The following is a 117,287-nucleotide window of genomic DNA, read 5'->3' on the forward strand; positions in this document are numbered from 1 at the left end:
TTAATAAGGCTGGTAAAGAAGGAATTCCTGATGTCTAATCCCAGCTACATGTTTTTCTGTGTCCTTTACACAGGTCTTTGCAGCTTCCCTTGTAGCTGTGAGCTTTGTAGCTGTTAAATGCAGATAGTAGCACTGATGCTTGTATGTCACACCAGTTTTGCGAGGAGTCGTTAACTGTGTTGCACCTACTTGCAATGTTAGCATCATATTTCAAATACAGTTACAGCCAACACCCAAAAAATGCTATGGGATTAACCACAACTCTTCTGAAGGTAGGAAAGCAGTCATGAAGAAATATGTCAAATCTGAGATGGGGACCAGGGAGTGGGGGGGCACAAGGAACATCTCTCTTTTTCTGTGCAGAGTGCCAAGCATAACGGGGCCCAGTCCACTGCATGCGATTGCTGTGCCCATAAGGACACAGAGGAATGAGGACAGATTTCAGTCCTCACCTTGATCCAGAAAGGGTTTCCTTTAAAAACAATCTTTCAAGCATGAGGCTTGGGGGTGTGCGATACCCTCCCACCACCGCCAGCCCTTCCAGCAGGCGGTTCCTCGGTCCTTGGTGGTGGCCAAGGGGTACCTGGGGCACCAAGGTGTGTGCTGGCTGGGAGGAACCCATGGACGTGAATAGCCAGTCTGGGGAATGGCCAGGGAGCAGTGATCTGCATGACAGGCAGTGGTCTTCACAGCTCATGAGCTTCCTGGAGGTGTCAGAGCAGGGACAGATTTTTAAGGAAGACGATGGACATTTGGGTACTATGGCCTCCAGTGACTTCTGTTCATTAAGTCTAAGGGGGCCCATGGCCTGAGACATCTCCTCATCATGCTGATCTGCAAGAGGAGGGCAAGCACAGTTCCTCCTGCTTTAAGTCATAGTTTAATCCTGTTGGCATGGGCTGTATACCTTATCCTTGAAAATCATTACATCTTAGCACTAAAACCTTTCTCCAGGCACCTCAGCTCCCTGGAGCAACACTCCTCCACGTGAGCGTAAGCCATGGCACACTGGGGAGCAGCAAGGCTGTGCGGGGAGCCCAAAGCTGTGTGCTGCTTGGCATGAAGCCAAAGGGACAGGGAAACCTGATGTCTGAGAGCAGCTCTTGCCTGGTCAACATGTGCCTAGTGAGCCGTGGGCTCTGGGGCACGGGGAGCGCTCTCCCTGGTAGGGTGCAGGTAAGCTGGTTACTGGTGAGCTGCTGACGGTGAGCCTTTGTCCTTCTGGTGGTGGGTTCGGGTGACAGGGACAGGACGAAACCTTCCCCGAGCCAACAGCAGAGGCAAAACTTGGTGAAAGTTTTGAATGCAGGAAGGCATGAGGTCACCTCAGCTTGAGGAAAGCCCAGCTGCTTTCCAGCTTCTTGGCCGGCAGCGGGAGCAGAACCAGGACTGCCCCCAGCTGGGGGGAAATCCAGCGAAATGGAGATGCTGCTGACAAGCACACCAGTCCCCATGATCACCAAGCACCGACCCCTGCTGAGCTGCATAAACCTGAGCCCAGCACATTTACCCCCATGAAAGCAGAAGAGCTCTGGCTAGTGGGCACCACTCGAGCTGCTGTGGGCTATTTTGCAGATGCAGGGGCCTGAAGGCTAACACAGCTACCTGATGGGAGCAAGAACCACCAAGGATAACAATCCTCCTTACCCTGAATAAACAGAAAAGTGCGTCTTTCACAAGCTGGAGTAACCCAAAACTAACGGAGGATGTCCAGCTCTTTTTGCAATACTTTAAGTCTTCAGAAATGTTTCACCTTAATGCTACTAATGACATTTTACTGAGCTGGATCACAGCACTCACTTTTTACTAGTTTTTCTGTCTTAAGTGTGAGCTCCACTTCTGATGTCTCCACTCTTTGGCACGTGCATGTATGCTTAGCTATAGAGGTGTATCCATTATATGTCTACATATGATCTTGGAGGGAATGCAAAATTAGGTAGACTTAGATTATTAAAAGTCTTATTTTGAGAAACTGTTTGCACGTGTGGACACATACTCTGCTTAATATATGTAATGAATTCTGGAGGAATAGGTAGACAGGTGTATTTATTTATCACTACTTATGATTAGACACTCAAAACCAGGATGTGTCTTCCTTATTTACCAGACTTTGACACTAGGAATATGGTATTTCAAATAAAAAAACAGCTATTCAGAGTATCAGGTTATGCTGAGAAATCTGTTCAGGAATTTTGAGGGTTTTTTTTCAAAAAGTTATTCATCTGAAAGCAATCACAGCCACTTGCTCTGCCTTGGCCTTCCAGTGAGGGCATGCGAGCCATGAGGGCAGCAGGGAAGAGGCATCTGCCTCTGTTGGAGATTTTTCTAGTTTTTGGCATTTTTTAAGGCAGGGACCATTACGGCTCTACTGGATTTAATGTTGGCAGTGACTGAAAATGAGATCTGAATATCAAATCAAACCTTTCCTGAATTAGGCTTGGCTGAGATGGGACAGGTCTCTGGCTGTGCAATAGGGGACTTCAGAGGGCTGAGTATCATTACTTCTGAAAATATAAGCCCCTACAACCTGCCAGGCTTCTGCATAGTTAGATGATTTTTTTCCCCCATCTTTTTCCATGCTAAATTTGGTCCTGAACGGCACACATTTTAGGCATTAATGGACCTTTTCTGCCTCTTATCTGTAATTTTTACTATTAATTTTAAGCCCACAAAGCTAATTTTTGAAGATCAGCAGCCTCATATCCACAGCCCTTTTCGGAGGAAAACCTCAACTTTTCAAAATTCCATTTAAAATTCTAGCAGTGGCAATGTGTAAGGACTGTAACTACTGAGGGTCCTGCAATACTGGGACAGCCCCAAGTAGCCATTCAATGGGAAGATGCTCTCATTAAAGCCTTCATGTGCCTGATATAAAATAAATGAGTATTGTTTCAATCTTCTATTTTCATTAACAGCTCTATATTATAGGGTTGACATCATAAATCTTAACTGCTGCTGAGGCTCTGTTGTGATTGATAGTGTCAATGTTTTTCTGTTACTCGCACTTGCAGCTATCGTCAGTGTAATCCCTGCTACTGTGTTTGGAGGATGTTGTATATTACACTAAATATTGGCATTTTTTTTTTTCTGGATATAAGAAGAATATTCCTTGCAACTGTAATACAGTGGCATTAAAATTTAGGTGGTGATCCATACCTAGCAGAACAAGCACTAAATCAGCAATGGGTTTAATTAGCACAAGGTGAGAAACTTTTGCCCTCCAAGGAGCTGTACAGCTCTTGCTTAGGAAGGGAGGGAGGCATACGAACCCTCCTTGTCATCATCAGTTTTGTTGCGATTTATTTTGTCACATAAAGTTCCTGTCTGGGGGATTTTATCTGTATATTTCCCTGTAAATCAGTATGCACTTTAGCATGCTTAGTAAATAATAACAATAAATATTAATTATAGGCAGTTCTGGTTTTATCACACCATACTTGTCAAAAGCCAAAACTTTGCCTCATCCTTTAGTATAATATTATAAAATAATTACTCAGTTTTCTAATCTTTTACCGGACAGCTGAATATAAATAATCTCCCATTTTTGTTTCTTGGACTCTCAACAGCTTTATCTCTGCTACTAATGTCTTCTTATGTCTCCGGAGGGAATAAAGCAGAAGAAGATAATGATTTAATCAAAGACAACTCAAACGGCAGTTTTGCTGTGCAGACATAAACAGAGTTATTGGTTCTCTCAGGATTCCTTTTTGAGAATCATAAAAAACCCCCCGCACTTAAGAAATAAGAGTTAATACACACTTTTAAGAAGTGTTTTTCTATTTGAGGAAAGGATTGAAGTCTAATACATTATTGGTTGAATCTTAAAACATTTATGATCTTGTGAAGACAAGGTTTTTATTATACCTTTTATCTTCACTTCTTCATTTATTCCTTACAGTAAAATCAAATAATCAGTAATAGCCTGATATTTTGCTGCTGTAAAATGGAACCTAAACCACACATGAAAGTGGAAAATTGTTCAAGTAGCATGTGAACCTTTACTGATTGAACCTTAACTAAGTAATGGACTACAGGAGGTACCAATCAGGTGTTTTATGTTACTCCAAGGTCTCTTTCTCTCATTTTAAAGTGCTACTAGCATAAACAACTATGGAGAAGTCTTCACACCATTAGCATTGCTGGACAGTAGCATTTTCAAAATGAGTTTCCCACAAGTCTTCTTTTCTACTTGGGAGAAAATGGTATGTTCGAAGCTATCGTATCTGATATCAAAGGATATCAGATACTACAAAGGAGGTATCTGCTTAATGTCCAGCAGCAAAAATATGTACATTACTAAGACAATTTATTTCAAGACTCCTTTCTCATTTTTTAAGGGTGTTAACTGGAAATTACTAGAGAACTTCCAAGTGTAAATTTGATCTGAATTGCTGGAGACTAACCAAATGAATGGTGAATTTAGAGTAAAAATAGTATAAGCAGCTTACAGGCTTATAACTATAGATGAAAGATTATACTCTGCATGGGAGTTTTGCAGGCAACTCTGGCAAAAGTGTTCAGTGTTACTAACCAGTTTGTCACTTTCCCTTGCAAAAAATGTGTATTTTAGGATGAGAAACCTCAGCAAGTAAAGATGGAAATGTTACAAGCTGCTGGAATACCTAATTTTCTTTTAACCCAGTACCGTTTTGCAAGTACTTTTTTAGTTTCTTTTCTAAAAAAATAAATAAATGCAGACTGTGCTACTTAATAGCATTAAGAGCATCAGTCTGCTTTGCTGGCTGGATCTGGATCAAACAGGGGAGATCAAAAAGAATATAAATGTACCTGATATTCCACCATATCCAGAAATAAAGTGCATGCAATAGAAGGACTAAAGAGAAGAAGAATATATGCTGAGTATTTTTATTTCCAATGTTCCTTCACAGTTACTGGATTAACTCACCCTTCATCCCTTCTTTATTCATTCAGATCTTGACTCTTTTATCCTCTCCTGGCAAATTGAAGGTCTGCCTTGTGGTCAGAGGTCACTGAATTAATCACTTTAAACAAGAGCTTTGCTGAGGTTTCAGAATTTCTAGCGTGACCTATTTCTCCTTTCTGTTTTCCACAGCTTTCCCAGATTTCCCCCTGTTGTTTGTAAAGGAAAAATCAGTGGAATAAGATCAAGAGTCAGAAAGTGCCAGGAAATGAGCGGTCTTGTGGCCCAGCTTACAGGAAAGTGAGTGGCTCGAATTCCCAAGCCGGGAGGGCTGGGTTGGTGGCCGGCATCTCTCCAGTGCAGGATCAGGCCTCCACAGTAGCAAGAGGTAGCGATGCGGGCTCTGTGGCAAAGCCCTGGATGACAAGTCTCCTCCTAACATTAACATTGACATCAACCCTTTAGTCCCAGCAGCTATAGAGAGAAGAGCTCTACCCAGTTACATGGTTCAACCAACTGGAAATGCAACATTCTTAATCTTATGCCCCATACAGTTTTCAAATTACCGTTATACAAGCATTGGGGTTGCTTAGGATCTGGTGGTTTTCTTTGTTAGGTACCAATAATCGGCTCTGCAGGGAGCATATCACCAAAATAAAAGAAACCCTTGGCCCAAACATTTTGGAACCCTGAACTGTGACCAGACAAGATGAATCAAGAGGAATTCATGCCTGCTCTGCTACAGAAATGGAGCCATGGGGACTGCACTGGTACAGTGGTACTGTTTGGAGAAGGGTCTAGTCTCTTCAGTGCCGATGCTGCAGCGGCAGTGTGCGTGTGTGAGCTAAACTATCGCCAGGCTCTTCTGTACAGCATAAATGTGTCCCCTTTCATGCACTGTACGTATCATCTCTTTAGCTAAGCAGTAACTCTGGCGACAAAAGTTGCCATCCCACATGTCTATACTGTAAACAGTGTTCCTAATACAGAAGTGCTGTGTGCAGCTTATCTAGAGACCAGGCAAAAGGAGACTATAGATATATATCTATTTTGGTAGCGATTTATGCCACATGGGCAAGAATAAGTCAGCTGGAAGAAAACCAGCCTATTGGGTTTTTTTCTCGGGTTGATTTTCCAGCTGAATCCAGGTCCCCAGTGCAAACGCCAAAATGGATGTGTGCTTGGGCAGGGTGGAGGGAGAAGACTAGCAGGGGTCCTGGGGGGTGTGTGGGCAGGACTGTTGTCCTTGGATGCCAAAATACTCCTAGTGTCGCCTTTATTGATGTGTCCTTTGGTCCAGAGGCTTCCCCTTTTGCAGCCTTCTCCTCTCTTGTAACATGGGGGGGACAGGACAATTTCCATCTGCATTAATGTTCCAGGGGCAGCATGGGAGCAGCAAATCCTTTGAAGAGTAGAGAAGCTCTCTCTAGCTATTTCCCTTTGGAGCTGATTCCAACTTAAATCTGTGGCTGAACAACTGTCCAGTGACTAATGCAACAATTGTACCTTGACCAGTTGCAATATTGCACTCAGGACTTTTGCATATACTCAGTTTCCACTGAATCAAATAGGATTTAAGGAAAGTACTGTAAAATTTAGTGAAATGAGGGCTGTGGTTGGGAGCCAGGGCCCAAGCATATTTTCTCTTGTTTTATGGTCTATTCAGATACAGGGAATGTACTAAAAAAAGTAGCTTTTCTCACTTACACACAGGGAAGGCAATGCAGATGGGAAGAAAAGGGTGCTGTCTGCTCAGCCCTTGCCCCATCACACCCTCTCACCCATCAGCACTGCTCTCAGGCATTCTGCAAGCATTAACTGCCTTTAACTGGATTACTCTATTTTCTATTCCTTCGATCTCCAGTACACTTTGAAAGATTGCATTTAAAATGTAAAATAAAAAAAGAACTAATTCCATTAACTCAAAATAGGTCTCTAATTGACCTCTTAATATGGTGTATTTAACATGACACCGTACCATTTTCATATGTAAAGGGGATGATTCTTAATAATTCAGTGCTTCTATTTTCATTCTATAGAATACATCTTCCAAGGGAGTTGGGAGAAAATTGTGAATTCCTGTCATTTATCACTCTGCTACAGAAATGAAACTGCAGCTGCCACTGACATGAACCAGTACATTTTACGCCTGCCTTCCCATGCTTTGCTTTTGCAGTGTTGGACTCCAAAAACTTTTCATATTAATAAACATATTGGAAACGTGGATGTGAACATACTTTTTCTTAATCTTTTCAGTAATAGGAGGGAGAAAGTGCAGACAATCAACATTTCCCATCGCAGGATTCAGCTCAGACTCACAGCTATTCTGAGGAATAAAATGTACGCAGAGCAGAATTAGTTAATTTGATTTCACGTCAGGCTCGTACACAGCATCTCCCCCCGTCACCTCCCTCTCCCCAGCCAGCCCATCCCCTCCACCCCCAGGATGACACTTCGCATTTAATCTAAACCCTCTCAGATTAAGCGGGCATGTAATTTACTCCCACAGTAAGGTCCATTGCAGCTGCAGAGGTGATGTAAAGGGGAGCTGTTTAAACAAGAACCCGATCTTTAATGTTAAGCCTGCAGACCTGCATGAAAACCCCTCTTGTTTAGGCTGTCAGCAAAGCCTTTAATTTGCATTCTGTCCTGCATTCATCTGGGATCTGTGTGTGGTATTGACTGATGTTTTATTATTGTTTGGTAGATAAAAATATTTAAATTAAGAACTCAGTTGCAGGAAGGGCTTTGTATAGTCATCACAACATGCTTCTCCCACTGCTGTGAGTGTAGGAGGCATGGTATTTTTCTACCACTTAATGTGTAAAGTCTGACATATTTTAAGAACTTTATCAGACTGTAGCTTTAGAAATCACTTTAAACATAAAAATAAAGAAAAAAATCAATAGTCTTTTGAGAATTTCCCTCAGCTAAACTGTTTCAATATGCTATTTTTACTTCTATTACTCCTTTCTGCCTTTGGCAGCACAGGTCTTTTCACCCAAATAGGGTATAACGGACCGTGAAAGTGGGATACATCCTCTGAACCCAAATGTCAGCTGCAGTTAAGGAGAACTGCTCCACTTCACTTTAAGATGCAGCAAGTTACCTTGTGCTTCACTGGAAACCTCAGCACCAGCGCGAGAGAGGAACCAGGAAAGGAGGTGGGTCTTCGCCGAGATGGAGTGTGACAGCTCTTGGGCCACTGGTGGCTCCTAGTTCAGAAACACTATGAAATAGCAGCTTCATTAGAGAAACACAAGGGAAAGCGTCATTGCCAGATTTGCAGTGTTTCCTCTTCTCACAGACCATGTATTTTACGTAGCTGACAGTGTGTTTGTTACAACCTACCTTCAGATGTGTGCCAGCAGGACACGCTTGAAATTGTGCATCCAGACCAGGGGATTGCTTAACCATAGGCCTCCGACATCTGCTACACACTTTTGCACGGCTGGAACACGAACAGAGCTTTAATTTTGCTCTTTGATTTTTGCATTCTTGTTTTTAAATGCTGTTTGTGTAATTTATGCCTTGCAAGCCCACAGAAGTTTGGTGGAAAGGAACCTCTTTATTTGAACTCTCTGAAGTGCAATATTTCTCTTGGCTTAATTTTTCCTTCCTTCTAAGCTTATGTATTATCATCTGACAAATTGGATCTATTCTTTCCAGAAAGTTATTTGAACACGTACTTGTGGCTGCTTTTAAGAACAGTACAGCTTTCAGATAATTTCATTGTTATTTTATGTGCCAGATGTGGTTTGTTTTCCACAGCTGGAGTATAGAAAAACGTTGCATAACATCCATCTATTCTTTTACAAATAGAAATTAAAATCTACAGATAAAAGATAAGTGGGTCCTACAGAACCCAGTACTGCCTTATTTCACTTGTCTCGTTATGCTGAAGTGAGTGCAGGCTTGCAGTCACCTCCCTGCCAGAATACGAGCTCATTGCTCATCTTCCCTCTCCCTGGGCTTCCCCAGCCATTCTGCTTCTCTGCACTTCATTGACTGCACTTGACTTAACATGCCTATTGACCAGAATCTGAAGCACCGAAAGAAACCCTTCTTCATTCAAAACTTCAAAGCGAGTTGAGTAAGCCTTTTGATTACCCTCCATTGACTAGCGACACCCACATTAGCAGATTTACTTTTGATATTTAGAGTTTCATTAAAAGGTAAGATGTGCCCTGACATTTATCCACACTCTGTGCAACCTCTTTTTCTTTCTTTCTTTCCGGAGTTATTACATAGAGGAATAGCTGGTGTCTCTATGTTATTATAAAGTGCCCTGAATACCACCTCTGGGGGCTGTGGGATAAACCCATGGAAGGATCCCCCTGGCTTGGCACAGAGAGATGATACATTACTGGACTCTCTCCCTTCAAAGGAGGTTAAATGCAAACAAACACATTTAGCTCAGTGGGGATCAAACAGGGCAGCCAACACATGCATCCAGCTGAGAGCACTGTGAGGTCTGGGTGACACTGACTTTCTTCAAAGGAAAAGACAGAAACAAACTGATTTTATGAAACCCATGAAAGCTGCCTTTGCAAATCATGACTAGAGAAAGGGAGGTATCAGTTTGGCAGAAAGCTAAACTTACTCCCAAGTTCCACGATAACAGCAACTCATTTTACTTTGAGAATTGCTTGTCCATGTGTATCTGTGTGTGCACTGCTTCAAATGTTCATGAGATGGCATTTGTCACTGTGTGTTCCCTTTGCAAAGCGTCCTGTCTCACTGGGGTAGTGCACAGAGCGGAAAGGCTGCCACGGTCCATGCTCCAGTTGAGGAGAAGAGTAAATAGCCCAGTACAACATGCAAAGCCAGGCAGTGCATAAATCAGTGATATGCCCAATCTGCAGAAATCTACAAAGCAGCATCCTTGAAACATTCTACGTATTTTACACATTTTAATTAAATACATGTTTTATGCATTCATGCCATAAGTACTTTATGGTCACTGACTCTGCAGTCTTCTGGACTTAAAACCTCCAAGAGGTACAGAAGGGAATACCCCACACATGAGAGAAGAGGAGTCTCCTTCACATGCCAGGACTCAACATCTTTCTGTTTTATTTTTAATTTTATAGATACAGTGGATCAGGAATTCACAGACCAAGTCATTAGGGCTTCAAAAGGTTTAAATGCAAGCCACTTTGGCATTAGAAAAATACGTAATTACATACGCAGCATTTTCTGTTTTCAAGGTGCCACAAAGGTTAATTAACCAATAAATCTTGCTTGCCTTAGCTAGAAAAGTCCCTCTGTCAGTCCTGGACTTTCCCCCAAACGCCAACAGCAAAGGCCTTTATCGTAACTGCTGGAGTAGCACTGGGCACAGATCATGTCTTGACTAACGGGATGGGATGCAATAAAAAGCTTTAGAGATAATGAAACCATCTCTTAAAAGTAGTGCATTGAGAGAAGGCTGGAGTCCGGTACAGGAAATTATGCGTCACCGTGCTCATGCTCCCAGCAGGCAGGACCTTGTAGGCAGCTCTCTCTTCACCCCTTCACAAACCCACCAGCCAACAGCAGTTTCCCTGCTGCTCGCTGAAAAACTGTGTGCCGAAAGGGCCAAAGGAGATTTCACCACTGGGGCACTCGCCCCTCAGAGAGCAGGCTAGCATGGGTCTGTAGGGTGGGAGTGGAAAGCCTTGCATGCTGCTTATTTCATTATTCCCAATCTATTTACGCAGGGATATCAAGACATGAAGTGTTTCACAGCCAAGTGCCGTAGGTGGTCCTTCCTCGGGGAACGTGCAGCCTGGACAATTCAAGGATGGAGTTGCCACGAGGGTGGGTTCTCAGCAGAAAAAGAAAGATGTGTTTTAACCAAACAGGTTCAATATATTTTAGCTTGTTTGGGCAATGTTCAAGTATTACAGCTCCAAGCTTCCTGGGTTTCTAAACAATATTTCATCCAGGAATTTGGAGGTAGCCCATGGGGACAGCGAAACAGAGGAATCGTGTCTTGAAAAGAAAGAGAGCTGCAAGTCTATTTATCAAAGCTGTTCTTGCTGGTAACGTAATGAAAGTACTATAAGGAATGGGGAGCACAAGGAGGTGGGTATCACACACAAGCAAGAGAGGTCTGCCAAGGAGGTTGGAAGGCGCAGTCCTTGGCTATACAGAACTCAAAAGTGAGGCTGGGAGCCGCAGAGATGCATACTTAGGAAGGTGCATGACAAAGTCAGAATACAGGAAAATTATTTCAGTGGGACCAGTTTGGGTAAGACAGGACTGGCAGACTCAAGGTGAGGCAGAGAAGAAAGAGGATGAAGAAAAAGGTTGCACTAAACTGGATCATAAGGTAACATGCCATAGGAAATTGTTCTGGTTGTACATTTCTTTGTATCTCCTTTACAATTCTATGCCAACATGTCATATAGATAAATTTTAACCTCATTGGGGCTGAGATCTTATTTTCCTAATTATCTCTGTTGGCTCTGCATCACTATAATTGAAGGGTTCTGCTCTTTTCACAGCATGAGCTCAACACCAAGTACAAATTGTTAAAGAGGAACCGATGTGCAAGCACATGCCAGGAGGACCTGACAGCTCAGGGTGCAGCTCAGCCACTGGCACAAAACCAGCACTCAGCTGAGCAGTGAGCATGCAAGCCATTTCTCTGATTACATGATTTCTTAACATAAATATCTCTAGAAGAAACACATTAATGTGAATTCGACAGGACATTTCTTCCCCCAATTTCAAGGCACGCTTCAGAAGTGGTGCTATCTAGTCACAGTTAGAACCAGACACCAAGAAATTCAACAATGTCTGTACATCCAGGTCTGGATCACTGCAAACTTTTCAGGAATGCTAGTTGGGAAGAGGAACAGATCAAAACACTGTTGCCCATAGCATCTGCCAACAAATGTGTTTCTCGTTTTTACATCCTCTCATTTGAGAAACCACATTAACACCTGAATGCTGCCTCATTGCATTGTGCAAGGCATTTCTAAGATTTAATTTCATGCATTATTCGGATTCATATCACTAACCTGCAATCATGCTGGTCAACAAGTTCTTTGATTTTGATGTTAACTTTCCAGTATCCCACTAATTGACTCTTGAGAGAATTGCAGTTAGTGCTCGCTGCAGTGGAGCCCTGAAGAACTGCAACAATTGCAATCTTATCAAATCACGATCACCTGAAAAAATGAAATGTTTTTAAGGAGCTGAGATAAAGCACAGGATTAAAAGAACAGACTAATGAAATAATTATAGACAGCATCTCCATTTTCATTCTGACCGGTACTTTGCCATCAAACACACCACCTTGCATGTGCTAGACGACATTTATTTTAAAGAAAAGTTCCACTGGGCAGGTAAGTACTACACTGAATTAAAAGGTACCTCTCTGTTTCCTGTAAAATTTAAAATGAATAACCTAGGGAAAAAAATTGCCTGACTGCTGAGAAATGATACGTAAAGCAAGGCCATAAATGTGTGGTATATTCTGTGTACATATTTAAATGTTCCCTAGTTACCCCTGATTACAGCTTGCCACATCAACAAAACATCTGGTCTGGTATTTTTCTTATATTGAAACCTCTTGGCCAAGCAGGATTTTTTATCTCAAAAGCAGCTGAAACCTTTGTTTACCATCTCATAGGACATGCTGTTAGACCCTCGTGCTGAAGATCTTTTTTAATGATGTGCTTGATGGGACTGAACGGTGTATGTTCACTAGCTTTCACCTTCACTATTAATAACAGCACAATTCCTATCTGAAATGTCTTCTATAATTGTGTAATTACACACCTCATTTATCCAATTGTTAAGCCAAGAGTCTGATTAAATATTAACAACTGCTTGGTTCTCCTAGTGTCATTAGTTGGAAAGCAACCCTGTAATCTCAGGTAACACATGATGGTAATTACCCTTCACAGTCACACTTAGCTGAAAATCCAGCACAATCGGAGCAGATACGGTTGCCCAGCAGAAAACACATTACCTCTCTGTTCCTCCTTAACCTTAATGCTGCCTGACCCACGTGCCTCATGTATGGACTTTCCACGATAGAAAAGCAAATAGGTACAGAGCCCTGCAGAGGAGGGCACTGGCTGGTTCTGCTCCTGTAATTCCATGCTGCATGTTGAGAAATTTCAGCCTGGTTTCCAAAGTTATAATGTCATTTTTTACTTCAAGTCAAAGAAGGGTCAGTTTGGTTTTGCCCAAACATCCCTTCCGATAGAAAGCAAGGGGGAGAGCAGAGCGGCTCGGCTTGCGACCAGCAATGCAAGAGCTGGGAACAGCGCTCTTGTATCTGGCCTTGCATCAGAGGGGAGCGTGCTCTGTCAACTTCGTAAATTATTAGGCAACCCTAGCTGAAATACATAAACCAGGAGCAAGCTGCACTTCTGTTGCACTCTGCATGGGAGTATCACCAGGCTCCTTAAAATAAAATGTTGCAGAAGAGAGCATCAAAATGCTATAAACAACCCCAAGCGATGGCAAACAGATGTTTTGTTCAGCCCTCTGAGGAATGCTGTGCACCACTGCCCACAGCCCTCACCAAAGGCCTCGGGACCCAGGGGACCCTGAGCTGGGGGGGGCAACCAGGCAGCCTCTGCCTCCGGGAGTGGGACCACATGGGGGGGGGGGGGGGGATGTGTGAATTGGAGACCCTGAGCTGCCGACATGGGGGGTTGAGGGGGGTGGGCATTGCAGAAACCCATCCAGCAGATTCTCCTTTCCCAGCTGCTGCGGCAGCGTTAATAGAGAACTGCCTGGAGCAGTGGGGCTTTCCCCCTGTTAACATCTTATTACGATGAAAGGAGAAGTTTATACCTCCCAGAGTTATTGCTTCCAGGCTGTCTGTAAACTCAGGTGAAACCTTGCATCTGGTTCAGGTTTTCAGGCTTTCCGTAGCAGTGGAGGGGACGGGACCATAATTTGTGTGTGAGGAGAGTGGGGCTGGAGGTGGGATGGGATGGGGGAGCTTGCCACCCGCCGAGCTGGGGCCACCAAGCCACTGCCTGACGTCGGTCGGGCACAGCTCCTCGTCTCCCCTCTTCCGCAGTGCAACGCGGCATGGGCCGGCGCTGGCATGCCGAGGCGTCGGGCACAGCCGTGCATGGGGCTGCAGGAGGGGAAGAGGTCAGGGTTTGCTCTGAGACCTCTCAGAGCATCAGGGTGGGCTGCTCCAGAGCAGGGGACACAGAGGGACTTTGCAGCTCGTGGCACTGGAAAGCCCACGAGAGAGCTCTCTCATCCATAATACGCTGCAGTTCAGCTCAGGCTTCCAGAACAGCCCTGGCAGGTGATGAATTTGAAACAAGATTTGCAAGATCAGAGTCAGAAATCAATAAAATCCATCAGCTAGGATCTAGCAGCTGTCTGAAACAACAGGTTGCAGCAGCTGATGAATACTTTAAGGTGAGGGAAATAAATTAAAAATAAGACCAAAATATGATCAGAAAGCATGCTCTCCAGCTGCTAGCCCTATAGGAGAGCAAAACCCAGGAGAAATAACTACATTCAGGTATATCCCTTAAAACACAGCTAGGGCAACCTCTTCAAGGATGCATAGTACCTTTATATGGTGGGCAGGTTATGCTACAAGTTACCAAATAGCTCCTCGTGCAAGTTTTAGCTGCCCGGTTTTGTGATTCATAAAACTGAATTATCAATTCCTGTATTCTTTCTGAAATCCACTTTAAACAACCCTCATCCACCCTTCTGCAATACTCTTCCCATGATACTTGCACCAGTTGTGTAAATAAAGGCTTCAGTGACATACTATCAATACTCATGACTCTCAGCCCCAGCAGGGATTTTTTTGGAAGCTGAGTAAATGCTTGAGCTTGCCTCACCAGCAAGCAGCTTGCAGGTGGGATATGCAATAGGACATGCTCTCGCCTGGGAAGCATTGGGGAACTCCCACATGGTCTCTAGCGTATCAGCACATGGCAGCGGCCTCCCTCTCCATCATTTTCCTTTCCAGCCAAAGCCATAAGAAATGGGATTTAAGCCAAAAGATGTTAAATACGGACAAGAAAGGCAGCAGAACACGAATGTGTCTGGGAGGCAGGGGTGGCCACTGAGGCAAGCCTGGGGAAATGGGAGTGACCTCCATCCTCCAGGACTGGAGTGGGAATTTCTCAACTTCTCCACCATGGGCTGGGACACAGCACTGGGACCTGCCGCTGCCGAGCCAGGCTGGGTGGGGAAGCCATAGACTTCACTCTCACTGGAAGCGTTGCCTCAAAGCCTGCAAAGGGGGAGATCCGGCAGTCTGTGAGAGAAATTAATTTGTCGTGAATTTGTCACACCAGCCAGGTGCCTGCATGGCTGCATTTCTCCCCACGTTGCACAGCTCACCCATGGAAGGAAACGCTGCAGTCACCCATGGACAGCAAGCGTGGAGCTGCACACTCGTGTGCTCACTTCCCACCAGAGTCACAGAGTGAGTGGGGATGGATGAGCAAATGAAGCCTTTGTGGTCAATGGATGAAAAGCATATGAAATATTGGCACGAACACCTCTTTCCAGCTGTGCTCGATAGCTTTAGTGGGCTCCTAATGACTAGAAAGATAATCTCAGGAAAGGAGGCACTGACATGGCCACCATTCCTGCAGAGGTTTCTGGCTCATTACAATCTTTGTGCGTTACACTAAATAAACAACTTAAAATTATGTTGTTGCTATTTAAAGGGATTATAACAATTGATCATCAGAAAACACCTAATAGGCCTCTGCTGAAAAGTCAAAGAGAATATACATAAAACTAGATTTTTGCGGCACATCACTCGCCATCTTCTGTATTGTTGCAAGAAGTTTCACTGAAAAATAAAACCACCTGGAGGAATAAATTTGTTCGGTAAAGGCTGACCTGAATACAAGGCTTTTTTTTCCATCTGGCCTTGCACAGACATTTTACAAACAATTGTTTTCTAAAATGGCATATCGACCTTCATTGATTACTGATACTGATGCTACATGCCAGGAGCCTGCCCGTCCTCCTGGTGATGCAGAGGATCCAAGAACGCAATTGCCGCTCTGCAGCAAAACTGCCCGCTTCCCCAGAAAGACGTGACTAGCCATTCAGGAAGCCAAAGCAGCACCAGTTCCAGCAACAAGGCGATTCCAGCAAATGGAGACGTATGATCTCGGGGAGCCACCTGCAAAAGCCCACACAAAACTGCTCCCCAGAAACCTTCCGGCCTCGTAAACCTCTCACGGGCCCCTGAAGGCCATAAATTCTGCAGAGCCTCTCACAACTGTTTCAAAACACTTAATGTTTTCCTTCTGCTCTGCGGTTTCCCTGCCCACGGTGGGGATCTCTGAACCCACCTGATACTGAGCCTGGCCGAGTACTGCTCCATATGCCAAAAACCACTGTAGAATCGAGCTAACTTACCCAGGTGGACATCAGCTAAGACAAGACATTGATGCCACTTCCTTATGACTTGATTTATTCCAAATTAAAAGGGAAAACAAAGCAATTGAGGTAAGTATTTGAGTCAGATTTTCAATTTCTAATGTCGAGCTTTAAGAAACCAGTGAAACAGGTTAATGACATCAGCTGAGCTGAAGAACTCGAGTGCGGGGCAAGCATGACATTTCTCTCCATAAACGTAAAAATGCTATTTAAAAACCAGAATCCCAAACAAGGAGAAAAGGCTTGTAAGGAAGATGCCTTATCCTGTCACCTCAGAGACGGTAGCAGGAGTAAGCACTGAATGACTTACTGAAAACAGAACTGATTGGCAAAGTTAACTCGTACAGGTAAGAAGGTGGGATGTGGACAAATCCAGTTAGACCCTGCAAAGGACATTAAATGGGAATGTGAATGTAAAACTGCAAGTGCCCATATCCCACCTGAAAAAGATTTTGTTGCACAGAAACTGGGAATGACCAGCCTGTCTCCACTGCAAAACATCTATCAAAGGAACAGCGTCAATATGTGAGCCAAAAATATATCATAAAGAGGGAAAACCAAGCAGTCTCAACATTTGTAGCCATTTTAGTCCGTCCTCATTATTGAACTATGATTTAGAAACATTTATGAAGTCAAAAGATAATGAAAGACATGAAGGTCTGTATATACTCCCCAAAGTTGTCTACCTTCAACCTAATCTCATACCATTCTTCAGTAAGGTGAGCAATCTTCTGCACAGTGGGGTGTGCTGGGTGTAAGCTACCTGCACCTCAGTTAAGAGGTGCCATACAGAAACCAGTTATTTAACCACATACTTTTGTCGTGGGCAGAAGCTGGCCAAGAGGAAGATGACCATGGGCTGTGTTGAGATGGCAGCTGTCAGTTAAAGATGGGTACTACCATTTTTGAAGGCTCAGCATTTCAAGTTATTTTATTTAATATTTTTTATTAAGCAGGTAGGAGAATCCTAATGAAATCTGTGGGTCTGGCAGAGTTAGTTGGTATTGTAAGGGTGATGGGAATACCGGAATATTATGTATGAGATTTAGATGACTTTTCGGGTTGAAATATTAGAAATTGATTAAATTTGATTGCACCAATTCCACATCATGCACCTGGAGACACCTAAGTGGAACTGTAGCTTTCACGTGGGGACTTGTTATTTGGCTCTGACAGCGGAAGAGGAGGGCTATTAGCTCACAAGATGATTACGAGCTACCAGAACAATAAGGCAGTAAGGAAGGAGATCAAACTTTATGACCTGAGAAGTTTATTCTTATTGCTCTGAGCCTCACCCACGATCACTCAGGCTTTCTTCTACAAGGCACTGAAACAGCCCCATTTTTCCCCGCTGCCTGTGGCCGCCGTGGGAGCTGCCGTAACCCTCCCGCCCGGCAGCGGCAGAGCGGTTTGCAGGGGCAGGCGGTCTCTTCTCGAGCGCCAGCTCAGGGCACTCGCACCTAACGCGGAGAACGGGAGACAACAAAATAAAACCACGTGAACCCTTGTACTGTCTCTGAAGCCTGGCCAAGTCTGTAAGCCATCCTTACTGCTGGGCAGTGAAAGCGACAGGCTGCTCTTCCCAACCTGCCACCGTCTCCAAAATCCTTCCCCCCTTTGCCACTGGCACCCCAGGGCTGAGGGGCGAAGGAGAGGGCTGCGCGCTCCCTGCTCCCGCTCATTAACCAAAGCACTTTGAGTGCTCATGTCTCAAAGTGCAGCAAACTGAACTTTACACAGATTATTTGAACGTGAAGCCTGTATCAGATTTCACTAGCAAAGCATTTCGTATTGGATAAAAAGTATTTTGTTCCCAGCAACGAGCCACGTTTTTCTTATTCGGACACTGATGGAGCCTGCAAACAGCTCTGGTGGTGGTAACGCCGTGCCTGGGAAGGCTGCGGCTCAGCTGCGATGGGAAATGCTGAGATAACAGCGGTAGGCTCGGTGTGCTTGTACCTCTCCCTTTCCCTGGACACACGTCTCCCCAAAGCAAAAGGGATTAGACTGTACGTCCGTGGGTGCACTTCAGTCAACCTTGATGCTCAGCTTTACCACTTGGTAAAAAACCACCTGGGTTTTTGTTTGTTCATTTCTAATGTTTTTTTAAAGTTTCTTATACATTGAATGACTAAAAGGGATTTTGCCGGAAAGGACTGCTGCACACAGACAGGAAGGAGATACAGCTAGAAGGACAACAAAAAATACTGTTTGCCACGGCACACTTGAAAACCAAACTGCTATTACATCTTCAAGGCTATTTCTCAAAGTGTATTTCAATCTTTCTCTATTTGAAATCCCTGAAAGTACTTCCAGACCTGCTTGTCTTAATTACTTTTCCCAGACTGTCTCTAAAACATCAATCACTAACCAACGCTACAGGTAGGAAAACTGCGTGAGGGAGAAAAATCTAAAGTCAACAACGTACTTTTTAAGTGTATGAGAAAGAAATCACTCTGTGGCCATCCACGGCCAGTCATTCTTCAATCAGTAATTTCTACTTAGCATTGGGAACTGCTGTTCTTTACAGAGACTATCTGAGATTTTTCACAGGCTACAGTAAAGAAAATGACAATACAGGATTTTTTTCTGCTTTCTGCCTCAGCACGAGTGCAGTCAGCCTGTGCATTGCATACCTGTGCGGAGTCTTTGCATGGGGGATGCAACCGTGTGTGAAAGAGCAAACGGGAGGGGAGGAAAAGCTCCCCAGTGAATTTAACTTGAGATGAGGAACCAAATACCCTTTCCTTTTAATCCCTTGCAGTGACTTTGGCAGATATAAAAAAAATTATTTACCTTTTCAGTTATCTTTATTTGCCCTCGTTCTTACCAAATATCCAGCACTGGAAATACTTTTGAATTTCTTCAACTCCTCTCCAGCTTTTATTGCCCTGGTTCGGTACCTTCTGCAAACTGCAATTTAGTGGCTGAGTTCAGACCAATTTATTCCATCTTGTATTGTAATTGCATACAGCAATTAACCTCTTTCTTTGTAACTAAGTAAGTAAAAATACTTCTTGGTTTTCCTCTGTCTCAGTTCAGGCTTCTTCACAGAACTTCTCTCTTCATCCCATAATTACTAACTCTTGCAGGATAATAACCTACCAGTGAGGACAGTCACGGAAGTCCAAGTAAGGTTCTTGTTCTGGGATTTCTTGACTTGTTGTTTGGATTGCTGTAATCAGCACAAGGAACAGGATTTTTCTTGTTACACGCACAATTTTCTTATGAATTAATTAGAAGAGATAAGATACACTGCTCGTAATTCGTATTAATTCTCCCTTTTCATCATATGCTCGCATACACTCGCCCAGTGCCACGGCTGTTGGCTAACGGGCAACCACCACGTGCCAGAAGGGGCTGGGTGTCACAGATGTCACATCGCGGGCATCAGTCCTGCAGAGGCTTGCAATGAGAATACTATTAACTGCCACAGAAATACCCAAAGTGTCAAAAAATTAAGTCTTTGCAGGATCTGCTCTAATCGCCTGCTGGGCACCTGCCTCCGTGCATCCCTCCATAGGCAGCTCCTCCTGGAGGGTCCTCTGGCTGGAGGCAGCACCATGGCCTCTGCCCACGCTGCGACCCGGTGCCAGCTGAGCAGCAGAGTAAATCGAGTCCTGAGTGGCTACAGCACGCTGTTATGGGGGAAACGCGGAGGCTGGGACAGGGGACCGCAAGGCACAGGACCCGACATGCCTGGCGCTGCGCTTGGCTTACCTGGGAGCAGGCAAGCCGAGATGCATGGCGACCTTGGCCCCTCCTGAACGAATCTCGCTCCTGAGACACATTAGCCTTTTGTGGTCTATGAAAATGTTTCCAATATATAATATTAATATTCCACTGGTTGAAATATGGAGCAGCTCAAAGTTCTCCCACCCAATTACAATTCTGGCCATTAGTACAGCAAGCTATTAAAACCAAGTTAAAGAAGGAAGGTAGCTGCATTTACCATGCTGCTTTATTTCTCGGAAGCTTGGCATTTAGAAATAAACTAATCACTTCCATGTGACAGCGAGCAAAGCACATATGCTGTGTTGTCTGAAAGACTTGAGAAGGATTTGGATACATTTAAAGGTTTATTAGAATAGTGACAGGGTTTGCCTGTACAGAGCAAGGATGCTAGATGGCTGTGCTGAATTGATACTGATGTGTATTAAATCTAACAGTGATATAATGAGGGGCAGGAAACTTGAAAGGTGAAAAGGTGAATGGCAAGAGACCTAAACCTTCATTATAATGGCTCCTTTTTTTTTAAAATTTTTTTTTTTTTAAACGGGAGACTTCTGTCGCTGTAAACTGAAGATTCAATCGCTTTGCAGACTTAGCAGTGATTAAAGTTCTAGCATCTCTTCTCCACAGCAAAGCTTTACTATGGCATTACAGCAAAGAAAAGAATATTGCAGACAAATACTGCACAGAGAACTGAGCAATGATTCCAAGTGACTGACTTTGTACCTGCACCTCTCCCCTACCTCGGGCAGAACTTCTCAGTCCTCCAAAGCTAAAAGATCTAACATTTTCTTCTGGTTCGAAAGTTCTTAATTATACTGCAGTTTCATCAGAGCAGTTGAACAGCAAGTCTACTCTATCATGAATTTTATCTGAAAGAAGTTATTTACACTCAGCCTGCACACGTTGGGGATTTTTTGTTGATTTTTTCCTCAAGGCTTCATTACGCTGTGTTTACAGTTCACTCTCTTCTTCCTTTTTTTTTTTTCTTTCAGCCTGGTGTTTTTCAAAACCACTGCCACATCTAGGGTACTCCCAGGATTTTGACTAAGAACAAACCCCTAAATTTTCTTTTAAGTGACAATGAATCCTAACAACTTCATGAGCTAGAAAGCTTTAAACCCAAGAACACCTTCCCGTGCCCCACAGCAGCCGTATCTCCTAGAACAAAACCTTATTCAATGCTGAGTAAACAATAATGCACTTCCCTCCTCTTAAATTTAACTTGTGGATTTATCATCTTACTTTCCTTGGACACAACTGCAAAAGGGGAATTATTTTTCACAGCTGACAGTAGGAATGCAGAGCCCAGGAGGCAGAGAGCCCCGGAGACCTGACAGTCTGCTTGAACTGTGCCTGAAAAATGCGATTCATCTGAACGCTGCAGAGAGAAGGGGGGGGGGGGGGGGGAAGGATGAGCCTAATTGGTTCTGACTATAAAAAGTCAGATCTCAGTTTTCTCTAGAGATGCGCATTGCAGGAAACACTATTAGTGAACCTGGATCCCTTTTAAAAGAGCTAATTTAATCAAGCGCTACAATAATTTAAGAATATGACACTGCTAGATTTACCTGTAATACTTGACAGTAAAAACTATCAAGTGTTTGTCATTAAATGACACCGAAAGAATCATTTGGGAGAAAGACGATACGTACAAGGGAGTGGTCTCACACACAATAAAGCTTCAGAATAGACAATTTGTTGAGCACTAATTCCAATCCAGATCCTATATATTACGCACAAAATGAAAACAGGAGACAAAAGCTCAAAGAATAAAGGATGCCTACCATGAGGATATGGGAATGATTTACTATCAAGTGATGGATGAAACGTGTTTGGTGTCAAAATACCCTCTTGTGCTGCACAAGATGCTAAATGTTTCTAAATGCGAACTCTTGGCTGCAACGAGGAGCTTTTCCTGAGCAGCGTCCCCAGGACGGCTGGCTGAGGCGCAGCCAGGAGGCTCCCACCATCCTTGAGGCGAGCAGGTACAGAAACTGCATCAGATTTACCCTGCATTCCTCTGCCCGCATGTGGATCTTTCAGATGGAGCCTCCAAGGGCTTCAGGCTTCTCATTTTTTTCAATCTCTCACCTTACATAAGCACTTCATTTATCAGAAAGAAAGGGGAAAAAATCCATTCTGTGTTGAAATAGACTGCCACCTGCATTGCTTCCTAATGTAAGCAAATCCCAGTGGAAAAGTTTAGCACCAGACTTTTCTGCTGGACCAATAAATCACTCAGAAATATCGTTTAAACCCTACATGTGGTGTTAACCAGCAGGAGTAGCACGTTTTTAAAAAGAAATTCCAACAATTCAACAATTAATCCAATTTCCTGGAAGAACTCAGGTGGCCACTGTGTATTTCAGGGTTCAGATCAGTCATAGATATATTAGCAATATAATAATGACATTGTTACTGCATTTTAATAAAAGAAAAATAACTGGAATCCACTGTACAGTGTGACACTCACACGTTAAAAATGTTCCACAGACTTAATCCTTTTAGAATTTTGTGTGTGATCATGCATGCATGCATGTACAGACACTGGAAATGCTGTTCTTGAAAGACACGAGACTATTAACCTGTGCAGAGATCGCGGCTGTCTCCTGGAGTGCCGGTATCCCATCCATTTATCAGCCCAGCTGTCTCAGAAGGTAAAAATAAAATGGTGCTTTGAGTTTAACAGGCTGCAATTGACTTATGAAGCATGGCTGGGCTCTGCTGTGCTGTACTCAGGAAGTCTAAAAAAGTGGATTAGGAGAGCAGCACATAAAACAGCATAAACCCCCAAATTCTTCCCTGGAAAACTTCCTCTCCAATTATTCATAAAAGAAAATAAAAATAAGTGAGCTTTCAAACAATTTGTACCACTTCTCTATTTTATTGTTTGCTGCAATTTCTTTTAATTAAATTGCACAATTTAAATGGCCTGAATTCTAGAGCTGGTTCCCTTTAAAAATATGTCTTCTTGCAAACTTTGATTAGCTCCAGAGAAAAGACGGCAGATGATTTTAAATGGCACGAAGGTGGATTTATTGGCAAGAGTGTCAGGTTTGCACTTAGAAAGGAATTGGCAGATAGCAGAAAATGGCTGGACAAGATTCAAACTCCAAGGACTCAGAGCTGAAAAAGGATTTATTTGAATAGCAAAGTATAGCAGTGTATTTACTTCAGTTAAAATTAATAAAAGCTTTTAACTAAAAACATGAAGAAATTAAACTTCCAGTGGAAAGCAACTGCATTGCTTCAAAGCTATGGTCACAGGGATATTTATTGCTTTCCTCCCTCACCGTGTCATTTATTGCTTCTAGCAATAGGAAGGTATATTGATCTCCTTGATCGGGTGTACGTTCAAAAGTCAGACTAAACCTGATGCTGCACAAAATTACTTAGCATACAGGAAATAAAATGCTTTATTTTTGCCCTAAATCAACTGTAGAAAAAAGTAGTATGTTCATTGCATGTGAAAGGCACACAGCCTGAAGTCCTAGAAAAAGCAGAGTAGTCAAAGGAGTGTAACCTGCTTCGCGCAGGTAGACAAGCAGCTTGGCCACGGTCTGCAACAGCAAAAACAACAGGGTTTTGTGCCAAAAGAAGTTCTTACTACTGAAGGATCACCATCTGAAACCATAACTTTATTTGGGTTTGGGGGGATTTTTTTGTCCCAAGTTTTGTGCTTTCTTTACAAATGGCCTAAAATTGCTTATGACAGTGCTTAAAAGTACCGGCTACCATACTGAAGCCTTGTTTGTGCTTGCGACTCCACCACTGGTGATGGACCTGTGGGAACAGGAACAGAAATGGTTTCCAAAAAGCCAAACATTGCTCTGCTCCCAGGCTGGTGCTAAGCCCTGTTTCTGGTGGGAGGCTGGCCCAGCTGACCTCTGGGGTCCTCTGAAACCAATGTTTTTGTGAAACATTCTGCGAAATAGTGTTCACAACTAGTCAATCCCAGGCTTTTGGCTAGTAGCAAAGATGCCAGACACAATGCTGACTTTGTTGAATCAGACATTTATAAATTCCATTCAGCCAGAACAGCTCACAGAGGATGCTGAAAAGGTAGGGTGGCTAAGACAAGAACTAGAAAAAGCAAAAGTAAAGAGAAAAAGGAAAACGAAAGAAGAAAGAAGAATCTCAGTCACAATGTCTCTGAATTGCTGCTTTATACCATCACATCTGTGTGAGATACTTTTATGGAACTTCTGTGATTCTATTCTATGATTCTAACTAAGTGATGGGACATTCTAGTCTTTTACAACAGTTCACTACTTTTCCTACTCCTTATCAGCGTTGTATCTGCAGGAAACCAAGTGAGCCGTTTTCCTATTTTGCTAAGTACAGGTGCAGCATTTGATTTCACCTTTATGGACTAAAGCTAAAAGATGCTTTCCTCAGAAAACTGAAAGACCAAATTTCACATCTGGCAGCAGCTGGTCTCAGCAGCCAGCACGTGGCTCACCTAATGACAAGCGTGTAACTAAGACACCAAAAGAACAGGACATTCACCAAGTCAGCTATGCCATTTGGAAGAGCTCGTGCCCCAGAAAGCTGAGGGTGCTCCAGATGGATGTACCTCCAGTGGGAGCAGACACTGGAACCATGTAACCACGGGGGATGGAAGGGAGAAGCTCAGACTAAGGCTACAGGATGCTTCCACCTATACAGACCATCAAACACTAGTCATACTGAAGCTTGACCTTATGTTCAATACATTGTGCCATCCTTCATCATCACTACTTCCTCTGCATATTTCTTCGCCTTTCCTCCACTGAATTATGCTGTAAGTCCCCTAGAAAGTGTTTGAGTATCCACATGCCTTAGACCATGATCTGGACTGGCACAACAGTAGAAATATTTAACAAAATTCAAGTCAAAGAGAAGGTATGGACATTTTTTCATTCTTACTTCCCTTGGTCACTCTAAATAACTCTGGATAAGAACAAACTGTTTGTACCTACCAGTAGAAGATATATCATCTATGAATTTCATCTACAGCAGTGTAATTGTGCAGAGAAATCCACATATGGGACAGTTTGCTTACGTATCTCTCTCCAGTGGACTTTTCTTTTCACTGATTACATCTGTTATTCTAGATTAAAAATGGAAGTTTCTGCAAAATAAATTCAGAATAATGTTTCTGGATTTGTCAGCAACAGATATCATAGTTCATCCCATCATTTCTAATGCTTAGAGGGAAAAGTCAATAAAACGTGAGAAAAAATGGAAGGGAGAAAGCTTCCTTTGTACTCGACAGCACCAGACCTACCATATTCCAGAACACTGCTGGTAGTACTACGTCAATAAAATTGTCAAACAAAGCACAAGTAGAGAAGTATGGGCCCTGTTCTGTTTAATATCTTTATTGATGATTTGGATGAGGGGATTGAGTGCACCCTCAGCAAGTTTGCAGACGACACCAAGTTGGGAGGCAGGATCGATCTGCTTGAGGGTAGGGAGGCTCTACAGAGAGATCTGGACAGGCTGGATCGATGGGCTGAGGCCAATTGTATGAAGTTTAACACGGCCAAGTGCCGGGTCCTGCACTTCGGTCACGGCAACCCCATGCAGCGCTACAGGCTTGGGGAAGAGTGGCTGGAAAGCTGCCCGGCAGAGAAAGACCCGGGCGTGCTGGTTGACAGCCGGCTGAATACGAGCCAGCAGTGTGCCCAGGTGGCCAAGAAGGCCAACAGCATCCTGGCCTGCATCAGCAATAGTGTGGCCAGCAGGAACAGGGAGGTGGTTGTTCCCCTGTACTCGGCACTGGTGAGGCCGCACCTCGAGTCCTGTGTTCAGTTTTGGGCCCCTCACTACAGGAAAGACATTGAGCTGCTGGAGCGTGTCCAGAGAAGGGCAACCAAGTTGGTGAGGGGCCTTGAGCACAAGTCTTATGAGGAGCGGCTGAGGGATCTGGGGTTGTTCAGTCTAGAAAAGAGGAGGCTGAGGGGAGACCTTATCGCTCTCTACAACTACCTGAAAGGGGGTTGTAGTGAGGTGGGTGTTGGTCTCTTCTGTCAGGTGGCTGGAGATAGGACAAGAGGAAATGGCCTCAAGTTGAGGCAAGGGAGATTTAGGTTAGATATTAGGAAAAATTTTTTTACTGAGAGGGTTGTCAAACATTGGAATGGGCTGCCCAGGGAAGTGGTTGAGTCACCATCCCTGGAGGTATTCAAAAAGCGAGTGGACAGGGTACTCCAGGGCATGGTTTAGGGGGCATGGTTAATGGTTGGACTCGATGATCTTGAAGGTCTTTTCCAACCGAAATGATTCTATGATTCTAAGTATGCTACTGTCATTTTTAGGATTTCTTGAAGGTTTGTCAATAAGGTATTAGAAATTCACTCAAGTCTGAAAACCAAGTTATTTTTACACTCAAATTTGCAGTTTCCACTTTGGAACTGCAGAACGGTCAGCCACATAAAGTCATACATACACTGAAGCCCAAATCTTGCACATTGCCCCTCATTGTGCATGTGTATGTAATGCCACCAAGACTATTTTGATTCCATGGACATGTCTGCCTGTACAGAGAAAGGAAGTAAACACATTTTTTCCTGAAACTTGCTTGCAGGCTCAGGTCTTCTTCAGTACTCCCAACCAAGAAAAAATATGGCAATTTAATAAAACATGGAGAAAATCCTACAATGTGACAGATCAGCTATAAAAGCACACACTGAAATGAGGACAGCCTTTAAGCCATCGGAATTTTCTTCATGAGACCACATTTTTTCTGTGTCATAGCACGCAGAGATTTTCATTTTTCAGAGCTATAAGGAATTTGACAAGTAAACCTACTACAGTTAATAGCATTTTAATCTTTATGCATAATAATCACAAACCCACATTGTACAGGTTTGATAATAATAACTGACAGCTGAATTTGAAGTATACATTTCGTTCCAAAATAGATGCGCATGTAGGTGGATGTGTTGTAGAAATATAATACGCTACATGGCTGAGCCTAGATAAGCTGGTGGTTCTCAAACGTCAGCATCATCTGCACAAAGTTAGGGTTGAAATCTGCTCTCTTAAATACCTGTTCATCCTTCTTATGACACTTTCTCTAAAGAGCTTAGTGAATAGTAGATAAAATAAGTATCTAATGAGGTATGACAGAAATTCTGATGGAACTAAACAGCAGAGATCTAAATTCTAATAAATAAATGAAGTAAAACATTTACTGCCAGCAACTATGTCAAGTTAGCCATAGGAAACTGTAGCTCTGCAGCTGGAGAAGGGCAATACTCTGCAAGCCAGAGAAGTGATGGAACTTCTCCAGCTTTGATTATTTATGGCGTGATGATGAAGAAACAACTTTCCATGTGAGGAACAGCTTTAAAGTTGAACAGTGAAGCTGAAACAGAGATTTAATGAAAAATCAGAGGGGAACAAAACTACAGCTACAAAAACAATAACATTCGTTCTAACGATTTAAAAATATAATTTATGTGCAAAACCAGATGTTAACTTGTCCAGCTTCAAGGTAAACAGCAAACTGCATTCATAACAACCCGTTCACCGAACAGCAAACATGCACTATTTAATGTTGCTGTAAATAAGTCTCACGTCGTACCTCCACGTTATCAAAATGAACACAAATGCAAAACAAACACATTTTAAACAAAGGACACATCTGTATTTAATGCAAAGCTATTTTCAAAAATCCCAACCTTTCATAATCTACCTTAATCATAATAGCCTGAAACATAAGAATGCTTTCAGGCTCAGAAAAAAAGGCTTCTAATTTTAAACATTTATGAGGACACTGAGAAGTGGCTTAGAACCATGCTTTAAAACATGTTTTCAGGCTTTAAATTGCTGAAAGCTGAGACCCCTTTACCCATTTGGCCTGGACTAGAGAAAGGGAGAGAAGCACAAAAATATGATGGAAAGACTGTACATGAAAATTTCCATTTAAAAGAAAAATGCGACCCACTCCCTTATTCCAAACCTCCTTCCTCCCATCATCTTTGCACCTCCCCCTCCTTTTACATGAAATGAAAGGGAGCAACTCTTCTTGCCTGATAAGCACCACCAAAACCTCATCTACATTACTGGCTCTGATGCACCACCATTTTTAACAAACACTTTTTGAAAACATTTATGAAGGACAACTCTGCCATCATTGGTGCTGTTCCTGAACAGGAGGGACTCTGTCTCAGAGCTGCATTCTTTTCAGCTCATTTTAAACTATACCAAGGGATGGGTGATTTTGCAAGGAAAGGTGATTTAATGTCCATTCTACATAATGAACATGATCAAACCTTTTTAAAGTTTTTTGCCCAGCTCTTAAAATGCATGCTTTATGCTGGGAATGAACTTCCCTTTGATATATTGTAACTATGTGAAGGAGGGATTGTTCTCACATTTCTGTTTCGGGGAAAACACCAACCTGTTTGATTTTGAAAGTCAAAGGATTAAGTTGGGGGGGAAAAAACGCTTCTAAATGCAAGCACACTCTCCTAAGTTATATAGCCTCAGTTTGACATGAAACACTGACTTTAAAATTAGCTATTCCTTTCCAAATACACCATACATTCTCTTCCATCTACCCAATGAAAATAAATATGAATATATTGTATGCATTAAAAGATGGGTGTGTCAAGAATAAGAACAAGTAGTATTTTTGAAGTAGTTCAGCATACAAAAGTAATATACAAAAGCAAAGAAACAACCACAAATATGTATTTATAGCAACAGATAGTAGGAAGGAAGTTTTGAAAACCCACAGGGATTCTTCCACCTTACCAAGCACCTGTACAGTTCTATGAGCATTTTCCTTTTGTCTTTTATTTTTCCTGGCTCCAGTCTTATAGGTCAACTCCAGGGCAAAGCACCACAGAACAAGAAATTACACTCAAAACTATTACCTCATCAAAATTGCCTTTACTGTTTAAAAACAAAACACATACACAAAATATTGCAACAGCTTCTGGAATGCCACTCAGAAAACCCAATACTTTTAGATCTCTTCTCATGTTCTCATCACCACAATTTTTGCAAAACAGTAAGAGGCGACCCAGGACATTTTAGGAATGACTCTTATCATTGCAATCCCTCAATTACAGTTTGACCACAAGAAGAAATGAATAGAGTAGTACTGTAGAGACTGTACATTTTTCAGTTTGCCCTCTGATGTGCTCTGACTTCTGTTGAACAGTGATACAGTGATTTCTTACACTGTCTCCATTATTGCTCCCAAAATAATTCAGAGGTACATAAGGCTTTAAATAACAGCAGTTTAAACACCAGTTTCAAATGAGATTCAATGGCTTCAATGACCTTTTCATCAAAACTGAGCTCCAGAACTCCATCTCCTTACAGCCTGAACTGACTTGCCCCCTTGGATATGTGCTGCAACGGTCACCTACCATGCCTGCTCTGTAGCAGGGGGACACAGAATGCACTACTCCTGCACTACAGGCTGCTACAGCTTTGCACCAGGTAACTGTTACTAGCTCCTGATATTGGAAGGTTAAGGTGCTGCATGCAATTCCTCTAGTACAGTAAATCTGGCAACACAAGTGAAAAAACCTCATTACCTGCACCATAGACTTAGAAGTCAAGGAACAATTTCCCTTTAAAGCCACAGACTGGGTCAACTGCAGAGGTACAAAAGCTATACACCTAGAGTGTTAAAGGCAGAGTGCTGACGGTATTGGCAGCAGTAGTGCTGCTGTCACAGGAGGTGCAAGGGATATACTAAAAAGTTCACTGTGAAACATGCAGACTATTGCAGAATGTCAAACTTCCCAGGAGTAACCAACTCAGATTACTATTTTTAAAACAAACTTGGTTTTTTTCATAAAGCAGTCAAGCTTTGAGGGTTCCATCTTCATGGATGGCAACTAACTCGTCTTCAACCCAAAGAGCTACAGGCAAAAAACCCATACACGTAGATTTTTCACTTTTAAAATCCAAAGATCCTTGCTGTTCCCAGGACAGAATATAACACCTAAAAGACCTGTCAATACAAACCTGCAAGCAATGAACATGGTTGAAGACACTGGAATCAAGAAAACAAGAATTAAAAGCTCTTAAATTACAGATTATAAAGCTCCTGAATGCTGGCTGAATGTATGCACATTCAAATGATCCAGAGAAGTGCATGGAAATATTTATTTACCATAAAATCTGGAAGCACAGCTGGGACTGAAATTACACTTCCAGTCTGGTTTGTCATTTCATTCAAGATTGAGATTCCTTCATATAAACTGATTTATTTCTGTGTGTATAGTATAGTTTAACTTGAAAATCTTTTTCCTTGATGTTAACCATTAGTATTGAGTATTTGCTGCTGCTAAGTTCCTTAAGCATGAATTTTAAGTACAGTGATCGGCTTGCATGTACCCATCAGGAATGATACTGGATAAATACATTTTTCTATTCAACAAAATAAAGGTTAGCATAACTTAAAAAAAACAAAACAAAACAAAACAACAAACCCACCAAACAAACCTCTGAAGTGACACATCTCTTGAGTTAGTTTAGCAACACAGCAGAAAATCATAAACAATTTAGTAAGGTAGTTGATGTTTTTCATAGCATTGTAGAATTGAGCTTCAATATTCACCTTTACTAGGAAGTTCAATAATTCCTTGTTTTGATAACAAACTAAAAATTGTCCATAAAGTGGAAGGGTCTTCACAGTTATGACGACTCTGCCAATGATTACAAAGATCCTCTTTTCTTCCAAATAACTGTTTGCACAAAATGCAGTTATATCCCGCTTTAGACCAAATTTCTATTATTTTGCTTTGTGTACCAAAACCTACATTTTGCATCTCCTTGGCTGCTTCACCACTTCCTGACTGAGTTAGTTCATTTTTAGATAACATATCGACATTATTTTGATGGTGAAAGTATATCTGTCTTTTCAGTTTTGGAAAAGTATAAAACTCCTCCTCATGGGCACTGCATTTTGCTAAATGTCTTCTCTCATTGCACTGTTTCCAGAAGTGGGTTGCATGTTTGATCAGTTCCCCCTTAGCTCCTCTATTTCCTTGCAAAACCCCTTCCTTTACTCTTCCCTGGATCTCTTCTCCATGAGAGCACAATAAGTGAAACTTCATTTCACCAAAAGACTGTGCAATAAACTGGCATCGACCACATTTGATCTGTAATTTGACTTCTCCTGGGTTATGGAATAGGTCCTCAAAATTGCACTTATTTCCCCTGTTAAAAAAAGGAAATAGACTATTTCAGTATTAGCCATGCACAGAACATGACAGAGATGGCAGTTTCTGTCCTTGTAAGTTCCAAGAAGAGATAACATTCATGAAACATTCTTTTAATTAAAAACAGGCACTGTTGCTACAGTATCTAATTTATTTGGAACAGGAAAAAAAAAAAAGAGAAATAAAATAATAATAAGGCTGCTTCGCAAACAACTGAAACCAAATGTTGTTCAACACTGCTGAGTTTAAGAATTGCCTCCAAAATTAGCCTTGGTAGAAATAATCTTTTAACAACGCTAAACTTTCAATAAAAGGCTAATAACATTTTTTTAAGTTCCTGATTTAGTGAGGGCAATCCAAATACTTCTAGCTCTGTGCTAGAAAAGTGAAAATGAATATTACCTGTAGCATACTACTAAGAGAAAATAACTTGTTTACAGAGTGATCTAAGGTCAATTTAAGGCAAAACCACATGTCCCACCTCCCACTCCAAGATGGAAACAATGAAACTTCAAAGTTTCTTCCCCCCCCCCAGCCCCAAAGTTTGTAACACAGTTTTTAAAAGTTTAAAAACCTAATTTACAATTGGACAGCCCCTCTCATTGATTTAGGACAGCTCTGCAGTATAAAGGAAACTGATACACACAGAGATACCAAGTCCTTGGTTTAAGTTAAGCCAATCAAAAGAAAATCTCCACAGAAACCTTCTCACAATGTCTATGAAAAGGACCACGTAATACTGCGTATCTATACACATTAGAGAGATTACCCAACAAAACAGGTAAACGGAATGATTCATTGTAGAATGGCTAATGAGGCTGAAAGAAAAGCACTGCTGTTTCTTAGGTTCAATACCTTAAAAATTTCTGATGCCCCAGAGAATGGAGCTATGCAAAGCAAAAGGTGTAAAACTGAACTGTAGTGTCATAGTGAGGCATCAGGTTAAAGCCCTGAGCTTAATAAAGCATACTTCTGTGAAAGTAAATGAACAGTGGAACAAACAAAAAAGCCAACATTTATACTGTGTCAAGAAATTTCATCTTAAAATCATAATGCAAAGTTAAAACAATGTTCTATCCATCTTAATATGGTAAATGTTAACTTTTCTACTTGGCTAAGTGATCGCAAAAGCAGCAGTAATCAACACACAAGATGGACTAGCTCACAGCACTCCAGAGAAGGAAATGGGATAATGATATTTAATAGGGTAAATAAACTGCGAGCTAATACTGAAATATGAATTGCTTTTCACTTATTGCAGTTCGTTCACTTATCTTCTGGGGAAAACCCCCAAATGGGTAGGACACAGAAGACAGTGTGGATTAACAGAAAAAGCGTTAGCTGTAAGAAATGAACTGACCAAAATAGCTCCACTGGCAGCATAATGGGTATTAGTAGAATATATGCAAAATTACCTTGGATATTCAAGTGTCAGTAATAATTTATATTCAATAAATCAGCTAAAATGTGCTGGATGGTCTAATAACGGATTGACTAGATTCCTTAACAAAATATTTAAACCATTAGGAATCTCACTTGGAGGGGGGGGAAAGCAACAATTACCGTAACGGTGATGTTTACGAATTTCCACAGACAACCTGAAATCCCATTTTCATTAGCATTTAATCAGTGAAAACACTCACCTCTCTGTTGCTTCTTCTGCCTCTTTTATATTCGTATCTCTCTTCTTTAAAGCATCTTGCAGCTGTTGCTCGCTACTAGAGGGCTCTGTGCTGATAACAACCCTGTGCACTTCTCTGAGGTGGCCAAAATACACTTTTGCATGGCCAAAAACTTTAGCACAGAATTCACAGCACACAAGCTTTTTGGGTTTGCCTTCGTTGTGGTGAAGTTTCATATGCGTGCTCAGGCTTCCAGAATGAATATATGCTTTCCGGCAAATTCGACAACTGTAAGGCCGTTTGTTTGTATGTGTGTTCATGTGGTCCTGAAGATGATGTTTAAACTGGAAGATATGGTTACAAACATGACATTTATGTGATGGCTTAGGTACAGCTGAAGATGCACTTCTACTTACATCACTTGATTTAACTGATGTAGCATCACTCTGCTTGTAACTTAAATATTTATTAGGAAATGAACTATTTAAAACAATATCTTGGTCTAATTGCTCAGGAGACGGTGTCTCTACTATTGCTGCAGCAGTCAGTGGTGCAAAAGCCTGCACAACTACCACTGGCTTTGGCCTAATACTACGGTATTTTTTCACTGCCTCTGCTTTTTTGTCTTCAGGTGGCTGAAGATCAACTTTCACCCTCTCTCTTCCTTCTCTAAACTTATTAATGATGCATTTCCTTCGCTTGGTCTGAAAAGCCAATAAATCATCTGGGGCTCTTCTCTTCCTGCCTCTTCTTTTAGAGGCTGCACTGTTCAATTTTTTAAGACTGTCGACATCCACTTTATTGGATGGAGAGAAGGTACTTTCTCGAATGGTTTGTTTGGGGACTTGTATAAATGATACAGCTAATCGCTTATCAGATGCTTTAGTAGGAACATGAAAGGTTTTCGCCAAAGATGGTATTTTTTCACACTCAGATCTTAGTGAAGGACCAGATACATCTGTAACATTAGTATTCTGCTTAAATTTACAGAACACTGAATTTTTCATCCTCGAGTAAGGCAAAATAGGAAGTTTTCCTTTTGGTGCCAATGGAGTCATCTGTACTGTACTGCCAAAAACTGCTGGTGACAGGACAGCAACAGAATTTGCAGAATTCGTGGGTTTTTCCTTCAGTTTCTCAGACGTTATGAATGACTCTCTTGTGGTTTCAGATGCTGTCTTCACAGAGCGTAGATTTAGTTTCATGGGATTAATTGTACTTGCCCGCTTGGATAAAGAGTCTTTAACTACAGATGGTCCAGAAACATTACCGTTAGCAATTTCAGTTTTGTTCACTAAAGGACATCCAGATTCCACACAATTGCTTTTATTTACTAATGCGGCAACCGTAATTTCAGCTGAGTCACGGTCTGTTAGCATCACTTGCTCAGTTGAATCTGAACTAGAATGAGTTTCGGGACAGTCTTCAGTTAAAGTAGTCACGGGGGAAGTCTGTGATGAGATCAATGCTTTGGTAGGAATCTTGTTATGTGTACCCGAAACAGAGATTTGTGCCAGTTTTTTGTCACCCAGCAATTTATTTCTTACAGATTGGTACCTAGGGATAGGCAGCTTTAGGTTTTCAGAAGGGGCCACATTTGACTGCTGGACTTGCTGCGTTAGGGCAGGGGCAACATATGGCAAGGCCAACAGAGAAAAAGTCCCCTCATGACCAGCCACCTGCATGACAGCATAGTTTTGAGTTGGTACCACCAGCGGTTTAGAACCTGCAGCTGAAATTGGTGTATTTTGCTCAGGTAAAGATGACTGAAGACAAGAAACCACTCCAGATGTTAACATTTTTGGTACCACTTTTGGAGCAATGGTCCTAAGCTGACTTTTCTTCTGAAAACTTCGTATTATATCTGAAGGGGATTTGTGTTTATCTGTAATAATAACATAACAAAGATGTAATACAATATATAGTATTTCTTTCTAACAAATTACTGTATTAAAAATAAAAATCCTTACAAAGGATACTATTATACACAAACTTACTAAAAATATTTGGGTATTTAAATGACCACTAAATTAAGTTTAGAGTTGCAAAAGTTTCATGGACAAAACAAAAATACTCCCTGAAGCAACGTGCTTGAATATAGATATGCAATGCCCCGCCCCTCGCCCTCCCTTACGCTAATCATAAATGAATGTTTCATTCTAGGTTAGAAACTACATGGCATTTCAGAGCAAACACACTTATAAGCCTCTTCTGCCCTGCAAAAGCTGCACTAGCATGCTGGCAATATTCAGCTGGAAGAAGTAACAAGGACAGGATTTAAACTCCATGATGCAGAACTCTTCTGAGCACCTACTCTGATCATATCTCTCAACCAGAGTCATGCTATCTTTCAGAGTTTCTGTAACATTTAGAATTTGTGGGTTTTATGAGATACAGACCAAAGCTTACCAGATGAAGTCTTAAAAAAATTACTGCTATAAAACATGCCAATAATGCGTAATAAAATCAAAGAGGACTTGACAGAAGATGTACCATTGTTAAATACCCAATCACACGTATTACTTATGTGCCTTTAATCCACAACAGAACTACTGTAGTAAGTTATTCAAATATCTTCTTGAAAGATGCAATTTATGAAGGTTATATCACAGTTCCTGCCTGTTTCTACTTGTGTTGGTAAATGTCACAAACATTTTTAGTAAAGAAGAATGTGAGGATAATTAAGTAAAAAAAATAAAAGGGTAAAATGTGTAAAATATAATCTGCATTGAGCAGCAGAGATATATGCTGACCTTTCAGACACTCCATAAAAAGGGATTTGATGTATAGTTAATTGTACCACTACCATTTCATATAACAGCCTCATTACCCACTCCCAAACCAACTACCGATACTCCCAGTTCTCAAAAACTGGGATAGGTTTCCTGAAAAAGAATTAAAAATTCCCAACAATCTCAACCACTGAAAATTCAACTACAAAGATCCCAAGCAGAAAGGCAATTTGGGAAGGCAAAAATGTAAGAAAAATTTGAGAGGGAAATCACATCTGAATAGAATATATAAGAGTAAATGCTGGGATCTTTAACTATCGCAGTAAGGTAATTCCATAGGGAAGTTTCCATTCCTTACCATTTTAAAGCCTTGTATTACCAATACATTTATACATTGTTATGGACTTAAAGAGGTAACTGTGAATCACTACCAACACTGGAAACTCCAGTAAGTTTATCTTAACCCTGGGTGTTCTTTTCAGATATCACATACTTTGTAACATGCACTGTAAGTTACAGAGCTATCATATTTCATGACCGGAACTCCTGGACAGATATACGTGCATACTCATGGTATGCACATGTGCAGTAAATCCACTGCCTTCAGGACATGCTAGATTCACTGGGCAATCACGTATAAACTGTACAGTTCATACATAGTAGGTCTGATGCTTCTCAAAACTCTTTGACCTACAGCAGGTTCATGGAGTAATAACTATGCAGGGCATAAGCCTTTGATCCTTTTATTGCCATCTACAGCATCAAACCCCAAGTCTACTATGCACCTTCTTGATCCTCCAATTAAGTGAAACTACTGGGTGCTACCATAACTTTCTTTCTGCTCAATGTCTGTAGAGATGTCCAGAATTTCTAGATATTCTGTGCAGACTGGACGACTGTACATATGGAAATCCTGCACAAATATAGAGATCCCTTTACACAGGGTTAAGTCAAGGCCTACAGAGTTTGTGCAACCTGGAAAAAGCAGAAACATGGTTAAGTTTAAAATTCTGTTTCCCTACAGCCTTTTTTATTCTCCAAAAGCTAGAAGCATGTACTATTTCTCACTAAGAACTTCCTTTTTCGACAATCTACAATCACTAAACATATAGAAACCTTTATCTTTTCAACTGTTAAGATCGCTAATAATACTCAGATTATTTTTTGTTTCCTGCAGGGTTATGTTTTTGTTGCTGGTTTTGAGGAAACACTTTTAAGAGCTTCTGAGAAGTACAATAAAATGATGTAAAGTATTGTAATCATTAACCAAACTAGCCCTGAACTTCAATGCTAGTTACAGGTCAAACTGTACAGCTTAAATACAGTAGATGACAGAACAAGTGTATTTTTCCTTTAGGGGACAGAGTCTGCTCTTATTTTTCCAGCTTATGCTTGCCATATACTGATGTTAAAGACTTCTTCCAAATCAGCAGTTATTCAGCTTGCCACAATGTTCAACACAAAGCAGTTTCCATTTTCTCTCACGTTTGGCTTGTACCTCTCTCTTTATTTCAAAATCTCATTCATTGATTTGCAGAAACTTTTTAGGAAAGCCAACACTTCAGCAGACTGCTACCTGTGCTAAATTACACTCCAAGTTGTAAGGCACCTGCTCTCTAACCAATGGTAGCAAATGATGTGAGTTCAGGAAAAGACGGAAGTTTTGCTATGGACATGCCACCTCCACAAAAGTGCAGAAATGGCAGCCAAAGCACCACAAAAGAAAGGTTAATTTGAGTTTAGGAGGAAATATTTGTAGAAATAATGCATGACACTAGCTTTAAAAATAAGCATATGCTTCTCAAATACACTGACCTGCCTATTGCAAAATTAGGCAGTAATCCCACTTTTTGTTAAAAGAAAGTCTCTCCACATATTTTCTCAGCACTCCACCAGAAAGTATCATTCTAGAAGCCAAGACCTTCATGAATATTAACCACACAGTGCTCTTTGAAACAAGGTCCATTTAGATCAATATTATTCTTACATAGTTAACACAATTCTAAGCATTGATATAACTGTTTGAGAAGGGATTTTTATACAAATGCTTTTTTTCTAACTAGCGTAATTTTATCGTAAATACATCTTCCAGGCAAGCTATGTTTGGTATCAGTCTTCAGTACAACTTTCTTTTTTTTCCCCAAGTTTACATTAGGCAGTTTAGTGCAGAAATATTAATTGCAATGCCTCTAGTAAGCAAAGGATACTCAACTCTGTATTTCCCTCCATCCAAAATAATTGCTGTCGTTAAGCAGCTTAGCCAGTTTCTAAATATAGAGATGGGCTAGACGCAGACTAGCTGTCTGATGGTCCTTTGGACTCCGTCAAGATTTTGCTTGTGGACTGGGAAAGCTAATTGGAAGAACTGGTGGAAGACTATTTAGCATCTTGGTTCAGGAAAAAGCAACCAGTCAATTCACAGACCGGAGGTCCTACTGACCCCCACCTAGAGTATGCAAGTATCACCAGTGACCAAAACTATTTTTCCCATTTATACTTGGCAAAAGTTTCAACAATTGCCTTTGCACACAGAGATCACCACAGTAATTCATGTCTTTACTACTCTGACACTGAAGGACTTGAATACACTCTGGCTGTCTGGCTACCAGAAGGCCACTGGGAAACTTAATATGCATCTTTCAGGGACATTGCACTTCTATTCCACGCCTTCTTCCAAATTATTTCTGTCTCCAAGTCAAAGGACTCTTTTTGACTCGTCAGTTGTGACCTGAGGAAAAGCCTTCATGCCTATGCAAACCCATGAAGTCTTGCATCTAAGAAGGGGAATTTTCACTTAAGGGAGGCTCTGCAATGGCATTTTTGAGGACGGCCCTTGATTTTAGACAACATTATTTCCACAAGTCAGTCTACAGGTCCTCCACTATAAGGCAACAATTTTTATACTTTCTCTAAAATTTTCATTAAAAGAAATGAATGAAAACATTAGATTTAATATCTGAATGACAGGAAGCTCATTTTTAACTGCTGTGTTCTCAGTCTTTCAAACAGGCATGGAGTTGGGGCAACAGGCAGACACTTTTAAATAATTAAGCACAAGGTTAAATCAAATGCAATTCAATCCATTTACTTTAAAAGTCTCTATTAAAAGATTAATGGTTACCATGCTGGTCCCTGCAAGTATCAAATCACTCAAACTTGCAGGATGTCATAAGCTTTCATCCCCTCTAAATAACTTTAAAATTGTATAGGACTGGACAGTGATACACCAACTAAAAATATCAATGATGCATCAAAGTCTCTGATACAGCCATCGTGGGAAGAGTCCTCTGGAGGAAAGAAAGCCTTCCATGGGGCTGCTGTTCATTCATGGTTCCCCTTCCTTCCTACGTCGTTCAAGTCTGGTCTACTCCAGTCTGTTCTGCCTTCTTTTTGTACCTCCTTCAGTTTGCTCTCTATGTAAAGCACGTAAGATTGCTGAACTCAGACACTGTAGAAAGCATCAGAAAAAATTTAATTTTCCCCACTAATCTGATCTATTTTGAACATTAAAATAAAACACCAAAATGCCAGAAACCACTGTGTAATAGCGTTAATTTTTAAAATAATCCTTGTAGAACCACCTCATATGTAGGTATGTATTTAATTTGTGTATGACTGGACAACTGACAGAAAATAACACAAAAAGATCATCTTGTTTTCAAGGGAAAGGCAGAATACAGATGAAAAAGATTAATGAATTACTTTATTAAATGCACGTTTATGTTGCTGAGTCTTTCGCTGGCTTCGAAAGGAAGAATATCTGTTCTATGGGAAAGAAAAAAATGCATAACTTTCTAACAGACAATACTAGATTTATATCTGTCAGTAATAGTTAATCATTCGTTTTGCCAAATCTCCATACAAGCTATGTACCTGTGGATACTGTCTTTCCAGCACAAGTTTCTTGTTTTTGCTGACCCAGCATACTTTGTTGGACACAATGTTTCTCTGCAGGATTAGCATGCAAAAAAACACCACCTGCAAAAGTGCTTCAGTCAGTTATAAATAGATCCCAGGACAAAACAACCCCAAACAACCCCCAAACCCAACAAAAACCAGAAAAAGACAATATAAAATGACAATATAAAACATTAACTTCCAGTTAATGCATTAAGAAAGCTACTGCTTCTTGCTCTTTGCCATTTTTCTCTCCTCAAAAAATGTTTTAAAATCTAATATATTACACACCAAATGCAAGGTGATAGCTTAATAATTGAGTAAAGCTGGTTAATGTGGTAAACAGATGGGATGCTTTAGCTTCAGTGTCATGGCAGACAGTCAACAGCACCAAAACAAAAAACTCAGAAAAAATGAAGGTTCAGTAGCTTTAGTGAGGCTTTTAAATACATGGGCTAAATTCTACGCTGATTTACACTTTCTGTAATCCCACGTAAATCAATGGTACTGCAGATATTCTAGTAAATAGAATTTGGCCTTCCGTGTTCAAAACTAGTTTTGCCACACAGCTATACAAAGTAAGGTTGGTAATGAAGCCTACAAATCAGAACTGCTCAACTCTTTACATTATAACAATTAATTTGCAGTTGTTTCTATCTTTGCCTAATAAAAACTGTTTGGGTGGAATGTTCTGTTCTCGGTATTTGCCTCGGATAATTTTCTAAAATTAATTTCAAGAGAAAATGCCAGCCATCCCAAGGTATGACTGCATTTAAAAAAAAAAAAAAAAAAAAGAAGAATCTAGTAACACATCTGTGCATTAGATGAAGACCTTTGTATTTGACACAGCAATGTCTCTTTTGTCTGTGAAAAGCTGCCCAAATTTGGCAAAGTTAAAAGCTCTTGGCATGTGTTCAACAGATACTTTAAGGAGCTAATTTTTGCAGTGATTACATTCTATTGAATGCACTCCTGCTTCAGACTGGGCTGGATTTTTCTTAAAACTATAGCTTTAGGTCCAAACACCCAAGTTGGAACAAGGAAATGGCCTCTCCTTCTCTCTTAACTGCTGAGCTGACAGTGTAGAAGAGAAACTAGGATATATACAGGGCAAGCAGGAAGAGGACAAGAGAACTAGAAATGAGACTTGGAGAGTGTCTAGGCCAAAGAGTCAAGGTGGGATATGGGAATTAAATGCAGGCTTAAGATGGATGACAAACATTACTATTACATGTGATTTGGAAATGAGAAGCATTTAAGCCACAGGGACAACCTCGTATCTTGCATTTCTTACCTTTTTAGTACTTGATTTTTGTAAAGAGTAATATAATTCTATCTACGTAGTAGTCCTTTTATGCCATTTAAAATAGATTAGAAAAATAAAGAATATAAAGATGTATTCTAATGCAAGATTGGAAAATCACAGTACATCATTCACGCAAACACTAAGATACAGAATGGACAAATAAGCTTAGAAAACATGTGCTGGTGTACCACAGGAAGACCAAGACCAAAACAGTTCATTAAAATTCTAAAAGATAATATTAGACCTCTTTAAAGCTATATATAATTAATTCTGATTTGAGCATCAATGTGATTTGCTAGTTGTGCACTAAGCATTTTATCAGTTAGAAAGGTCTTTGCTTTATCATCTGTGAAAGTTTATTATCTTAAGGGATTAGGATTATGGTGCATTTCAAAAAATTCTGTGGCAGTGGGATGCTTCCTGGATTCCTTAAATAGTCTCCAAAAGACTCTTCTTAGCAGAAGAGAGCTTTACAACAACAAAGTTACACAATAAAAATGTTTTTTTGACATTAACTGGACTCCATTAGAACAGATGTTCAACCTTAAAATTTCTAGCGACACTTTTCAGTGTGGGAATAAGCTAAAACTATTTTTGGCATAAACAGTCATTTTGGAGAGATAACTCATACAGTAATCCAAGATCATGGGTACATAGTTCATATTCAGGGAAGTTCTTCAGTTTACTGTCTAATTCAGTCTTGTTTTTTCCCGAAACTCCTTATTGCACTATCAACCCTATATTGATATATGCCAAAGTTTATACAGATCTGCTTTTCAGAGAATTACTATATAACATAGCTTATGCAAAAAAAAAAAAAAAAAAAAAGTATGGAGGAAAAAAGTATTAATCTCTGCTGTTAGGTAGCTCCACTTTCTCAATTTCCAGAATTGCTTTCCTCTGTTGTTTGAAAGTATACATAGGAGTTGCTTCATTAAAATGCTGTCATCTAACTGGACTTCTATAAGGCCTTTGACACAGTCCCCCACAACATCCTTCTCTCTAAATTGGAGAGATATAGATTTGATAGATGGACTATTCAGTGGATAAGGAATTGGCTGGGTGGTCACATCCAGAAAGTAGTGGTCAACAGCTCAATGTCCAGATGGACGTCAGTGACAAGTGGTGTCCCTCAGGGGTCCATAATGGGCCAAGTACTGTTTAACATCTTTATCAATGACATAGGTAGTGGGATCAAGTGCACCCTCAGCAAGTTTGCAGACAACAGACACCAAGCTGAGTGGTGCGGCTGACATGCCTGAGGGACAAGATGCCATTCAGAGGGACCTGGACAAGCTCAAGAAGTGGGCCCATGTGAACCTCATGAGGTTCAACAAGGCCAAGTGCAAGGTCCTGCACCAGGGTTGGGGCAACGCCTGGTATCAATACAGGCTGCGGGATGAAGAGACTGAGAGCAGACCTGCAGAGAAGGACTTGGGGGTACTGGTGGATGAAAAGCTGGACATGAGCTGGCAATGTGTGCTTGCAGCCCAGAAAGCCAACCGTATCCTGAGCTGCATCAAAAGAAGCGTGGCGAGCAGGTCAAAGGAGGTAATTCTGCACCTCTGCTCTGGTGAGACCCCACTTGCAGTACTGCGTTCAGCTCTGGAATCCTCAGTACAGGAAAGACATGGACCTTCTGGAGCGCATCCAGAGGAGGGCCGCGAAAATGACCAGAGGGATGGAACACCTCTCCTATGAGGAAAGGCTGAGAGAGTTGGGGTTGTTCAGCCTGGAGAAGAAAAGGCTCTGGGGAGACCTTATTGTGGCCTTTCAATTCTTAAAGGGGGATTATAAGAAAGATGGGGACAGACTTCTTAACAGGGCCTGTAGTGATAGGACATGGGGTAATGGTTTAAACTAAAAGAAGGTAGATTCAGACTAGATATAAGGAAGAAATTTTTTATGATGAGGGTGGTGAAACACTGGCACAGGTTGCTCTGAGAGGTGGTAGGTGCCCCATCCCTGGGAACATTCAAGGTCAGGTTGGACGGGGCTCTGAGCAACCTGATCTAGTTGAAGATGTTCTTGCTTATTGCAGGAGCATTGGACTAGATGATCTTTAATGGTCTCTTCCAACCCAAACCATTCTGTAACTCTATTTAAGGTTTCTTTCTGCAACTAAGGCTTCTTTCTGCCAGTACAATCTCGCCAACATCTTGGCTCTAGTATCTCTGTCCTCAGAGAAAAGTGTAACATAAACCAATACCCATGCAAAAGCAGATATGTTAAACAGAAGTTAACACATCAAGAAATCAATGCATCTCGATACTGTATTATCAGCATTAGCAACAATAATAATCTAAGACATCATTTTGGATTTCTCATATATTTCGATTTCACATATCTCTGTATTTTCCCAACACAAGTAACTTTTAAAATATGTATGAAATCCTATTTCTAAAGGGAACAAGTGGCCAATAGCTTTGAGGCAACCTTTTTGAGTTGTAATATCAAATGTATTAGCCACATGTGGGTAAATCAATATTTAAAAGCAACATCCTATATAAAAAGTGGGCAATGCAAGGCTTAACACAACCTCCCATTAAAAAAAAAGCCATTTCTGTGCTACTGTATAAAGGAAGAAAGTCTTGGAAGTCTTTCCTAAAAGTCAGAACACGTATACATATGAGATTTTGAAACACTCTTTTGCAATGAATTTAAAATACATTTATTAGCAGATCCACATGTTCTCTTAACACCTCTCATGCAGTGTTTGTGAACTTTAAAAGCTTTCCATTTTTTTGAAGGCACAGTCTTTCAAGATATAAGCTACTCATTTCATATTAAGGTTAACATAATTAATAGGTTTTAAGCAGATCAAAATATTTTCATATTAAGAAATGAAAACTGACATAAAGAGAGCTAGACATAAAGCATCTGTAATTATTAATAACTCTTTCCACCTTTGCAGCTGAAGAAATCACACACAGATTTTTCTCACTATGGCAGTAAGAGAACTTAGGAATAAGGTTTGTGCAGATAAATCTGTGGGCTCAAGATGGTGCCTGGCCTCTGCAACCACACAAGTCACTACTAAAGATCAAAACACTGGTTCTTTTCTGTTTAAGCATGGAACTTCTCTCTGAGAGAGAGACTGTTAGATATATCAAAGACTGTTTCAACTTCTAAATGCCTCTACTAGCTTCAGCAACCAACCATGTCAAACTTCAATTGGGCATTATCTAGAAACCATGCTGCTCCAAGAGGACTCAATTGAGTCAAATGGAAACTATTTTGGTATCACTGCAAATCCAGTGGTTTATCTTTGTCAGTTTTGCCCAGTCATTCTGCTCCATAGAGGGTACCATCCCTGGAGATTTGTGAAGCAAGGCTTCAGTAACGCAGCCACTTGGGGGAACTAATTGTTCAGAAAATAGCTGAAGGAGGTGATGAAAGCACTGGTCATAAACTCATAATTCATAAACCTTCAGTGGCATTGCAAATATAAATTAGGTACTTTAGAAAGTGGGGATAAACAGAAGATTCAAAAGAAAAGATTGTAATTGGATTTTTAAAAATTATTTTCTGGGAGAACTGCCAGTCGAAATTCCTTTCAGCGAGCTTCAAGAAAGATACAGACCTAAACAGCAATTCATTCACTGTAAAGTCAATGTCAATGTAAAGTCCTTCTTAAAAGGTCTATCAAGATCACATCAACCTGGACAAAATCTTGATATGCCTAATGTAAGTGGTAATTAATAGACTTATTTTTTCCTTAAGTGCAGGAAACAATAATGACCAGGTCTGCTATAAAAACGAAGGCAGAATTCTTCAGAAACTATGCAGCACAAAAGGGTCAAGTAGAACCATCCTACAAATAAAGCATAAAATATTTTATGACTAGACTCTTGCTCCCCTTTCAAACAAGCAGAGAATAGAATCTATCTTCCATCTTACTGAGAGTTCAACCCTCCTCCCTTCCGTGCATGGGACAGAGAACACGTACGTCTGATTGCAGTAAGGGAATTATGCCTCTTACTCCCAAAATTTATTTTTTGCAAATACTGATGTGCAAATAGAGAGCACAACAGAAGAGCAAAATTGTTATTCTTTTCATAGACTATCACTTTTTTGTGAAAATCAGAACACTTCTTTCTGAAGAGAGCCTGTATGCAAGAGAAAACAAACAATTAATTCACCACTTTGACTCAATAGAGCAAATATATTTTACTTGAAGCATTAAAAGCACCTGTATGGTGACTTCTGTCGTACAAACCTCGGAACGTGCTCCCTCATTAAAGATGAGCAGAGGCTCAGAATACTGTCAGTCTTGACCTGGCCTATTTTAAGTCTTCCCCAAAGAAAGGGGAAACCATTCCCCAAAGAAAGGGTCAGAATATAGAACACCTTGTTAAACTTAGATGATAGCTAGAAAGTATTTTCTAAGGGATTTTCTAAATAGCTCATTTCTTTTGAAAATTGCCTAAGTGATCTAACTTTTGAATGGGGAATCTCTGTCCACATTTTTTGTTTGCTCTAGCTGTCCCCCCTTTTCTTTCATCATGACCCAAATTTCTTCAGAAAAGGACTCTATAGCTCTGGCTGACATACGCAAAACACTGCAACCTGTGGCCAGTTCCACTAAGGATTAAAACAAAAATAAAGATTAAAAAACAAAAATAAAGATTAAAACAAAAATAAAGATTAAAACAAAAATAAAGATTAAAACAAAAATAAAGATTAGAGGATCTCCACAGTACTTCATATAGATATGTATATTTTTTCAAAGACAGACGCAGCCCTGTAGAGCATAAGAAAACTAAAACGTCTTCAGAAAGACTATGGTCCTGGCTAGGAAGACATTAGTTTTCAGAACATATAAAATTATCACTTGTTGCTGAACCTGGACATAGCTAGGCCTTTCTGGCAGTAGGATGTAGCAGAAAACAATTTTAATTACAGTATCTGAATGTTTTTCCTCCCCCTGTGCATGATTACAATTATTTGCAACACTTATTGGCATTGCTAAGCCTGCCCACGCTAGCCACTGTATTGTTTAAAGGCAGCACCGGTTCTCAAAAGAAGGTACTGGATGTGCTGTAAAGGAATTGATTGAATACACTGCTGATAAGTGACAATATATCAGCAAACACTTGTAATAGGTGCCAAGATGCGAGGGAATTAAACCAGAACGCAGTCAACAGGAATGCAGGCCAAAGATGATATCCTTAACTTGCCATGTGCCGAAACATCAGCACTTTTCTAATTAAATTCACGTGTAGCTGGCGTGCGCCGGCAGACAAAGGAGCCCCTCGGCGCAGAGTCCAGCAGGGGGAGTCGGGCGCCCGTCACCGCTGCCTCCGGCCTCCGCCCGAGCCGGGCGAGCCCTGCTGCGGCCGGGCAGGCCACACCGCGGCACTTTCGGTTCCTTCTTTTAAGTGCCAGCTCGGTTTAGGTCTGCGACTCACGTCGACTACCCTACAGCAATTTGCAAACAACAGAAAGGCTGAACTACTTGCCTAAAAATTTTGTAACGCTAAATATGGCTTCTATTACAAAATCCCCAAGGTCATGAGATCTTTTACAGCACTGCACGCAACCTCTGAACAACTTCATGACGAGTTATTATTTCAAAATACCTTTGCAAACTTTTCAGTCAATTCAATGGTTTGGATAAACTTGAGAACATCTTAAGCAAAGCAGTTGAGCCTTCCTGTTAACAGCAATTACTTCTATTAAACTATTTAGGATCTTCTATAACTGCAGTACAATTCTTGTGCAAAGAGATTTTTTTTTTTTTAAAGTCCTTTACTGATTTTATGTTAATCTAGTTAACGTCCCAAATAACACGTCCATGTTACTAAAAACATCGGTATTTATAACAGATGTTCTTCTTTTGGTCAACATCTGAAAACGAAGCCCTCTTACCAACATATTTTCCCATGCCAAGCAATACCCTGAAATCTTTGTCAAACTTCCTTGCTTTCATCATTGCTTAGCTCATCACACAAGCCATCTGCATAAATAAAGATGTAAGCATCTGTTCTATGGCAAATGGTCTCGGGGGCAGATGTTTTTATCCTTGCATTCATGTCACTGGCTTGGATACATTATTTGAACAGATGTACACAATCTGAAAGTGTCGTGTCCCACAGTGAAATGTCTCCAACTGCTTTCTATCAAAGTACATAAATGCTATTTGCACCTGCATTTATGTTAATGATATAAAGGCAGCAGGGGTTCCAGCAAAGTGCGAGTTGATGCTAAGAAACACATTTACATGGCTAATTGAAGTTTGAAATCTCCCAGCACCAAATGACCATACTAACATGGATACAAAATGTACTAAACTATACAATGATTTTTTAAAAAACTATATGGGTTTTTTTTTAATTAAAATAAACATACTCAAGGATCAAAACTATGATTTCAGCCTGTGATATACTTTTCCAATGTATATTTAAAAAAGACAAAAATGTATTAAATAAATTCCTAGACAAACCAGGACAGCCTTATATTTTGCACAATAATTAGACAAGATACACAATTATTTCATGTTAGAGTCATCTAACAAAAAAGATTTATAAATCTGACAATGCCAAAGGTATTTCAGTTCTCTAAGGCACACTGGTATTTTATGTCACTATGAAGCACTATAAAAAAACCTAGCACTTGCTCAACATGAGTGTGAATGACAGAATATGATGCTTCGATGATAATTTCACAATTCCTAGGAAAAAACTAAAATCTTAGAAGTTAAATATTTATCATTACTCAGAAAAGTCCATCTGTTTGAACACAGAGTCACAACTGCTTGTTATATAATCACCTTTCTTATAAAATATTTTAAATTGAGAAAAATAACGATGTCCTGAAGTAGTACGTATCAAATTACAGAACTCCTGCTATCACATGACAAATGGTGGCAGTGAAGGGTTTATGCTGTCACTCAAAGAACTTGCACTAACCATTACTTCCGTACTCAACTGAAAAATAACAAGCACTTTCAAAGTATAGAAAGACTGACAAAAATGCTATACTGAATGTAACTGATAGATAGGTTCTGCTTCCAATACCATTTATTTTCAAACCTTTTATTTGTAGAGAAATATACCAATGTTATAGTTGTACATAAATCATTATAAATTGCTAATAGCCTCAACATTTTCAAAGTGCCATAACACATTTAACAAACAAAAGTGATGCTTGATACAAGGACAAAAATGAGTGATAGTAAAAAGAATATTAAAAAAAATATACAAAGACTAGTATATTTGTAGAATATCAAGATTTCACACTGATATAGCTCTTGGTCAGGATCTGGTTATGATTTCTAACATGAACCCTCACTTCCAAAGTTTACAACATGGCTCTTATAATTTACTCTGGGTGCAAGTTGGTAACAGGATACTGACTGGAATAGATTTCTGTTCAGAAAAAAAAAAAAAAAAAAAAGGCTTCAAAAAATCTCAAAGCAAATGATTCATCAGTTTCAAGTTTGCAAACAGCTTCACAGTCTATATTCTCCTCCTGTTATGCAGAAATGGCTTTAACATAAAGATAACACATTCAATTTGACTACAACAGCGGTCAAATTCCTGTTATTTAAAGGAAAAATTAAATTAAGGTTTTTAAGTATTAGAATTAAGTATCTCAGTCATAAGCACAGAGACGTAAAGCACACTGCAGGGTGGATAACTTTACACAACAGTAAGTACTGTCTTCCTTGAAAGAATAGTCCCATTAGACTCAGAACTCATCAACTAAGATCAATTTGCATGACATCCTTCTGGAATAGCTTCCTCAGAATTATTACAGTATCATAAAAATACTCAGTCTTCACAAAACAGGTAAAGTATAAACTTACATGACAGTAAAAGCTCAAGGCTTCAAGTTAAGTAATATATAGTGCTTTTCTTAATTAACATAAGTACTAACAATGGAAACTTAACTGACAACCTGCAATGGTTCTGAAAGGTCCATTAGAGCTTATGTCATATTCATCAAACATTCACTCACATTTAAGAAGTATCATTAAAAATGACATTCAAGTTAAAAATCGTATTTAAACATTAGCATTGTGACACAGATCAAAAGGGAAAGGAAATAAAAGTTACGGCTGCACATTTAAAGGCTTGGGAATACACAGTTGCAGCACAAATACCCTTCCTAATAATGGAGGGAAAAATTGAAGACACTAACCCTACTGAAAACTAAATCAACAGAAGATGACTTCTGAAAAGACAAAACATAGAAGAAATATAGTTAAACACAAAAAATGTTAGTAAGGATAGGAATGCTAGAGAAAAGGCATTTAAAATCTAAAAATCTAAGTTTATATTTAGAAAATACTTATGTTCTTGTTTGTGCTAGTCTTGTAGCATAACTTGCAAATAGATTTAACCCCCAATTATATGGGGGTCAAATATGACAATGATTTTCAATTATATGAGGATAAAAAAATTATAATAAACCCTGAACACTTAATTCTGCTGAAGCAAACAAGAAGCAGATTTATATATTTCAAGTTTCAACTATAGGTGTTAACAGTAATTAGCAATGTCCTAAAGAAGAAAACAATCTTAGCTGTTGCAATTGTTTAAAGTGATAAATGCTGCAGTATAATGGCTTCTTTTTTTTTTAAACCATATTAGGGTAGAATAGTAGACATGAGTTATACAGTGATTTATTAATGATGATATTTCTTCCACATTTTGAATCACAAGCATCCAATTTCTCAAAAAAAGTACAGAAAGTATACTATACCTGCAGAAAAAGTTAACGGATTCTGCATTATGCCCTTTAATAGTTACGACAACGTTCCTGGAAAGAAGAAATACAGATACTTAGAAATTCTGCTAATTTTTCATAAACAACAACAACAAAAAATAGGACAACAGCCATAGTTTTCTGAAATTGTATTTCAGAATGGATTCCAGTATGCCCATACCTCATGCAAAACACCACCAGAGTTTTAAACCAAGTGTTTCTCTCTGGATCACACATACCCTTATATGCACTCTCCATATTTCAACACTGGGTACAACTAACTTAGGCTTCTTGTAATTGAAAACCACCACTAAAGCCAGAAAAAAGCCAGAAAAGAGGACATGTAATGAATTCCAATGTCACAATGCATTCTGAAGAATCACAATGTAGGGTTAAGCAATCATTTTCCTTCAAACATCTGACTGCATGGATCCCATATAACTGACTGACAAGCAGGATCTTCCATGGATGCTACAATATTAGCTTGCATTTGTGAAGCATACACTACTCTGCCACCTCTCCTGAATTTGACGTTGGTACTTATCACAAAATTTGATGCATAATGTTTGACATAAAATAGCATTACATCAAGTGGCCACCCAGTAACTTAAGAGTTGGCTATTTCTTTCCAGTGCAGTCAGTGTGTTACTTAAGCTTTGGTCAAGTGCGATTCAACAGTCAAGTATGAAAGACACAGTACAATATAATGACAATTCAAAACTACATTATTATCCACTTAGATTTTCTTTATCATGAAATGGTCTAGCTTTTGGAATGGCTGCTTAATAGTTTAGTTTGGCTGAACACCACTAACATGTTAAAAGTCACATAGGGTATAAAACTCTTGTTCTCCTGATGCAGTTGAAGGCTTTGGGAAGGTAACATACAAGTCCATTAACCGACACAGGTGGAACTCCAACTACTTGGGGGTTTACTTGGATCTAGGCTTTCATCCCAGTATCTATAACATTTCCCATGAGCAGAGCCAGCTGTGCCAATGTGGAGTTTGGTTAATTTCCTGGCCAATTTAAGAGCCGGTAGAATCTTACATAAAGAACATTCCAGACAGGAGCTCAAAAGCCCCCTTCTAAGCACAGGAAGTACCAAAAGATTGGTTTGGGATAAATAAAAAAATAGTTAGGACAAATTCTGATGCAATTACCAAACACAAAAATAAGTCTTGAATATGTTTCTTTACTATCATGCAATTGACTCTCAAAAAGCAATGGAGACATTCCAGGAAGAAGACGGTTCTGTAGGCAGCAGTAAAGTATAAAAGAGACAAAATCAATTCAATTTCCAGGAAGTTCAATACCAAAGCATAAAAGAAAATTGAGTGTGGCTGCTGTGAGAAGACCTCTCACACAGCAAACAGGTGAGGCTCTTTGGTACCTGTATCTTCTGTGCTGAGCCATATGTAATAAGAAGCTCTTGTATGTCAACCAGCACCTCCTGGCACAGGTTTGCAGATGCATATCAGCAGATCCCAGGCTGCCTCAAAGAGCCTCTGTCCGTGGTACTTAAGCAGTCAACCTCTGATCTCTCAGAACCAGTATACAAACAGATGTCGGCTCATCTACTTGTAGTTTCACGTCGTGGTAACATATAGACAACTCCCTCTTAACCTACAAGAATGGAACAGACCACACTGATGTAATTTTGGAATGGCAAAACACTTCTAGGAACCAGCATGGATTTTCAACTTGTCACTCAGTCTAAGAGATCCTTCTTTAAGGCCGAATTGCTCAACAAGATCTTTTTACAGAAACAAAGAAGTTTTTCCTCCACTTCAGGATTTCCAACACTTGAAAACATACTGAAGTGGTTACAGCAATGCATATTCTTGTAAAAAACAAGTGTAAGAAATTATGTTCAAATGAAGGCTCTCAAAATTATTATTCTGAAGTCACATTTTTATAGGTTTTCATGGTCCCTCCCAGTTGTAAGGAGCATTTAAAAGGATGCCCCACTTATGGTTACTACTTCCTCTTAGAATTACAACAAACAAACCAGACTACAGGATACAGATCAATAATTCTTAGAATACCATGTGGAAATACAAGATCCACATCTTCTTCCAAGCATTCACAAACCCTAACACTAGGACAGAAAATTGGACCATACAAATCCAAACATTTTGTACAGGCATCTCTGATTTGAATTCAACCCTAACTGCAGTAAGATAATGGTCTTGATCTAGAAAATCCAGTGCTTATTTGACAGACTAGTACATTGATCAGCTACTGCTAATTAAAAAGTATTATTTCTCAAATTAACTTTTCATCTTGTAGCCATTCATGAGGTTTTTTTTAATTGTTGTTATGCCAAAGAACCTTTCACTGCCCTTTATTTTTGCAGATATTTAATCAAGTAACCTTCCTTTTTGGAAAAACTGAACAGCTCAAGATTTTGAAGTCAGGGCAAGCTGCTTCTTACCATCCCTTCAATTTTTTCTATCCATCGTTATATGTATAACTGTATTAAAGTGTGTTTTCTTTGAATACAAATACAGTTTACAATGCAAACCACCTAACTTTGTGTCACTGTCCTGTCCGTGTTTTACACTATTTTCAAATTTATCAACAGTGATACTCTCTTACTGATCGCTGCCTGGTGCTAGTCTTGGAACCAGTCCCACCACAACTTGACAAGTATAATGATTCATTTTCCTTTCTCACTGATAGTTTCTGACATCTTTCAGCCAACTTGTAACACATTTGTCAGATATAAATATATGTAGATATTAAGTGTTTAGGACATGCATCAAACTGCAGTCTTATAAAAAAGTTCTGAAATTCTGAATCAATGCACAGTATAGAAGCTGAAGAATAACATCTATACAGCTACTTATACCTGCCCTCAACAGAACCGATTTTCTTTTTGATTTGACTGTAAATCTGGCTTGGCATGACTACTTCCCATAAAAAACACAGTGATGTTCAAAAAAGAGCCACACTTAGAAATAAAATTATTAACTAAATTTTGTACCTGTTTTACACTCTTATGTCCAGAACAAATTTTAGGTTGGACACCACTAATAATTCAGGATGTCCTGTTGTTTTTATTGAATACTGAGGAGGCAAACATTCTTTCAGTCCTCGTTGATTACATTTGAGTCCAATACCGGTTCTTTCCAAATACATTAGATATTGATTATTTCTATCTGGCATTATCATCAATTTTTCTCCACCTGAGAGAGCCTAGCCCAATGATAAAACTTTTAAAATTCTCTATAATCTTAAAATCCGTTTTGCTCAGTTTGTAACTCTACCATAGGGCAATAAATAAAACATTCAAGTTGCAGTACTCCAGAACTCAAAACAGTTCTCTTGAAATCTGCTGCTGACTGGTCAGAAATGAAAAGAAATCTAATAGATTTTCAAGTGGAGTGGAAGCTGGACAGAATTAAAAAGTAAAATTTATCTTATTGCCACAAAATAAGTTCTATCATGCCTATACTACTCCTTATGTTACCACAGAATGAATGGATGAATGAATTTTCAACCAGAAGCAGCAAAAATATCAAATAAACTGGAAAAAACTACACTGTAAATTGGTCTTTAACAATCAAAGGAAGCAGAGCTTATACATGTAATAATTTAAAAGCAATTTTCACAGAAAGATACCCACAGGTCTTTTATATGAAACTGGTGTCCTTATAGACAGACTTAATCTGAATATCAGGTGAACCCAATTAACCTAATTTGATGCTTGTCCATACTAAGACATTTATTTTAGATGTTACACAAAATCCTTTAGGATACTACACAGAAAACGATAAATAGGCTGTAAAGGTTATGACATTAATTTTACTGTCATTCTCATGCTTTAAGCAGGCAGCAAAACTAAAAATCTCATCCTCTGGGAAGGAAGAACTATCTGAAAGTAATTATAGGACTCATTATCATAACAGTATTAAACTAAACGACTATGACCCTAACTGAATTTATTTTTGGTACCTTTTGTTAAAAGAACAAAGCTTCTCAATGACGACTGCACCTTCTAATGCAGCGAATATTAGTTCAGGTACTGGAAGAAAGCATTAAATCAAATCTTATAATTTCATATTAAGCTTAATTATGAATTTTCATTTAAAACTAGGTATATAGAGAAGTGTTGGTTAAATATTATGTAATTTCATTTCAGAAGGAAAACATTCAGCTAAAAAGAAAAATCAAATACTTAGTACAGTTTAGAAAGACGTTCTCCTAACAGAAGCCCATGAAATGTCAATTTATATTTCAATAGCAATTTTATTCACTTCATTTTTCACACCTGTTCTTTCACATACTGTGCCATCTTGTAAATGAGTGCCATGCAACCATTTCCCAAAATTTAGAAACTTTTCAACAGAAACCAAGTTCCCCCAAAAGCACAAATGAATCATATCAGCATATCTTCCAGAAAAGTTAGCAAAATCCATTGGTATTTAAAGGATGAAATTAATGATTAAAACATTGAAGCTACGCAAAAATGCTGAGGAAGGTAAAAGTGACAGACATAAAGATTGACTAGTGCAACACACAAAAGCATTTGTTCAAGCAAGTATATTTGCCAAAAGCCTGCAGTGCTTGGCTACTTTATAAAATCAAGCACAAGGCATTAAGCCAATTTGTTTTAAAAATAAAAAAACCCTCCAGAACCCCAAACCTCAATAACCAAGCAATAGCTGATTTGCATTTCTGAGAAGCTGCAAAAATATTCTGCATTTCACTATCCAAATCTTCAGTTGCAGAAGTCTGATTTATTCTTATTCAAAATTTTCTATTTTAAATCATATTTTCACATTAGGATTTCATCCTACATCAGTAGATCCTCATCCTCCTATATCCAAAGAGATATGCATGTAGTCACAAACAACAGCTTTCTTAGAAGAGAAATTACACACTGCTTATGCTTCCATACTTAGGTAATTAATCAGGGAGAAATGTGTGTCCATGGCAGAATTCTATTTGGCTGAGCCCATTAGGTGACTTCAGCAGACAGCCAAAAAGAAACAGAAGCCTCATTGCATCTGGTCACTTTTCCCAGTACAAACCCAGCAGAACCTAAAACCCAGGCTATTTTTAAATTTTTGGTCATCCTATGAGATGGACCAGTCTGAGCGCATTTCCTGAACTTGAAGCCTTATATGCACTGAACGCCACAGTGGCAATCCTGGACAAAAATTCTTCCCTTCATACAATGTTAGGTGATGTATAGAATGGTTGGCTGGCATGCCTACACTATGCCCATCTGTCAGAGTGGAACTGTGCCTACACGACAGGTTCTATGCTACTTTCAATAACATGTTGCTGATAATAAAAGCTTATTTGTGAAACAACATAGGGCAACTTCAACGTTTGGCTTAAAATAAAAAGCAAATGGAAAGTGATTGCTTCGCTTGAGGAGATAAATCTTTTGAAATCAACTTCTAAGGTTTTTCAATTATATGAATAAAGCTAGCACATACGCTGCAAGAAATGAGGATGTTCCGCACATTTTCTACTATTGCAAACAGCCCAGCATACAGTCTCAGTAATTCTTATTTTACAGCTACAGCTATCTCCAAGAGAGCAAATTCAAGGACCTGAGAAAAAATTTATAAAAGCTAAGTTTCTCAAAAGGGCTCCTGGGAGAAGAGAAGGCTAAAGAAGGAGCAATATCGATTCTTCATTTTATGAAATGTATGTGTATTAAATAAATCGTAGTTGAACAGTTTTCATGACTGTAAATAACCCCAACCATTTTCCATTTGAGAAAACAACTTCATTCTGAAGAACTAAAAAAGAAGAGCAAGGAACAGCATGGTTGCTATTATGCCTAATATCAGAAAATTCATAGAATGCAAAAAATAACACTTTTTTCCAAATTTCCAATTTAAAATGATAGATTGTCATTTCATGTTTTCCGTAGTAAATACCTTCTCAGTAGTACTGCTTTGAATGCTGTGAACTGGAGTCCTGTGTAAGTTCCACATCTGTATTAGACACCTTTGCCATTATATGCTGTATTAAAAGGTCAAAGCTTCTGATTTTAAAACTGTCTTGGATCTTACTGTTGTGAAAGTAACTGTGAAATGATGAATCAGTACAAATTGCTACATTTTGTTCTTGATTCTTAGGGTAGATGGAAACAATAGTTCTGGAAAATACAAACTACTCATTTCATTTTTATAAGATACTACATAAAATCAATGCTGTCAATAGTTCTTACAATTTAAATTCAGATTAATTTAGTATTTTAAAGAATCAAGAAACAGAAATATCTAGCACTCTTACTTGGCAATGACTACTCTAGAATTTACTTTAAAATTAAAACTGTGCAATTCCTTCCACTCCTGATACCCCTGCCCCACATTATCCTAGTCCTAAACTAAGCATTAATTTATTGTTTGGGTCCAAACTGCTAAGAAGTTTTGTCAGGATTCTCAATAATGCAGTTTGATAAGACAGAATCTATGTATCTTACAATTCTGTTAGTAATATGTAATGTCATTCATAGTGGAATTGCAGTACACCATTACGGTTTTCAGTTTGCAATGCCTGATTAAATTGTGAGACTTTTTGACTTTGCTGTTGTTCATAATTAATGACTGTTTCAGTCTAATAAGGACAGAACACATAATTTATCTTTCACTATGTATCTGCTGCAGTATATTAGCTTTCTTTTCAGATAAACAATATCACAAATACTAAACAGTGATTTCATTGCAGTTATAATAAAATTTACATAGCTTTAGACAAACATCTGCAATTGTGTACACAGGTATTCACATCATCATTCAGGTTGACAGGGACTGTGCTAGGTCATCCCAACCAACCTCCCTGCTTAAAATCAGGGTCAACACTGGGCTTAGGGCTTTGTCCAGATGGGTCTTGAAGACCTCCAACCTCAACAAATGCCTTTCAGAAATCAAATTATATCTACCACTTGACAACAAAGGATAGCCTGAAAAAATCACATTAACATTGGATCTATGTACATAGGACAGATTGTTCCAGCAATTCCTGCTGCAATGCTCTGACCATACTTCAGAATTAGCTAAAAAGGTACTCAAAAAACCCCCTTCCTGTATTTCATTCTACACTGAAGGATTAAAGAGAATTTGACTATCTTTTAAAAAATTGCCATACATACTTTTTATTTACTTGCTCTTACACTACAGATAAACAGGTTATTTCAAAGAGTAGAATTAGGTTAAGGTATGACAAAGGTACCAATCAAAATTATTAAAGATGACTAAAGGAAAGACCAAAAAAACATTACTTGGACATTACTTGCCTTTTTCCATCTTTCTCAACTTTGACATTTGAGGAATAAGCTATTACTGGTAGCATAACAACAATTTTCCAGTGAAAATGAAGTTTTAGGATTCTGTTAATTATCAATTTAGACTACGAAAACAACCAGCCAGGACTGCAACGCTGAAAGGAGAGCAAGTGTTCTGTTTTCTTATTTTGGTAGTCCTAACATATTTTAGAGATATTTGATACCTCAGAACTTACTCACACATAGTCAAAACGTATTTGAATGTCTCAGATAACACAACCCTAAAAATTCCATTAATAATTTAAGGATTAAGACAAGAGTATGACACATTCACCTGCACAATCTGACTGACTTAAGTTTGAAACGTGGCACTGAAGTCTTTGCCAAATCATAGCTGGCCCTTAAGTTATGTAAAGACTCAACAAGAAACAAACGATCCCTCATGACTTCTTCCATTTTGACTATGGTATTTTGGGTTATTTGGACACTAACCTGAATCCCTCAGGTGACTAAAATAAGATAAAACTTATCGTGTCATTCAGGAAGGATTTTGTACAGGGTTTTTATTATTTTAACAGTCTGAGCATGTTGTTAATGTTCTACTTCAAAGAAAGGTAACCAACAGCTGACAAAAAGCAAAAAAACCCACTCCAAACTTTGCAAGGTGAATTGCCTTTGCAATTCTGACTCAAATAATGGAATTATTTCTGACTTTACAGCTGCAAACTTGAGTGTAGTACTAAATTTTGCCATGGTACTAAATAAGTAAAGTGAGGATCATCTATAGTTGTTTTTATAAGAATTTCCATTACGGAGTTTCTTAAACAGTGAGCTAGACAGCTTTCAGTCAGAAAGCTACATTCTGACATTTACATTTGTGCAGCAACATGCCCCATACAAAAAATACACTACATTTTAAAAAGTAACTTCAATGTGTCTTATTCACAGACACAAGCAAAACAAGCATTCAAGAACTGAAAAAAAAAAAAAAAATAAAATAAAAGGACCTTACTATTACATGGCATAGAGGACAAAGTGAGAAGGCAAACCTATGCCTTTGCCTGATCAAGCAATAAATGAGCTAGGCCAAGATGGTATGGATTTCCAGGATGTTAAAATTCAAACTGCCTATTGACTAATGACTTTTAAGAGAAAGTCCCCCCGCAAAAGGGCTCACCTGTAACATACATATTTCTAAGGCAGAAGTTCAAGAAACAAAGAATAGAAAAAGGGTATTAGTGCCCCCACCCTCCCCACCCCCCAAAAAGTAACACTGCCCAATGCCTCAGACCAATCAAAGCATAATAGATTCTATGGACTAATTTCTCTCAACCAAAAAAGCTCTTAGTAAGAATTACACACTGACATATTTAGTTTTATACATTGAAGGAAAAGGCCTGTTTTCTTCAGCTGAACTCCAAAATAACCTCCAAATTCTACAGAAGAATTCCCTTGAGAATGTGTAACTGTTGTGAGCACAGTCCTTGCAGATTTCCCTGTACTGAAAATATACCAGATAACTCATCAGTTGATGTACTAAGAACTGTTTTGACTGGTTTTGTGCTACACTGATTCTACCCCCAAACTCTGGCTCTAACACTGCTAACCTAGACAGTGTTTCAGGGCTAAGGACCATTTTTCTAGATAGCTGAGTGCCCAGTACACTTTAAGAACACATATACTTTTAAAACCAGCAATGGAAATATAAAAGTTGGATTTTCTTAATGATGCTGAACATTAAAAACATTGCCCAACTATGAATTATATCCTGTGTTTGCCAAACATGATCCTGCTCACGAGAAAGGAATATGTACTTAACAGAACACACTTTAAAAACCCGTAAAAATCTAATGACTGGTGTAAGCAACTTAAATCCTATATGACTTCCACCTTTATTGCCTCCTAAGCATATAATAAACTATTCTCCATTGGAAGAATAATCAAATATTAAGTTTACAAATTAGAACATAATCTCACTGAAACACCCTCATAAAACTCAGTTCCAAGTTTAGTGCAAAAATTAAAAGGTCACATTTTACGTAAGTTCTGTGACAGTAAGTAGCTTAAGTGTTAAAGAATATTGGATAAAATTCATATTTGTAGATAAAAAGAATTCCCAACACACCACCAATGTAGTCAAAAATTATCTTGCAAAATTAAGGGCAGTTCAACTTCCACAGCCAAAGAAGTGGACTACAGCTGTAGAACCCTTGTGAAAACTGCAGTAAGGGAAGCAACGCCTGGCTGTGTGCTGAGTACATGCAGAGGATGCAGCATCCTCCCTCTCTGCTGCTGCTGTGCCCAAACTATTTCATACAGACCCCAGCAGAGCAGTTCAGCTGTTTGCCCACATTCTTTGCTCAAACAGTCATATCGCTCTCATTTTCTGGGAAAGGACTGTCAGTGCTTCAATGGATTCTCCTGCACGGAATGCCCCAATTCCCTGGTTGGGAGCTCCCAGAGGTCTGACCCAACTGACAAAGCAACTGCTGGGCCAAAGTGACTGATCTATCACTTATTTTAAGAACAATCAGAAGATAACAGTATATTTTCTAGTCAATCTGGTATAAACACATTCCTTAACACCAATCATAAAATTTAGTTAGACAAAAATATTCCCCAGGCTTATCTAGATTGGTGACATTGCTTGACTGATTAGCATCCAGAAGGAACATAAAATAGTGGCTGTTGTTCAAACTGGTACACCATTCACCATGCAGTATACAGGACATTTGCAAGACAAAGTGCATATCCATATTCTATGATTTACTTAAATGATACCTTTTTTGCAGGATTTATTACAGTCTGTCAGCACAGTGTTACTGATGAAAGACACCTTATGACAAAAACCTTCACACAGATAAACATACAAAAAAGAATAAATCAAAGTCTAACCTGTCCTAGTTCTGTGCCTTCATTCACTTATCTTGTGGTGCTGTTTTCATTGTGCAAATAGCCCTTGCCAATATAATTTTCATTTTCATAACCACCACCCTGTTTGTTGTTTGAAAAACGTTAAAGGCATAGAGCTTCAAAGACTATCGGACATACTTAATGAAGTGTCCTCAAAACATGTTCATGGAGAAAAAATGTGAAATAAACATGTCAAAATTATTCCTGGCCACTATCCAGCAACCAGCTGTGGTGCACAGACTATGCTAACCCTGGGAACATTCTTCTTTCTCTATGGGCCTCCAGCTTTGCCTTCTGTTCCTAAGGATATTTGTATTCCTAATTCATTCAGTTAAATCTCAAACTAAGCAAGACCAAACTGAATTAGTACTTCAAGAGAAAAACAATTAAGCATGACCAAGCTTTTAAATCAACTATGTTTTTGTGGTTTGAAACACAGTACCTTTCTGTCATTTCCCATAAAAACCATGCTGTGGGACACCTATACTGCTTGAGTCAAGTCTTTAAATTCTAGCACTGAAGGTCTGCTCACTTAGGGTAATTAAATAACCAAACATCTATTTTTTTGAATAGTGGCACTAATTCCTACATTATGGCCAAATTCAAACTTTGGTAGTCATATTCAGTATCTCTAAATTTCAGCAGAGTTTTAACTATTTGAGACACTGCTCAAGCATGCACAGAGAGAGTTAAGAAAGGCAAAGCTCACCTGGAGTTGCAACTAGCAAGGGATAGGAAAGGTGACAAGGCTTCCGCAAGTACACCAGCAACAAAAGAAAGGCTAAGGAAAATGTGGGCCTAAAGCTTAATGGAAAAGGGGACCAGGTAACAGAAGGCATGGAAGAGGCTGAGGTACTAACATAACATTACCAACAGTAGATGAAGATGTGGTTCAGTAAGAGAACACAACTGGACACGTACAAATCCATAGGATCAGAAGGATGTGTCCAAGAGTGCTGAGGGAGCTGGTCAGTGCCACTGCAAGGATGCACCCTATCATCTTGTAAAAGTCAAGGGAGATTCCCAAAGACTGGAAAATGGCACATAACACACCCATCTCCAAGACAGGCAAGAAAGGGGATCTGAGGAACTATGGGCCAGTAGGCCTAATCTCAGTCCACAGAAAGGTTATAGCGCAAAGCCTCCTGGAAGCCATTTTCAGCCATGTGAGGTACAGGGAGGAGGCTGGGAACAGTCAGCACAGATTTATCAAGGGTAAATCATACCCAACTAACCTAACTACTTTCTGTGATGAGACTACTAGTCCCGTGGATAAGTGAGGGCAGTGGGTGTTGTTAATTTTGACTTTGACAAGGTCTTTGACATGGTCTCCCACAGTCAAATTGGCGAGATGTGTTGGAAAGCAGATGATAAGGTGCATGGAAAACCAGCTGGACTGTCAGGCTAAAGGGTGGTGGTGATTAGTGGTATAAAGTTCAACAGGCAACCAGTTACCAGTGGTATGCCTCTGGGATCAATCCTGGGGCCAAGACTGTTTAAAAACTTTATTAATGACCTGGATAATGCGATAGAGTCCACTCCCTAGCATATGTGCAACTGATATGAAATTGGGAGCTGAAGGGCAGAGCCTCTGTTCAGAAGGACCTAGACAGGCTGGAAGAAAGAGCTATCAGGAATCTGTGAAACACTACAAGGGCAAAGGCAAATGCGAGCACCTTCCCATGGAGTAACCCCATGCAGCAGTACAAGGTAGGGTCTGACTTGCCCATTCTGATCAGCATTAATTATGCAATTCTTCTTTAAATCTTCACTGACGGCATACTACTATCTGCTTTTTCAAGGTGCTCATATTATACTTTCTAAATTTGGGTACATTAGTTCCCCTTCCCCTCCAGCCTTCTAGAATTTCTCCACTGTTCCATGATTTCTCATGGAACTCAAAATTAATAATTCATATAGCTTCTAAGCTTTTTTTTTAGTATCTGTAGGTGTCAGTGCAGCAGATTTAAAAACATTTAACGTTAACAGTTGCTGGTACAGTGATAATACATTCTTTCCATCACTAATGATGGAGGTGAGATGTAAAAGCATAATCCAGCCTCCTTCTGAATACAGAACATAATATTTATTGAATATTTATGCCTTTTTCTCCACAGCAGAAATTTATCATCCTTGCCTGTTATTGGACTTCTATCATTACCAAGCTTTTCTATCCTTCAAGAAGGATATTTAAAGAGCTCTATTGTACTCCACTGCCCACGGATTTTTATTAATATCTTTACCTCCTTAACTGTCTCCAAGCCATGTAGCACTTGCCATCATCAGCTCCCCATTCTTTAAACTGTATTGCTAACTTCACTCCCCTTCTTACCTTGTTTTAACCAAACAGATCATGTTTCCCAAGAGAATTGCTCTGAGTAATAAGCAAGCAATTGTCAAGTTAGTTAAGACTCTTATGCTCAAGTATTCTTTTTTTTTTAAAGTTTGCTCTTCTTTTAAAGATTAAAGTAGAAGATATGTGCATGCAGAACTTGTTCTTGGCTCCTAACATGCAAAGTTAGGTCACAGTTTCTAACACATCTACACTATTTATTCTACATACATCAGAAAGAAAACTTGTACAGAATTAACCAGAATAATGTAGCTTTTATTTGTTAGAAAACTGTCATATATATATATATTTATGAACAACTGTTTTAGAAGCTTTAGAAATTGATCAGTGGCCACTCGATTTATCAGCACAAACTCCCTGTACATGCAACCGGCTGAATTCTCCTAATTTTCCTTTACTCAATACAGAAAGAGTTTTAAGGAACTAATCGTGTTTCTAGGATCTGAATTACATTTATAAAAAGTCTCCAATATATTTTGTCAGTTAAAACACTGGCACAGTACCACTCTACTTGTCTTCTGAATTGTGAGAACTGTTAAAGTAGGCAACAGAATATTTAATATACAAGACCACAGCAAAGTCTGTAAGGTTTTGTTGTGACATTTTAGTTTTCACAGTTTCTCCAGTGAACGCTCATGAAAAAATGTTTTAACATACTAGTTGTTTGGGTCCACTATCATTTTCATTACAAAGCTGTGATTTGGGTTTTTTTTAATTTATCAATTTGCTTTATCTCAAAAAACTAGCACTAAATAGCAGAAATATACAAGTCTGGACAAAGAACACAATATCCTGTAAGATTTAGATAAGAGTTTTAATATGGAAAGAACAGTAGTGAATGCATTTCTGTAAAAATAAAAATCAATGTTTCCCTTGCAGCAAAGCAGAAAACCCTGCATATTATTTCTATCACATTTGCCTTCTCTCTGTAAAGTCCATTGCCTTTCACTAATAGTGAAATAACTTAAGATCTGTGCTGTAAACTTTATATTTTTCACATGCACACTGGGTGCATGCCAACAAACTGCACCTTCTTCTGCATCAAACATTCATTCATCCAGCCCAACTACTATTTTTTTTTTTTTTTTAGACGACTGGAAGGGAGGAGGGGAGAGAAAAAACAATGGTGATAAGCAACAAGGACATTTCCCACTTTTCTTCTACAGATATTTCTGATCTGTGTGAATTTACTTACTGCATGCAGGCCTCATGATCCATAGCATGTAAATGTCAATGATCATGCTACAAGTTTGAACTGAACTAACCTTAAAAAAGAAACATGCAATGGCAATGACAAAGAGTTCCATTCAAACCCACAGTCCTTTGATTAATCTAAAAAAAATAGGTATTTCCATTGATGACAGTTATCTTTAAAGATAAACAGGTAACTAATTTTTTTTCAATATTTCAGGCTACATACATACGTAATTTGTAAGTATTTGCAAAACTGTCCACTGCAATAGCTGTAACACTCACTGTATTTAAGGATGATGAAAATCCATAGACTGGAAACTGAATTCATTTTATACAGATGGAAGAATGAGCTTTAAGTTTCTGAAATGCAAAGTTTTGGATAGGATTTTTAAAAGAAGCCTCCAGTGAGTAACAAATTTAGACAATATATACATTTAGCAGATCACACAGAAAGCATAAAACTACTTTGGGCATCAGACCAGATGGCAAGAATAGAACTCTTTCTACACAGGAGAAACGCATGTATAACAAAGATGCAGCATATTCCTGTTTCCTAATCCCTTTCAAACTGTAAAGTATCTTTTAAAGTTCTCTATTTTCATGACTGTCCATCTAAAACCATACAATTAAAAAGCCTTAAAAATAGAGACAGAACTTAAAAAAAAATTCTAGGGGGTACCTCATCTCAAATGTTAAAAACGTCACAATGCTTCATTTTCTCCTGGCACAGAAAAAATGCCAGCATGTCTATCACTACACTTAATCCACTTTTCTTCATTTGCTAAATAGTAATCTCTAAATGTGTTAAACTGGGCAGTAAAACTTAACATTAGCTAAGCCTATCAGGCATTTTTTGATCCTATATTTATCTATGGGGCACAAAAAATGTTTTAACTAGTCAGTAAGAGCAAATAAGCTATTTCTATCACTGAACTTGCATTCTTTCTCTGTAAATGGTCAGAAATAACAGACACCTGGGATCTTGCTTGTTACACTACTGTAAACATTAATAAATTGCAGAGAGCAAGGGTGTTTACAAGTTTTTTTCCCCTTCAAAAATCACTGCCTATTTTATTTAGCAAAAATCCAGTGAATAAGTATGAGCTGGATGCATGCTTTGTCAACTTTGAAAAGAGATACTTTCAAACACATATGAATCATCCAGAAACAGAAAATGGAACTGTGAAATATTAGGTGTGAGAAAATTATCACCCCAGTACCCCAATTATCATCCCAGTACTCAAAAATGCCACCTGAAATTCATTAACAAATATGAACACATGCACTGGTTTCAATTATTTCAGATAAACGACAAATTATTTTTTTTGCAATGGGCATGATGAGAAACCAAAAGAGTTTGTGCAGATCACCAGGTCCAAGACAACTGTCCATCAACTAACTTATTACAGTGGTAGAGATTCTCATCTAATCTGAAATTACTATTTTTAGTGCCAAGTATTTAATGCACAGTTGCTTTTGTCAGCTGAGTATTATCTAATTTTAAGCTACAGAAACCATGCCCATTTCAGTTTTTAAACAAAAGATGGCAGTTTTACCCAGGATACCTGTTTTTCCTCCTTACAAGCAGTGCTCAAACCAAGAAATTCTGAGTGGGAAGTGTAACAGAAGAGAGATTTTTGTCTCAAGTAGCAACTATATAGTCTGAAAAACTGTTATATTCCTCTTTTCTTCCTCATACACATTTTTGACAAACTAAGAAATTTGTTTCCATTAACATTTAATGTTTTCAAGCTTTTATGCCAAACATTTTCATTTTCAGGCAACAACAGGCAGGACAGTATTTAATTCTTCTAACATTTGGGTCATAAAAACCTTATTTCTTACCAAGAACAGGAAACCATAGCTGCATTGCCTAATTTTTCAACATTCTATCCTACTATACGTTGCCAGTATTGTATAAGGCTTAAATGTTTTCAGAGGGAAAATATGGTGATGATTTAACACAGTCTTCCAAAGTGACAGGGGGAAGCTAAAGAAAGAACTGGTCAGGAATGTGAAAGTCAATGGCAGCCTTAGCTGTAGGAGATCATGAATCTTAAGATCCTGAGAAAAGCAATCAAGACTAATAGCAAAATTGCAGTCCTGTACTTGAGGAAACACTTCTGTTTGTTCAGAAAGCTAGTTGGTGTGACCTCTTTGAAAGTGCCACCCTGAAACAAAAGGGAGCCCTGGAGAACTGGTTGATATTCAAGGTCAACCTCTTCAAATTACAAGAATGGTCCAGCATTTTGACATGCAGCAGGTGTGGAAGATGCCAATACACATCAACAGAGTACTCCTAACTGAGCTCCAAGACAAAAGAAGCATACACAAGGTAGAAGAGGAAGAAGCTAACAGGAGGAATACAGAAACATTGCCTAGGGGCACATACACAGAATTAGCAAACCAAAGATCATTTGGAATTGCAGCTAGCAAGGGATGTGAAAGGCCAAGAAAGGCTTCCATAGGTATATGAGAGCAAGCTGAGGGAACCGAATACTTCCATCTATTCTGCCCTTACAGGGCTCTGCTCTTGTTTGGGTTCCCCACAGACATACCTGAGTGCAGCTGTAGGAAAAGAAAGCTAAGGTGGGAATCTTACTGCTCTCTTTACCTACCTAAAATAGGAGGGTGTATGTAAGATGAGGGCAGACTATCCTTCAGGCTGCACAAGAGAAGGACAAGAGCCTACAGACAAATTGCCATGTGGGAAATCAAGATACTAGAAAAAAAAAAAAAATCAGTGAAAGTGGTCAAACGCTGGAAAAGGGTGTCCAGAGCCTGTGTAGTATCCATCCATGGAGATGGTCAAGACTCAACTAAACAAGACCTTGGGCAACCTCAGGTAACTATGAAGATAGCTCTGTTCAGAGCTGGGCATTTGAGCAGATGACCGCCAGTGGTCCTTTCCAAAATAAATTTTTCTATGATTCCATAATGTGTACCCACAAGAGCACATTACTTTTGGCACATCCTTTTTCAACTTACTAATTTTATTTAACAGACACATACGTTGGAAAGCAATGAACCTTTCAAAATAAATGATGATTCAAATTACCTTTGATATTACTGATTTCTAAAACCTCTTACTGTGCTACCACAGTATCCTCACACTTTCTCCCCCGTTGTCACTGGGATCTCTGCTCCATGTTTGTTTCACCTCTCTTTCTCCCTAAAGCATCAATATAGAGTCTAGGAATGAAAATATGTAAATAAATAAAAGAATAAATAATAGCAAAAATGTGCATCAAGCCCTTAAGCATTACTAAATACACAGGAAGCAGACAGATGGAATTAAAATGCAGTATACACATAGTCAGTGTACAAAGGACTGCCGTAATTTAAAGATCTTATGCATGCTTAATACTTATCTAAGAATGAAGACTATAGCCAATTCCTATAAAAAAACAGTGTTAATATATTTACATATAAATATATATGTATGTAATGTGTATGTAAATACAAAGAACCAAAGATGAAATGCAGACCACAAAAAAGCTGATGTAAAACACAAATCTATTTTGAAGTCAATGTTGTGGAACTCTCATGTAAGTAGCCCACCAAATCCAGTACCTAGAAAAAAGATCCTGAAAGACAGTTGCACAAAGAGCATGTGTTCTGAGATTCTCCCATCAGTAGATACATAGCATCTTCTGAACCAGGACAAACCCGAGAAAACTCAGCGAGTCAATCATTCTTTTTGTGCACCAGTGGTAAATAACATAATTCTATTGAGTGCTAATCAATATTTCAGCAGTACTTAATACTTTGTTATATATAGTTCAAGTCACTCAGGAAAGCCAGGGACATAAAAATTGCCATTAAAAATCTAGTCAAGAGGCACTCTGTGACTAAACTTCAGTTTGTGAACATTGAAAGTGAGAAACCACTGCATTTAAAAACAAAGCGTCTGCAGTTCTACAAAATGTGCTATTACACCTGATGTGTGTTACAATTTGTTTACATGTTACTTTTTATAGCCAGTTTCAAGCTGAGGCACTTAATCTTTCCTCAGATAAGTGAAATGAATTAATTACTATCAAATCCTAGACATATTTATGCTTTTTGTCATAACAGTAATTTACATGTCTTCTCAAAGACAGAACTTGTAGAACTCTGAATATAAAAATAGTTGACTACATTGTCTGAAAGCTTAAAAGCTCAACTAATTCAAATTATTCCTTAATTTTATAGTAGCTTGTTAAACCCAAACAGCTTCTTTCTCTGCACTAAATACACTTCCCTGCCTCACAGCAACACGCATCACCTTGCCTTCAGTACATTAGAGACATCTAAATCCAAAAGTTTTGAAGTTAAACCACTAGAAGATCAACACGCACACACACACACACACAAGATCAACACCACCAGCTTACATCCTGTAACATGCCTTCTACACAAAAAGCAGGAGGTAATTTGCATAGGACTCTGAAACCACTTATTTTTCATAGAAGAAAATTCATTACCACTCAGGGTATTTTCCCCTGCAAAGGTGAAATTTTTAATGGAGAGTCAGGTCGGTTACATTCTAAGCACTTTACAAAGTAAATTCAAACCAGGTTACATTTAATTACAACATAACATGTAATTCCTCACTGCCTTCATCTAAGCAGGAACAAAATTAAACAGGAAAAGAGAAAGGAAAGACGATCTATACATCCTGTTAGATGGAAAGCAGGCTTCAATACAATTGTACTCACTTTCAACTAACTCTAAATTCATCAGTGTTTTCATAATATAAAGTCAAAAGTAAGCTGATCTGAAAAAAACCTTTAACCAAAGCACTACCCTGCTGCACTTCATTGCACAGGAAGGCCAGAATGCTTGCAATGTGTTTAACGCATACCCAAGTGGATGTGTTTAGGTAAGCCCCCTTCATACGAAGTTTCCTACAAAATCTCAGGTACCTGGACATCACATCCGGCCATGATAAAATGAGAAAGGAACAGTCTAATTTCAAGATAGCAGCAGTATCATCTTCTCTCTGTTCAGTTATACTCACTTGGTGCTTCATGTTTGGTTTTTTTTCATGACTACTGTGTAAATACTTTATGCCAGGACTGGATTTCTGTGTGTTGAATAATATCTCAGTAAGAACCTCTGGGTTCAACAACAAAAATAGGCATATCTGACAGCCATGTTCCAAATTATATGATAGAGTATGCAATTAAAAACTGGGCAGCATACTGACTGCATTCCAATTATAACTAAGCCATCAAATTCAAGAAGACTTCCTTTAAAAATTAAAAAGACATTTTCATTAAAATATATTCTTCCTATCCTTCACTAGCATAGCAGCACTGTTAACAACATGCACACCAACTGCTCTAACTTCTATTTATACAGTAAAGCACAGGCATTGGTATGCACGAGAATTAAACTAAGAAAAGGGCTCCAACTGCTACAACTTATTACCTATGTAATGTTTTCTTCCAAGTATAATCCCACTGAGCTCAAACACAGTTATGCATCAGAAGACTTCAGTCAGTCAGTTACTGCGAAGACTTTTGAGTATCTGAGTTGCAAGCACAATACCACAGCTAAACAAAATAGAATTACTTGCAGCCTAAGAATTTCACAAAGCAGCCAATTAAATGCACAAGGTAATAAGACTAGGATTATGACAAAAAAAATTATTTGTAACAGGATAATAACCTAATGAGATTGCTCTTGAATGAAGTATCAAAATTTGGGCTACTTCTTGAACCAATGGTGCACAGAAACTCCAACTACTTTCTCTGACATTGTCAGTAACAAAAAAACCCACCCACCAAAGTCAATACCTCAGCACATTACAACACCTCAACCCTAAAAAAAACCCTGCCATCACCATCTTGCATTTTTCTTGGGACTGTGAGAAAACAGCAAAAAGGTCAGGGAAAGCAAACTTCACTTGCATTCTTACAGGTGGCTCCTCCAGACTAAAGCTAAAGAGCAGCTGAGTGGTGGCACGTAGGACCTTTCAGTGCCTTTGCAGAACAGAACACTTCAGTTCCCACACCTCTGAAGCCAACATTTTTCAGCAGTATGCAGTCACTTCTATTTAAAAACAAAATAATACCTTGCGTTTACTGCTTATACACCACAAACTGAAAATCAGAAGAAATACAGGATAATTGAACTACATGGGAAAGGCAGAATTGAGTAATATCCTCTCATTTTTATAAGATATGCAGCTACTACAAAGAATTCAAAAGAAAAAAAAGAATCCTGAAGGCTCAAGTAAGTAATACTACATTAAAGCAAGCTTAGAATGATTTGCCAATTATATGGTCAAAAGTAAGAAGCTATAGTCAAAATCTGTCTTTTTTTTGTATCATAACCTGTTTTCCAAATGTATTAAGAAAAAATAATCTTTAATGTGAACTCACAATCATTCAACCAAGATTCAGCAAATTCTAAACCCACACACTTGATTTGTCATCTATTTGGCTGCTAAATTTGACTCTTTCACAGTGATGTGTTACCTTATTATTATTTTTAAAAAGATTTCTCTTGGGATTGCACAGCAAAGGAATGAGTATGTAGCCTATCTTACACAGGAAGGAGAGATTTTTATCCTTAAAAACAGGAGGTTCGCCCACATGATCACCTGGGACAAACTTGGCCAGTGTAAGCAGGCTAGAAGGTTATAGGAGCCTGGGAATGTTTAACATCAAGAAAGTAATTACAGCCCAGCAAGATCAGAAGGAATTACACAGGAAATGTGAACAGTAACCCTTTCATGCCAAAAAAATCATGAAAAAGTGAGCTCTCAGCTGCCAAACTATGAGGCTGTACAAACCAATTGCAAAATGTAGGAATGGAAAAAGCACTATATATTACTAGGCTATAAATTCCCAATGATGTGATAAAGCTCTACTTCCAAGAAAAGAACAAAACCTCTGGACTTTCTTCTTGCCATGTACATGCAGTATAATTAAAGCCCAGAAGAAACATGAAAACATTTCAAACACCATGTAACAATGGTCAGCTGCCTCTTCTGAATTTTTTCTTTGAATTTTATGCTGACCAAACAGTCTCCTCCCTAGAAGGTGGTCAAACATCTTGTTCTTATTTAGTCATGGGAAACTTCCTTCCAAAATAAATACTACATTATCCAAGCAAGAATGCTAACTCTCTCAGTTATCTATTCCATAAAAATGAATCTCCCAAATTCTGAAATAAACCCCACAGCTCAACAGAATGGGCTCAAGCTACCCTATGTATTTGTTGGTGAAGCAATTTCTATTCTCTAGGGACACAAGGGAATTTGAGTAATCTGACTGTAGTTCAATCTAGTTACAAAGCCTTCAAGTGCCATTTTGGAAAATGAACAGTGATCATACATGCATGCTCTTCACACAGACTGGGAACCATTTTAATGAAGCAAGAGACTTTTTTAAAGCTCCCCACTAACGAAAATTGTATTCCTTTATATCTACCAACAGACAATGCTGCAAAGTATTAGCACAAAATCTTGATCAGACAAGAGATGAGCAATAAAGCAATCAAACACTAGTGTTTTTATTAATTTGTTGATTAAAACTATGATTAATATATTATCATTATAGTAAAAAAAAAAACAAGCTCCCCTAAAATGAGTATTAGTGTATATTTGATCTACCCAGAAATGAGATAGAAAGATACTTTTATGATTAAAAAATTCAATAAATTATCTTATTTATTTAAACAACACACAGAACAGCGTCATCACACATTGCATTTGCAGTGCATCTCCACACCAGCACTTTAGCTTCTTTTTTTCCATCTTGTCACTCAGATGTTACTCTCTACCTTCCTTTACTACCAAAGTCTTCCTTTTCTCATCTGTCCTGTGGGATTCTATTTTGTTTCCTTTTCCTTGCCTTCACATCTAAGACGGGCCTTTGCCATCACTAACGCCACATGCACAACCAAATCCTGCATGACTGAAGTCTATTCAGCTACCTGCTCAGGGGAATCGCTTAAAAAATAAAATCGAGGAGAAAAAAAGAAAATAAAATACAAAAGAAGCACATGAGAATTTCAAGCATGGGCATGCAAACAGGGCAGATATGGTGCCGTAAAGAAGTAACAATCAAGAAGGCCAAAAAGTCACTGCTGACACTATGGCCTGCACAAATAACTCTAACTCCCATTCTTCAGGAGATAAAACTGAAATATGAAACAATTATATTTTCTATTATTTTACTGAGATGTAGGCTGAAAAGAGACAAGCACCATGACCTCATTCTGGAGACAAAGGCAAAGTTCATTTTTCTCCTGCACTAAACTTAATCCCACTTCTAAGGGTTGATGATTTGCAAAAACAAACTGAACTAACTCTCCCAGTCAATACACGTTCTTCTGAGATTAAAGTCACTTTTCCTAAATTTGTCTGTCTCCACAGCAGATTAAATATTCAGTGGTACAATATCCATACAAGATGTTAGCCAAAAAAACCTGCAATACTAGATGAGCCACTAAATTCGACAGCTATAAACTCGACACAAATCTATCCACAGCACATAACGTTTGTTGATTAGTCAGAAAAATATTTCCATATTGTTGCAAGATATTCTGTCTTCAAAGGACTTGTACATGTAAAGCAAAAATACTTCCAGTGATACTGCTCCTGCTTTTACAGTGAGCTACTTTTCTTTCAGCAAGGTGAACTGACCGGTCTGAAGCCTATTAGAAGCCACGAACTAACTACAAGGACTCTTACGATGCAAACGAGTTGATGGCAACAGCACTGGGAAGTGTTTCCTGTACCTCCCAAGTGTAGGCAACATGTCAGAAGCTGAGCGTTCCTTTCAATACATAAAATTCTAACTGATTCATCTGCTGGACCCTGAAGCAGCACTATAGCTCACAATAGTGTGCACCACTAATATAAGATTCTTTTGCAAATCAAGAACATTTTCCACCTGACCACATCTGCTCTTTACAGAACCTCTTTAGAATTTGTATCTGAAAACTAGTAATGTAACAGTACTAGTAATGTTTTTTAATGGAGAGGTTGCTAGCATTCATCTATTTCCAGAAAGAAATACAATTAACTTTAAAAACCTGAATGTAAAGAATGTCATATTCTGGGCCTTTGAACCCACTTTATAATGAAAAAGTGAATTCTAAAGATACTAGTTTTGAAAATTATTAAGTTTCTAAATACAATTATTTGTAATACAACCAGATTTCAATAGAAATTTAAAACTTCCTCTTTTGGGGGCATCTACAGTCAGTCAACTCAACACATGTTAATATTCCCCCACAGTCTCTTCCTAACTGCAAGTATATACACTAAACATTTTCCTCTTCCTAATATAAAGCAGCCTTCTAAATATAATTGCCAAACATTTAATTATCAGATAACTACACCATTCACAGACAAGTATTAGAGGGAGAAGCTGCTAAAGAAAACCTGAAACTCTTCTTTGTAAATATCCTCCAAGAAAGCACTGTAAGACCTGGGCTACTTAGCCTGTCCTATTTCTCTGATAAGACAGGGCAGTTGCAATAGTATATAGGTACAGCCACCATCCAAATGATGATGATTCTTTTACTTTTTGTTCTCTAGGGGGAAGATGCTTTGCAAATTATTAGATATCACCATCAAGCCATTACTCTGTTTCCTTGGCTTGCATTTTTGATGGTCCAATTAAAGCCCATTACTCCACAACTTCTGTCAAAAACATTTTAGAGTTCTTGATTTTTTTTTGCTTTTTTCTGAAATGAACAGCTTCCTGAAACAGGAAGAGACGTATGCAGAACAAACCAATTCTATAGCCAGGAGTTTCCATCGACTTAGTTAGCAGCATTCTTAGTCTAAGGAATTTTTCTGCTTCTCAAAAGTTGATCAGCTAAATCTTTCAAAGATACCTGCATTTCTGTAAGTGCAGTTTAAAAGCAAAAAAGAAGTTCACTCTACTTTAATCTTGAACATGAAAATAAGCTTTTGTGTCTCAAAATTGAAAAAAATTTTCACTTTCCAATGAATATCAATATTACATACCAAGTGTTTGAAGATTTTTAGATGCAAAACACCTTCAAAAAGGTTTCAGAACTTCTACAGTGAATTAGATCAATTACACCTTAATAATATAGAATCATAGAATGGTTTGGGTTGGAAGGGACCCTAAAGATCATCCTGTTCCAAACCCCCTGCCACAGGCAGGGATACCTTCCACTAGACCAGGTTGCTCAAAGCCTCATCCAACCTGGCCTTGAACACTTCCAGGGATGGGGCATCTATAGCCTCTCTGGGCAACATTATCTCAAACCAGCTCTCCTTGCAATATACAGCTATCTTCACAGCATGCTAGTACATAAATGTAGGTTTAATACTTGCATGAAACCATGAAAAAAAAAAAGCAAAACCCAACAAAAAAAACAGGTATGACCCTTGCAGATCTTGATCCAGCCTAAATGGAATCTACAATTTCATGCTTCTTTTAAAGTAAAATCTTACCAAGTAAAAGAAACCTTACAAATATTTATGACTAAACGATCTAGAATAAAGTCTTTAAATACGGAATCCATAATTTACCAGTTTTTCTAACATTTTTTACATAGTCACAAAGTCTTTCAGACACTGCAGTAAACAAAGGAATTTGACAGCCAGGTGAAAAATACCTGGAAGAAATTAAGTACAGGATAGACATAAATGATGCTAATCAAACACACCAAACTCTGTCACAGTTTCAGCATCTCAACTTAAGCAAAAGAATATGCCCTAAAATGGTCAGAAGTGCAAAATCCTGCACTAGACTGGACTTACTCACTGTCTGAATAACCCTCACAGCAGCTGTTGATCAAACCTGGCTTCCTTTACATTTAGGAATTCAAAAAGGCTTCACCCAGTCCTCTTGGAGCAGCTCTGACCACAGTTATTCCCAGGCTTGTCACTTTCAAGCCACTGAAATTAGCTACCTAACCAAGAAACTCAACATGCTACAGCTAACAGGCAAGCTAGTTTGTCCTGGTTTCTTGTAGCAGTGCATTTACATTGTTCATCAGCAAAAAATATGGGGAGATTTGTTCTCAAATCTGGACAGCATACTCCAATCATGACACTGTAAGCCTTGAGGAGAACAGAGCACATACATTACATATCTTACACATATGATGCCTTTGACAACTCACCACACTATACTAATTGCTTTTTTAAAAAAAGTCAGACTTTTTTATTATATTCTGATTAAGTGCACAGTAAGATACATTCCTTCTATTTCAAATCCCACCTCTCCAGAAAATGGTAAGACCTACTACAATCACCACTAGAATATGAAGGAGGCAAGGAGGCCAAAGCAGGAGGCAACATGGTTTTCTAATACAAGATTAGGAGCATCATCTCAAGGAAAAGCAGAAGATTTATTACTATCCTCCCCTCCAGATTATTGTACGAGTAACACTTTTTCATCACAGGAAAAAAAAAATTCCTCAGGCTCCAAGTACATCATTATACATGTAAGACAACAGAGAATTGGCACAACTTTCAAATATAGCAACCTGCAATCAAAATTACTGCAAATTACATCACATTTATGTTTTTATAATTGATAAACTATACTGTGGCAATATATATTCTTGAAGTCCAGTAGATGATGAGTGAAAAAAAAAAACCATGTGAGAAAGGTAAACAAAAAATCATTCTACTAACTAACAAATTACACAAGGTGTTTTCAGAAATGGCCCCTTAATCAAGGCAAAGATAAAACACTTCCAGCCTTAAAAAAAAAAAAAAAAAGGCAAAAAAAAAAAGCAGCCACTAACTTTTGAAGCATTCTGCTCATTACAAAAGTGAAAAGAAATAAACCAAAGCAACAAACTTCTCCAGGATCCCACATACATCTGGCACCCACCTGCTTATGCAAAGACTGGCAACATGTAGTGGTGGCTTTTAAATGCATATTTTTCAAATAGCGACAATCCCCAAATAGCAAAGCTTACTTTTCAGATGTTCCAATGTTTTAATGTTTAAAAGCTGACCATTATTTTAGGCTTATCATCCCTGACAGAGTACCTCTCAGTTACTGAAGTTTTTCTGCCTTGACAGGGGAAGTCCATTTTTAAGATTAATACAGAGAAAATGTTTCAGTATAAATTGTGGCTATTCTAAGCCAGGAAAACATCCCACAGGTCACTAAGCTACCATCTTTCAGGCAAGTTCTCCATAATTAAGGTATCAATTATAATTTCACAGGCATATTTTATTTTATAAGTAAACTCTGTTTCCACAATTTGAGCTGTGGGAAAGAATGCCTGCGTCAAAGCACCAACTCTTGCAGCATGGCAAGTTTTGAACCGAATGCCAACTCTAAATATTAGAATATGGATTCTAGCAGGGAAAAAATAGGAGGAAGATTTCCCTCTCACCCCCCAAGTTCCCACAAGCCTTCTGAATCTTTTTATTCCTGTCACGGCACCTCCCTGACATCTGCTCTTTGCTGCTCTAGAGCCAAATACAACAAATTTAAGTCAATCTGTTGCTAAACACACCAAAAGTAAAAACTGCAGCCTCCATTAAATGGAGTGAAAAAGGACATTTCAGTGTGAATAAGCAAAAGCTGATTCTGTAGTCTTTTCCTGCTGAACAGTGCTTTTGATGCTTTTATCACAGAGCTTTGTGTTTGAGTTCGATAGACTGAAAGCAAACAGTTTCTAGGACTTGAACCATGCCAAGAGAAAAGACTGGCAGAGCGACAAGCATGCTCATTTACTTAAGATACCGCCACTGCTATTTTCTATGACTTTCTACGACTTTTTACATACTTGCTGGAAGTTGGCTGGAAGACACACAAGGCCAGTGTTAGCTCATCTCACTCTCCTTAAATATTCCATCACTCTAGGTACAGAACAAACTTGCGTACTGACTTGGATTAAATTACTGCAGGAACGCCTACTTAATGCATGAGCCCAGGCAACAGAAAAGTCAAAGCTGAAGACAACAGTGTCTCACTAGTGGCAAGTCACAAAAACAACGGTCCTACATAATTCATCTCCAAGTTGGTGAGGACCCCAATGTTACTCCCGAAAACTTCTTCCTCAATGTCCCCACTTACAAGAAAAACAAAGTAAATCAGTGGATATTACCAAGAGAACTAAAGAGTACGTAGTAGGTATTTCACCTAGGTATAACCTAACAGTGATAGAGAACAAGCAAATTAGTGAGACTCTATAACCATTTCTGCTGTAAAGAAACCAGGGACAAATTTAATTCCTTTACTCCCACCATCAATACATAGTTTTTAGATGAGCTTATTAAAAACAGTGATGGCAAAAATAATCTTATAAATGACAAAAAGCTGAGGGATTATATTATTTCAGGAAAAAAGGTAACCTGAGCCTGTGTAAATATTCTTGCACTCTAAATTATCCAATTTCTATTAGAATTTTCCAAAATTAAAATTATCACTAGACTGCTTACTGTCTTATCAATTTATTAAGAAATATATCCTTTCTCAAGTTTGCTTTCTCCATTTGCCACCCTAATTTCACAGAATGTCCCCTTACTCTTACAGCATGAACCAACAGAACAAAACCCTTTGAATTACTTTTCTCAAACCATTCATCACTCTGTGTACTTGTGTTACGTTTCATCATATTCATTGCCTTTCAAAGGCTAAACAATCTAACTTTTTTTTTTCCCGTTGCTCTTTATAGAAGCAAACTTCCATCCCCATGGATCACTCTTTTAGCCTTTTCTCTGAATCTCCTCTCCTCTACACCTTCCTTTTTAGAGGAGGCATCCAGCACCACATACACTGTGAGGGCATGCTATATGACAGTAATATACTGATTTTTACCATAGCATTTTATTCCCCATGCTATTCTCCATCACACTTTGTTTACTCTGATTGCGAGTACAAACACAGATATCAGAAGTTAACAGAGCTCTGAGAAACAAAATTCTTAACACACCGCCCCCTACTTTGAATATATGACACTATGAACATGTGAAGACTTATCATTTCGGGCCAGGTAGTCTTTGGTTTTTTTGTCCTTCAGCATAATTTCTTCCTCATATCTCACCCATTACAGTCCACAGATCTTTGTCATATGCCCATCAGGACATCCTCCCAGAAAGAAAATCACTGGTTTACAAGAGAACATAAACACAGATTAAGCAAAAGTAACTGCCCTAAACTGCAGATATGTGGACTTTTCACTTTTAGGCCTTCAATGAGCCACGAAGTATGCTTTGGTGCAAGAGCAAGTCTGTAATGTAATACAGCAAACTTGCCCTTTGAAAAATTAAGACTTTAATAGAAAACGTAACACATGTATATATGGAAGACAAGAACATTCTACATCCCACTTACCCTACAAGAACTACGGAAAACATAACATACCTGAATTAACCTACTAAAATATCATAAAATATGATAGATACTATATCAGCCCTTAAGGCGTACATATCCAGCCAAAACTAGACAAAAGTTTCCAAGAAAAAGGTGCATTTGAAGATCTGACATCACAACTGCCTATTGTTATTTTTCTCTAGAAGCTAAAAAACTAAGAGAATCAAAAGTATAAGATTTTTTTTTTCTCAATCATGAACAGTATTGTAAAGTTTGTTTAATATTGCCATTTAGGGAAAAACATAATAGAGTGAGTGACCCAACTCTCTGTTCTTAAACACTCTGCTAAAAGAACAAACTATTCGTGAAAATAACAAAAACCAGCTGAAGGCATTTGGGTGGTCTCAGTTTCAGTCCTGTAATACAGAACAGTCCCTTCTTTCTAAATCCAATACCAATTTGTTTTCCTTCTTCAATAAAGCCTCAAAATGTGTTGATAACAAAAGCAATAAAACCTGCTGAACATGCATATTATTAATATAGGACATTTTACTAGTAGACTGATAACTTCAAAGTGCTCGATTCACCATACACAGAGCACACTTATATACACACAACAGCACTATGCGGGTTTTTATAGACTGATCCTTTTTGATTCCCTAAGAGTATTTTGGGGGTTCATACACTTTTACCTTTAGAACAGTACATATCATTAGCGGTAACTGATGTTGGACTGAATGCCAATATTTAAACTTCACTGCCTTGCTTCCTAAAAACATGAACCTTACTTCTTCACCACCTCTTCGATTTCAACTGAGCTGAGCAAGATGAAGAACTGTCAGAAGCTCATGTCTTGGTGTATGTAGCACTACTTCATTGACCCAGCAGCCTGATATAAATCTGAGACTACAGGCATGCACAGAAAATTGGCAGACTGGTTAAGCTCACTTAGGGAGGCTAACCAGTCAAGAGCAGCCAAAAAACCACCAAAATGAAGTTTTGTATCATCACTATTTAAAATCAATGATACACAGAAGACTGAAGTGTGCTCAAAACTATACAAATCAGTAACAGGAACATCCCTATTTTCTATGGCTCACCCAAAAGAACCACAAACTTATATATAAGAAAAGTGAAGTGGCAAAGAAGCATGGGTACAACAGAAATTACATCGGTCTAAGCTGTAATTTGTCACTATGCATCATTTTCAGAATGTTGTCCCTAGGGACAACAAAGGGGACAAAAGGGAAAGGTCCTTAGAAGAGAAGAAAGAGTCCCTTGCAATTGTCCCTTACAAAAGATGAATAATGCACCAAAAAGTAAGACGACACACCTTTAAGGGTTTGTTTGGTTTGGTTTCTGCTTTTGTGTCAGGTAAAACCATTAAATACTTCCTACAGACATTTCAACCTTCAGTTACTGATAACACAGGACTTCACGCAGAAGATTGAGTATGGAAACATTGCTCTGACTGATCTGCCAGCCAAACACAAACAGCAAAAATTCTCCAGGAAACTATAACTTAGAAGCCACATAATATCCCAAACCAATTTCACTGATAGGTCCTAGTGAGTCTGCCAGGAGCGGTTTCTTTACCCCACAACTCCTATACCTATCAAACAAATTTTCCGAGCTGCTTTTCCATCTATTTTGCCCCTGCTACTCCCAGCAAACACCCAAGCAAGCCACAAGAATACTGCCTGCCTCAATACTAAGCCTCTTCTGGTATCAGGACACTGGCTAGCCTCCCTTCAGGCAAGGCTTTCAGTACTGTATGCCCTTCAAAAAGAACCAAGAAAGAACCAATGATAAAAAGAATAGTTCACAGTTTAGGTGAGGAAATAGTTCTCTCCTGAAATGGTAAAAGACTGAAGTGACAAACCAAAGATGGTGTCTCCTTAATTTATGCACTTCCATATCCTTGTTTAATACACAGTACTACCACAGTTAGGTTTATGGTGTTTTGGTTACATTTTTTACATTAATTGCAAAGAATTATCAGATTAAGATGTATTGCTCCACAAACCATGATAACATTTCCTACAACATTTAATTACGCTATAAATACCCACAAAATCAGTCCTTTAAAAAAATATAATGCTAGAATACTACTTACACTAGGTTTAATCAGCTTATTAAGGACAAACCAATACCTGCAAACATAGTACTGTAATAAGTCAAAGACACACTTAATTAGCAAATATCACATGAAGAATAGGATGGTTTGTGTTTTCATGAAAGGTGACAAGACCAATAGTAATACAGAGCAAACACAATACAAAGAAGTCAGCATTCTCCAAATGCCATTTTAAGCTGACAGTAAGAATTTCTTTGTTACACCAACAAGAGAAAGCATGGAATCAAAAAATTATCACGACTTTTTATTTTCAAAATATTTTTAAAAAAATCATTAAAGATCTACACCGTATATATTATTTTTAATCATTACATTGTGAGGAAGTTTGCATTTCATTCAACTTTGGTAACAACAACATGCAAATACACTTCATGAGAAAGAGCTCAACTATTATTCAAGCATCGCTGTTCTCTTACTTGCCAATGTTAGTCTTGTAAAAATATATGTGCATGTTTTAAATTTTGTTTAAAGAGATCTTTTTAAGTAAAAACCTGTTCTGGATCTCTATAAGTGAATTATAATGATAACATGAAGCATTAAGTCTAAGCAAATAAGGACAAAGTCTTAACTTGACTGTAGATGAGGATGAGTATCAAAACATCTTTTACTGCTGCTGAACCACTAATACCTTTCATGGAAATTCTGAAAACAATTAGTTTCATTGGAGTACACTTCCACTGTAGTACACCCTCGATGTTAAAGAATTTAATACAAACAAACCAACAAACAGCAACTCAAACACAGAGACAAAAATTGTCTTCCTAAGAAGGGAAGTATATAGATGGCAACTGAATCTTTTTCTTCCCTGATCACATTTAACCAGAACACTGAAAACAGGATTCCGAAACACTTTGTGGTAATTTCTCAGTCCAGTTTTACAAAAGAAAAAGCATACAAACCTTAGAGAAAGGACACACTGAAAAGCTTCCACTAAAAGGATGCAAAATTAAAATGCGTCAGCTACCTAAGACTGTCTGCATCTACTCATGTAACCTGTGCTAAACCAGTAGCAGCTTACCACAACCGAAAGTAGGTAAGCTACCTACATCTACCACTGGAAAGAACCCTAGCTTACTGTATGTCATTTCTTTGTGTTCAGACAGACATAGACTCAAAAACTAAAATATTCTGCAAGGATATTAACCATATTCTTTCAACATACCCACCTTATACATCCTGCTGCTGCTATGGCCAGTAAAATATTTCATCCATCTTAATTCCTATTTCAAGGAAAACAAAAAACAGAAAGTCCCAATATCTCAGGAAATGTATTTAGCAAAGGACAGAAAACTATATTAAAGAGGCATACATTTTAGAAAGTGGTAAACAAACAAGAATTCTACTACAACATGTTTACCCTCAATACAACAAGAGCCATCTCCTCTGAGGCTTACCATACATGAACAGTATGGTTCAGATTAGAAATTCCAATAATAAATATTTGAATAAATACGGCTAAAATAACTTATAAAGTTCACATATTCCTGATTTTACCATGTACTTTTAAAACTCTGTGAGTTTCTATAATTGTAACTGCGGTAATATTTTTGGCCAACTTCAGATCAAAGTTGTACTTCCACCATTTGACCATTTCACTTTGACTGGACAACATTTACCTCATTAGGTGCAAATAAATACATGAAACCATCACCAGTTTCATATAAACATTTAAAACATTAAGCCACTTCCATAAATAACATATTACCTCTGCACACAAAAATCCTTGAAACACCCCAAGTCACAGATGAAGAACACGCCGTCTAATGCAGCATAATCATTGAACCTGTACATCAAAAATATATATGTATGAAAATCACTATATATATCTAAAGTTTCATGTGAGAAAGAAATACTTCACCATATGCCATCACTGTCGTTGCTAGTTCTGATATTCCCACAAATTAGATGTAGGGGATACATAGGAAACTAGTATTTCCTTCATGAATGCTTTGAAAAATATTTTAATTACAAAATTCTAGTTACTCCACAATCTGTTACTTTAACAGCCTGCCCAAAAGTTAAAAACATTTGAACCACACCATAGTGCTAGTTTTCTTCTGATCCTCCAGTTATCATTACCCAACAATATTTTTTAAACACTAAGAACATTATATCAGATCATCACAAAAAATATTTTTAACATACACCATGACTGTCATAAGCTTTTTTCCTTCCTTTTCCTTTCTGATTTTTGACAAACTTTAAGTTTGAAAAAATCCAATTCTTCTAGCTACTGAAGCAGAAAAAAATATGCACTCATCCCTGAAATATGTATTTTGCTTTGCATAAAAATAACTTCAAAAAAATTAACTTAAACTAGTACTAAAAATAACTAGCTACAATAAGGTCAGACAAAAAAAAAAAAAAGTAAAAAAAGAAGCAGCTCAGTATTTTGGTTGCTGAATGGCCCTGTGAAAAAAACCAAAAAACTGCACACAGAAACTACTGTGATCCAAGGGAGAGGTGCATTTATCTTATGTTATCCTCCTCCTTCCTTTTTATTATGGAATAATAATATGAAAGACTAGTTTTAATAGCATATTACAGGTTCAAATAAATCAGTACAAGCAAATTCAAGACCATAATTTCTAAACTAAGCCAGCTAAACTACACAGTATTTAAAGGCTAGGCTGTTGACTGAGGCTTCAACACAAACAATAAAATGCTTCAACGAGATATAGTTAACATGGAGAAAAAGAAAGGAACTGAGCGCAGGGCAGCATGAACCAAAGAGAAAAAAACTGCCAATAAAAGGTAAGATGTATCACATCAATTTTAATTCAGGCACAGAACTAGGTAAGTCTTTTAATAAAGCGTGACTTTCGGACAAAACAAATTTAACAAGTCAGTCTCTCACATAGTTTCAAATCCGCCACACTGCAGACATTACAGCAGTCTTTCCAAAACTCTCTTACGTTGCTTTCACACACTTCCCTCCTTATTTTGCCAATGCCAGCCACATCAGATCACTTAGACCATGGGATATATTCTTTATTTCACTATTACCAATACATAAAGCTCTAACGGATTCATGAGCCGGTAGGCCTCAGCACTATTCGTGCACAAACACTACACCCATCCCTTGCCATCCACTTCTGCAGCCACCGAACAAACGAAAACCCTTCAGCTCCCAGGTTCCTCCCATAACCTCAGGAGCCCGAGAGGACTGCACATAGCGTTTGTGCTTTTATGGAAGCAGCAGCAAGGTTTACGAAACAAGGCTCAAGTCTAAGAGTCAAGAGCTCCGCGCGCAGCTCTGACTCACGCTAGCAGGGGGATTTCACAGGAGCCAAACGCTTCCACGTCTCAGCGTCACAAAACCTGAGGGCACCTACCGCCAGCCCTCACATATGCGGCGTTTTACGGCCACGTGTACCAAAAAAAGTGTAAGTGAGCGGCAGAAGTAACTTTCGCGACTGGCAGAAGCCAGTAATATGGAGCCTTTCTGCAGACCTTTATTATAACGTCGCGTCTGATGACCGCGGTCACACCCTCCCGCTTCTTCTGCGTTCGCGGGGGCAGACACCACCTACAACGGGGCCCCCGGCTGCCCGCCTCAGCACTGTGCTCACGCAGCGCCGGGCACCCGCCTCAGCGGCCCGCCCGGCCCAGCGCTGCAGGCGCCCAGCGCTGCAGGCGCCCCGCGGGCCGCGCTCCGCCGCTCGGAGGCGAGCGGGCCCCGCACAGCACCTCGGCGGCCCGCGGGCACGATGCCAGCCGGCGCCGCTGCAGGGGGGCGAGCCCTCCCTCCGGCGGCGCGGCGCGGCACGGCCCGGCCCAGCTGCGGGCTCGGGACCCGCTTTCCCGTGACGGGGCGAGTCGAGGGCCTCGGGGGCGCGGGGCGCCGGCGGCAGGGCCCGGCGAGGGACCCCCTGGGGCTCGCCGGGGGGCGGGCCGGGGAGAGGCGCCCACCTCCGCCCGGCGCTGCCGCCGGGAGCCGCTGCCCCGCCACCGCCTCCTACTTCCCGGCCGCCAGCGGGGCGGACCTCCCCAGCCCCGCGCCGCCGCCCGGCTCCGCGGGCCCGGGGGCGGGGGAAGGAGGGAGCGGGTGCGGCCGCGCCCCGCGCCGTCCCCGGCGTCGCCCGCCCCCACCCACCCCGGGCCGCGGCCGCCGCCGCGGCGGGAAGGGAACTTACAAACGCGCCCCTCTGCGTGCCTGCGTCACCCCTCCGCGACGTCACGGCGACGGCGCGGTGTGGCGTCACACCCCGCGGGAAGGCCGTGTGGGCGGCCTGCCTCCCTCCTCCGCCCCGGCCGCCCGCGGCGCAGGCGCAGTGCCACCGCCACCGCCGGCCGAGGGGTGTTGGCGGGAAAGCGGCGGCCGCTGCTGCGCGGCTGGAGAGGGGCAGCGGGGACGGCGGGCCGCGCCCGGGTCTTAGCCTCGCAGCCCCCGGGACACAGGGTTACATGGCGGGCTCCCCAGGCACCACTGGGCTTGAAGCGAGGCCTTCCCTTTCCAACCAGCCGTTGGTGTGGGGGGAGCCGGGCTCCCAGCCGGCCCCACAACAGACTGTCGTCATGCTGCGGGTTAGGGCCCGTGGGATTGGGGATTGTGGGGAGGCAGGTTAGAAAAAGGAGTCTCTGGAAAGTACGGGAGTTGTTCTGGGAAATGGGCGTGAGGGACCTGCAAGCACAGGGTCAGGGGGGAGCACAGCCAGCTGAATATGAGCCAGCAGTGTGCCCAGGTGGCCAAGAAGGCCAATAGCATCCTGGCCCGTATCAGAAATAGTGTGGCCAGCAGGAGCAGGGAAGTGACTGTTCCCCTGTATCGGCACTGGTGAGGCCAAACCTTGAGTGCTGTGTTCAGTTTTGGGCCCCTCACTACAGGAAAGACATTGAGGTGCTGGAGCGTGTCCAGAGAAGGGCAACCAAGTTGGTGAGGGGCCTTGAGCACAAGTCTTATGAGGACTGGCTTGAGGGAGCTGGGGCTGTTTAGTCTGGAGAAAAGGGGGCTGAGGGGAGACCTTATAGCTGTCTACAACTACCTGAAAGGGGGTTGTAGTGAGGTGGGTGCTGGTCTCTTCTGTCAGGTGGCTGGAGATAGGACGAGAGCAAATGGCCTCGGGTTGCGCCAGGGAAGGTTTAGATTGGATATTATGGAGCAGTTCATCTTGAGTTCCATCACATGGCACATACAGGACAACCAGGTGATCAGGCCCAGTCAGCATGGGTTTATGAAAGGCAGGTCCTGCTTGACCAACCTGATCTCCTTCTATGACAAGGTGACCTGCTTAGTGGATGAGGGAAAGACTGTAGATGTTGTCTGCCTGGACTTTAGTAAAGCCTTTCACACCATTTCCCACAGCATTCTCCTGGGGAAACTGGCTGCTTATGCCTTGAGTGGGCATATGCTTCGCTGGGTAAAAATCTGGCTGGATGGCCAGGCCCAAAGAGTTGTGGTGAATCAAGTTAAATCCAGCTGGCAGCCGGTCACAAGTGGTGTTCCCCAGGGCTCAGTACTGGGGCCAGTTCTGTTTAATATCTTTATTAATGATCTGGACGAGGGGATCAAGTGCACCCTCGGTAAGTTTGCAGATGACACCGAGCTGGGTGGGAGTCTTGATCTGCTGAAGGCTAGGAAGGCTCTACAGAGGCATCTGGACAGGCTGGATCGATGGGCTGAGGCCAATTGTATGAGGTTCAACAAGGCCAAGTGCCAGGTCCTGCACTTAGGTCACAACAACCCCATGCAACGCTACAGGCTTGGGGAAGAGTGGCTGGAAAGCTGCCTGGCCGAAAAGGCCCTGGGGATGTTGGTTGACAGCTAGCTGAATATGAGCCGGCAGTGTGCCCAGGTGGTCTCTTCTCCCAAGTAACAAGTGATAGGATGAGAGGAAATGGCCTCAAGTTGCTCCAGGGGAGGTTTAGATTGGATATTAGGAAAAATTTCTTCACTGAATGGGTTGTCAAGCACTGGAACGGGCTGCCCAGGGAAGTGGTTGAGTTTAAATCCCTGGAGGTATTTAAAAGATGTAGATGTGCTGCTTAGGGACACAGTTTAGTGGTGGACTTGGCAGTGTTAGGTTAATGGTTGGACTCGATGATCTTAAGGGTCTTTTCCAACCTAAATGATTCAATGATTCTATGATTCTATGAAAGAGGAAAAATAAAAGTGTGACAAAAATATGATAATACGGGATTTAAGGGAAGGCTGAAGGGAGAAGCGAGTTGGGCAGGAGGGAGGTGAGAAGGTGCAGAAGAAAGAAGGGAAGTGTAGAATATGTAGGTGAGAAAAGAGAAGGGAAGCATAACATTCAGAAAAAAAAAAAGGAACCTTTTTTTTTTCCTTCTTCTAACCATCTGTTCTTCAACAAAGATGATCCTTGTGGGGAAGAAAAGGACTTCTGCCTGCACAGCTTCAAAGATTATTGGGCATTGTGGCCACCTCCTTTTCCAGTGTCATCCTGTGATGCAGGACTGTCTTCGTCTTCGCAACCTCCTCACTCATACGTGCTCTGCCAGGACACCCCCGTCTCCTGTAAGCCCACACTCAGCACAGCTGTTCTGTTGTGCAGTAGCCCTTTGCTGGAAAAAGGGGATGACAGGGACACCCCAGCCACTGCTGGAATAAAGAATCTGTGAAGTAGCATTGGCACAGCTCCTGGGAAGTGGGAACAAGGGAAAGGGGGAAAATAGGGTTAGGCTAAGCATTTGATTCTGATGTCTTTTGCTATCATGTGCTTAGAATCATGATGCTGCTGTAGTATTAAGTCCAAAAGCACGAAAAATGGCAAAAAATAGAGGTCAGTGTGGGAGAAGATACAAGGAATATGGAATGCCTTCCAAATATCCACATTTTTCTATATATACCTCTACATATACCTACAGCTGAAATTTGAACTATGTAGGTTTACACAGTATGCTAACAATTAGAAATATATTTTAAGTATATGTGTAGTTTTCTGAAAATCTGTTCCTGCAGCTCACTGCAAAGCGACAGCTAAGGAAGCAGATATCCTGAGTCTTTGGCCCTGAAAACTGTTTTTCCAGTGTAGCCAAACAATAAAAAGAAATTAAAAGTTTAGGCTCTTTTTGAACTCAGATTTCATGAAAATATATGTGAATTAGAGTTAGTTATTTTGAACATAAACACAATTTTATTAATACAGTAACTTCATCCTGGCAAATGAAATGTGAGGTGATAAAACAGGCAGGCTGGCTCAAAGTCATTTCAGAACCAAGGTACATTTATGATACGATACTGTCCTTCAGTCGTGTGTTCCACTTGGAGGCTCTGTATCTGAAATAACTGTTCCTGTGCTCAGAATACTTCATTTAAAAGTAATTTACAATTTCAGCAGGAACGGAAGTTTAAAAATAAACTTTCTTCACCTTTTTGTGCCTACTAAAGCTGAAGTGGTTTGCAGTTACAGAACATATACAATACAATGAATTTGAAGGTGAATCCTCCAAGTGGTCTTAAATAATTATAATTCCTTTTGAAGTCATACAAATCTTAACTGTTGCTTAAGAAAAACCGTTACTATATTCAGTATGTGTACTGCCTTTCTGAACTACAAACGAGGCATAATGAGCATACAATGGTTCTTGATATATTACATGCCACTTGGAGAAACACAAAATATTCATTCTGATGTGCAAATGTGTTTGTGCCTTTAGCAGCTATTAGTTTTCGTTTAAAAATATAATGAAATACTATGATGGATTTATCTGTTGATGGTGAAAAAGTATAGACTGCTTTCAGTATTCACAGGAAAGATCAGTTTTTCTAATAGAGAGTATATTAATTTTCCTCAAACCTCATTCACGATAAACTATAGAAACTTTGTAGCAGCGGTAATTAATGTCAATCTGGAATATCAAGTTTTAAAACGATTCTGGGAAAAATAATTCATTGTAAGTTGTTGAAGGTAACGTTTTGTGTGGAGTAGCACCTCAACATCCTAGGTTATGATATTCAGAAGTACTGTTTCTTGAATATTTTATGGAAAAGTGTATCAGTGATCTCAATTCTATTTTACAGGCTTTTGTGAATGACTTTTTCTTGAAAGCAAAGTGATAGAATGAGTTTATACTTAGAATTGAAAGTAAATGGAAGTTAGTAACCAATAAACAATCAATACAATAGAATAAAATGAGAGCTACAATACCTGATGAAGTTATTACTTTCTCTTTTTACAACCTACAATGGACAAAGAGGTACTGTTTTAAGGATTGCATTGGTAATGATTTAGAATAAATATTATGTAGAGAACATTCTTCCTCCATCATCTGTAAATTACAAGAGTGGTAGTGGACTATTACATAGAATAAACTGGAGAATATACCTACATGATTAAGAATTTTATGATGTACAGTATTAACGTGCACTACTTAGTAGTTTAGGGTAATAAACTGGCTAAAAAAATTTCATAGTATTAAAGCCCACATTAAGATTTTCATATTTATCAATGTAGTATATTTTCAGAGTTAAATCAATAGAGGTGTTTGCACAGTGATGCTTTTGCCATATATCAGCGCAAGTGGAAATGCCTATACATTGTAATAAAGGGGTGAACCACTGTCTTCTGTAGCACTTTGAACAGAAGCCTTTATGGGGAGAGCAGCTTGAACAGACAACTGTAATACTTCCCTCCCTCACATAATCTGTGAAGTTTTAGAACATTAATCGTTAGTCTGCTATTCTCTCTTGCACTTTATTGTACATGGTGGAATTTTATATCACATTTAGAGAAAATCCACCCACATGCCGTAAGGTACTACTGCATAGTACTAGTTTGGTTTAGACCAGGTAGAGAATGGTTTTGGTTAGTTTTGGTTTAGATAGCTAAGTTTGGGATACTACAGCAGCCTTTGAGAATACTATGGTTTTTTAAAGATGATTAAGGTATTTAAATTCACTGCACTAGAGCACAGACTTAAAGAGTTTGGGGAACTTGGACAACACCAAGCACAAGCTTTGAAAAACCTCTAAGTACCAGACTTCTGCTTCCCACAGATTAGGCCTCCTGCTGGCTATTTGTACCTGTTAAATACATAAGACGGTTAGGCTTTAATGTCTGCACCTTAGTTCCCCTAGCTTTGAAACAGCAGTGATAATTCTGACTTAAATATTGTAAAGATACATTAATAAATATGAGGGAAACTCTTTGAAGTTGAAAATATAATAAGGTTTAAGTATATTCCTTTTTGTCATCATTAACCTGTCAAACCTTTAAATGCTGAAACACTGCTCTTGGAAAAAAAAAAAAGGAGAAATGCCAGTTAAGATAATAAAGAAGCCAAGATCCAGATCAACTAAGCAGGACAGGCAAGTAAAATAAATATGGGGGAAAAAAATCCAAGGAACAGAGCAGATCTAAAAAGATGCAGCTCAGAAAAAAGAAGAAAATCTGAAACAAATGTGTGTCCCAAATGGATCAATGGTGCCCTGTAAGTTCCTGTTTCTTCTCCTCTGACTGTAAGAGGAGTCTACCTCAAATAGATGAATCCCAGCTCTTCAGAGTTCAAGTACCTCCACTGTGAGGGGATGGCCGAATGGAGGTTTTCAGATAATGATTTTGATCTTCTCTTAAAACTGGCTGCATAAGAAGACTGAGGCTAGGCAGAGGTCCGTAAGTGAAGTAGATGATAGACTTCAATCTGCTGAAGTGGGAGAAGATAGACTTGCAGGACTAGGTAGAAGGACGAAGGATCAAATGTAGGGACAAGAAGCAGAACAGACTTGCACACAAGAACACATCCCATTCCATATCCTGGAATGGGTCCAAGATGCTTAATTTTCATATTTACGCTTACAATAAGATATATTTGCAGGCTAAAGGTCAAAAACATACAACTTCATTTGCAGAGAAGATGAGAATCCATCACTGCTAGTGGTCAGCCCAGTAGCCAAAACAACTGAGGTCTGTATGGTGGATCACCCACCTAGACATAAAGAGAAAGCAAATACACGGTAATTGCTCACTTAGTGAACCTTTTGTTCTGTTTTTAAAAAAAAGGTGGACATACATAACCAAGAACTGTATCATCATGCATAAGTGCAGAAAAGCCAAAATAATGCTGGCTAGCTTTTCCTAACTTCTCAGGATGTGATTTCTCAACCTCCTAATACTCTTTCAACATAGCTTTTGTGTTGTGATATGTGGAAGGCCAGAATTTATATCCATTATTATTGCTTCATAGAAGAGAGTAGGAACATATTTTAAGTATTTATTATCCTTCTTTTGAGGTGACACTTTCGAAACCTTCTGAGAAATCATAAAGTAAGAAAAATCTCTCTTTGAACTGATTTTGTACCAGCTTAGGATGACTGATTTTTCAAAGACAGCAATAGATTTCAGCAACATGAAAGGCTTGACTGGTGATGTAAAATAAAAATTATTTTAAAAAGAAATAAGCCGGTTGTTCTAAAGTTTTCATTTTATGCCCAACAAGTTCATCCCTGTCCTTCAAGGTAATAAAGTACTGTGACAAGCCAAGAACACATAGTTCTTGTCTCTTTTTTTGTTTTTCTTAATGAGAAGCCAAGGAAACCCGCATGACTGAGAGGAAACCTGCAGGCTTGCAAGCAGGAAGAAAACTCACTTCTCTCAGCATCACAAAATATTTTTTACTACTGCTGTGGACTAAAAAGCCTCTACAAAGTGCTATAGCAATGGGAAGCAAAAAAAAAAAAAAAAGCAGAACTTTCTGGAAAAGGAAAGATAAGAGACATAAGTACATAAATAAAAATATTTTAAAAATGGGAGGATGGAAAAAACCGAAATACTTAAAAATACGGGAGAAATAAGCTTTTGCAAACAGAATAAAGAGGGGAAAGGGAAACTGAAAATAAGCACAAGATTAAATGGGAAGGACAGAAATGAATGATTTGGAAGTAGTGAAGAGACTGTTTCGTATTCATTTGGAAAGAAATTTCCATAAAGGTTGGACAACTGAGAAGTAACAAAAGGTTTATAAAAACAGCTGTTCCTAAAAAGCAGTTAAGGAAACATTTGAAAAATGTGCAATGTTGTAAGTCCGTCTGCCAGCCCAGCTACTACGCATCCTAGGGGTTAAAAGGTTCGCTGCGAAACTTCCTGTAGCACTGTCAATGAAGCCTGAAAAGAGGGACAAATACTAGAAGACTGAAAAAAATCAGATATGGCCTCTTTTTCCAAAGAAAGCATAGAATGCCCTTTGTAACTGCAATCCAGGAAATAATACTTCACCACTATATATCTTATTCTAGAAATGCTGTATAGCACTAGAGGATGCTGTGCTTCAGAGACTGAAGGATTAAATTATTTTTGCTTAGAATTTTGAGTTAGTTCATGAAGCTGTTACACTGACGATGAAGGGATGCTTCATAAATATAAACCTTTGAATGAAGATTACAGCTCACAGAGACCTTTCAAGGCAGTGACTAGAGCAGGAACCCTGCACAGATAGCCCTCCTTTTAACACATGATGATCTGTGGCAAGGATACACTACTAGCTTTCTAGCTGGTTTATTACATGTTCTCATAAAAATCTGCATTTGTGTGTGTTTTTGCAATATGTCTGTGCTGTAATACAAGGAAATGCCTCTCTCTGTTTCAGTTTCATAATGCAGAAGACTTGCTTGTTGGGTCTTCACTTCTTGCAGATGATCGTCCCAGGCTGCAATTTACACAGGACATACTGGGAGTGCAAAGGTGGCAGACCTCTAGCAGAGCTGCAGAGTTGAGGTTGAGGGAATTGCTCTGGAATCACAAGATAGACCAATGGTTTTATGAAAATTGCAATCTCCTGTGTTGCTTCGGGACTTGTTTTACATCATCCTATAGGTCTCTGCAAAATATATGGGAACAGGATGTGTGGGAGACCGGACTGCGATGAATTTTCTTCATTTTATCCTCAAGAAATTTAAAATAGTTCTTTAATACCACTTAAGGCAGTTCTTACTTATTATTTCCTTTCTTTCATTTTAAAGAAATAATTTGAATACTTCATCTGTATGATACCTAGTGAGCAAGAAAACTATATTCTCCTTTTCTGGTTAGGCACTGAGGCAAGGAAGCCTTAATGTTATTGCAAGGTTTCTTGGAGGACCCCAGCCAATCTGTTCTGCCCAGATTGTTAAATAAGACGGAGGCTCCTCTTAGAGGCAAACCAGATAGGAAAAGGATCCTGGTATGGAAAAGCTGAGTGTCACAGAGCTATTGGCAGTCTTCTCTGGAAAGTTTTTTTTTTTCTTTTGTCTGCTCTATATAATATGTATTTAAAGTTGTGTTTGTTGTTGTTTTCTTTTACCACTACTGGCAATCTGTAATTTCTACATCCCTTGTCTTCACTGTACTTCACTACACAAGAGAGTTATAAATACATCTGAATTTATTTGGTCGACTTCTGTGTTTATACAGTTCCCACTGAAGTGAGGTCACTGAACGAGAGAATTGACTCTCCGACTGGTTCTCAAACCCCTGTAGCATCATGCTGTCATTCTTGGCACATGAAGCGTGACCTCTTGTCCCACAGTGGCCAGGCATATTACCAAGAGGTTTTATCATAGTCACTTACTCCACATTTAATTAGTAATATTTTTTTCACAGCAGTGCATCTACATGGCAGTTTTATTTTTCATTTCCATTAATAACTCTATGGCCTACAGATAGAAGTGTGAAATCAAAGGTCCTCATAAATGCTTTCATTTCTGGAAAAGTGTAACATGGAATAAAAACCTGAAAATTATGTTCAGATTTTATGTACTCCTGTTCCCAAACTGAATTAAAAAATCATGGGAACCGGCTTTGGTCACTATGAAGTATCATGTGCTGAAACCTCATCACATCGACACATCACCAGCTAAGTTTAGAGTAAACTTCTGGATGCAATCAAGTGACCCATGCCCTTGGCAAAGGTCTAACTTAAAGTCTCATGGGGAAATAATTTCTGGCTCTTAAATTAAGACAAGGCCAAAGGAATTGAGCCCTGCAAGTCCTATGGTTAAAACCAAGAAATCCCGTTTTGATTTGAATAGTGAGCTTCTCTGTTGCTAGCAGGTATGTGTGTAAGAGTTAGTGAGGCACAGATCTCCTGCTAATTTGCCCTTAATGTGGAAAAATCAATCACCCTTTTTAAACAGCACACTTCAGATAAAACATGCAGTGCCTCGGTGGTTGTGAAAAGGCTCTCTTTTTCCAAGACTTTGATAGGAAGAGGAAGTTAAACAGAATTTTAACCTTTTTTGTGAGTACATTTGAAGTGACTGAGGACCTGATTTTCATTTGCCTCAAAGCTTCTGCATTAAGCTTAAAGAACCTTAAATGGGCATAAGCTGTAATTAGGCCCAAGTCCTCTGTCTCTCCTAGCTTAAAGTATGTAACAACTCTGAATCTTTAATGTCTACAGATGCAGCTCCAGGGAAGAACTTCTGATGTCCAGAGATTCAGCTCTAGGGAATAGTGACAGCCTGGCAACAGCCCAGAAATACGATTAAACAAAAGCCTGTCCTCTGAAACCCTCAGATAATCAGTACATTTAAAAGCATTCCAAATTTATTATTATTCTTTATACTTGCTCTTTTCAGGATTGATATCATACATATATATGAAACCAACTAGTATAGTTTTTAATCAATGGTGAAGAAGCCTAATAATTTTCATAGTTTATTATCTGGCTATTTTACATAGTTGACACATTTACTGTTATTTTATTTTTCATATGTATTATTTGTACATAGGTATATTGAAAAGGTATTAGTGAATAAGGCCCACCAAGAAAAAGCTTGAGCTGTACTTTAAATGAGCAAAGCCAGTTTACATGTTTTACTAATTAACAGTGAGTGCCTAATTTCAGGTGTGTGTGTGAAAATTAATGCTCATATAGTACATTGTGATCTTCAAATAGGAAAGTTATACAAACACAAAGCCTGATTTTAGCTTTAAAATCATAAACAGTATGTTCTTAAAAGGATAGCATAAGACAATAAAAGAAGTTATTCCAATAGTCTTAAAAATTCTTGAACCTTGATTTCCTATACATTTGTCCACTTCGGGCTCATTCAGGACCATCTTGATGCTCCCAGTTTTGCAAAGGGCACCAGTGCTACGTCTAGCATGCTCTGAGCTTGCTGGCTCATCAGCCAGCCACTGCCACCTAAAATAATGTCACAATTTATGTCCAATAATCCCCCGCAATGGCACTATTTTAGCTGGCTGTTCTCCCCTACCTGCTTATTGCCACAAACCCAATAAGAATGTAATTTTCTTCAAGACTCTACCTCTTTCAGATGTAGACGAAGTTTCTTGGTGGATTCCTGTGTTACTACTAGGGCACTGACAGGCAGAAAAAAAGAAAACCAAACAGATGAAAAGCAGTATTGCAAATGTCTCATTTCCTTAAGCAGCCAGGTTAAGAAAAGAGGCTTATAAGAACTGTGACAGTCCAGCTCTTGGCCATGAGCAGTCTAGGAGTGAGAGGAAGGAAAAGACCAGTAATACTGAGCTGTGATTCTTCAGTGCAAATCCTGTGCCAAGACATCTGTGTCCTGAATAGAAAGAAATGGGACCATTTTGGTAATTTGTCTCCTGGGTTAAGGGCAAAATATGTCACAAGAAGGATGCAGAATGTCCTAGGGAATTCTTACCAATTATAGCCAACATAGTAACGAGAACACAAATGAAGGGAGATTTAATACACTCACCAAATTATTTAGCAGATGTAAGAGAAGAAAGGAGATGCCTGGTCTCAGGGACCTCATGATATCTGTGGTACAGAGGACAGCAAAGGAGTAAGACAGATCCTGGTCATTATGCAGTAGACGCACCCAAGGTGTGAGAAGGATCCGTTCAGTTTGAAAGCTACTGGGATTGTTTCCATGCCCAGAGCTTGTTGGGGTGTGAAGTCGCCCACGGCTGCTTTCTCCCATGCCGGGTTCCAGAGCAGAAGGGCCAGTCAGGAAATAAGTGAGGAGGGCGCTTTTGTTTGGCACAAGCAATCTAGCTAGAATTTCCAGCTCGTGGAGTAAAGCCAAAGAAAGGTGTTAGCTTAATAATGACAAGTATACTATATATAATATATATAGTACATATTATATTATAATATTCTATTCTAATAATAGTATATTAATATATACAATAATAATATAATAATATATAAAAATGTATTAACTGTAGCTAAATTTCTCTGTAGAAACATAAGGAGTATGAGAAATGGACAAGAATGGAGTACTGAGCAGATCCAAAAGCTGATGTATTTTAATCATAATGTGTACAGAAGCAACCTTCTTTCAGTTAGCATGCAAGGAAGGAGCGCAGAAGAGCAGCATCATTTAAGAACTACAATTAATGCATAAAGCAATCTTACCAACAGCATTCAATGGGCTGCCGGTTCATTTGGCTCACTGTATTGATTATACTTTCAGATGCATTCAGATGTTTACCTGGCTTCAAAGAGCAAGTGGAAAAATTCTTGGTAGAAAAATCCACGGAGGGCTAGTACATGCAAGAAAATGAGCTCTGTGTTAGGTAGCCCCAGGGCCACAAATTATGGAAGGTGGGAGAGTATTCCAAAGAAGCAATGAAATATGTTTTTCTTGTGCTACTCTTCCCTACATATCTGCTAGGAGATAGGACACTGGAATAGATGAAACTTTGGTCAGAAAAGCATTTTATTAGTCCATTTTTTCATACTTGAGTTACTGAGATTTAAAAAGTTGAATGTTTCATACTGTAGTCAAAGGAATAATTCAGTAAAGCTCTCTTTGATAACGATGATAACATATACTCTGCTCTTTATTTCCTTCTAAAAAAGCAACAACTATCTTTTAATTCATGAGCATCCATATTCCATAATTTAAGTTACATGAAACTGAGAGTCAGAGCATCATATCTGGAGATGAAATGTGATGGATATAAGTTACGCATCTGAAAGAGAGGCTGAGTATGAGGGAGTTAAAGTTTCATTTACACCTGGAAGGAAGAAGGAGAAAATAAAAGTTTTGCTATGGCCAGGTTTTTCCCAAATGTCACACAAAAAGGTTATTTAAAGCATCACTAATTAATTGATACTGACACTTAGTACAAAATTTTCAAGCTTTTAAGACAGAAGTGTGGTCCTAGATAGATTAAATCGGTGAATCTGAGAAGAAAACAAAGGTTCTAATGTATGTGAATGGCTTAATAGTTTTATGAATTATATGCTTCAGACTTGAAAATGTAGTCAGAATAATACTGAAATAAAAAAAAACAAACATAAAACTAGGAGCAGGAGGTAAAAGCTGAAGTTTAGTTACTGTCACTAATGATTCCAGGTCTGATGCTTTCATGCATAGCATACTAAGCCAAATGAAGGTGCACAATGAAAAATGTCACTGAATTGAGAATGTTAATTTTTTAGGAGACGTTGAGTTGGTGGTTGTCTTTTTTTATATATTTAGCTAGGAACACATACCAAATCATGTTCTGTGTTATGTATAAATAACTACATCCTTCCCCCATGCAGAGGGATCATGTCTCTGAATTTGCATTTGTAAAATGCAAGATGCCAGAATATACACAATACAAAACCAGAATATGGGAGAAGGGCTGTTTTGATTTTTAGCATAAAAGCTTTTCTTTCTACAGAAGAGAGAATGAAACAAATTGAGTGTAGGGGTACTCTTAATTGGAACAGGCTGAAGAATAAAGTGTACAAAATTAGAAGTCCTTTTTACTAAACAATGGACAGGAAAGATGCAAAGAGTGGGTATGCCATGGGGGGCAGTGAGAAGTTCCTGGATATGTCTGCTTGGGGTTGTTCCATTGGATTAGTTTGTTCATTCATTAGAAGTGCAGTAATTAAACTATATTAAACAGAATTGCACCCATATCACCTTTTTTTTCCCCACAGTCAAGGTGCTTTTCTTGTTAATCATACAGTCTCTACGGCTCTACTTCTATATGAATAAATCCTTCGGTATTCCATGAAGCTACTCCACAGTGTTTTTTCTAATGGCAAGTTCTAGGATGCCTACCAGAAACTACAGGAATTTGGAGATTGGACTTAAAACAAACAACTCCCGTGATTCTTCCACTGGCACCTAATGATTTTGCCAGTGCCGCTTTTGACCTTCTGACAGGCAGCGTAGGAGATGCGGCTAAGTGCCACGAGCACGTCTATCAGAGTATACATGCATCAGCAGACATGCAGGCAGACACATTTGGCAGTGTAGTTTCATACGGCTTCTGAGCACATGGGAATATCCTTAATGGAGAATGAGCAGGAGGATGAAGACTCAGGAGCTATTTTTCTGGAATCACTGCACATGATATGAGACATGCTTGTGGACTCAGCCAGCTAACAGAGCTCCTGGGATAGGTGGTAAAGCAAAACTCAGATGACTGGGGGTCATAGCAGATAGTCAGAAAGACACAGGGCATTTCCTAGAAATCTGTGTCCTAAAAGTCACCTAAGAGTTGCAGCACCAGAGCAGCAGTGTGAAAGTTGTCCACAATGCAGAAGAAATAGGTTGCTCTTGTTCTTTGGGAAGCAGGCTACCCCCACTTACTGCCTGCTAGTAGTTAACCAGGTTGGGGCTGGCAGATCAGCTTCTGGGCTTGTTGCCATGGAAGATTGAGATGTTTCTCTGAGCAGTGCTGCTCTACCAGGTGTATACACAGGAGGAACTGGCATCTCTTCAGAAAGCAGAGGGGAGATATTTGTGTCCGCTGATTTTTGGGAGCACCTTTTCTGCTTCATTTGCTCTGACAGTGCCTTCTAGATGTTCGTGTTCAGTGACTCCTAGATGGAACTAAACGTACTACTTCTGAAGGATAGGACTGAGCCCAGGACCTCTGTAGCAGTCCACACACATGCATGGTAGGGCATTAATGATTACTGCCTGGCACCTATGACTAAATTTGCCTCAGACAGCAGTAGAGGTTAAAAAAAAGAAAAGGAGTTCCCATCTAGCTGGCACAGATGCCACTTACAAACAATAAAATAGTGCCAACCCTTTCAAGAGCTAAAAAGGAGTAGAAAACCTGCTTGATGATATTCTAGGTGAGCAAGGTAACATAAGAAAAGGCATAAACTTCCTTGATGAGGCTTTTGGAAAAGAACCATAAGGATGCCATGTAACTATACAGGCTGGCAGAGGCAGTGGCAACAGAAGCTGCTCCCTAGTAGGGTGGACACTTTAGAGAACTTCACTGTAATCCTCCTTTCTCCCCGACATCTACTCTTGTTTTTACATCCTTATTCAGCTGTCAGTAAGAACCTTTAGTTTCACTGCTTCCACTTAAATGGGTGAAAAAAATCTTTAGACAAATCCTGATCCCAATCCCACATATGTAAAACAAGATTAACTCAGTTGACTTTAATGGCATCAGTTGGGATGTACTTTACTGAAATTCATCAACAATTAGATCACTTGGCTTAAGTCAAATGCATAAATAACAAAGGTATTTACAATGCTTTCTCTGTAAGGTGATTTCATTTGGCTGTCCTTGGAGTCAGTCTTTGCCCTGAGTTCAAAAAGACCTGGATTTCACCCAGAGGTGTTCCATCAGCATAAATCTGGTTTAAATGATACCAGAATAAGCTCTACCAGCTTCTAGTGAACGATTCCCTTCAATTGCAAGTTTGGGCCTTTCAGTACACCTGTCCAGTATTCTGCTAAGGTTGAAAGGGAACACATTTCGCCGGTGATGGGAAGAGAAGAGAAAAATATTTGCAGTTCGAAAAGAACAAAATGGAAAAGCATTGCTTACAAAAAACCCCCATACATCCTTGCATAAATATCCTTTGTCTGTCGGTCAGGGCTAACTTGTGCTGTACTCTTTGATGTGGGATTTTATTTTCATACCACTGCAGGCACAGACTTTTTCAAAGCAACAACTGTACTATTTACTGCACGCCACAGCCATTTTTAGAAAGAATTGCCACAAAATGTAATTTTAAAAGAACTTTCCTGTGAGACCCACAAACTTCTAAGTCTCCTTACCGAATAGTACATATTTTTATCAAAAAATAAGCTATATTTCATTTTTCTCAATTAATAATATCAAGTTATTACATAATTCTTTACCTCAGTAGACATCAATGCTCCATCCTTTTCCTGTATGTTATGGGAGGGAAAAAGATTCTGCATTACCATGTCTTTATGTATTATACTTAACACGCAAAATAGATGCAGGCTACTATCAGGTACTTCAGCAGCTTTCTATGCACAGTTTGCAGCTGGTTTGCCCAGACAGCTGCGTACAAAGCAATGCATGGGAGAATCAGGGCCCCACACTCAAATGAAGACATACCCGGACTGAGGGCCATACCCCTATATGATATAAGTCAACATCATTCTATTCTTAATGGAGCCAATTTTCTGTAGATAAGGATGTGGCCACAGGGGTCCTCAAAGTGGTAAAGCTGAGAAATTGCAGGTGGAAACTAGAACAGGAAAAAGAGTTTAATGTCCAACTTTTTATTTGATTATACTGAAAATTAATTGTCTCCTGTCATTAAATGTGATTCTAAAATAATAATTGCTGTGTCCCTTTTCTCCTACTCACGAGCATCCTCTGTCCTGAATCCTGGGCTAGAAATCTGTCTTTCCATAGAAAGTTTTGCATAAGACATGCTTACCAAGTCTTGTAGCAAACCTACCATAGTCTCTGCACATGGACAAAATACACTTCTTCTTAGTGTTTGTTTTGGCCATAAAGAAATAAAGAAATTATGCATTTAGACACACGACATCCATTTTGACCCTCATCTAACTGGAATCCCTGCTTATTCAATAGCCTCATACATGTGCATACAGCTTCTAATGGGTAAATTTATACCACTGCCATATTGAGCAGCACTGCATTACTCGGATGAATAGCTATGCCAATTTACAGCAGTTGAAAGGACAGCCTTTGAGGTCGAGCATTTTCAGTGTCTGCCTGTCTGGGATGCCCAGAGCTATAGTTTTTCTAATGTGCTTTTCAGGTTGAAGTATGGGCAGGCCACTGAATGTAAGAAAGTCCCCTAATTTTGTTCTTCAGCACTGTTGTATCCAAACTAGTGACAAAACACAGAGGACTGGAACTAAGTCAGATACCCCTGCCTTTAGCTAATTAAAGCTGTAGCGTAGATAGGCCTTGCAAATAGAAGGGACTCCAGCATCTAGTCTTCTTTCATCTCATTTTGTGCAGCTGTCGTCACCACCCTTTTTTTTTTTTTTTGAGATAAATACAAGCAAATATATGTGCATGTTATCCACAATGTTATTTTATATAACTCAAGATTTACCTGCTATTTATATACTATATATAAGCACAAGGAGAATTTTCTAGCAGAAAATTTAAGATGACAACTGAAAAGCTACTTCTAGGAGAAATACATATTTTCAAAGAGGTGAAAACACTATCCACTGAGGAGCAAAGCTCTAAGCGATGTATGTCATTTTCTCCCAGACCCCTTTCCTATTGTACTCCCTCCTCTGCCTTTATTGATGCTACTGCACTATAAAAAAACAGCGCTCTAGGGTAGATCTTGGAGCCACAGTTTCTACCAACCTCTTCCTTCCTTATTCTCAGTAGCAGAAGCTACTGCAAGGTTACTTTGCAATCAAGAAAAGAAGTTTGTAGAATGCCCCAACTCTGCAGCTTTCAACTGTTCCTCATTTTTCCAGATTAGTGCCTTAATTAAGTCCAAATGTTTTTCATTTTCTCCCTTATGGTCCCTACTCTGAAACCTGATGCTGGCCATGGATACTGTCCTCTTGTGACCTTTTCTCTTCCTGTTCTTGCTGCTGACTGGCTTTTAAATTGTGAGCAATAGTAAAAGGGTGACGGTTGCACACTTTCTCAGTCTCTGCACACACTTGCAGGGCTCTTCGCTGTGTTACTGAAGTCAGAACTAGCCAGGAATCTACTTTGCTTTATTCCCCTCTCTCCAAGGCAGAAGTGAGGCAGAAGAGAACAGATTTTTAGCTGGTGGATAAAGCAGTTCATACCATCCACCTGAGTCACTCTCAGTATAAACTCTTAATACAGTGCAGCAGTAATTTATCGCATCACATAAAATGTATAAACCAGGTTTCTTAAGACCGGCCATTGATTTCAAGGCGGTTATTTTTAGGCAGTTATCTTGCAAGTTGGGCCTGCAATTTCACACAAATTATTTTAGCAAATCACATGGGTGCCCATGAGGGCAGGAAGAGAGCTCAAAATGTTCAGCCCAGAGGAAAGATTTCAGGAAAACAGAACAGCAGAAGTTTTTAACTGACTCATTTCAAAGTTAACTTGTAACGATGAAGGGCAAATTTTACCAATACAATAAGTCAACAGAGCTGCACTGAAGACAGCAGAGAAAAATTAAATCAGCAAAGAATCTGGCCCAAGAACTTTAGGAAAGAAAAACTAAAGGAAATAAAAAAGGGCTTGGTGCTTTTCTTATGGCATGAGTAGCCCCAGTTCCTGGAACTACAATGATGTAAAATTGGTTTATGTAGCAGAAAAATCAAATCATATGTCAATTGGAACTGCATGACTGATGGTAAACATAAAAATTAAGCACAAAAACCATGGTCAGTGGAGAAACTGTTACAGTGTGAAAAAGATGGCAGTAGTATCTTGAAGAACATTTGCATGACATTACAAATAAGTTATTTTTCATATCTGCAGGAAATAAAAGAGAACTTCTAACACTTTTATAAGTATATTTTATCTTAATACAGACAAACAGCGTGTCCTGCCTCTCAGATAAAACTTTGTATCACTAACCTCATTTCTCTATATGAGGTGTAATAGGATTTGTAGACATCATGAAGATGTGACCATAACAGTTGCAAATACCGGAAGATGAATGATGTACAGCAAAGGTAATTGTTTAGTTTTTTCCCTGCAGGGTTTGTTCACTGTTCCCCTCAGGGAGACAGATGTGCAGACAGTATGTGCCGAGTAAAATGAGTACCCCTTCCTTTTTGACACCTTTAAAATTATTAGAATTAAAACTATACTTTGCTAAGTGAAATGTTTCAATTTAATCAAACTGTGCTGTCATGACCATACTTACATTAAGAGTTTAAGAGCCCTACTTTGCCCTCAGCTAATCCCTCACATATGAGGTTTTCATGGTTAAATTGTCTCCCATGTAAGTAATCAAGTACATATGAACTCTGCTGCTAGGGAAATGGAGCACAAGTCAAAAATCTCTAAGAATGAATTGCTAAGAACAATGGGGTTAAGGAAAAGAGGAGGAGCTGGCCTCAGTCATCAGGTCCTCCTGATTCTCTTTCTTACCTTGCAGCTTACTCCAGTGAAAATCTTAAAGATGAACAAAATCTGCCCCTGTACCATGAATTTACATTCAAGCAGTGTGCTCCTGCTGCCACCCTTCATTCTTCTAATCATTCCCCTCTTTATATTTTGAAGGGCAAACACCCGTCATCTTAAAATTTCGAATGTGCTTACCATTAATCTAGTCTCAAAATACTCTTTTTTTTTCAAGTACCTGTTCAATATCATCTATCTAGGAATGATAGCATAGATAGGGATAGAAACAGTGATCTAGTTCATCCTTCCTAATTTTATTTACCACAGTTAAAATAGGTTTGACCATGTAAAAGGAGTTACATAGTCTCGATTGATGCTAAGAGTTAGCGTCCCTCAAAACAGTCTATGGAGCTGTATTCTGTGCAGACAACATAGGAAAAATAATGCTGATCCATGGAATAAGATGCAAGACCTAAAGGACAGCATCTCTGTGTAAGAGTTTCCAAGTGGCAGGAAAGTGTGCCCCACAGGAGTGAAAAGGGCAATAACAGAACTTCCAGTTCAGAGGAATTTTTTTGTAGGATCACTGGAAAATGTTGTTGGCAAAAAAGCAGGGACTATAAACCTGAAGGCAAGTGGGACAGTTCCAAATTTTAAGGAGGACAGAGGTATACTAGCCAAAGCAGGGCCATCATGAATTTTAACACTAAAAATCTACAGAAAGGAAGTGATAAACAAGTAAGATGTAGGCCTCTATGTAATGAACTGCCTGCAAAGGGAGCATGTGAACAAACTGCAAAATTGAATAATAAATGGAGCACAGTTTCATAAAATTGAATACAGAGCTGGAAAGATAGTCAAGAGATTATGTAGCCCACTGCTTTACCCACTAATAGGAAAAGCTGTTTCTAGGTGAATTTTGACAGTTGTCTGTCTCACCTCTTCCTAAAAACCTCCAGCGATGGAAATTCTGTGATTTCCCTACTCACAAACAATCTAATCTAGCTCTCTACTACTTTAGCACTAGAAAGTTTTAGCTAATGGTGAACTTAAAAATTTTGCTGTAATCTAAGCATGTGGTTTTGCAAAAGGAATATTTTTTTTCATGGGACCTTTTATCTATTTGAGAATAGTTATCGTGTATAGGTCCTTTTCCCTGTATCTTCTCTCTGTGTTGTTTAGGCTGTGCAAGCATGTTTCTCTCAGGCTTTCCTCCCAGGTCATGTTTCCTACTGCTAATCATTCATGTTGGTCTCCACTGGATTGTTCTGAACTAGTTTCCATGCTTTTTGAAGGGCATTGGTTAAAACTGGCTATGATGCTCCAGTTGATGCCTTAGCAATGCTCACTACAGCAGGTGAAAATCTTCCTGTGCCTTTTAACTTACACTCCTGTTTACATAGTCCAGTATTGAGTCTGCCTTTTTGAAACAGCATGACTCAGTTGAGTCCTGCTCAGCTCATGACCCACTACAACTCCAGACTTTTTGAAGAGCTAACAGGTAGCCAGGTGCCCCAGCAGCCCATATTTATTCAGGTGATCATTCTTGCACAAGTGTAGCTCTTTAGACTTGTCCCTATTCATTTTCATTCTGGTTTTTGCAGGTCATTTCTTCAATAAATTTCTTCAAGATGATTTTGAATTGAATCCTGTTGTGCAGTCCATCTGCAGTCCCTCCAGCTCCATGTTGTCTGCAAACTTATTAAATATATTGCATTACTCAGGTCCTTGGGAAAGACATCAAGCAGAAAATGATCCAGAACAGATTCCTGTGGAAGCTCTCCAGAAATATACCTGTACTGTAACAGAGAACTGCTGATAGATTTTTTTTCTGAATAGAGTTTTCTAACTGACGTTCTGTGCCATCCACAGATGGAGTTTATCAAGCAGGTGCAACTGATCTGAAAGCACCTAACCTTGTCGAAGAATTCCTTAACCTACTCTCTGTTCTAAGCCCTGTGATTGTTAGTCTTAATTGTGCTAGACAGCTGGTTAGAGCTGATCATTTGAGTGAAAACTGATGCAAAATGATCGACTTCAGCCTTCTTGGCTTTACAGCTTTCCTTCATTTTTAAGTAGAAACAATCACTTTCCTTGGGTTCACCCTCATTACTGCTGAACTTGTTGGCCTCATGTCTCTTGCTCTTTGCATCTCATTTTGGATGAGAAAAAAAACAGAATCAGAGAAGACAAAGCACGGATTTTGGTCCTACATGATCAGGCTACTTTTTTTCAGTGCCCCAAGTAATCTGACTTGGTTTCATTTTACTTTGGGCATATATTATGAATGATCATAGCTTAACCAGTTTGGTCTCTTTTTACACTGTCTGTAGTTTCTCTGATGTGGAATAATGTATACTACTGTCCTTAGGAACATTTCTTTGAGGAATTTACAGCTGTCTTTAACGCTTATGTTCACTTAGCTACCACCCATCTAGTAGTTTATTGAAGCCTCCGCACTTCTAGTCCATCACCTTTTTGTGCCCTTCTTCATTTCCTTTCCAAGGATCATACATCCTGTGACTCCAAGGTTACTCTTACACATGTTATCTTTCACCTTCACACTCTCACATCATTCTTTACTGCTTAGCATCAAATCTGGAAAAGTCTGCTTTCTGACTCCTTCCTCTACTTTTTAAGCAATTGCCAGTAATTCCAGGAGCTCACTGGACATCAGCATTCTGTTGCATTCTTTCACCAATGAATACCTGGATTGTTAAAATCCCTCATTAATATAAAATTCTCCTTTGGCTGATTCTGCTTTTTAGACACAAAAAGCCTCAGGTCTTCCTTGTCTGATGTTTTGCAATCCCCGCAATCAAACCCCTCATATTCTTTTCCCCTTTTACCTTCTCGGAGATTGTAACTTCCTCCATGTTCTGGATCTCCCGGCACACATGTGTACCCTTGAATGCAGAGCTGCGTATCTCATTCCGTCTAATCTTGCCTGTCCTTCCTGAGCAAGCTAACGCTTTGGTTTTTAATATTCTAGTCATGCCACCACCTCAGCACAATTTGTGAGTATACTGGTGAAAGCAATACCCATTAATGGGTTAAAAAAATCTTAGTGCCATTAAGAAGATGCATTTGTTGCAAAGTCCAAGGATTTAAAAAACTGAAAAAGAATTAGGGGAAGTCTTCTGGGGAAAAAGGAAACTCTCAGAAGCACAGTACAGAGCAGAGAGAGTGCAGCATGACAACAGTTCACACCACTCACCTTGAGGCAGGAGCTAAAATGGGACTGGATAAGTGCTCTGAGAGATCTGAGAAACCACGAGTAGCTGTGCTTATTGGACACTACAGCAGGGAAAGACAGAAGCATTCACTTATGTAGAGAGAACCAAAAAAATGAAACAAGTATGTTAAAAAAGGAATATTTTCCACTACCTACAAGGGGAGAAATCTTTGGAGACATGGCTTTTGCCAAATATTTTCCTATGCTTGATGCATCAGCAGGATTCTGGCAGGTGTCCTTAGGAAAACAGAGCACATGTTTGTGCACATTCTGCACCTCCTCTGGGAGACACTGTTTCTGCAGACGGCTGTTTGGGTTGTGTTTGGCACCCACAGTATTTCGCAGGAAAATACAGGAAAAAAGCAATGATGGTGATGGTACTAAAGTAATAGGTGATATTTTTGCCTGGAGAAAACAGCAGAAGAACATGACCAGAAGCTCTGAGCATCCGGAGCCAGAGCTTTACCTAAATACCAATAGTAAATACTGTTTAGCAGAAGTAACACATCTGGGAGAAACATTAGGCAGGATGCAGATAGGCCACTGTAAGTCCATCCCCAACACATTTGCTTCAGTAGACAAAAAGAGTAAAGACTGAATTCTCCGGCTGTCCCTGGCAGGCAGGGGAAGTGCTGGCTGCTCAAGCCATCCAACCCCAAACCCACAGGGTGCTCCTGGACAGAGATGTCCCATGACTGTGGCCACGGTGACTTAAGGGGGGGCAGCCCATGGTGGCCTATCAGGAACTGTGGCAGCCTGCAGAGCAGCTGGATATTATTAGGCAGTGGCTTTGGTTGGAGTGCAGTTCTCCTGTGGCATATGCAAAGCCAGAGACCAGCAACTTGCACATAACAGGTACGAATAGAAACGGTGTCACTGCACTCGCATAGAGAAGGAGCTTCAGCCTGAAATCACAGGTGAAAAATAACTATGCTCTGTAGAAAGCTGAGGCTGTGGTGGCTGACCATAAGCCATTATCTGTAGGGATCTAGTAAACTTCCTATAAGGATCTGAAACTTATTTTTACAGCTACAGGTATCTGATTTAAAATCAGCTGCAAAGCTGGGAAAGATTTATAGCTGCAAATACATTTTCTGTATCACAAAAATGCAGAGAGCAAAAACTAGAAGTAAATTTCTCCTAGGTCAGTCTGATAAAACAAAACAGTGCAGCCTTGGGCAAAATGATTGCCAGAAGCTCAAGCACATATTAGGCAGGGCACCACTATACTTTTTTTACAATCTTCTCTAAGTAATCACAACTGATCTTTGTTGGTGACAAGGTACTTGGCTAGGTAGACCTCTGGTCTGGCAGTTATTTTGTTCCTCTGAACTACTCATGAGAACAGGGTGTACAGAAAGTAGTGAAATCCATGAGCAATGGTGTAGGTGGTACAGCTTATTTCCCTGCCCTGCTAAGATGGAGTTCTCGTTGTTTGGAAGTATTTTGTTTAAAGGCACCGAGTAGTGATTCCAAAGGCACCACAAAAAATGTGCTTAAAAGGATACGTGAAAGTCAACCCAGGGACTGAAAAATCTAAGAGAAGGGCCAGGGATGTTTTATATTGTCCTTAAATAAACAGTGCCATTGTGGGAAGTTAAATATGGTAGCATCTGCCAAAAATACTATTCAAGCAAAAGAGCCGATGTTGGTAGCAAAAGAAATATCACCCCCTCTCTCCTCCCCTGGCATGAAGCAGGCGTAGGTTTGTTTATGTTGGCTATATAAACTTTGTTGCTTCAAGAGAATTATTCTCAATTCCTGAAATAGCCTCATTTGAAGATATTAGAACTAAAAAGACAATCCCGTGTAGCAACTTTGTTTCAGTGCAGCTGAGTTTTCTCCATTATCAGGCATTATGCTTAAGCTGACATAGGGATTTGGATGTGTGACTGACGCAGAACCAGGACTGAATCAGTTGTGTTTTTCAAGAGAGTCTCGTACAGGCAGCGACCCCAGGAGGGTGAGAAATTTGAGTCCCAGAACATAGTATAAGCAAAACAAAAAGGTTTACAACCAACCTGAGAATATGAGACCTGTGGAGCACGATTTGTCCGTCAACTGAGTAAACACAGTAGCTGCATTTTACAGCTCCGAATTCAAGAGGTCACTCCTGCCTGAAAAAGTACCAGCATGTGCTTAATGTCCATTGAAAACCACAGTAATCTGAGCCTTAGCCACTGCAATAGGCAGGTCACGGAGGAAAAATATCTTCAAAACACACAGAGATTTACATGCAGAAGGACAACGCTCATGTGTCTAGAGAACCACAAAGGGCAGAAGAGGTACAAAGACTTTGCCTAATGCAACTGAATCTGAACAATGACTGGGAATCTGCTTCTTACATAAAGCAAAATTGCACAAACCACTATTTCTTCTCTCTGGGAACTAAGAGAGCAGTTGAGCTAACCTCCTGCATGCAGCCGAGTTAGCCATTTTCTGCAAGGAGAACATTACATTTAATCCAGCAGGGAGGTCCCCATTCAGGTCTTTTCCAAACGCTGCCTTCAGCTTAATGTTTAATGATTCAAGCTGCCCTCATACCTTTATGAATATAATATGAAGGGCTGGAAAAAGAACTATTTGCCTCTAAGATTCATTACCATCAGCTAAAACTATGATATTTATGTGGTGTATGATACTAAAGAAAATTACTCTACTGGGGCATAGCTCAGTGCTGGCAGGAATCATGAAAGAGACTGAATTTCTGGAACTGCTGTGAAAGACTGAAGAAATTTGTTATTTTAGTATCATAATAAACAATATATACATTTAAATTTTATTACACAAAAGACCATATACTAACATTCAATCAATAAGACCTTTTGTTTGGGGTTTTTTTTCTCCAAGTATTTTATTCAGGTCACACCTTGGAAAAGAACAATGAGAACATAAAATTTAAACTTTTACATTAAGTTACTCAGGAGCTGAGTAGACTGAGTGCATGTGGAGAAAAATGCAAAGGATTTTCTTTTCTCCACTTAATCATGCTGGTTACATTTTTCTGTTGTTCTGACTTGGTGATATGCAGGAAGCAAACTGTATTTATAGCATAAAGTAAATTTCACTTGCCATCCTTTATGCTTTCAAATGGAAGATGTTGTGAAAATGCCACAGGCTGAGATTTTTATTCATGTAAATATGTATCATTATGTTTCAAGTGTTTTTCATGCCAGGAGAGTATAAAGAATTGAATTTGACAGTTAATTTCTAATCACCTCCTTTATCATCCATTGCAGTGTGGTAATAAATCCTACTTCACCTCTCCCTGGGACTCTTTTCATTCTGGTCACTGCGTTTCCACGGCTTTTGTTTTCATACCTCAGCCTCCTTTTCTAGGCTCTAATGTGTCCTTCAGGATCCATCATCAGAACTCCACTGTCTTGCAAAGCCCACAAGCACCTAACATTTAGAAATATTACATTAAAGAAGGGAAGGAGGTTTATAATTGGATTTTTCTCAATGTATTTAGTACATTTGGTGATGTATATCCTTTTAGCATGTCATCTTCTGGCATGATTCACATGAGAAAATGGTTAACAACTAATAAGTTGGTGAGACCTTATCTGGAACACTGTGTGCAGCAATAGCCCCCTGCGCCAAAGATGACCTGGGAACAAGGGCAGCAAAGAGGTACTGTGATGGTAGGGAATGGAATGCCTATTTTGCATAAGGAGGCCAGAAGAGCTTGACTTATTTAGTGTAGCAGAACAAAAGCTGATATGGAATGTCATTGCTCTCTATAAATACACCAGGAGGTTAAACGTCAAGGAAGGAAAAGATCTTTTGAAGGCAAAGTACAGTGTTGGCACAAGAACAAATGGGCATAAACTGCCCATGAATGCATTTTAACTGGAAACTGAAAGACGTTATCTAGCCAGTTGAGCAATCAACGCTGGAGAGAGCAGACTTCCAATGCAAGTATGGGGGCACAAAAGGGGTTGTAAGATGGAGTGCGAACAGCTGATGAAAGACATTGTGTGATGTGGCCTGGGGCTAGCGGGGGACTGGGCTCAGAGACACAGGGGGTCCCTTCCACCCCTCTGTTCCTTTGTTTTAATTTTCCTCAAAGGTATTTGGAGATTCTGCATGGTGATGTCTCACAGCTGGTAAAGGATATGGCTCAGAGAAGAAAAAGAAATAAGCAACGTGTCTTAGCTCGCCAGATGTATGTTATTACTTTATTCCCAATTCACAGGAAATGAACAATCATTTAGTACTGACAGGTACATACTGGAACTTACTATCTTTCTTTTAAACCTTAAAATAATGTACTACAGAAGTTTAGCATTAACCTTAAAGCAGACTTCACATTTTTGCCAAGGTTACTGTGATATCTTGTGAAACCTTTTGGGGAAAACAGAAGAAGAAGGAGGCAGCAGGCAGAAACTATATAAACTGCTGCCAGGATGGCTGAAATGTTAGCAAGGTTAAACAAAACATCATCCAAAGCTCTTCTGCTCAGAGATACCTTAGTGAAAGGTCTCTTGGGAGCTGCAGAAGGTTAGGTATGTCTGACTTTAATTGGGGTGTAACCCAAATTACCTTCTTAAAAGACAATTAGACTTAACACGAAAGTAATGGTTAAAGCAGCAAGTGTCTCACTGAATCAAAGGACTACAGTTTGTTAACTGCACGAAATGGAGTGGGTTACAGCTATATAAGGGTAGGTCATTACAGGTCTAAGACAAGGTCAATATGTTTTGCATTTATTTACTGGGATGATTCAATTTGCCTTTTTACATAACTTTAGTGTTCGCCTCTGAAGAGGTGAAGGTTAGGTATGATATCAACTAAAGAAAAAGTCAGGCCAATACTTTCTAATGTTGCTAGAGAGTTCAGCATACCTTTCTTCAAAAACAGAGAAGGCTGGGCTCTCAGAAGCAGGCAAGTATCCAGCTCCATCAGCAGCCAGTTTGTCTATAGGAAGAATCTGAATGGTGTCTGAAACCCAGACGGCTGCTGCTCAGAGTGCCACCATCCCACTTGCTCCTTTTCCACTGAGCAAGTAAATGACAGAAGTGACATTGGAAAGTCTCGGTTTCCCCACCCAGCTCTTGAACTGGTGAGTCAGGATGGTTTCTAAACAGCAAATAGAAACAGAACCATTCAGGTTGAAACAGTCTTCTGGAGATCACCTTGCCCAACCTGCTCTTCAAAGCAGAGTTAAATTGTCCAGCTGAGTTTTGAGTATCTCCAAGGACAGAGTTATCACAACCTCTCTGGGCAACCTGGCCATGGTTCAACTATTCTCACTGGGATTTTTTCTCCCCTATGTCAAACTGGAATTTCCCATTCTGATGTTTGTCTTAACCTCTTATCTTTCTGCTGTGCAGCTTCAGGAAGAGTTAGTCCCGTCTTCTTTACAACCAATCCTTAGGTAATTGAAGACAACAGTAAGATTTCTCCTTATCTTCCCCAGGCTCAGCAAAGCCAGTTCTCTCAACCTCACCTTATGTGCCTTGTGCTCCAGCCCCTTGAGCATCTTGCTGGCTGCCTTCTGGACTCTCTACCATTTATCAATGTCTCTCTTGTACCAGGGGACCCCAAACTGGACACATTATTTCATACAAGGTCTCCTGAGTGTCAAGGGGAGGAGAATAGTCACTTTCTTTGACCTGCTGGCTTTACTCTTCCTAATACATTCCAGTATGCAGATGGACCTTTGCTGCCACAGGGCCCACTACTGACTTGTTCAACATGTTGTTCACCAGGACTGCCAGCTCCTTTCCTGGTGAGCCACCACCAAGCCAGCTGACTGCAGCCTGTTCTGCTGCATGGGGTTAATCCAGCCCAGGTGCAGGACTTGCATTTTCCTTTGTTGAACTTCAAGAGGTTCCTCATGGCCCATTTCTCCAGCTTGTCAAGGTCCTGAATGGCAGGTCTGCCCTCCAGCATATTGACCACCCTCCCCAATTTGATATCATCTGCAAATTTGCTGAGAGTGCATTATAGACTATTGCCCAAGTAACTAAGGAAGACATTAAACAGTATCAGCCCCACTGTTAAATCCAGAAAGCCACTCAACCAGTTACCAGTTAGACTGTGAACCATTGGCTGCTATCCTTTGAGCCCGATCATTCAGCCAGTTTACTACACATCTTCAAGTCCAGCCGTCCAGTTCATATCTCCCCAGTTTGGCTACAAGAATGCTATGGGAAATAATCTTCAAAGCCTTGCTAAAATCAAGGTAAATGCCATCCATTGTACTCCCTTCGTGTACAGAGCCAGTCATCTCATCGCAGAAGGCAGTCAGGCTAGTTCAGCACAATTTTCCCTGAAACAATATAATTTCTTTTTCATTCTGAATTTCGTATTGAAGTTCTGAGATTACTCTACCACCTTTTCCAACACCTTCCCTCCAACACTATCTCACTATATATCTTTTCCAGTATATCACTAACATGATTGGTTTTCATTCTTGAGCAGGATCAGCTACCCAAGACTTTCAGATTTCTTTCACCAAGACTCAGAAGCTGCCCTGACAATCATCCTGATCTTACTTGGCTCATGAAGCTGTTCAAACACCTTTAAAAAGAAGGCTAAGCAGAGGCCCCGGCCCCTCCTTTATTAATTCATTTTAGGCGAGCCAGACTTAAAAGACACAGGTAGGAAAGCTAACTTCATTTTTCACTTTCCATCTTTGTATTTTTCCCCTGTGTGTACTTAGGTTTGTTTCACTAGAATCTATAAAGTCTATTTTCCTCTTTTTATGTTGTGCTAGGAAGGATATAAATGGACTAGCACCCTTTTTTAAGCTTATGCACATTCTCATTTTCTTTTCAGATTTTTAAGTGGATATTCACGTGGCTTTGACCAAACTGAAGTCTCGCAAGTAACTGTAAGGCTGAACTACCTGCAGGTAATTTTTAGTACCCTCAGAGGAATGCAGTTAACTTCAACTCATCTCCAGTCTGAGTTGGTGCTTTTTGAAGGAGGTCTTCATGGGGTGAACAGGAAGACTATGAGGGTTTTATTATAGTTGGCTTCCTTTACTGCATTAGCGTTTATATTTTCCCAGTAGAAATCCCCAAATTGAAAATATAGAGGTGTCAGCTAGCACCACTTTAGTTAAGGTTGTGTCAACATTTCCTATAAACGTTGTTTTTCTAGGGTTTATAACTAGACCGTAAAAATGTGCTCAGCACAGAAACTTGGCATAGAAGGGTTCAGCCTGGGAGAGAATTTTCACAATTAAAAAATAAAAAGTCTGTTCAGCTGTTTTTAACTAATATCCATGTAATTAAATGGAAATTAGTGGATTTAAAGATGCATTTTTCTTCAGCATAATTCAAAGCAAGCTTTTATTTAAAAGAATAAATTCATCAAGGGATTATTCCATTAATGTTGTCTTGTTGCACTCAGTAATTTTGAAAAAGTCAAAATTACTGAGCTATTGCACACTAGGAAATAGTGACTACATCTGCAAATGCTAGTTTGTATGAAGCTCTTTGCTACACATAAGGAAATATTTTTAATAGGCGGGGCTAATAGTGCATAATATGAAGTTTGCCCAATATTTCCTATTATAAAACCACATTTTGAGACTTTGTGAAACTTTAAGCATTTGGGCTGATATTTTATATTCCAGGTGTATGCCTAAGGCTGAATTTTTGGAAAATTTTTTGTCAAAACAGTTTAGCGCATTCTGGGAACAGGAACTGAGAAAACATTTTGTTTTGTTCATATTACAAAAAATGCTAACAAACTGCTTTTCAAAAAGGTCTAATTTCTCAAGGGTCTGTAGCAGTGACCCCAAATGCAGGAGTGGAGGCAAAGTGGTCTTTTCAGTTGTGAAATGGCTATTATCTTTTTTATAGAAGTCTCTCATTTAGGTCCAGTTAGAAAATTCTGAAGTAACACCTACTTTGCCCATGCCAAGTAGAGACATTTTTATTTTAGGAACTAATATCTCCATACATCCCATCTTTAAGATGCACATGCAGGTTTCTCAGGGCTGCTGCAGTGAAGCGGAGGAGACACTGTTCATCCACAGAGAGCGACTGCACATGTTCTGTCCCCTCACAGTTCCTGCCTGGGACCAAGCTAATGTGTGCACCATCTTCACCTCAGGCTGAATGACTCCATCCAAAGTCAAAGAAAGTGGATTTCTCCAGTAATGGTTGCTCCAGGTGAAAGTCAGGGATGGGAGCTCTCAGAAACATCCTTGCCAGCATTGAGGCAGTGTAAACAAGGAATTCTTCAGAGCAACTGGAAAGGAGGCAAAAACTTGACTAAAGGAAAAACACAAATAGATGATGGGACCAGGAAGTAGAAACTGATTAGAAATGGGAATTCACTGACCAAAGGTGGAGGGAGGTGACAGTGGTGGGGTCTGGACTGCTCAGTTAAGAAGACTGAGGCTGAGCACCAGGATCTGGGACTGTGGTGGATGTTGTGAGAGTACTGGGCAAGAAACAAATATTCTTTCTTGAGAAGTCCTTTGTTCTCTCTGACATTTCCCTTATGCAACATCACTGTCATCTTCCCCAAGACTTTCCTTTCAGATGTCAAAGCCCATCCCCTGCCCCGACTCAGTGGTGAAGGAGTGTGGAGAGAACAATGCTAATCCACAGTCCTGCATTTGGCTTGTTCCCTGCCCATCTTATGAACCCTCCTCCATGTGCAGTATCCAAAGGCATGGTGTTGAGAGTAGAGACGAGCATACCCCAAATGAGTTGGCTTCACCCCAAACCTGGATGCACCATTTTTAGTATGTAGCACTTAGCAAGCAAGGTTTCCATTGCTTTCCCTGAGATGGGAGCAGGTCCTACTGCCTGAAAGACTTCCCTTCCATTCTCTCTAACTGCTGCAAAGGTCTCTTGAAAGAAGTGTCCCTAAAGAAATCTCTCAGCTCTAATCCCAGGTTGAGAGTTAGAGCAGTTCGGATCCAACTGGCATCCTTGAGACATAGCTTCTCTCTCCAATAGTCAGGCAAGGCCAAAGTTTCAGACACACATCTGAATTTCAGAGGATGAGTTGTGGGCTTTGAGTATGGAGCCAAGCACTGCTCCAGACTCTAGCAAAGTCCTGAGTGGTGACTGGTAGAGCCTGTGTTGGTAATTCCAAGAATTTGTCATCTGGATGGTTTTCTTCTTCTCCATTGTAATACTTTAAAGACACCAAAACTACATGCTCGTGTACTGTTAATGTCACTTTTTTACATACACAATTGATGTGATTGAAGTAAAGATGTTCACCCACCACTGGGTAAGAGCTGTGCCACACAACTGTGAAGAGGAGAGCATGGTCTTCTGAGTGGAAACAGCAGATGAGTGCTCACAGGGCAGCTTCCTATAAAGTTCAAGGCAATGCTATGTATAAGTCCTGGAGTCCTTGTTCTGGATGAAACACCAAAACTTGGTGTCCCTAAAAGTCTTTCTTCTAAGCAAATAGGAGAACAATGGCAGAGTGAAAGATCTAAGAGAAACCCTCTTTGGTGTTGAGCTCTCTGAGTTGGAAATACTGTATATCCCAATTAAATACAGCCGAGCTGTTTGAACTGCTGTATTTTAGTAAGCAAGCAGTATATCACAGCAACACCTGAGGGTGCTGCTTTGATCACAGCCTGTCAGCATTTCCGCTGTGAACTTTGTTTATTAGAGGTTGGCTGCAAAAGATCTCTCTATGCTGAAATTTCAGCACAAAGTCCCTGTGCCCGTCACCAGTTAAGAGAATCAGGAAGCTAGAAGCTCACATAATAGTGTCATACTCCTATGTGGGATTTTCATTTTAAATCTGAGGCTTTTTTCCTTTTCTGAAAACTAAAGTTTCTGTATCATCTCCAAAGTGCATTAATCCTTACTGCATACTGAAGAAGAAAATCAAACATCTGAATTATTAAGAGACGTGCTTGAATGGCTGAAAAACTTCTCATCAAATTTTCATCCATTCCTTTTGTACCGTTTTCAGGACACAAATGAAGCATTCCTCGTCCTGTCTTCCTACTGGACTCCGAGGTGGTTAAACCACATCTAACTGGCATAAAAGACGGGGTGGGGGAGAGAAGAGAAAAGGAAGTGTCACATCCTCCGTTGTGAATAGCTAACACGCTCGCAGCCATGCTGAGCCGAAAGCTTAAATCCTTCATCTGCCTGCTTTGGTGCAGGCAGGATCGGGTCCCTCTGCTGCGTACCTTGATCAGTGGGTTTCACTGCCCGGGTTTCTCCCAGGCTCCCCTGCTGAAGTTGCTCTGCTTTGTATGAGCTGATTAAATATTCAGAGGATGGGAGTGAAAAGGGCTCTGCAGCTTGGGGTGGGGGTGCTCATCCAGGAGGCCAGCTCCTAGTCCCTGTGCCAATGAATATTTAATCGCTTTGTGCAAAGTGGAAGAGTTTCAAAAGGAATCTCTGAAATCTGTAGCTTGGCAGCTTGGGTATTTAACTGAGGAGAGTCTTGGGTCAGAGCCCCTTTTCAGTATTATGCAGGAGAAGGGATTTAGAACTAAAACCCTGAAAAGCCCTCTGTCCACTATGTTCTTCTGGACACAGTTTCAGGGTTGGTGTATGAGAGCCAGCTTAGGTACTCAGCTCAGTGGAAGGAGCAATGTCCTTCCCACCCTGAATTAGCCACGCAGCGTGTCTCCCGCAGCCCGGCGTGGGCAGTGCCATGCGTACCTCGCTGGCCTCTGAGCACTGTGATCCCCTCCAGGAGACGTGCAAGGGAAGCGAGGCACCCGCACTGCGCGGCTTGCGGCGGGGACTTAAAACTTTGCCGCTGCAACACTGCTACCGCTAAGTTCCTCTGTGACTTTTGCTCTGGGGCCGTCACTTAGCAATGTCATTTTTCACCTGCCTGATAAGCATTTAGCTATTTCCTTTGACAGCGGTGAGGGTGCGTGCTTGCTGCAGGTGAAGCACTGCCTGCTGAGAAGACAGGGTCTGACTTGGTCCTCTCAGATCAGGATGGAAACAGTGTTGGTCAGCTTGTACTGCTGTATTCTTGGTCTGTACCCAGCACCTTTCATTGCTACAATATTCATGGAAAAATGAAGGAGTCTAACTGTAGATGTGTGGCCTCCTGTTTTGTGATTACAGCAACGTTCCCTATGTATTTTTATAACTTGCTAGGAAAAGGTAACTATGCTGTTATAGACTGGGTCAATTTGTATCTACACCTGTATCTATATAGCCTGTAGATAGAAGTATACGTACAAGTAACATATACATGGCAGTGTATACATACATCTGTATCAATAAAACCTTGGTGTTTGCACAGTCTGGAAGTGATCATGCCTCGATATTAACAAAGCTGCCCTCCCCAGCTCCCTGCCAAACCTTGCCATAGCTTATCATACCTCTACAGCAATCAAACAACAAGTTCATTATGGATGAAACCCCAGCCTGGATTCAGAGAAATGCTTGCAGATGTGCTTAACTTTCCATCAGTGAAATTCCACCCTTATTTAGTAACACGCTTGATTTCGGCAAGACCCAGCTGCTGAACCAGGACTGCCACCCCTGGACGTGCTGGTCCTTCTCTGAAGCAGCCCGGGCACATCAGTATTACTTGCAGGTTACTGTTTTTTTATGGGAGCTCGATGAAAAGCGGACTAGTTATTCTGTGACAGATTTTGTGCTGTGGGAGATGGAAGCAGCAAGGGCTGAATAAAGGACCCCGAAGGAGCTCCCTCCATCCTGCTGCCGGAGCCCGCAGCGCCCTGCCATGCCCTGCCCTGCCTGCAGCACTAACCCTTCAGGCCGTGCTCCTTCCATAGCCATGACCCGTGTTGACCAGAGCTACAGGTGGCACACTGTGGTCCCTGGGGGGTTGCATTCGTATCCCACGCCTCAGCTGAAGGGCCTGGCCTTGGTGCCTTCCCGTGGGGCTGCTGCTCTCCCCCCCCCCCCGAAATGTGACACTTGGGGAGCATCCTCATCTGCCTTCACCCCTCCTCTGCTGGGTCACAACCTCCATGTGAGAAACTGCCCCAGCTTTCGAGTGAAATCGGACCCCGCGCTCCCGGCGAAGGTGACCAGATGTCGCGGTTTTCACCAGCAGCGCCGGCCCTGGGAGGGGAATCGTCAGGCCACCGAAACGCCCTGCTCTGCCAGTCCCCCCTGTGCAGATGGCCAACTTGTAAATCCCACCCCAGCGCCGCCGGTCGCGTGGGAGATGCCGATCGGCCAAATCTGCTGCTGTCGGCAAAAGACAAAACCTCTCGCAAGCCATGCGGCTGGCAATAAAAGGGAGCGGGCGCGGGAGCAGCCCCGCGGAGGCCCCTCAGGAACAATGGCAATCCTTTCGGGAGCCGGCGACGGAAGGCCGGACAAAGGCGCACGCTGTCCCCAAACTCCAGCTGCTGCCTCAGCACAAAA

The 117,287-nt window shown here is 39.8% G+C and overlaps 1 protein-coding gene and 1 long non-coding RNA gene across 10 annotated transcripts; both read right to left on the minus strand.

Moving 5' to 3' along the window:
• Window positions 1-4,850: 4,850 nt before the first annotated feature.
• On the minus strand, window positions 4,851-9,695 carry LOC128149935 (uncharacterized). Its single transcript, XR_008237893.1, has 3 exons — window positions 8,234-9,695; window positions 7,992-8,125; window positions 4,851-7,208 (listed from the first exon to the last, which is right to left on the minus strand). It is a non-coding gene; the product is annotated as an uncharacterized LOC128149935 (long non-coding RNA).
• Window positions 9,696-28,877: 19,182 nt separating this feature from the next.
• ZNF438 (zinc finger protein 438) lies at window positions 28,878-83,810 on the minus strand. Of its 9 annotated transcripts, none has more exons than XM_052805559.1 (8): window positions 83,706-83,810; window positions 81,275-81,352; window positions 80,736-80,789; window positions 50,850-51,082; window positions 49,455-49,511; window positions 39,416-39,520; window positions 32,832-34,695; window positions 28,878-31,186 (listed from the first exon to the last, which is right to left on the minus strand). In XM_052805559.1, exons 5-8 carry the CDS (start codon window positions 49,480-49,482, stop codon window positions 30,574-30,576), a joined length of 2,610 nt encoding a protein of 869 aa, XP_052661519.1. In that variant the 5' UTR covers window positions 49,483-49,511; window positions 50,850-51,082; window positions 80,736-80,789; window positions 81,275-81,352; window positions 83,706-83,810; the 3' UTR covers window positions 28,878-30,573. The 9 variants fall into 9 exon arrangements, with proteins under 9 accessions (XP_052661519.1, XP_052661535.1, XP_052661542.1 ...); XM_052805575.1 differs by lacking the exon at window positions 83,706-83,810 and adding an exon at window positions 83,023-83,070; XM_052805582.1 differs by lacking the exon at window positions 80,736-80,789.
• Between the last annotated feature and the right edge of the window lie 33,477 nt (window positions 83,811-117,287).

Source organism: Harpia harpyja, chromosome 1 (assembly GCF_026419915.1).
Source record: "Harpia harpyja isolate bHarHar1 chromosome 1, bHarHar1 primary haplotype, whole genome shotgun sequence".
In the NCBI taxonomy this organism is placed as follows: Eukaryota; Metazoa; Chordata; class Aves; order Accipitriformes; family Accipitridae; genus Harpia; species Harpia harpyja.

Excerpts from the sequence above, each read along its gene's own strand:
- ZNF438 (XM_052805582.1), bottom strand. The coding sequence starts at position 49,482 with ATGCAGAATCCGTTAACTTTTTCTGCAG. Across the intron at positions 34,696-39,415 it reads TGGAAAGACAGTATCCACAG|ATAAACACAAATCCCCTTCA; the intron begins GTACATAGCTTG and ends TTATTATTACAG. Across the intron at positions 31,187-32,831 it reads GCAGAAGAAGCAACAGAGAG|GGGAAATAAGTGCAATTTTG; the intron begins GTGAGTGTTTTC and ends TTTTTTTAACAG.